This window comes from Mesoplodon bidens (assembly GCF_964165515.1).
Source record: "Mesoplodon bidens genome assembly, chromosome: 14".
NCBI classification, from domain to species: domain Eukaryota; kingdom Metazoa; phylum Chordata; class Mammalia; order Artiodactyla; family Ziphiidae; genus Mesoplodon; species Mesoplodon bidens.
Genome location: NC_138170.1, coordinates 88,055,900 through 88,188,430, shown reverse-complemented (window position 1 = coordinate 88,188,430; position 132,531 = coordinate 88,055,900). Strand labels below are relative to the sequence as shown.

Genomic DNA, 132,531 nt, shown 5'->3' with positions numbered 1-132,531 from the left:
AGAAGAAACCCAAGACTCAGACGGGAAGTGGAGAGGTGCAGAGACCCCACACTCTCTACAGACCAGAAGACGTGCCTCACCCCCTCTCAGAGACGGGATGCGGGGCATCGGCAGGGCTCCTCACGCTGCCTCTGAAGATGAACGTGCTCTTTTTCATAAGGTGTTTAGCTCAGAGAAGCAAGAGAGAGGACAGTGCGAGCGTCACGAGGGGCCGGTTGTACTTGGTTTCTTCTTTCCCGACACTTACGCATTCTTTCCCTTTCTTCCTCATTCCAGGGCCAGAGGCTCAACCTCACATGGACCCAGGTGAGGCCACACCTGGCCAGCACACGGCCTTCTGTGCAAACACAGAGGTAAACGTCCAGCCAACCCAGGAACGGGAGCCAATCCAGCCCGGTGATGTGGGCGGGGAGTGGAGCCTGGAGCCTCTTTATAGGTGGGAGGCCAGGCCCTGGGCAGCTGGGCACGTCCAGGGTCACCTGTCCTGCACACCTACCTCTTGGCTGAGCGGAGGAGAGGGTCTGGCTGTGAAACTTTTTGGCTTTCCTTTTTCTGAGAGAAATCCATCACTGAAACTTGTAAAGCAGTTCAAGGGAGGCTGTTATGTGGGCTCAGGGCACATCTGGGAGGCTGACTGAGCAGAGCCGCGGGGCTGACGACTGTTAGGTTTCCTGCGACCTCAGTGCAGAGAGCGCGGCCGGCAGGTGCAGCCAGGTCGGTTCACAGGTCAGCAGGCCCTGACACGTGCTCCACTCAGGATGCCCCGTCAGCCCCACCCCGTTTAACAAAGTTCGTGGCACCAAAATAGCAGCAGAACATCCAAGGCTAGGAAAAGAAAAATTGGGAAAATAGAAATGATTGATTTGGAATTTTTGCTTTGTCTTAACAGCTCCATAATTCTGAAATCAGTTTATAAGCAGGGAAAAGAATGTTGTAGGAAATCCCACATGCATTTAGAAATTTTATATACCTCTTTTCTAAAAGCTAAATTCCTTGTATTATTCATTTTTTAAAATTCTACAGAGATGTGTTATGGGAAATAGATTTGTTTTATTCCCTGTGATTATTCCCAGAAGTTTTACAGCATTAGGCATCACCATGAATTAAAACAGGTTGTCACTGAGCTATTCTGCTGACAACAGCTGCCCAAGAGGAGGGATCTCTTTTCAAATAGTTGGGCAGGTAAGGCCTGTCCACACCGCAGACATGTGGGTCAGAACCTCCCAGAGCTCAGACCCAAGCTTCTGAGAGCAGCCGCCTTGCAGGGACTAGTGCGTGGAGAGTCGTCGACAGGGACTCTAGCTGAGGAGTTGACCGTGACCTTGACCGCCTGATGCCCTCAATTCCTCTTCAGGATGGGGGCTCGGGCCATCCTGGGCACCACGCTGGCTGTGGCCTGTGCCGGAGCTGTCTTCTCCTTCATCCTGAGACACAAGGACCTCTTTTGGGGTGAGTAACAATAAATTACGGTCTTCTGAAATCATAAAGTTATTGCTCCCAGCGACCAGAACAGGAAGCATCGTGGGTTCTCCAGAATCAGGTAAGACCTCTTCAGTGTTTCTTTCACTTTCCAAGAAAATAACAATAATTCTTGAGTTTAGAAGGATTAGAATACAATTCTTTCTGAAAAATAACTGATTTTCCTATGATTACACAATAGAAAATTTCCATGTTTACCTACTCATATGTTTGAAAAACATTTCTTTGGGAGTAGTTGTTTGTTCCTGTATCACAAAGTCATTTTTCATTAAATCACTTCTGTGTTGTATTTTCTGGAATCAGGGTGCTACAATGTCAAATTCAGTTAAGAAATGTATAGCTATGCTGTGGTTGAAATCATCACAGCTCAAACTCTGCTCTGTTTTGAAAAAAAAAGGAAAAAAAGGTCCCAAACACGGAGGAGGGATGTGACTGGAGCAGGGTATCGGAGGGCATTTCGAGGATGCTCTCTGATCACCAGCCTCTGCAACACGGGCCCCCCGGGCAGGCTCGCCCCTCTGGGCTCTTCAGAGCTGGACATTCTGCTCCCCTGGCCCCTTCCCCGAGCCCCAGGCCCCTTGATCGCCCTCCAGGCATGATGAGTCCACGCAGCCACGTCACCCCAGGTTGTCTCCTGCTGAGATCCACGGAGTCTCCAGTTTCACCGAACACGGAGGCCTCGGGGTCACGCGAACAGTTGCACCAAAGTCCTTTGCAGACCCAAATGCTCCTTAAGAAAATGGCCTGGCCGTTGAGGCTGTGAGGAGGCTGAGGTAAGGCTCTGTCCCCACCCACTACTGACTGGGCCACTTTCTTGTCTGTAAAGTGGAGAAAACTGGAAGATTCTCCACCACAGTTCTATTTGTGAGTATCACTGAGATGCTCCGTCTAAAGTACTGAGTGCATCGTGCCTGGACAATACGAACTAGAAAAAAACAAAAACCAATTCCATCTAAAATATCCTCAAGCAGTGTGGTCCCCCCCTTCCCAGCCCAGTAAACCCATCTCAGCAAAGGGGTGCAGCAAATGCTTTGTGAATTAGTCATTGCATTTCATATTTACTACGGTCCTGGTTCTACAAAACCATAGTGACAAAGGTGTCATGAGTAAGAGCCATTCAACAGAATATAAATATATCTGCACACTAGGGTTTTTAGTTTTAGAAATCATATATTTTTTAAAAATTGGGAAAGGTATATCTACAACTTTGCTAGAGCAATTTTTTATTGTTTCCCCATCTCTAAGAGGTTTTTTTTTTCCTCAAACTTTCAGTATATATATAAATAATGCACAGTATAGCAGCTGATAAAAATGCTGCAATTTGGAGCCTAATTTATTGTTCATTAGAATATTCTGAAGCTGGCTAATTACTTGTTTACTTTGTAAATTAATTATTTAGAAAATATCCTTAGTCTTACAGTGTTTCACTTTCACAGCCTTTAATACAATGATTTTTTTTCCCCAGTTGACAAGCCAATGGTCATTTTAAACAAAATAATTGCGCACTGGTTAACTTTCTTATTTATTTATTTATTTATTCATTTATAATTGAAGAATAGCTGATTTACAATATCGTGTTAGTTTCAGGTACAGCAAAGTGATTTAGTTATACATATACACTACTTTTTCAGATTCTTTCCCCTTACAGTTTATTACAAAATACTGAGTATAGTTCCCTGTGTTATATACAGTAGGTCTTTGTTGGTTATCTATTTTATATATAAAAGTGTTGAACTTTCTTTGAAACATAACTTTTATCAGTCATATTTCTCCGTAGCCAAAATTTCAATGACGATCTCACCAGACTTTTTGTCTGAGTTTGGGTTTATATCACTTGTGTTCACAGACTTTGTGACACGAGCTGTCGGATTGCTCCCTCTTGCCTGTTCAGAGCCAGCTGGGGGCACTGGGCATGAGGACCAGGTCCGGGCTGGACCACAGACGACCATCTCCACTTGCCAGTGGGGAGCCCCTTGGGGTGGGGTGTCTTCTCTGTGGGCTGCTCCTGCCCATGGGGTCCAGTCACCCGTTCACAGCTTAGAAAGTAGAGGCCCCAAGGGTCTCAGAGATGGCGGAGCTGTGGCCATGCTCACTGTCACCTCCCAGGTCTGTGCGTGGAACCAACACACACGTTTGAATCTGGCTGATAAACACTCAGGAACAACTATCCTTAGGTGTCGCATCAGTTTGTGAACTGTAGGCAGGTTTGCACAGCAGGAGTTCAAGTCCTCTCTCAAAAACTCCGAATAGAGCGTTTATCATGGAAACCACGTGAGTTCATCACCACACGGACTGGGGTTCATTTCTCCTGTTCGTGCAAACTCTAGATTTAAGTGCAATCATCTGTGTGGCAAATGTTCCAACACGTCATAGCTGTTACAAGAGAATCAGATGCAAATGAACAAGAGGCAGCAGAGGCATTGCTGCAGATGGGGGATTTGGGAAGCCAGCCTGATGAGTGAATCTGTTTAACAAGGAAAGTTGGCAGACTTATTCCAGTTCATTGGGTTTCAGCAAACAGGTATCCTTAAAGTCAGGACTAAACACAGAGCTCAGAGCAAAACCACATCCTCGGAGTTCATCAAGAGTACAGCTCAGAGAGGAAGAGTCCAGCACTCTTGCCTTGTTTGTTTGTTTTTTTGCGGTATGTGGGCTTCTCACTGCTGTGGCCTCTCCTGCTGTGGAGCACAGGCTCCGGACGCACAGGCTCAGCGGCCATGGCTCATGGGCCCAGCCGCTCCACGGCATGTGGGATCTTCCCGGACCGGGGCACGCACCCGTGTCCCCTGCATCGGCAGGCGGACTCTCAACCACTGCGCCACCAGGGAAGCCTTTGCCTTGTTTTTTAGTAGTCACTCTCTGGAAATAAGTGACTTCCTTCTTTCTGGCCTGTAGTGTTTTGTTGCATAACGGCTTCCTGAATTCCAGCTCTTTCCGTATGGGATGACCATGTACGAGGGGACCTTCTAGGGGCAGCACACCCCCGCTGGTGGTACCCACCTTCAGAAGGCTGATGTCTCCAGATCAGATGAATCAGGAAACTCCCTCTAATTTAGTTTTCAGATCTGAAAAGAAGAGGTTAGGTTGCGGATCTCCCAGTCTGTGATCCTACGGTCGGATGCTGCATCTCTGGACGCCACCCCGTGCCCCTGTGGTTGCTCAACAGCAGCTGAAGGAGGTGATTGAAGAGCCAGGGAGGGAGATGAGCCTGACACCCCACCCCACACGGTGAAGAGGAAATGAAACGGGTCACATCTGCCCGCTACCGGCAGAGACTGGAGACAATTCAAGATGAGAACTACAATTTTATGGGGAATTTTCAGCACAAAAATATATTTCTTATGCAATATCTGAAGAGATAATAATCTGCAAGCCTGTAACACTATCTTTAGGAACTCGGTAAACTATTTCATAGTAAGGAAGGATACTGGAGAATAAGTCAAATATGATCGATTACGCTTAAATGACAACATTAATATTGTCAAGAAAAGGAAGTATCTCTCTAGCAACTGTTAATTCCAAAGACACTGGTGACAGATACACATTTTTCTTTTTACTGAATCCGTTCTCAAATAACTGCCAAGTGCCTGCGAAGAGCCAGCAGTTGATCTCATTGCAGGAGACTTAAGAGGCGGGGGGCTCAGTGCATTCGGCCAACGCAGGGCCAGGCTGACCTCAGAAACGAAAATGTGGATGGAGGGTTTGGACGGGAACGAAAGGAAATACATGAAGGTCACAGGGCCTTAAACCCTGAGATTTCGTGGGGCTCCCAGTCCTGAGAGCTGAGTGGAATCCCCTCCAGCCCCAGGGCAGGGGTCCCTGAAAAGGCCGGCCTCTCCTGCGGGCTCTGCAGCCCCAGGCTGGTGGCCCCTCTGGGGTCCCCCTGACTCCCCTGCTTCCTGTGCCACACGCCCGCCGTGTGCTCAGACCCCACGGCAGGAACCCATGGCCGTGGTGGCCTGGACCCGGGTGAGCTGAGGCCGCTTCCGCCCCGTGTGCCCTCAGCCAGCCCGGGGTTGGAGGAGCAGAGGGGGCACAGAGAAGGGACCAGAGGGAGTCACGTTGTGGAATGTGCGCTGATGGCTGGGGAAGGACACTGAGGGGCTGCAGGCGAAACCCGACCGTCCTTCAAGGTGCCTTTGTGGGTCCACCGGGGGCGGGACCCCACGCTGGGCTCCTGGATGCAGGATGGACTCTGACAAGGTCTCCGCCTCCCAGCAACCTGCTGTCTGAATCCCCCCGAACTTTTCTTACAGTTTCGAGCCCCTTTACTTCTTCTTGCAACAAAATCTTCCGTTAACTTTTAGGACAAAATCTATCCGGTAACTTAATCCTCCTAAATTTGCTCAGGAATTTAATAAATTTTCTGGAATACACTATGCCTACGTAATTCTAAAGATACGGAAATTTACCATTTTAAAAATAGCTTTCTTTCTATTTAGATGTGTAATGTTCAAGAACATTCTGATATTCTATTTATTCTTAGAAATGAATGCATTTCCTCTGATGAAGTATTGATTATGCAACAGGTAATTTAGTAACAGAAGTTACTTGTGTGCGTTATTGGAAGGAGTCGCCTACTTTATAATATTCATTTGGAACCTCACATTTTAACCCCAAGATGGAATCTTAGATTATTGTCTTAGTCCATTCGGGCTGCGATCACAGAACCATGGACTGGGGGGCTTATAAACAACAGACCTCTGCTTCTCTCAGTCTGGAGGCCGGAAGTCCCCGATCAAGGCTCCAGCACCTTCAGATTCTGGTGAGGACCCTTCTCCTGGTTCACAGATGGGGTCTTCTCACTGTGTCCTTGCCTGGAGGAAGGGGCGGGAGCTCATGGGCCCCTCATACGAGGGCAGGCACCCCATCATGGGGGCTCCAGCCTCAGGACCTCATCACCTCCCAAAGCCCCTCCTCCTGACGCTGTTCCGTTGAGTGCTAGGAGGTCAACGTACGAATTCTGGGGAAACGGAAACATTCACACCACAGAACTTGTTAAACATGCCAGGCAGTAAAAACTAAAATAAAACATAAGGGTCTTTTCACTGCAAACTGCTGGTGTACTGGAGTAGTTTATCTTCTCTTAAATGCACAAGTTAAAATAGCCAACTATTATTATAAACTTCCTATACCACTGGTTTATGTAACTAAAACTCTCAGAAAAGAAGTTATTCAGAATCCCTGGAGGTGGCTCCGGCAAGTGAGAAGTAAGAATGGCTGGGCTGCCCGCGTAAGGATGGTGCTGGGTCCCTCCCCACCCCATCCCCAGGGTCTCTGCCAGCGAGGAACCAACACTCACTTAAGATGGGGAAATGGACCCAGGACCCCACGGAGGAGGGGCCCAGACGCCGCGTGGTTGTCACTACATCCAGCTGCACGTGGCGGGGAGTTTGCGAACTCTGTGTTTGATGGTGTGATGCTTCGTTCGTAGGAGAGACGGAGGAGTGTCGAGTCAGGGGCATCGTGGAGGCGAGCAAGCTGCTGGTGGACGAGGCCGTCTACTCCACGATGAGAAGGTACCGCCCCGGGGGTGGGAAGGAGGTGCACCAGCTCCTGGGGCTTAGCGGATTTGCCCATCGTCTTCTTCACAGTTTCCTCCACCTTACAGATTAGGGGCTGAGATTCACGTGAGCTTATTCTCATTTCTGGGGTCACATGCAAACAACCGAGAGAACCCGTATTCAAATTCTCTCTCTAGCAAAACAGAGCAAAGGGCAGCGATGCAGCCAGGGTTCAATATATCCTGGTTCAAAAGACAGATGAGGGAGCCTGGCTCCTGCAGAACTGGCCTCAGAGCCAGGGGGCAGGAGAGGTCCAGACACACGGCACCAGGGTCCGGGCTCTGGGACACAGCTGTAACCTTACCTAGGAATTAAATCTGCCCCCCCATTTCCTTTTTTTTTTTTTTGTGGTACGCAGGCCTCTCACTGCCGTGGCCTCTCCCGTTGCGGAGCACAGGCTCCGGATGCGCAGGCTCAACGGCCATGGCTCATGGGCCCAGCCGCTCTGCGGCATGCAGGATCCTCCCGGACCGGGGCACGAACCCGTGTCCCCTGCATCGGCAGGCGGACTGTCAACCACTGTGCCACCAGGGAAGCCCCCCCACATTCCTTTTAAATTATTAAGAAACACCTTCATTTTAAATATAAAAGTGGCATCAATATTAAGAATATTATAGTCTCACATTAGATATTTGTAAAGCAAACACGACAAACACACAAGAAAGTAAAAAGCAGGTTTTATCTTCACAAGTGTGTTATTTTGCTGGAAGCTGACTAATAATTATTTAAGGTCTCAAGATACAAAATATCACAAGACAGAGGTTGGTTTACTTCAAATTTCTATTATTCCACCAGAAAAGGCCCTATTGTCCATATTGGCTGCAACTAAGTTTTGCTTATTTTATAAAAACTTGAACCAAAGGGGAAAGAAAGAAGAAATCTTCTCTTGAAGTGTGACTCTGTTAGTGTGTCCACGACTGTGATATCAACTATCCATGAAAAAGGGGAAGAGCTACTGACAACCCCCATGGAGAGAAGGCACTGAGCCTCCTCGGACCCCCCTGCAGTGAAGGGCTGCACCGTCCATGATCTGCTTTCTCCCGAGGGGGAACTGACCGTTTGCAAAGTCTGTGGCCTGGGGGCTTCGTTTCAAATGTAAATGTTGAAACAAAGGCTACTCGCTGACTGTGCTGCACAGTGGATTTTAGTAACAGCAGAAGAAAAACACTAGAAACCTGGAAATTAGGCTGTCCCCACTGAGACCTAGGGGTAAGACAGGAATAAAGACACAGACCCACTAGAGAATGGACTTGAGGATATGGGGAGGGGGAAGGGTAAGCTGTGACAAAGCGAAAGAGAGGCATGGACATATATACACTACCAAACGTAAGGTAGATAGATAGTGGGAAGCAGCCGCAGAGCACAGGGAGATCAGCTTGGTGCTTTGTGACCACCTGGAGGGGTGGGATAGGGAGGGTGGGAGGGAGACGCAAGAGGGAGGGGATATGGGAACAGATGTATATGTATGACTGATTCACTTTGTTATAAAGCAGAAACTAACACACCATTGTTAAGCAATTATACTCCAATAAAGATGTAAAACAAAACAAAACAAAACAAAAAAAACCAGGGAGCTGAGTTCCAGGCCGGCACAGGCCCTCCTGCTGCCCCGGGGCTCTGGCCACCACGGCCTGCGGAAGGGCCCGGGGGCTGGTGGGCGGTGGCCCAGGAAGATCCTGTCTGTTTTCTAACACACCAGCTCTCCTGAGAAGGGGCCCTGGCTGCCTCTCTCCAGACGGCTCTCCAAGGGTGTCTACACAGTGAACAGCCTTGGAAGACAGAGTTTTGTTCACTGTCCGACGCGCGGTTAAGGACTCCTTCCGGTAAAGGCCAGGCTTCCTGTCCTCCCAGAAAGACCCGGCTTCCTCTGCAGGACCAGAGCCCACGGGCGCTGCCGCCATAACAGATCACCACAAACTCAGTGGCTACAACAACGCCATTTATTACCTTACCGTCCTGCGGGTTGAAGTCCAACACGTATCTCACGGGCCCAAAACCACGGTGTCAGCAGAACCGTGTTCTTCCTGGAACTTCAGGAACAAATCCGTTTCCTGCCTTTTCCACGTCCCAGAGGCCACCTGCATCCCTTGGCTCCCGGCCCCTTCCTCCGTCTTGGAGCCGTCACATCCATGTCTCCGAGCTCCCTCCACTGTCACCTTCCCCTGCGCTACCCTGGGTCCACCTGGATCATCCAGGACAAGATCCCCTTTTATGATCAGCTGAGTAGCAGCCTTGATTCCACCTGCAACTGAACTCCCTTTGCTGTAGAAACGAACAGGTTCACAGGCCTCAGAATCAGGACTGGGACGTCTTCGGGGGCCAATACCATGTCTACCGCGGCGTCCAGGGTGTGGAAACAGACGCCAACACGGGTGGGCAGCCCTGAGCAACGGCCTCATTTGTCTCTGAGCCCGGAGCCTGGGGTCTCTGAACCTGGTTCCCATGGGAGCTTGTAAGGAAAAGCTCTGCCCCTCAAAGTTCACGGCCTCACAGTACCTTTGGAAAACACGCTGGCAAATCCAACACGCTCCCACGTTAAGTTCTCTATTGTGTACGTTTATACACACACTGGCTGGGGTCTAGCGTGCCGTGTGTGTAGGATCTTCAATTCTCAACGTGGTCTCCATCAGTCACAGGCTGTCATCCTGGTGCTCCGCCTTCCTCATCTGTAAAATGGGCCCACCTAGCGTTGGTCTCCTGCTCTTTGATGAGCAATAACTGAAGATATGGAGTAATCTGGGTCGGTACTCAGCCGGCACTTGCACGTCACCTCCGTCAGTGGGCTCCACACATTCCAGGTTGTCAGTAACAAGGGGAATGTGTGAAGGATCCACTTGCTCGGAGCTGGCAGAACGACTGGAGCACAGCTGGGCCATTTCCCCAAGACCTCAGGGCTGTGAACCAGAAACCTAAGGGCAGTGGTAGGGGGTGTCCTGCCCCTGAGCTCCGCCCCGACGGCTCTCAGGTTAGGCTTAGAGCTGGTTCTCACACGGGCTCCTGGGGCCTCGGTGGTGCAACCCTGCAGGGGCCACCAGGTGACGGCAGCTTCCTGCACAGGCCACCTGGGTCCTGCCCCTCCAGGGGTCCCCGGGCCCTGAGATGCTGGTGGGCAGGTGGGTCCCCTGTGGTGGGAGCTGCTGGAATCCCAAAGGCCGGGGACCCTCGTGAGAGGACAGAGGGAAGGGAGGGTGAGGGGCACCCGCGGCAGGACTTGCAGTTCTTGCCGCCAGCGGCTCCGTCACCTGCTCAGCTGTGCCGTGAGATGCGTGACTGGCAGCACGGACACAGCAGGGTCGCAGCCTCAGCACATCTGCTACGGGACCAGGACAGGCTGCTTGCTGGCTCTCAGAGCCCCATCCATCAGCTGGAACCCTCACGTCTAACTGGGCTGTTTTTTTCAAGTTTCAAAATCAATTTATTTATCCACAGTAATATTCTCAGTGAAACATTAATTAGCACTTAAAATATCCTTAAATAACACTAAAAATCAGTATTGCACAATAAGCTAGAAAAACTGTCAACATAAACAGTGAGACGACCTTATCTCAACAAAAATTTAAAGTATATTACAAAGTGACCAAGAAGAATGAATCAGCGGCAAACATACACAGATGAGCCATTGTCAAAAAGTGTTCTGAAACCAACTTAATTTAGTTTTCATGGCAATGTGTGGTAAATGTACAGGCAAAGTTAGCAAACCCATTGACTAACTGGACTTTGATGAGAAGGTTGATCTCACACAGCTGCTATGAGGATCAAATGACTCGGCTCTGCAAGTTTGTAAAAGACAAACATTGCTCGTTCTCTTCACCTTTCAACACTGGCAGACTGTCTACACTTGGGTCCCATCCCTTCACTAAATCCCGCGGGCCTTGTGGACGGGGTCCTTGAATCCCTACCTGCCTGTTGCCTGGCAGGTACTACGTAAAGGTGCGTGTGATTGATTAGTAAGTAATCACCAAACACCATAAAAGAATAATTGACTTTACATCTCCGCTTTGTGCCCAGAAACCTCCACAAAAGAGAAATCATTTCTCCGTCACAGCTTCTGTCTTTTTCCAAACTCCCTGAGCCCACCAGCCGCGCCGCGTCCCGGGCGGCAGACATCATGGAGGTGTCGGTGCAGGAGGCGAAGAGGAGGGCTCACCGAGGGTCTTCACCGTCCGGGCCGCCCACAGGTGAGCACCCGGGGGACGGGGGGTCAGGGCCGGGCAGGGCTGTGCAGGGGCTGGGGGTCCCCGCAGGGCGCGATGCCCACTCATTCACAGGACAAAGGAGCGGTTCTTTAAGAGGCTCAGGAGTTTGGTTTTGTTAGTCCGGGAAATCACTGCTTCTCTGCTGTTCAGATCGGGTTTGGAGAAGCAGCTCGGTAATCTAAGTGTCCCGCTCTGTGGTATGAAATGATTGAGGGATACTTCCAAGGCCCCGACCGACCTGGTTAAAACCTGGGGGAAACTCACTTCTGTGGGACGCAGCGTGTTCCAGGGAGACGAGGACAGCAGCCCCACTTCTCCTGAGAAAACTGCCTCGGGGCCCTGCTCAGGCCTCTGGGAGCCAACGTGCTCCTCCCTAAATGGGGCAGCCACACTGGCCGTCCACTCGGCTGGCCACAGGCAAACCAGCAAACACGAGGGGCGAGCTGCATCCCATCAAAGGCTCTGCTGATGTTAAGATACTGAGTGAAAGTGATTTCGATCATAGGCACATTTCTAAGTCCAATGATGAGGAATTAAAAAACAAGATTATTTTTAATGAACTTATGGAGACTTCTTTCAATGTGGTGCCATGAGCTACTTGGTCTCTGAGTTTTTCCTCCCAATTAGCTGTAGATTAGTTTAATACTGATTTACTTAGTTTTTAGAATAAGACAGACTCAGCTAAATCGGGATTAACCTGAATTCTCAGATACTAAACTTAGAAGTTAAGTTTAATCAACTTTATAGCAACCAAAGATCCATTTGAAATGTTTTTATTGAAGCAGTTGAAAACTGTCTCTAAGGACTGTTGGTCTGTGATCCTGTCTCGGTGCAGCTGGGACTCCGGTAGCGGTGACTGCAGTCAGCGGTCCTGCCGGCCTCGGGTTCACGGTGTAGTGTTGCAAGGCCATTGCCCAGGTCTGTGGGTGTATTTGGCTGATGGGTTTGGGCCAGGCTGTGGTGCAGAACTGAAGAACCCCTTAGTCTAGGATGTTTTCTATTATTTCCACTATCAGCATAGCCAATCTAGAAATTTCAGAATTAGTAAAAGTGGAAGGATCCAAATGTTTCCCCATCAGTTCGTCACCAAACAGCATCTACAATCAAATGTTGGCACCCCTCCCCTAGGGATGTTTCCTGACATTGGTTTTGTATTAACATAGCTATGATCATGGTTCTTTTTTTTTAAATAAATTTATTTATTTATGGCTGCATTGGGTCTTCGTTGCTGCGCACAGGCTTTCTCTAGTTGCAGCGAGCAGGGACTACTCTTTGTTGTGGTGCGCGGGCTTCTCATTGCGGTGGCTTCTCTTGTTGTGAAGCACGGGCTCTAGGCACGCTAGCTTAGTAGTTGTGGCATGCAGGCTCAGTAGTTGTGGTTCACGGGCTCAGTTGCTCCGCGGCATGTGGGATCTTCCTGGACCAGGGCTCAAACCCATGTCCCCTGCATTGGCAGGTAGATTCTTAACCACTGCGCCACCAGGGAAGTCCCACTGTGGTTCTTCTCATGGACTTTGTCTGTTAGACTCTCGCATGTGCTTGAGCGTTTCCTGGTACGAAGCCTCACCTTGTTAAGGAATGTGTATTTCTCTATCGACTAAATAAAAATTGTCGTCTAAGCTTCATTTAACTGTCCACATACAGTCATTCCATAGAGGTTGTTCAGTGAACATTAATTAAGCTAGCTTTGTTTCTCTCTAGTTTGAAAATGGGATGTGTGTCTTCCAGTGTTTTTCTGTCTTGATTTCAGCGGGATCTGGCCAGTTTTATGGCATTATCTTTGAAGATTTATACAAACCATCTTGGAGAGTAACCAGTGATTCCTTCTACCAACAGACAAGAAAGTGGTCCTTGCTTTGATTTGTCAAATAAACAGCAACAAAACTGGCAAAAAATAAGAGACTGTTTCCTGGGGCCCTAACCTAGAAAGATTTATGAGAAGGAACCAAACATCAACATGAAGGAAAAAAGAAGGGTTTTGTAGATGGACACATGGATACTGTTAGGAAACTTGACTGAGGTAGGGTTTGCGGGGATGATAAAGGCCAGGCATTCACCGTCTTCTGAGGTCAGGGCGTGGGCCCCCAGCCTCAGCCGAGCAGCATGGCAAACGCTGGAGATTCCACAAGCGAGGCTGCGGATGCCTCTGAGAAGTGCTTACCTCTGGGGTCAGAGCTCTCAGAATTGCTTTTCTGAAAGATCGCAAAGCAAAAATAAATTTTAAACCCCACATTACGAGCAACGAGGACACTCAAGGGGGTTCAATGACAGAGGATTGATTTCAAGGAGAAGGAAGGGCTTCCCGCAAAGAATGAGGAGGTTTCTGAGTGAATAACGATCACATTAGAACATTTACCCCGTCAGGTAGGTTATTACAATCGAGGGCTGAAGCTTTGGTGTTTGTTCCTTAGATGTTTTATCAGAAGATCTACTGAAAACGATTGCAAACCTGTCCGGATGCCAGCCCTACATGCTTCCCCCCAGATGTCCAAACACCTGCCTGGCAAACAAGTACAGGCTCATTACGGGCGCCTGCAACAACAGGTAATTCCTCAGTGCCCTCGGTCTCACCTGTAAATTGTATTTGAACATGACAGGTGCCATCAGGGCAGAGTCTCCATAGATTGTTTGAGGTTTCATTAAAGGAAGTGTACAATATTGACTTCATTATATTAAGAACTGGTCAAGCCTCTTCCTTACGCCCATGTTTCCAATACTTCTGTGTGTATCTTTAATAAGACACAGATTTTAAAGGTCTTCAGCTCCCTGGCAGCCAGGTACCACTTTCACCAGCGAGGCTAATCATAAACCTTCAGGGGTCCCTGAGGTCATCCCAACTTTCTTCCATTTCTTTTTCTGTGTATTTGCTGTCCACTCTCAGCCACCGACTCAGGCCGTCTCATACTCTGATCGCTCTTTCCAGAAGGTCAGTCCATTCAGGCAACCCCCAAACATTCCAGGTGACCCCAACCACCTCTGGGCCCCCGGCGCCCCCAGGGCCCCATGTGCCGTGTTCTGGGGAAACTGTACTTGCAGGTGGATGTGGGGTCACGGACGGCAGGACCAGGGTCAGGGGTCTCCTCTGCCCATGGCGCCCCTCCCAGCTCCGCTCTCTGCTGTCAGCCCCACCGCCTGCCAAGGAGGGGGCAGCCAACGCCCCCTGCTGATGGGCTCTGGGGGACGCACCTTCCAGGGAACTGTGGGTGGAGACCCAGTCCCTTTCTTTCCTTCCGTGATGTCGATTGAATCTTGTGTCACAGTATTTACAGCAACTAGATCCAAAGGACCAGCAGGGACTTCATACATTTTTTCTGCCCCAAACATAACATACCTGCTCAGAAAACTCAAGTGATACCACCTTGAAGCCTCGCTAACTGTTTTATAAATGAGACACACCCCAAGGTGGCCGATTCTCTCTGCAGGCTCAGACTTGCTAGTTCAAAACCTGCCCACACCAACCTCAAATGTTCACACATCCACTTGTTATAAAAATAGCCCCCAGAGCAGATTTTCAGCTGCCTGGTGTCTGAGAGACAGGAGCTGGTGTTTCAAGCAAATCCCAGTCACGTGGAGCCGCGGGGGGAGCAGACACCTGTCTCCCTCGTGAAACTCTCCTCCAGAGACGTGTCACCTGCTTGTTGTCAGCTTTGCGACCATTTCCAATGTGGTTGTCAATCCAAATCTACTAAAGGAAGCACGTGCTGGTGAAAGCTGACCCTCTGGGGCCGCCGCGGTTATTCTGCTCCAGCCTAGCAGCATCCGAGAGCGACGCCGGAAGCCTGGAGGGGGCCCCGCCTGGTGGCTGCGAGGTCCCCACAAGGTGTCCCTGGGTCCTGCCGAGCTGCCTGGGCTCTGACCCGACCAGAGGATGAGACGGTCACAGAAACCATGTGATGTCCCGGGAGCTGCTGAAACATGACAGTCAATCAGAAAAAAACACAAACAAACAAGCAAACAAAAAAACCAATCCCCTGAGCAGTTAAATTAACATTCTCATTATTCTTAATTGAATGAAAGAGCAGCACTTTATGGGATTTCAGTAAAGACAAGCCGACTGTAACAGATCAGAACACTGTACTAAAGCTGACTTACTGCAGCTGAGTAAATGCACTACTGTCCCATATGGTTTTGCAAATTAAGCCCCTTTGGTTGTGCTGGAGACCAACGGAGTATTAAAACTAGAATTATCCCCATTTATTGTCCCTTCGGACGTGCAAAGTAACCATCACCACCTACTGCTACTCATCATTCCTGAGTGGCCCCTGGACACTGCGGCAGGGCTGGGAGTGAGCCACAGAAGCAAGAAAGTCCCTTTTCTCCAGCGTCAGGAACCCTGGGGTGTCCCTGCCTTAACTGTGGGCTCTTGCCTCAAACAAGAGCTTAGAAAGTTCTCAGCAGCCCATGGTTCCTTTACTTCTGGGCAGAGCATCCAAACCAGTCCCATTTATAGAAGAATGGTGGGTGGATGTTATGTCTCAAATGGTGTAATAATGTAGTGTCAAAACAAACCAACTAAATTCTTCAATATTTATATTTACAAATACTTTAAAAGTTTTAAAAACCCTTTAGCTTGCCATGATTCTTGTAGACTTCACTCCCTAAATGTTGTGAGTGTCTACACATCAGATGCGGGAAAGAATATTAGAAAGCCTAGATCCCAATCTTTTCCAATTCAATTGCTTTTGCTACGTGAGCTCAAAGACCCAGCAAAGTTGTCTCCTGTCCACCTGCAAACTCCAGCCTCACTCCTTTCTTTTTGGAAGATTCTGCAACCACCAAACAAACACCCCCATGGCTATTATTGCCATAGGGATGTGTTGATAAAGGCCGAGGGACCTTGGATACCACAACAATTTTGTACCCAAATAATTCATTTTTAAAAAACAGAACAAATTTTTCTCTAACAAAAAATTCTCCTTTTTTTCTTTTGTCTTTGAACTAACACTTCCATTCTAATTTGTCTGATGTTTTTTTTCTAAATGTAGGATATTTTATGATTAAAGTATTTTATTTTCTCCTTTTACATAGTCCTTTACTTTTACATATGCTCTCTAAGCATTTTATTCTTGTATTTTCTAAATGTTACATAGTCACGTATTTATTTTATACATTTACATATGTGATCACATACGTATATATTTACTATTTATATGTGATTTGCACGAGGACTAGTTACCAATCATCTGTCTCTCATTTCCTCATTGCTGGAAACATTTCTGGGACACACTGATTCTTACTGATACTGGTCCCTTTGACTTAGAGGCACCTGCATGACTCAAAAGTCATGCTCAGAAGTAGTCTGTAAAATCAAAATATCATTAGACATAACTTTGCCTCATCATGCACTTTATATTTTTGTCAAAATATATTTTGACCAACAGAATGAAACTGCAGATCAGTCTGTTTATGGAAAACATTCCCATTGACCTTAATTGGCTGAGTCCGTGCTCACTGTTAAATCCGTGAACCAAGTGAGACTTGATACTTTCAGAAAAAGCTTGACTTATTTTTGATTCAAACAAATGTACTAATACAACCATCTCACTTCTGAATTTAGGACATTTCAGCAAGTTCCAAAGATTCCACTTTCTAGCAGAAACTTTGTTCTAAAGGTAAATACTGGTGACAGGAAAGGGCATCCTGCCCAGGTGGTTGTAGGAGCTTTGACGGGAGCTCGCTTAGCGCGGCAGGGTTTCAGGTGTGACTCTGTCCGGAGCCCCACGGAGGTGCCCATGGCGAGCTCCCGAGTGACACACAGCCTCCAGAGGACAAGCAGGGAAACTGGGCAGTGAACGTGGGAGACACATGGACGGGCAGGACACCACAGGTTCACGTGCTGAGGAGGGAGGGCACGTGCATGTGGGCTTTGGGAGCCAGCTCCCTTGAGACCACCTGCGCCCTTAGCCCGGGAAGCGTCTCAGCACCACGGGGGCGTGTGGTCCCCACTGGACAGAGGGCTTCACCCTCTACAATCACCCCAGGGACGCCGGCTCCACTGCGTCACTGGGGACAGTTCACTGCGTCGGCCCTGCTGCTTCGTCCCTCGTTGACTCAAACACGGAGCCCCGCTGTCTCCACAGAGACCACCCTAGGTGGGGAGCCGCCAACACAGCCCTGGCCAGGTGGCTGCCCCCCTCCTACGAAGACGGCATCAGCGAACCCAGAGGCTGGAACCCACACTTCCTGTACAACGGGTTCCCCCTGCCCCCGGTGAGTGCCACTGAAACGAGGCTGGAACTGGTTTCCCAGAAGGAGCAAACCTCCCCTCCCCTTGGAGGGAGCCGGGCTTTGATGAGATCTCGCTGAGTCGGGCCGGCCCCTGCGGGGTGGAGAAGGGCTCCTCCCCTTATAGCTTGGGAACTTGGCTCTGACAGATCAGAGCCCCTCAGCCAGTGACTGGAACAACACAGAGTTAAGCTTCATCCAGCTTTCGACTCTTTACAAATAGGTATAAGACTAGATGCGTTCAAAGACACATAATTGATTAATTCACTCATTTAAGTGGCAAAGATGATAACTGCTACACACTCCCAGAGGCAAATCATTTGCCGAACAAACTCATACCTAATCTACTGATCACTTGGGTCCAAAAATGGATCATTTGTCCCCAATTCGACTGCTCGCTTCAGCAAACAAACCAGTGGGTAGCCACTCACATTCCTCAGCTTATCCGCCCTCCCCAAGCCTCTTCTCTGCGCCTCTTCTCTGAAGTTACATCTCCCCTGAGTCAAGGAAGGTCTCAGAGTCTAAGGACCCACGTGGTTAGATCAGACCCCCTGGGAATCCAGGCTCACCCCCATCTCGAGGTCCTCAAAGTGACCACGTCGGCCAAGTCCCCTTTGCCATGCTATGTATTCACAGGCTCCAGGGATGGGGGAATGGACATCTGCAGGGGCCGTTACCCTGCCTACCAGTCCCACCCTCTGACCCCAGAAGTCATATCCATTCCACACGCAAACTGCATTTACCCCATCCCAAGGTACCCCAAAGTCTCAGCCCACTACAGCATCAACTAAAATCCCAAACCTGATCTAAATCTTGCCATTTTCAGACCCCAAATCTCATCCTCTGAATAATCTGAATCAGGGATGGGGAAGCTCTGGGTGTGACCCCTCCTGGGGCAAAACTCCCCTCTTTTGGGGCCTATGAAACCGGAAAGCAAGCCTGCCCCCAAAATGCAGTGGTGGGATGGGCACAGGATAACAGCTGAGCTGTAGACGTCCTGGTTCAGAAACAAAAAAATGGAAAGGAGAAAGGAAGTCACCGATCCCAAACAATTCTGACTCAGGCCAGGCAAACGTCAGCCGGCCTCAAGGCCTGGGAACAACCCTCCGGGCTCAGGGCTCTGCCCCTGGGCCCCAGGCCCTGCCCTCTAGGTCCAGCACTAAACAGCACTAATCACTAGGTGACTTAATTTAATCCCCACGACAGTCCCCAGAGGTCAGCATTTTTATGTTTATTTACAAGTGAGGAAACTACGACTCGGCCCTAAATCACCACCCGTGCATGTCGGGGAAGAGAGCTGGGGGGCCTCCAGGGACCCCATCCTGCCCCAGGAGCGCCAGCGTCCTGTGAATGAGCGCAGATCCCTGAGCCCCCGGGCTAACCCCACCCCAGGAGTCTGCTTCCCCTGGCCCCACAGGACGGCCTCCCACACGTGACAGCTGGTCTGTCCGCCCAGGTCCGGGAGGTGACCAGGCAGGTCATCCACGTTTCCAACGAGGCTGTGACGGAGGACGGCCAGTACTCTGACCTCCTGATGGCGTGGGGACAGTACGCTGACCACGACCTGGCCTTCACGCCACAGAGCGCCAGCCACGCTGCCTTCGGGGGTGGGGCCGACTGCCAGCGGACCTGTGAGAACCGAAGCCCGTGTTTTCCCATACAGGTAGAATTTTTAAACTTCCTCATTTTTATGAAACTAACAGGTGCCGTCTTCAAAACTCAGACACAAGTCACTTTTGGTCCTGTCCCCGGGGGGTAACAGCCATTATGAATTTCCTGGGTTTCCTGCCAGAAGTTATCTGCACATATATGTGTATAACATTACATGTGTGTGTGTGCTTATACCTTACATTTTTTGTGTCCTACTATGTGCACGTCCTGAACCCAGTATGGGTCACTTAGCAATAGTTCTTACACTTCTCTCCGTCTCATTAAATGGACAGAGGCTGGGTTGTTATGACCCTCCCTATCCCACTGTGTTTGCGTTATGACCTATTTAACCAAATTTCCTTACTGATGAGCACTGGAGTTGTCTCCAGTTTTGCTTCTGTTGTTACGCTGTCACAAATAGCGAAGCAGAGAACACACTCTGACCTGAATCTTGGCCACACGTGCATGCCTAACAGACAAACCACTGGGGATACAACCGCTAGATTCAGAGCAGGCGCCGTGGACTTTTGACAGAGATTGCAGAACTGTTGTCTGTTAATATTTTTCTGGTTTTCCCTCCGACCTGCAACGTAAGAGACATACAGGTAGGGTTTTTAATTACTTCTCCTAAGAAAATATCTCCGAGGCTGGCAAGGGGCATTTTCTACCTAGGAACAGAGACTGCTTGGGGCTGGGGTCCTCACTCACGTTTATTCCAGAAACGTTGGCTGAGCAGCCAGGATTCCGCATGTGGTGCCCTGAGCTAGGAAGGCCGGACAGGCAGGAGGAGGGGCTTCCTGGTGGGCCAAGGAGAGCCAGCAGGCGGGGTACCCCTGGCGTCCGCAGAGGTGGCCCCCCAGGCGAGGCAGAACACACCAAAAAGAAGACCTGGGGGGCCGGGGGAAGTGGGCGCCACCACAAGGCTGCATCAGTGAATTCCGACCAGTCTAATCGCCCAGACCCTGGGAGGGGGAGGAGGAGGCGGCCCGCGGAGGAGCGGACGGGACCCCTGGGGCGCTGGCAGATGAAGGCCGGTGCTGGAGGGAGGTGGGCGGCCCGGAGCGCCTAGCGTCTCTGAGGAGGGGGCCCGCCCGAGCTGACCCGCCGCGCCCTTCCCGCAGCTCCAGGCCAACGCCTCGCCGGCCGCGGGCACCGCCTGTCTACCCTTTTACCGCTCGTCACCCACCTGCGGCTCCGGGACCCAAGGCGCCTTCCTCGGCAACGTGTCCTGGGTGAACCCGCGCCAGCAGATGAACGCGCTGACCTCGTTCCTGGACGCGTCCACCGTGTACGGCAGCTCCCCGGCCGCGGAGCAGCGGCTGCGGAACTGGACCAGCGCCGAGGGGCTGCTGCTCGTCAACGCGCGCTACCGGGACGCCGGCCGCGCCTTCCTGCCCTTCGCGCCGCCGCCCGCGCCCCCGGCCTGCGTGGCCCGGCCCGGCGCCCCCGGGGCCCGCGGGCCCTGCTTCCTGGCCGGGGACGGCCGCGCCAGCGAGGTCCCCGCCCTGGCGGCCCTGCACACGCTGTGGCTGCGCGAGCACAACCGCCTGGCCGCCGCGCTCAAGGCCCTCAATGCGCACTGGAGCGCGGACACGGCCTACCAGGAGGCGCGCAAGGTGGTGGGCGCCCTGCACCAGGTGCGCGCAGGGGCCTCGTGGGCGCCCCGCGAGGGTGGGTGCGGGGGTCTGGCGGGCCCCCCGCCTGGGTGCTCAGAGCCTTGTGGGTGGACGCCCTGCGTCGAGATTAACCCCGCTCCCGTCTGAAGCCCTGGGGCCCTGGCGCTCCCGTGGGAGCTGCTCGTCTGCTCAGGGGCTGGCGGTGATTATCCCATGAGGAGGCTGACCGCAGTAGTAACAGGCACGGCTCCTCGGGCCTTCCCCGGGTATCCAGACCCTTCTAAGCGCTCTGAGGGTTCTAACTCAGGTAGTCCTCATGGTGACCCTTTCAGATGGGTGTCCACCAGTGATTTTGGTATTTTGATATTTTGGAGAGAATGAAAAGAAAAACAATCTGTATGAGATTTGCAAATTAGCAAGTTAAAGTAAGGCTTTGTTATGATATTTTTCATCTTGACTCAGAGGATACTGGGTGGAGTGTCAAGTTGGCCAATTATAATGGAGCGAAGTTGGAAAAATTACTTACGTCCATCAAACAACCTTACTAAGTCCACTGGTCTCACAGGGCTGTTATGAAGGTACAGTGCCTTGTTTTAAACCAGTGATTGCTAGTCATGTGTCTCTGATCTGGGCGCTACAGCAGGCCCTTGATAGCCTGGAGGGTGTCTGGGGGCATCTCTGACATGCCCTGCACAACCCCGTAAAAGCCGAGAGCTCAGGACCTTATTTGGAATAGGTGGTGTTCCTGTACCTGCTCCCCTGCTTCCCTGTGCCCCCAGGTGGCATGACCCCCGGTGACAGCTCTGGAGATGCAGCAACCCCCAGGCTTGTGCGGGAAGAAGCCCCCCAACCCAGCCTCGCTCTGTGAGCCCGCATCCAGCCAGGGGCTCCACTGCCCCACCTCCCACCCACTCTCCTTTCTCCGCAGATCATCACCCTGCGGGATTACATCCCCAAAATCCTGGGTCCCGAGGCCTTCGGGCAGCACGTGGGCCCATACAGGGGCTACAACCCCGCCGTGGACCCTACGGTGTCCAACGTGTTCTCCACGGCCGCCTTCCGCTTTGGACACGCCACAATCCACCCGCTGGTGCGGCGGCTGGACGCCCGCTTCCGGGAGCGCCTGGGGCTCCTGCCGCTGCGAGATGCCTTTTTCCGGCCCTGGCGGCTCCTTGAGGAAGGTGAGCAACCCTGGGCCACGCTTGGGAGGGGGAGCCAGGTGTGCAGTCACCTGCCCGCTGGCCGGAGGTGCTCGGGTCACCAGCGGGCATGGAGAAAATAAATGCATCCAAAGAGGTTTGAAAAGTGACCCTGTTCATCTGACGCTTTCTCTGGGGTTTCTGAGTCCCCAGAATTCCCAGGGGCGGCCCCGGGCTCCCTCAGCCAGGCTGGGGCTTGTTCACTGGTCTAGGCTTTAGACTCAGCAAACACCTCCTTCAACTGTTGACGTTTCTGCTACTGAAAAACAAGCACAAAACCTCCACCCCTGAGGCTCCATCCTGGTTTCCTTCAGACACACATCACAGTCCAGCCCGTTGGGGCCCTAACAGGGCGAATCCACCACGAGGCAGCACCCTAAGGGCCCAGGAAACTTGGGAACCCCTGGAGGTGAATTCCTGAGATTATGAGCGGCATTTGTTCAGAACCAGCCTAGTTTACGATCTGAGACCTTGTTCTGTTTCCCCAAGACTCACCTGAGAAAGCACATCGCTCCTCTGTGCTGTTTCCAGGTGGTGTGGACCCCATCATGAGGGGCCTGCTGGCGACACCAGCCAAGCTGCAGGTGCAGGACCAGCTGATGAACGAGGAGCTGACAGAGAGGCTCTTTGTGCTGTCGGACTCGGGGACCCTGGACCTGGCATCCATCAACCTGCAGAGGGGCCGGGACCACGGCCTGCCAGGTGGGCCCTCCCCGTTCCCTTCCTGCGGGAGCTGCCAGATTAGCTGCTGTTCTAATGTATCTCAGACCTACTGCCAACGTCTGAGAAATGGCTTTTAAAGCGTCTGTAGCCACTCCCATTCTAACTGGAAAATAGGGGATCCTTTCCTCTAGTTCTGTTTAGTCTGAACGCGAGCCCTCCACCCCCAGTGTTCTGTGTCCCGGTGCCTCAGCGCCCTGTGGGGAACTGGCCCAGTCCTAACACATTTCCTTGTGTCCACCCGTTTATGCGGTGCTTCTGTCGGGGGTCTGCTGTGTTTGAGGCCCCGAGCATAAAACGAGACCCAGTCTTGCCAAAAGGACCACGGGCGGCAGAGCTCATAACCAGAGAGGAAATGACAGGGAGCCTTGGCGAGCTTCTGGTCAGACCCAGATGGCGTGTAAGGCGAGGGTTCACGCGCCATCGCCTTGAGGAGGGATGGAGGGTCTGGAGGAGGCGGGCCCTGAGAGCAGTGGGACGCGGAGGGAGAGGACGGGTAACCAGCGGTCCGGCAAGCCAGAGACGGCCGAGGGGCGGGTGCGCAGTCAGGGTGGACAGCAGCGAGGAGGACGAGGAGGCTGAGTCCCCAGCGGCCGGCGGCTGGGGGCGTCCTGGTAGCGGCAGAGACCAGGAGGGAGCTGCAGCCCAGAGTCAGACAGACATGGTCCTTTCCGTGGCTCTCCCTGTGCGTGTGTGTGTGTGTGTGATCTGTGTATGTCTGTGTGTGCGTGTGTGTCTCTATGTCTGTGCGTGTGTCTGTATGTCTGTGTGTCTGTACGTCTGTGTGTCTGTGCGTGTGTGTGTATGTCTGTGTGTGTGCGTGTGTGTATGTCTGTGTGTCTGCGTGTGTGTGTCTGTATGTCTGTGTGTTTGTGCATGTGTGTGTCTGTGCGTGTGTGTGTCTGTGTGTGTGTGCTTGTGTGGAATGAGGGGTGCTGGTGCCTGTGCTCTGGCCGCTCCTGTGGGAATGTTGATATGGCAGGTAAGCGCTGGCTTCACTGCTCAGCAGAGATGAGAAGTGGGTAAAAGTGTGACCCACTCGGGTGTGTAGGGTTCAGCCTTGTCCCCAAGCATGATGCCTGGCTGGTTTGTGAACAAACTCTCAATAAGGCCCTGCCGCCCGTGCTGGAATATTCCGACAGGGAGGTCTGCAGGCCGTGGGGCAGCAAGGTGGATTTGAGGCGGGGATCCTGTGGCCAGAGCCCCAGGTCTCGATGGTCCACAGCTGGCAGGGCGGATGGGGAACGTCCGGATCCCGAGTAGGGCAGCCTCGGCCCTCTCCCCGCACAGGTTACAATGAGTGGCGGGAATTCTGCGGCTTGTCCAGGCTGGAGACCCGGGCCGACCTGAGAGCCACCACCAGCAACGGGAGCGTGGCCGACAAGATCCTGGACCTGTACGGGCACCCGGCTAACATGGACGTGTGGCTCGGGGGCTTAGCCGAGAGAGTCCTCCCCGGGGCGCGGACCGGCCCGCTGTTTGCCTGCATCATCGGAAAGCAAATGAGGAACCTGAGGGACGGTGACCGGTAGGTGCCTGGGACAGGCGGGGACGCAGGGGGTGTTCGGTGCTGATGGCGTTCCCGCGCAGGAAGCAGGGCTTTATGTGGTGGAGAGGAGTGCCCTGTGGCCTTCGGGTCAGCAGCTGTGGGCTTTGTCAGCGATGCAGCCTCTTGGGAGGAAAGTGAGACAGTTTCCCAGAAGCTGAATTTCCCTGGCGATGGGGCCAAGGAGAGCCTGCGGGGAGGGGGCCTCAGGGCACGTCCTGCAGGGCAGGCGCAGAGCCCTCCTGCAGGCTGGGCTCTGTCCTCCGTCCCTCTTGTCGTAGGGGCAGCTCTGCACCCAGGGACAGTCAGTGCAGCCGAGCGGGTTGGTGGGTCCCTAAACAGAAAGAACGGTCCTCCCGGCGCCGTCCGGGCCTCCCTCCTCCCCTGAGCCTCCCTCCTCCCCTGGGCGAGCCCGGCCTCCGGTGCCGCGTGGCGTGGGCACAGAGGGCAGGCAGGAGTGGTCGGCGTGGCAGGGACTGGGCTCTCACGTGTCCTCACGTGTGTCCTCCTGGAGGTTCTGGTGGGAGAACCAGGCGGTGTTCACGGAAGCCCAGAGGCAGGAGCTGGGCCGGCACTCTCTGTCCCGCGTCATCTGTGACAACACCGGCCTCTCCCGCGTGCCACGCGATGCCTTCCGGGTCGGGACATGGCCCCAGGAGTTCGAGTCGTGTGACATCATCCCGGGGATGAACCTGGGCGCGTGGAGGGAGGCTCCTCCTCCAGGTAGCCGCGAACCAGGAGCATCTCCCCTACAGGGTCAAGGACGGGGTCTCCTGGGGGTCACACAGCTCCTGGGAGAAGATGCTTCAAATCCTCTCGGGGGGAGGAAAGAGCCTCCCGCCCTGCTGGGTCCCGGGCACGACCTCCTCAGTGGGGAAGGCGCGGGTCTGAGTCAAAGCCCCCCTCGGCCCGTCCTGGGGACCACACTGGCCTGCACCTGCCAGCGGAGCAACTGTGTCTCGGGTCCCAGCCTCGGGAGGGTCGGCCAACGGTGAGCTCCGCTGTGGTCAGAAGAGGAGAGGGGCTGAGATCCAGCCTGCCTTGTTCAGCGAGGACCGTGGTCGCCCTCAGTTAAAGCGGTTTCCTCGGGGTGGGTGGGGAAGCCTGGTCACGGCCAATACTTGGGGAAGGGTTAGAGGCGTGACTTTGCCGCAGGGGGTCAGTGCTGAGAGGGGCCCGTGCTGTGTTCCACCTGGAGGGAAGGAGATTGCTGACGTGAGCCCCTTGGGAGGCCAATCGGGGGATGCAGCCCCAGAGGAGGGCAAAGAAAGGGGTCCGGTACTGATTGTATGTACCTGTCAACCTGGCCCAGAGGATGCCTGTGGCTTCCCGGACAAAGTGGAAGACGGGGACTTCCTGCTGTGTGAGGAGTCTGGAAGGCGTGTGCTGGTGTTTTCCTGTCGCCATGGATTCCAGATCCAAGGGCCGGAGCAAATTGCCTGCACCCGCCGAGGATGGGATTCCCAGCCTCCGGTCTGTAAAGGTCAGTCGTTTAACAGGTGTCTTTTTGTGACTTGACCCTGGAGGCTGCATTTTCCAAATACAAATTAAGAATAAATGTCCTTTAAAAATAAATAACCTTAAAAATTGTGGATCACTATACTGTACAGCTGTAACTGATATAAGACCGTATAGCAGCTATCCTTCAATTTAAAGAAAAACTGAAGGGAAACCCCAAATGAAAACATACATAAATGTCATTCAACCAAAGGTGTCTCCGAGTATAATTATCTTCCAGGAACTCTCTGCATGGAAATAAAGTATCCCCTCCCCAGTGGCCCATGTTCCTAAGTCGATGTCTTTCTAGAGAATGAAGCACCAAGACGGTCACCTCACGACACGCCCGCGGGGTGACCAGGGATGGACAGGAGGAGGAAGAGGCTAGAACTTCAGGGAGGCCTGTAGGAAGGCGCTCACAGTGCCAATGCTCCAATGAAACACGAGTGTTTCCACAGGAGGCATCGGTAGAGCAGGCCCCCCACCTGTGGCGGCCCGTTTCCAGGGAGACCTCCCCCTCCGCCCTGCTCTGGGCCCCAGTCTGCCTACACCTGGGAGGACCCGGAACCGGGACCGGGCAAGCAGAAGCAGGAAGCCTCCCTCGTCCCCTGGGAGAAGCTCCCTCACGTTTCCCTCTAAGCTGCATGAGGAAGACCCTAGAGGAGCAGGAGATGGACTCATGCAAGAATCGAGCTGGTTTACAAGAAATGCAAACAAGGCCCAACGTATTCAGTTCTACAGTTTCGATTTGGGAAGATGAAAAAATTCCAGAGATGGAGGGTGGTCATCGTTGACGACCACGTGATCGTACTTAATGTGACCAAAAGGCACACTGATAAATAATTAAGATGGTAAATTTCATGTTATGTATGTTTTACCATAGTAACAAAATTTTCACTTCAATTCTGGGGACTCCAAAATGTGTCATGGAAAGTTACAGAGGCCACACCCGCCTCTAGACTCCGAAGAGCACAGGAAGAGGCCGGAGCCCCAGGGACGCTCAAGACTCAGCCTGGGGCACCAGGCCCAGGAAAGTCTGGGCCGCTCCCTCCAGGTGAGAGAGGAGGACAGGAGGCAAAGAAGGAGGGGCTCCAGGGCGACATCCAGGCCACCACTTGGAGGAGGGCGGGTGGCACAGGGAGCTCATCGGAAGCAGAAGGTCGGAAACTGAGGGTTTGAGGGAATTTACGGCCAGAACTAGCACGCTGGGCTGGAGAGCCCTGGTTAAACGGCTAGGGCAGCCTCCACACACCCAGGTCTGCACCAGGAGGACGTGGGCTGGAGCCGAGGCGGGCACCTCACACGTCTCCTTGGGGTTTGGGCGTGAACGACGGTGGACCTGGAGGAGAGGGGGCCGGGCAAGGCCGCGCAGAGAGTCACGTTCCAGGAGCCTCCCGTGACAGGAGCCCGACCATCCTGGGACGCGGTGGCGTCTGGATGCGCCTGTTGTGTCCGCTGACCTCCTCTTTTATTGCTCCCAATATTTATGTTCTGTAGAAGGTCCCACAGGAGCAAAAGTAGAACAAATCTGGAAGTCTTAGTGCTGTTTCCACTTAGTGCTGGTGCAAAATGGAAACATCCCTGTTACCCAGGGCTGGGGTCCTGGTGTCAGCAGGGCAAGGACACGAGCCCCGGGGGGCTGAGTGCCCTGCATGCTCCAGGCATAAACGTCACGTGTGTGCCTTCCATCTTTACTGAATAAACCCCTGGACCTTTTATGCTGCGTCATGCTGGCTATGTGTTTTAGCTATTTATGACCCCGAAGCTCTATTCATAGGGGTCCACAAGGTACAAATCAAAAAGGAGAAAAGCTTAGAACCGGAGAGTAAAGGAGGGTCAGTGCCTCGGGCTCACCCGCTGCCCCTGGATACGCTCCGACGCCCAGCTCAGACTGTCTCCCCCAGGGAGGCCTCCTGCGCCCCGCGATGCTCCGAACGATGCCAGCATCGCTCTTCTATTCCCAGCGTCCCCCCACCTCCCAGTCATCCCCCCACCTCCCAGTCATCCCCCCACCTCCTGTCTTTTTCTAACGTAATTTTTCATACTAACAGCTAACCGCTCCCTGAAAGCATGTCACTACATCACTAAGTAAAAACGTGAGTTACAGAGCTGTGTGGATAGTGAGAACCCACTTTTCAACAAGCAGTGGGTCCTATTTATTTCGACATCGATAAGTGTCCCATGGAGACAGGAGCTCCTCAAGCTCGGTCACGTGGGCACAGCGAGATAGGACCAGGGAGGAGGGTACTGACTCTGTTTATACAACCCTGTGTCTTTGTCTAAACACATCGATAATTAAGGCAGAATACCTTTAACGTAAGTATGTGACAGGAAGCAAGATGAGGGCCACCCCCGGTACAAATGCACTCGCTCCTTTACACAGATGTTTTTCGCCTGATCTATGCCTCTACTAGAAGTTTCTAAGCCAAGAATTGCAAGAAAAAAATGACTCTGGAATGTAGCAGGGAGGGAATTTTAGTTCCACTGTGAATTGATGTGACGGAAGGGCTGCCGCCCGTCCTCAGCGGAATCGCTAACCTGCACGTCCATGGCTGCAGAAAGGGCAGCAACAGCTTAACTGAACATCTAACCCACAGAATCTAAGGAGACTCGTTCTCTCTTGTCTGCTCAAATCCCGCCTAGCCCCCAAAATCATCACATTAAAAAAAAAATTAGCAGGGGCTTCCCTGGTGGCGCGGTGGTTGAGAGTCCGCCTGCCGATGCAGGGGACGCAGGTTCGTGCCCCGGTCCGGGAAGATCCCACATGCCACAGAGTGGCTGGGCCCGTGAGCCATGGCCGCTGAGCCTGCGCGTCTGGAGCCTGTGCTCTGCAACGGGAGAGGCCACAACAGTGGGAGGCCCGCGTGCCGCAAAAAAAAAGCAAATGAGTGTACTGAGTCTCTTTCAAGGGCTTTAAAGTCGTGAACTCAGAACGGATAAAAAGCAATGTGTCCGTGGCTTTTCGCTCCAGTTATTGCCGAGAGGTTCTGTAATAAGTGAACACAAATAAATGTTTCTGCACCAACAGGGAGAGTGCAGTTTGCCGTCGGCACAGCTGTGCTTCGGGAAGTGGAACATCGTGTAGATGTTTGTAGGTGGGCCCGGGGGTGTGGTCTTCAGCTCTCCTTGGCAGGTAACCTGTCCCGGTAGGAGCAGCCACGGCCATGGTGCAGACTGACATGGGGATCTGGGGACACACAGGCTTGAGACGGTCCTCACCACCCGTGTGGGGCTGCCACACATTCTGGTTGGACTCCCCGGACCAGGAGACCAGACCCTACAGTCCCCGCTCTGGCTTCTGAGTGAAAGGGGTTGAATTCTGTCCCCCAGAAAGGCATGTTGAAGTCCTAAACCTCAGGACCTCAGGTGTGGCCTTATTAGGAGTAGGGTCTTTGCAGGTGCAATCAAATTCAAATGAGGCCTTCAAGGTCGGCCCTGGTCCAGTAGGACTGGTGTCCCTCTAGGAGGAGGACAGGCACAGAGGGAAGACGGCCATGTGAGGACGGAGGATGGGAGAGGTGCAGCCAGGCCGAGGAAGCCGAGATGGCCAGCAGCCCCAGGAGCCGGGAGAGACCGGGAGCGATGCTCCCCTCCGAGTGAGCTCAGGGCCGCGTCTGGACTTCAGGCCTCCAGAACCGGGAGAGAAGGGACCTGCTTTGTTTTAAGCACCCTGTCTGCAGTCCAGTGTCCAGGATGGAGTGAGGGGCTCCACCGGCAGCAAAGGCTGAGCCCACATTCACTTCATACCCTCAGAACAAGGACCACCTACGAGGACACACGCGTGTGACGTTTGCTAATGTGATGTGGTTGGACAGCATGTATTCAGGACATATTTCTTCTTTTGACATTCTGCTGCTTCCTTCCTGAAATCGGCCAGAAAAGGTAGCGTGTTATTTGGAAACAGGGACCTGGGGTCCGGTCGTGGTTGTGGATTCCGACAGGAGACCACGAGGGCTGCACACGCTCCCTGTCCAGGGGGACTCACCACATCCACCCGCTCTGCGGGCCTGGGTGTCAGGTCCTGGCTCCCGGCGTCACGGCCGGTGTTCACCCAGTGGTGGGTGGAGGCCCAGAGCCGGCTGTGTGGCTGGAAGCTGTCCGCTTGGGGTGGGCGGACTCGCTGCCACCTGCCCTCCCCCGCCTCCTTCCCGCCCGGGGTGGAGCCCTACTCAGTGTGGAAAGCGCCAGCAGCCTCCAGGGGGCCACGTGCCCGCGTCTGAGCGAGGCCCACCGGCCTGTGTGGCCTGAGCCTCCGGGGACCTGCCTCACACTCGGGCCCTCACAGCCCCTGGCAGAATTTGAACTGAACAGAACTGAGTGGATCGGCACCAGCACCAGAGGGTTTGCGGGTCCGAGGAGGCCACTGTGGATGGGCCAGGAGAAGCAGCCAGGCCAGCGGGTCAGAGGGTGGCCACGGGCCGGGCTGACTCCTGAGGGGCCGCAGGGCCGCTGTGAGCAGAAGTGGGGCGGGAGGGAGACGCCTGCGGGACCTCAGGGGATGTTCTCGATCCAGGAGACACGGCCCCGACGTGGGGTGACGTCCCTCTGCCTCCTGGACACGGGACAGAGCTGGGGCGGGGCCGGCCTCGTGGGGAAGGGAAGCAGGAGGCTGGCCCTGACCTCACGTCATGTGTGCAGACATCAACGAGTGTGAAGACGTGATGGAACCCCCGTGCCACGCGTCCGCCCGGTGCAAGAACACCAAGGGCGGCTTCCAGTGCGAGTGCACCGACCCCTACGCGCTCGGCGAGGACGGCAGGACCTGCGTGGGTGAGACCACGGCCCTGGGCATCCAGGCTGGGACGGGGGGTCGACATACAGTCAGGGATGACTGAAGGGTCGTCCTCCGGCCACGTGTGTCCGCGCTGCCATGGCCGCTGACGTTGGGTGGGAGCAGGGAGCCAGCTGGGTCGCACCTGAGGCGAGATCGTGTCTGAGACACAGGACCGCGGTGAAACCCTGGGCGGGGCGGGCTCGCGCCAGACCCTCAGCTAGTTTCACGCCCCCGTGAATTATCTCCGGGAGGGAAGCACGAAGTTTGATCCCCATGTGCAGAACAGAGAGGGTAAGTGGCTTGCTCAGGGTCACACAGCCACTCAGCTGCAAATCTAGGAATCATAACTAGGCTTCCAGCTCCTGTAGAAGAAAAATTATGCACCTGGACCTGTTAAAATGGCAAGACATTTTATTAAAGCTCCTGCAGTAGGAAAAGGAGAGCTCAGTACAGAGCAGAGCCCAACTCCAAGTACAGCAAAGGCAGCAGGGGATGGACAGCCCACGGGGCAGCGCAAGGAGGTCCGTGGAGGGAAACTTACCCGGAGGAACGTGCTTTCCCAGGGTCAGGGGTGCTCGGGCGGCGGCTGGGGGTTGGGCTGGGGTTTGGGAGGGCACACTGGCCGCTGCCCTCAGCCGGCCAGGCTCACCGCTGGCTCTGTCCTTGCTCCAGACTCTGGGAGGCTCCCGCGGGCGTCCGCGGTCTCCATCGTGCTGGGCGCCGTGCTCGTCTGTGGCCTGGCAGGCCTCACCTGGATGGTGGTTTGCAGGTGGTAAGTCCCCGCTTGCAGCAACTTCCGCTCCTATGGGCCCGGCTGGAGATGCTGCCCCTTTATTTTTCTGAAACGAGTAGAGAGCGCCGGCGTCCAAACGCATCTGTCTCCAGAGCTGCTTCGTTCAAAGTGTTGGCCTTTCTGGCTCTTTCATTCTGCTCCAAATAATGAAAGTGCGGCGACCGTTCGTACACATTAGAGGGTATCGAACATCTGTGGGTGGAGATTCGGGGGTATTGGATTCCTGGTCACATTAAATGATTGTATTGAAAGTCTCTTTCGTTAGGAGTAAAGGTTCTTACAAAGGTTTCTCAGAGAAAAAAAGGTCATCCCTGGATCAAAACCGTTTTCTTCATTTCTCTCCCCTCCCTCAAGAGCAAACTCTGGGGAAATCGGGAAATTGAAAGGTGAACTTTTATGTTAAAAATGGCACAGCCGTTGAGGCCTTTGGTGGCTGGATCTGCGTGTTTCTGGGGGTGAGAGCCGAGCCAGGGCTTCCTCTGGGGGACTTCCCTCCGTCCCCACCCTTTGCTGCTGCTTCTCCTCTGCCAGGTCTTAGGAATCAGACCCGGCGCTGCTCACTTTTCTAGTGTGCAGTTACTAGAGACCACGTGGAAGCCTCTGTGGGCCAGCAGCAGACCCAGGCCCCGGCCTCTCTGGCCTCTGAGCTGGGCTGACCTTCCGGACTCCCTCGGGCCGCTTCCCCTCCGCCCAGCTGCAGAATCCCTGGTTCTGTGACGCGGGCCCCGCGTCCATCCTCACGTCACCCTGACCCTCTGCTCCCGGATGGCCTTTGGTTCACGTCCCATCTTCCTGGGGAGCTCAACGCTTCACACCCCCTGTCGTTTCTAGAGACTCCTTGGCACATTCAGAACCGCCAGCTGCTGGACCCCAAAGGGAACGTTCCCCCGTGGAGTTGCTCGTCTTACAGGAAATGGGTTTCTAAATACTCGGAACCCTGGACCTCAGCGATCAGGTCTCAGGACTGACATCACGGCTTGTGGTCAATAATTGAGTCTCATCAGTAATTGAGGGTCACGGCCTTTTCGTTTATTCCGAGAACCTGGAAGGGGGACCTCTGTGTCTGTGAACCCCCTGGTCCTATTCTGCCCCCCGCCAAGATGCAGTAGTAAATCCAGGTCCATTTCTTTCATACTCCAGGACGCTGTCTGCCACCCAGACTTCAGACGACACAAGGCTGTGATCTCCAGGTGAATGATATTTAGGTGACACACTTGCTAATGGACTCACAGCTTCTAACTGCGCTAATATCTGCCGTAGGTCAGATGCCACAGAGAAATTATTTCTCCAAATTACAAGCTTGTAGAACAGCCACAAGTCACGTGTCAGATACACTGAGTAATTTTAGTCGCTGTCTCAGTCTTCCTTTCCATGGCGGGTACTCATTATGGACTGATGGTGTCCCCCAAACTCATGTGTTCAAGTCCTAACCTCTAGTAGCTTGGAATGTGACCTTATCTGGAAACGGTCATTGCAGATGAAATTGGTTAAGATGAGATCGTGCTGGAGTAGGTGTCCTTATAAAAGGGGAGTTGGGACACAGATACACAGGGACAGGCCAGTGAGCATGGAGACAGAGATCTGCGTGACGCACCTAGAGCCAAGGCTCACGCAGGCTCGTCAGCAAAGCAGCAGGAGGGAGTGGGGGGCCTCACGGCCTCAGAGGAACCAGCCCTGCCCACACCTGTGTCTCACGTCTAGACCCCCAGCTGTGAGCGAGCAGATGCTCACTGTCCACACGCTCCAGCCCCAGCACCCCCCAGACCCCGAGACACCTGCCTGAGGTGGCCTGGGACTGAGGACTGCGCTCCTGGCCGCCCATCGGGCCTCCTCTGGTCCTCAAGGTCGACTTTGGCTCCGGGTGATTCATCCTCAGGACGGTTATTTTGACTAATCACTGAGTATTTTACAGCTGCCTTGTCCTCAAGGCCCCGCTGCTGCCCTGCACTGGGAGAAGATGACTTACGGTGACTGCAAACGGCGTCTGGAGTTTCAGATGAGGGTGGGGTCAGAAAATATCCCCCATGTTTTCAGAATCACTTGGCCTTAAAAGCTTAGATATTATCAATAATTAAAACCTTTAGGTAGGGCTTCCCTGGTGGTGCAATTGTTGAGAGTCCGCCTGCTGATGCAGGGGACACGGGTTCGTGTCCCGGTCCGGGAAGATCCCACATGCCGTGGAGCGGCTGGGCCCATGAGCCATGGCCGCTGGGCCTGCGCGTCCAGAGCCTGTGCTCCGCAACGGGAGAGGCCACAACAGTGAGAGGCCCGCGTACCACAAAAAAAAAAACAAAAACAAAACCAAAAACCGTTAGGTAACCATGAAATCAATTAAACAATAAAAATGAGATGGGCCGTAGGCGAACACCCCCAAACCAGCTGGGTTCTATAATCATATCTACTAAATGCTCCCGTTGTGAAAAGCTGATATTACCGTAACTTAGTATTCGGATGCAATTTTGTATTTGTAGACATCTCTATTAAACATCAATCGCCTTATTATTATGAAAAAGTTATGCCTCTAGCCCACACACTCAAGAAAAATAGCTGTTTTCTTTAAGATTATAGCCACAGATTTAATGAACACCTATCTGAGGAAGTTTGGGAGGGAGACATCTGCCACCCATGACTGTCGACTCTGGAGCCTGAAAAATACGCCCGGACACCACTTTGGTTTGCAAAGTACCACTTACCTGAATAACTTGTGATCCCTGTGGGGGGAGGGGAGGCCGATGGCAGGGAGGGGGGAGGGGTGGGGCTACACGGGGGCGTCTCTGCACAAGCCTCTGAGTCACCGCAGCTCCCTGCAAACACTGCGTCCTCAGAGCCTGAAGGAAGGAAACTAAACCTACAGGCCACCTGGGTGTCTGCACGCTGCTGCCCCGAGGATTCCAAACCTGATCATTCCAGCCACAAGGATGCCAGTGGGGGACTGACGGGAGAGACAAAGACAAACAGAGAGACACAGAGATAGAGAGACAGAGAGAGACAGAGACAAATAGAGAGACACAGAAACAGAGAGAGAGACATACAGAGAGAGACAAAGACACAGAGAGAGACTGACAGAGACACAGAGACAGAGAGAGACAGAGAGAGAGACATATACAGAGAGACAGAGGCAGAGAGAGGCAGAATGGTGGACACCTGTCAGGTGCTCCATGGGCCTTGACCTCCATTCCATGTTGATTCTCTCACCCCCCCCCCATTTATACCTCCCCTACTATTTTGGGTCTAAGCCTGTATGTTTTGGAGCAACAACTATTAACATAAATATTTCAATCAGAAATATACCAACATTGTTGTGTTTTCACTGAAAGACTCTGATCCAGAGTTAACCCCATTAAACCAATTCTTTAATCAGCTTTCTTTACGCAATTAAAATACACCCCAGTTTGGCATTGTTTGTTTCACTGAAATTATATTCACCAAGATAAATCCTTTTCTGTGCAACTTTTACACTAAAAACTTGATTCATGGTCCACATCCATTTCGCTCATTGGTCTCCAGCCCAGGAGGGCTTCCTCTGCACAGTTACTTCTGCGGGTCTGAATTTCTCGGGTCAACCCTTTCCTCTAAATTTCATCCAGACTGTGTTTACCTATCGGTTATTAGTCAGTGGAAACTGTGAGGTGTACATGTCAGTTCCTCCCATGGGCTCTTGTTTTATCCTTTGTCCCAAGTGTAAGTTTTGGCCGTCAATTTCAGCATCTGAGGTGTAAGTCTTCAGTTTTTCTTTGTTTAGGGTACCGTTATCCTGTGCCTTTGGTAGCTGGCAGCTGCATTTTGCACTGTTTATTTCTACCGGAAGTATGATTGCAACTTGGGGAAAGAGGGTGAATTTGCATTATTTCCCACTTATCCTTGAGAGGTGATGGTCCCCCAGGCGGTGTGGCTTCTCCCCTGCCCGAGGCCAACCTTCCATCCACACCGCAGGTCGGTGCGTGTCCTCCCACACCTCCCCTTCTCTTTATGACGGGATGACCTGCTTGGGAGGTCGGCCTTACCTGCTCTACCGCCTGGAGCCCGGAGCCGGCGAAACAATACATACATTTTTCACTGACATAAGAGTGGCTGCAGATCAGACAGCTGAATCTGGAATGCAGAGTCCTGTTGCTTTTGTTGCTGTTAATTGTTTTGTTATTTGTCAGTTTCTCTTTAAGAAAAACATAGAGTTATGCCTCTTGCCTTGAGGGGCTGAGGGGAGGCAGTTTCAGCACAACTATCTCGTCCCGACGTCCAGAGCAGGTCCAGGTGCGTGACTCGGGGTCCCGTGCCCTGTGGGGTGTCGTCTCAGTCCCCTGTGCTCCTTCCCTGCTGTGCCCTCACAGGACTCCGGTTCCCGAGGCCGGGCTCCCCGACATGAGACCTGGTTTCTTCAACTCTCAGTCTCTTTACCCCTACCGTCCCCTCCCTCAGAGCCCCTGCAGAGGTGAAGGTCGATGGCCTGCACCACGTTAGTTGTCCTTATATCCTGGGACACGTTTTTAAAAGTCCCCTATATCTCAGTATTAGATTGTGTCTTAGAAACAGTCAGATCGAAGCCACTTTCACGCTATGACCTTCGCTGTCATCTCCGTTGTTTGCTCCTGGGGAGGTGACGAATTCTATGAGGCAGTCTCAGCAAATACCCCAGCAGGGGGTAAGCGTCTACCTCCAGCTGTGCTCCATGGAATTTTCAGTTTTGTTTTCTAAACCGAGGTGTTTCCTTGAATCTTACAGGCACTTCTTTGTCTTTGCGGGGAGCGAGCTGGTGACCCTCTGAGGTCACGTGGCTTGGGGCTCCCTCTGGTTCTTGTAAGCGATGACAACAGCAGTGTGTGTCCACAGGACACATGCCTACCCTGAATCCTCGCTGCCCATCCTGGAGGGAGAGGGAGAAGGAACTTCCCGGCTGGGACACGGGAAACCCCAGGACGTGAGCTTTCCGTGGCACCACGCTTCTGCTGGAGCCTCAGAGCAGGTGGGTCCACACCTGGCCTTCCTGAGGTTTGCAGTGTCAGACGTTTCCCTTAAGACCCAGGAAGTCCCTGGGAACACCAGGGCTGCTGCCGCTCAGCAGGAGCGCCTCCTGCATTTCTATTTGGCGCCCCCGGTCCCCATCCCTTCTGCACCTTCCTGCTGCGTGTTTCCTTCTCCTACAAACTGTATTTACAGGAGAATGCTAATTTGTCAAAATGTTAACCTACTTTTTAAAAACTAAAGACAAATTGGAATCCGTGAGCCAGAGTGAAAGGAATGAAGATGCCTTTCATTTGTACGAATGGCTTCAACCCCGAGACTAAGTGTGGGGCGTCCGTGGCAGCGCGTCTCAAGTACGGGCTGGGGTGATGGGAGAGGAGCCAGGGCTGAAGGAAAATACTGACATTTGAAATGTGCTTTTCTTAGAAAATGGAGTCATTATAATCAGTGTGAAAGACTCAGTCTAAACTTGCTTTTCACTGTCTTTATACGCATGACCCCAAGTGGTGTTATATTAAGAAGTCACTGCTGCTCCCTGGGGCCTGCCTGCAATTCAGGGCTGGGTGGGATTTATAGCTAAAATGATCCTCTCCTTGGAGGCAGAGTGGAATCAGCCTTGGCACCTGCCTCCCAAGCGTGGAACCAAAACTACGGCGCCCGGAGTGAGGCGGCGCCGCTGACGTGCCCAGACCAGGCCTCTGCAGCCACGCCGGGGACTGCGCACCCGCCGGACACCTCATCAGCCTGCCGGGACCAGGGCCAGGGAGAGGCTTCCTGTCGGTCTGAAGCTCGTGGCAGCTTCTCTCCTGCAGGACCCTGCCTGTGGATCCCGAATCCTTCTCTGCAAGCAGGAGCCTGCACGTGTGATGCGTGCACGGCTCTTGGAGCCTGAGCCAGACACCACTGTCGTCTGTTTCGATTTCCCAGGACGGGGGCCGGTGGAAGCGGCAGGACAACTGCGCACCACCCGGCGCCTCATCAGGACACGCCGACCCAGCGTGGACGAATAAACCCCACCACCTTGCGGTTGTCTGGCTCTGTTTGCAAACGCTGCCTGATTATTTCCTCCTGGGGGGCTTGCCATGAGAACGTATTTACATGTTATACATATTTATAAACCTGTCCCTCCAACCAAAGGAATGGAAGATTATTTTCACCACCCTCACATCCCAGGCTCACTTTTTCTCCAGTTTTAATGTTGCCTCTTATCCTGTGATTCCTTCTCCCCCCGTGTTTCCTACCCACTCAGCCAGCTTCTCTGCTGACTCTCAGGACAGACAGTGCGAGCCCAGCTCATCTGTCACTGCGGATGCCTGAGCCTGCGTCCCGCCCCTCCTCCTGGGAGCGGAACTCGAGATTTCCTGGAAGGACTGTGATTCTGAGGACAGAACAGGATAAGTGACTTGTTTCCTCTTCTGGGAATCTGCCGCCGGACTTAGAACCGAGGCCTCCGTTCCCAGCCGCTGCCCCTTCCATTTCCGGGCCCTGTTTCTGCCTCTCCATCTCTCTCCCTCTCTTGGGTACCTTAGCCTGATTATCCTCTGAGGGACCCCCTGCAGGCTCGTGGGCAGTTCTGGGGGAGCTATTAGTCACATCAACCCATAAAGCAGTCGTCACCGGGGCCCCTGTTTCACACGTGAAGTCGCGAGCCCCAGGGAGGCTAAGCAGCCAGAGTGACAGCTCCGAGGTGGGGCAGGGCTTGGCCGCAGTAGCCACCCCCACCCCCGTGCCGGGCCCTTCCCCCACCCAGAACACAGGGAACCTTCCTCCTTCCTCCTGAGGTGTCCGTGCCCTGCACCTGCTGTGTTCCAAGACCACGTGGTAGGTAGGGATTGACAGATGAGATCCTACCACCCGGCTCTGCGCCAGCAAGGAGGGGAACCGCCAGGGGAACTGATGGTTTGCTCTGGATGCTTTACAGCGGTGTTACGTGGAGAGACAGGTTTTACTGTTCATCACCTAAAAATACTGCTTCTCGTAGGTCCTGGGTCATCCTGTTCTGTGTTCCCAAGTTCTTATCATTGTTAATATAAAACCCGTTAAAGACTTGATTGGACCAGTATGGGAGACGCTCTAACCACCCTCCCATCGCGCCCCTGGGAGATGAAGCCGGTTTCTGCGCCGGAGCTTTTTCCATCAGAGGGGACATAGCGAAATAACACACATTGTAAGTCCCTGCACCAGCTACGGGAAATGAGGCGTAGCAGCTCTGAGTCTCGGAATGATTTCTGCTGAGGAGACAGAGGGGTGGCACTAGCTGGCTGGCAGACGGCTCTGTTCTGCCCCCTGGAGCCTCGAGCTGACACCACCACCAGGGACCACCCGTCGGCTCGGCTCGGCGTAGCTCTCGGCCTCTGACCTCTGGGACCTTGTTGTGTTCTTATGTGTCTGTTGGGCCCCGTGTGCTGCATCCGGCCCCTGAGCTGCGTTAACGACCAGCTGGCTGGAAGGAACAGTCCCGTCTCCTACGAGTCCTGGGTCAGTTGTCTCACCGGCTCCGGGTCCGGAGGGGCCTCAGCACCCAGCTCGCCCGGTGTTCACACCTGTCACCTTCCATCTGCGCCGAATCCTCCCTCCCCCTGAGGTCAGGTTGTTACGGTATTAGTCATTCTGCTGCTGTAATAACTCTGGTCCATCTGCTGTCAGGATTGGCACTAATTTGCCCAGGCTTTGTTTCCTCTGAAAGTCTAACCCAGGAGCCTGTGCCCTTGGCCTTGGGGTCTAGGACTCGACCAGCTCCCCGCCCAGGCCCGTCTGTGTCTGCCGTGCCTCCCGTTCTTACTAGTTCTGTGGGGAATTCACGCGAGACGACCTGCAAACTGGCGGTGGACGTAGCCCGCCCTTGGGACACTCAGCCTCGCGTGGTTTACCCTGGACGTCACCCCAAAGATCACTTGGTGCAGCTTTGATTTTACAGAGGAAGTAGCTGAGTCCCAGGCGATAGAGGTGAATCGCTCCGCATCACACAGCAAATTACAGTCAAGGAGAGACGGGAACACGGCTCACAGGCTGCCCTTGGTGACGGAGCCACTGGCGGCTGCATGGGATGCAGGGCCCGTCGTCTCTGCCACAAACCCAGAAGCCGTGCGTTGTGTTCATGGCATCTTCTTCCTCCCCGTTAAACCGTCTGCTATTCACGACTAATCTGGCCAAGCTGACCAGAACTGAGCCTCGCCCGGGCCTCAGAGCATCAGTCTCGCCTCGAGGCAGCCCCCAGCCGACAACCCAGGACTGTCACCAGGGCCTCTCCTTTACGGAGGTGGAGGGGCCCGGTTCCGCGGGCGGACAGCACCGCCTTCTGGGAAACGGGGGCATCGCCGGTTTGCGGCTGCTCTTTCCGCCTGGCACCTCCTCTTGTTCTGCTCATACACGGGCAGCCTCTGCTTCACCTGCTTCCTCTCCTGAGAGTTGAGCATCACCACCATATGTATCACTGGGCCGTGACCCTGAGGGGCCCGGTCCCCCGCGGCTCACGGGGCTCTGGGACCAGCTCACAGAGGCCCAAGCATCCTCCTAGTAGCAGCCGCTCCGTGCCTCCCAGGGGCCCAAGACCCCAAACAAGCTCAGCAGACCCTCCCTCAGCACTCACTAACCCGAACTCACAGAGCCCCTGTCTGGGGTGGGGGTGGGATGGGGGTGGCCCCGGGCAGCACGTCCTTAGAGCAGATCCTCGGTTTCCCTGCACGTTCCTTCCATCCCTGGCAGAACCCGGCGTCGACTTGGGGCGGAAGCCACAGGGGCGCAGGTGCCCTGGGTGGGTCAGGCAGGGGCAGGGCTCACCTGGCAGGAGAGGACCAGCCAGCTGGAGTGAAGAGTTCAGGTCCCCATCCGGAAGGCTAAACCCCCGGGGCCCCAGCCAGCACCCGCGCCGGGAACGGGAAGAGGGGCCTGGGGCCCTGAGCTCTCAGACAGGATGCAGAGGCGCGTCCCCGAGCAAAAAGCCCGGCGTGACCACCACCACCAGCCCCTCTCCTGCCCGTGCAAGAAAGAGAATGCGCCGGCTGCGTCACGTGTAAGATCAGGGAAGGTTAATTCCCAGGTCGGGTCCTGCCCACGTTTGACCCCCAGGCCCTCCCCAGTGGACATCGTTATTATATAAGCAGAGCTAAAATGTTAAATCTAGAGCAAACCAGTAATCAATTAATAAAACAGTTAAACTATCAGGCAAACAGAAAGGTCTTTGGTGTGATTTAGCTTTAGCAAAATTGTGGATAGATTTTTAGATCTTCTTTTTTTTCTGACTCCTCTTAGGGCCTAACTGTTAAATGTTGTTTGAACAGAGTATTCTTTAAAATAGTTTTTAATCTGTAAAAAGAACATTCTCTATCTGTCAGTGCGGTGACAAAAATAGTCAAACTAAAAATAAAGCTCTGTCCCCAAAATTGTATAATTTTTTCACAACAAAGTACATCTGACAGTTTTCATCTCTGTTGAATTGTCACGACTTCTGGGGGAGGAGAAGTACCCTATGTCAAGCAGCCTTTCATTTCAAAGGAATGAAAATTACTTTGTACCTTCTGTATTTCCACAAACTCCTTTTTTATCTATTTCCATTAATTTACTTAGATTAATGCAAAAAGTCAGGAAAAATAATTTACCCTTGAATGAGTCTTGTCCGCCTGGGTGATTCCTATGCAATTAGAAGATGAGAAATGATGTACTTTCCTCAAATTATTGCAAACTATCACAGTCTCCTCCTCTTAGCCTATCAGTAGGCAGGAGAAAATACAAAATACTCCACACCTTGGTGAAGTTTTAACATGGTGACTTTTAAATGGAAAGGCACCCAGTCACCCCATAATCTGCATGTGACGACACACGTCCATGAGCCGCAGGCTCTGAGCAGACCTCCTGACGGCCTGAGCCCACCCGCTTGGGTCCCCGGATCCCAGGGCCTCTGTACGAGACCAGACCCGGGCTCCACAAAGAAGGAAGCCTTAGAGCAGCCTCTCTCAGCAAGGCCACCACCACCTCGGGGTGTCTGGAGAGTCTGCAGGGCCTGGAGGGCCCTGGTGATCGGGGGGATGCCGGTGGCTTTGAGGGACAGAGCCCGGGGGTCCGACGTCCTGGCTGCTCCGGCAGCCCCAGCCGTGGAAGAACTGGCCCAGCTCTCGCAGGACTTCTGACCATCCCACCGGACCCTGATACAGGAAAAGCAGTTCACACCCGTTTCTGGTGTTCTGATGGTCTTAATGTACACTGAAACACAAACATATTTTTGGCACAATGTTAATTGCAATGAACTTTAAGGGATGATGTCATCATGCAAACCATGATGATGTCTCTTCAGAACTTTGCCAAAAGTTCTCCATCGTTTCAAACAAAGCGTTAGACTCTCCAAAACTCTGCTCAAGGTCATTCAAACTACTTGGATTCAAGGTGATTGCATTTGTCCCTGTATGAATACATGTTTCTCATTTTAAGATTGTGGGACAGAAATAAAACGCATTGACAGCATCCAGCTGAATACTGTTTTACTTATTTTTAGCCTTAATAGATCCCTTCGTTTTTTCTCTTTATATTACATTTAGGACACGATCCTGATTTTTCAGTATATGTGCAGGTAAGTTCTATTAGTTGTAAAACCCATCCCAGGATAGTAAGGAAGCACCAGAAAACACCCTTTGCAACAAGGGAGGAGTGTAGACTTCGGGCTCAAAAGTTCTGTCCTGGGGCTTCCCTGGTGGCGCAGTGGTTGAGAGTCCGCCTGCTGATGCAGGGGACACGGGTTCGTGCCCCGGTCCGGGAGGATCCCACATGCCGTGGAGTGGCTAGGCCCGTGAGCCATGGCCGCTGAGCCTGTGCGTCCGGAGCCTGTGCTCCGCAACGGAAGAGGCCACGACAGTGAGAGGCTCACATACTGCAAAAAAAAAAAAAAAAAAAAAAAAAAAGTTTTGTCCTAAAATTCTCACTAACAATACTTCCATCCTCAGAATGAGCTGTGATGGCGGGACGGGAGTGGGTGGTGGGATGCGTCTGGGGGGGTCACAAAAGCAAGGCTGGAGCTGAGGATGGATTGGCTTCCTGGGTATCATTTCTTCTTCTCCAAAAGCTTTTGGCCTTGAACGCGAGGGAAAACACTTACCAAGAAAGGCCTTGGGAAGGGAGATTTCCAAGGAAGCAGGACATGGTGAGAGTGTGTTCCGATTCCCCATCTGCAAGTTCTGTTTTAAATCCAAGGAACCAGAATGTTCCAGGTGGATACCCTGTGAGACATCAGGACGTACGGTAACAACATTGGCATCTCCCATTAGCTAACGGGCCTCAGTTTTAAGTTCTCACCGTGGGAGCCAAGGTGGCTTTGGAGCACTTCCTGAATAGCAGCCTGAGAGCCAGGCAGGGTTTGGGAGGAGAGGCCTGTCTGACGTGCGCTGGGGAGGCCGGCAGGCCGCCTCGGCATCACTTCTCACCCCCGACATGGCTCTGCAGTCCTTGCGCTGTGACCCGCCAGGCACACGAAGAGCCGCAGCATGGCAGCAAGGGCCCCGTTTGCTCCCCGGAGGGCCCGGGAGGAGTGAGACTCGGACAGCAGAGAGGAAGGAAGAGCCCTCCAGGGCCGCCCGCTAGGGGTGGCAGTGCAGGGGCCACAGGCTGGGCCTGACCTGCTGCACAGACGCCCCGCTGCCTCCCGAGTGTCCCCTGCCCCTCGCCAGGCTCCCGCTGCCCCTTCCTCTCCTGTGCCAATCCTGGCTCCATCCTCCCGTGCCCTCTCCCTGCACACGGCTACTCCTGCCACTGCCTTAAACACCAACAGCCTCAAGCTTAAATTTCCTGCCCAAACATCCCCCCATTCATCAAATTGTCCCCCGAATTCATCTAATTGTCCCCCGAATCCTCCCCCTGATTGTCTCCCACGAGGACCAGGCGGGATGTTTCATTCCCCCCCGTCCTCCTGGTACCAAGTGCAAGCTCCTACTGCTCACCGCACGATGGGCCAATATATCAGCACACGAGGTGATGGGGAAGGAATAGTGACTCTATTCGGAAGCCAGTAGACCGAGAAGGAGGTGGACTCATGTCCTAAAGAAGCGTGTTAATGCGGGGTCGGACTCAGGCTTTTCTACACCAAGGAAAAGAGAAGCAGGAGGCCCAGCATGGAAGGGTGAGGGTGGGTTGCAGACTTTGGAGCCCCCAGCCTTCAAGGAAGCACAACCTTTCCTTGCTCTTCTGCTTGTCCCGTGCGCTGGACCACAAGGTCCTGCAAAACCTCAAGGTGTCAGCAGTTATTTCTCCTTTACTGCTCTTATCCCTGCATGTTAGCAAGGTTTCCAGGCTGAAAGCAAACGCATCTACAGCGAGTTTCAGCCATGACTCGCCTGGGACGTGGGATGGAACTTTCTTTGGGAACCGTTACGTGCTTTCTGGGCACAAGCAATGTTTCTCTGATGTTTAGCTCCTGACGTGCGGGGCTTGCGTGACCCAATACAGGGGCCGAAGAATGAGGGGGGAGGTTCCAACGTGGCGTTAGTTCCCTTCTTCTCTGTTCCCCTCCCCCCGCGGTCCCTCCCACCCAGGCCCCCAGGGACCCCACGGGCATGCCCACCACGAGGACGCGCTGCCCCCGACTCCCCCAGCGAGCCCGGCCCCGCCGGGAACATGGCGCCCCGACCTCGGGAGCGGCACGCACCTCACCGTAGAGGGAATGTTCTCCTAGAGGTTCCCATGGGAGTCACTGAGAGTTTATTTCACTGTGAACATTTTTAGAGTTGTTTTTAATTGGTAATAAACTTCAGGAGCCCTTTTACCTGAAGGTCTGAAGAGAAAATGAAATGCTGGAACACCCTAAGTGTCCCCTTCTGCACAAAGCCCTACTGGCCCCCTGACCCCCTGACCCCCCAGCCCTGCTCCTGGGGACCAATCTGAAGGGCAGATACGCTCACCTTGGTCGGACACTAAGCTCATGAGACTAACAAGAAAAAAATACAGTAGATACACAGCAGAACTGGGACTGGGTAACAAGTTGCATCAAAACATCCAAGGATGGAGGTGGGGGGGTGTCTCCCCTGGGGATGGGACACCCACGGGATGCGGGGTAGCCTGCCCACAGGTCACAGAGCCACCACGTCTGCACAAAAGTGAAGTATCTGTGATTTGCTCTCAAGCCCAGCATCCCGTTAGCACCGGAATCCATACGTCTTCCCGAAGAGGAGGTCGGCGTGAGCCGCCTGGGCCTGTATCCCTCCTGGTGCCTGAGGAGCAGGCCTGCCATGGCCTTTCCAAGCTGGGGCCACCGAGCACCGGGCTCAGCACAGCTGCCACGAGCATCCAGCGGCACTGTGGCCCGCTCGGCCTGCGAGGAGGGAGGGAGCAGTCACAGCCTCTGACATCGGCCCGTCCGGCTCCGGATAAATCACCTCGACACTCACGTCTGAGAATCAGAGGAGGTGCCTGTCCTCGGAGCTGGTAAGTGGCCACCAGCGGGCGGCGTGGCTGGGGCCTCACGTAAGGGCAGCGCTGGCAGCTCAGCCTCTTTCTGTGAGTCCTGTCCTTGTGTCCGTCCACATCTGTCCTTGGGCTGTCCACACGCCTCCCAGCTCCCTGGACCCATTCCCCTGCGGTGCTGCCTCCAGGAGCCTAAGCTGTGTGTCCGTGTGAACGAGGCTGTGCTCCAGCTTGGCTCCGGGAAGCTCCCGTCTGCACTGCTTCGGGAAGAACTGATGTCCCATTAGGCCAAGGGCAGAAATGCGTCCACAGACGTGCTGGGCACCAGGCCCCGCGAAACCCCGCCGGACTGAGCACGTTCAAGCCCAGGATCCAGGTGACTTTTCTGACGACCCCCTCTGTCCGGGCCCCTCTGTCTGGTGTGGCCTCCTTCCCTTGCTCCCTGGAGGCCCCCTGTCCGTCCTTCAAGAATCAGATCACACGTCCCCTCCTCTTCTCTGGACCCCATACAGAGCTCAGACTGGCTGTGGGAACGAAGCAGAGGAACTTGAGTCTGAAAGGCCCTGCGTGTTCACTCAGCGCCGGCTGCCCCTCCTTCAGAGCAGCTCACTGGAGGGTTAGTACGAAGCGTGGCTTCTGGCTGGAGGCTCATCCCGCCCTCATCACGCCTCCCACCCCCCGCAGCCCCGTTCTCTCCCGACGGCCCAGGCCCGCTTGTCCCCGGAAGCCGCAGCCCACGCCCCATCCCCAAGTGACGCGACGTGCACTTGATTCCACGGCTGTGGCGCCAATCACCCCAAAACTTCAGGATGCAAAATACCCACTCTGTGTCCAGGCGACCTGTGGGTGAACTGTGTCACGGGGCAGGAAGGCGGCTTGCAAATGCTGTGCCCTTGTGGTTGGCGTCCATCCGGCAGGGGTGGGCTGGAGAGGCACCAACTTCTCTCAAATGTAGGGAATTTGTGTGCTGCTTGAAAGCAGGCTGAGATCAGCAAACACCACAAATCAGTACCCGGGAGAGCCCAGCGTGGGCAGAGAGCACCCCTCTGTGGCGGCACCCCGGCTCCGCGGCTGTGGCCGGCGGTTAGCTTCCCCGAGTGGGGTTTTCTCCTCTCCAAAACGTCGGTGCTGACCCAGGCACGGGGCTGCTGTGTGGGCAGGATGGTGTGGGCGCGGATTTCACGCCGTGTGACAGAGGCCAGCATGTTTGGCCGTGCCCACCGGCGGTGTCCCCGTCACCCCAGAAGCACCACACTCTGGTCTGTCTGGTGGGAAACCAGAAACCTTCCCAAAACCCAGGCCCCACTTTTCAAATAAAAACCTAAGCCGGGAAACCTATTTTCTTAGAGGGTGGAGGACGCTCCTCGGGATTTTTCCGCAGACCTAAGAAGTGGGTTCCTTCCAGGTTCTGGAACTCATCTTGGGGCCAGGAAGGGACGCTTCGAGGCCAGCTTGCCTGCTGGAATGCAGGCCGGCTCCGTGGGCACCGCTGGGCAGGGAGGTGAGGCCAGCATGGGGGATGCAGCCTCTCCGAGGGACCCGTCATCCAGAGGCCTCTCCCCTGGCCTGGCCCGGTGATGGGCGGGTCAGGGCCCAGCCCCATGTGGTCAGAGGCGGGCGAGACAGGATGTTCTAAATTCCAGTGGAGAGAAGGCAAGCGGGTCCTCTGGATGTGAGCAGGCGGCTCTGGGGGATACAGCCCTCTCGTGCCACTGTGTCCCCTGGTCACTTCCCCACCTGGACCTCAGTGAACCACCCCTCCTGCCAGGCAACTTCCAGGCAGTCACCCCGTGTCACGCCTGTACCACGGCAGGACCCCTGCCCTCCAGCCAGAAGGGCCTTCCCTCCCCCATTCAGCAGGGGCCAGGCCCACGTCCACAGTCCAGCCTCCTCTGCCCGGCAGCCGGCAGAGTCTCTGGAACTGGACAGCAGCCTCCAGCTTGTCTCTTTGCTGAGGTACAAACTTAAATCAATGTGCATTTGGGTCGCTAATCACTAGGGGAAAATGTCACTATTTATAAAAAACAATTTCCTTCAAAAACATTAATTGCTAGTACTGACCACAGAAATTCAGAGAAAGATTTGCAGCCAGAAAAAGAAGGTTTTGGAAAAATGTGAAGGTGGAGTGTTGAGTTTGACAGAGAGAAGGAAAAGCAATTTGTGAAAATGTTTCCTAATGAGCTCCAGCCGGCATTTGTTTTTGAAGATTTATAAATGGCTTCACTCTCATGTTACAGAACCATCTGGGGGCTGAGAGGGTGACTTAAATTTGTGGTTGTGTGTTACTGAAGTTTATGGGAAAATTACACGGTCTGGTGAAATCTGAGTCTCAGAAGATCTCCTCCAGTGATGGGGATTCTGGCATCCTTGGATCACCCTCCAGGCCCCATGCCCGTGGCCAGCTTGTCCCTGATGGGGGGCCGGGCCCCTGGGGAGATCCCAGGTTGGATCACGCTCTGAGTCCTGCCCGAGGTCTGCTTGGTGAGGCCCCTCCAGCAGACCAGGGACCTCAGGAGCTGCTTCTGTCCAGCTGTCACTGCACAGGCCTCTGTACAGACAGATGGACCCGATTCACCAGAGTCCACGGGAACCAGGAAACGTGAAGCCCCCGGGCTGGCCAGGTGTGCAGAGTGGCCCCAGCATGAAAAGCTTTGGGAATGTCACACAAGGATTAAAGGAGACAATTTAAGTGATACCGACAAACTTTATCCAACACGGCATGAAGCAGACAGTTTCCTTTGGGAGAATTGACAGTGGGGTGAAGGGAGGGCAGGAAGCTTTTGTAGGACAAAGAGTAAAGAGCAAGGAAGAGAAACAGAAACTCTCTGAGTGTCTCGGGCCACAGTCTGCCTTATCTGGGGTGAGAGGGCCCAGAGCTGGCCTGGCGGTTGGGGTCTGGTGGAGCAGGGACGCTGGGCTTCTGGGCAGGGGACCCTTTACAGGAACACGGACGTCACCAAAGGGTCCCATGGGAAAGGCTCCATCAGGGGCCTAGGAGGTTATTTCGAGACAGAGAACTTGCCATTTCATCCCCAAAGGTTCACAAACCTCCAGAAGGTTCTGAGAAGGAAAGCAGGGAAATCTGAGGCTTTAAAGGAGCTTTCTGTGTGCTGGGAGGAGGTCTGAACTGCAGGCGGCGAGCAGGTGGGTAGCTGGGTATCTGGGGCCGGACCGCAGGGGACACGGTGGGATGGCTGATCACTCACTTACCTGCCTGTTATCGAAGGGCAAGTTCAAAGCAGGTTTCCCTGAGCACCGATCTGATCGCTGAGCCTTGAGACCTTGTGTGGGGTGCAGACACTGCCCCCTCCAACCGCCTGGGTCATTCCTAGGTTCAATGTGGGACTGCAGTAATGGTGATGATAATAATAAATTTGAAAAGATATATGCACCCCAATGTTCCCTGCAGCACTATTCACAATTGCCAGTACATAGAAGCAACCCAAGTGTCCACCTATGGATGAAAGGATAAAGAAGATGTGGTACATATATACAATAGAATACAACTCAGCCATAAAAAAAGAATGAAATAATGCCTTTTATAGCAACATGGATGGACCTAGAGATTACCATACTAAGTGAAGTCAGACAGAGAAAGACAAATATCATATGATATCACTTACATGTGGAATCTAAAAAATAGTACAAATGAACTTATTTATAAAGTAGAAACAGACTTACAGACATAGAAAACAAATTTATGGGACTTCCTTGGTGGCACAGTGGTTAAGAATCTGCTGCCAATGCAAGGGACATGGTTTTGAGCCCTGGTCCCGGAAGATCCCACGTGCCGTGGAACAACTAAGCCTGTGTGCCACAACTGCTGAAGCCCACGCACCTAGAGCCCGTGCTCTGCAACAAGAGAAGCCACCGCAGTGAGAAGCCTGCGCACCGCAACGAAAAGTAGCCCCCGCTTGCCACAACTAGAGAAAGCACGTGCGCAGCAAAGAAGACCCAGTGCAGCCAAAAATAAATAAATAATTAATTAAAGGGGAAAAAAGAAAACAAATTTATGGTTACCAAAGGGGATAGGGAGGGAGGGGTTGGGGAGATAAATTAGGAGTTTGGGATTAACAGATATAAACTACTAAATATAAAATGGATAAACAGCAAGGACCTACTGCATAGCACAGGGAAATGTATTCAATATCTTGTAATAATCTATAGTGGAAAGGAATCAAAAAAGAATATATATATATATATATATATATATATATATATATATGTATGAATAACCAAATCACTTTGCTGTACACCTGAAAGTAACACAATATTGTAAATCGACTATACTCCAATAAAAAATGAATCAATTAATTAGTAGTAACAACAACAACACTGGGGTATCCTAAGGCGACTCCAACTGCAGGTGGATCCAGGACACTGGTGGGCTTGTGATTGTTTCTCATTTCTTTGTTCTACAGAAGCCTCAGATGCTGAATACAGACTCATTCGAATCTCTCTACAGTCGACTCTGTGCTGTAAAAATCCTTCTTGAGAAAATAGAGCTGTCTAAACCTTCCATGTGAAATACTTTTTGCTGGCAGCATTTAAATCCACTTTCCTCCAACCCCCAAACTGGAAAAACAATTTTCGTTTGGAAACGCTTGGGATGCCACGGCTGGGGCGAGCAATCTTTCTCCGGGTTTGCGGTCTCACCACGGAAGTGCTTCCATATGTGCGCGGAGCTTCCACTGTTTCGTCTTTTCCAGCCAAAATGTTTGCATTTCCTGCTCCGACACAGAGTTTGACAAGCTGGGAGGTGGCCGGTCCACCCCAGGGAGCTTGGGAAGCCATCGCACCTGCGGCTCTGTGACGCCTGCTGGACAGGCCGGGAGGAAAGTGGAAAGATGCTGGGTCACGTCCAGGGAGCTCAGCCCCTGCATTTAGCAAAGGCCTCCTGGACCCGTTTCCTCGGGGGTGTTCCTGTTCCCTGTTCCCCCTCAGACGTTAGGGAGCTCGTGGTTCCCCCAAAGTTGAAACGTTCTTCTGCAGAAGCGCCCCCGACAGCTTCCACCAGGCAGTGAGTCAGGGGGTTGTGATCAGAGCTGCCAGGGCACCGACACCGAGGCTCCAACAGACGAAGCACGAGGTTGGAGAACTGGACGCACGCGCTCGGCTCCCAAGCGTGAGGAGACAGGACACGCCTGGGAGAAGTGGAAGAGGACCACCGCCGCCTCCCGCCCACGTGACCGCCCCGCCCCCCTTCTCGGGCTCCTCCTTAACCGCAGACTCCAGGCCTGCAAATATCCTATTCGCTGAGAGGCATTCGTGACCCCAAATCGATGCTCACAATATCTCGAGGGCACCGATGGGCACCGCAGAGCAGCGCCCGTTCCCAGCTGGGGTGCAAGCTCAGCCTCTGCTCCAGCTCGTCCTGTGCGCAAGGGTCTCTCTCACGGCCCAGCTGGCTCTGCACTGTCTTTTTGTGGTGATTTCTCTATTGAAAGTGGCCCCAGGCAGAGTGTGGCAGAGCTGCCTGGGGCCTGGGGGCCAGGAGGCTGTGGGATCCCTCAGGGAGAAAACACACGTGTCAGCTGAGCATCCTTCAGGTACCAGCGCCGCCGCTGGCGCAGGGTTCACGGTTAAGGAACCAACCATCTGTACGAAATACGGTGTCATGACACAGAAACGCACAGAAAACAGGTTGGGCACTCATCTGTTGATGAAAGGCGGCCACAGGCTGGCCCCAAGTCAGCTGGAGCGGGAGTGCCAACTACTCCTTCATCACCTCGAGGACGGTGGTTGTGTTTCTCCAGCACTTGGCCTGAACTCAGAAGCACGTCAGCCCTGACGGCGGCCTGGGGACTCCAGCCGGCGCCGAGACGCTGAGCCGGCCCCCAGCAGCTCCGAGGGTCTGTGCCTTCGTCCTCACAGACCGCTGCCTTGCAGGCGGTGCCATTGGGGGTGTCCAGAACGTGCCGCCCGTGCTGTTCTGACGGTCGTTCACAATCGCATCTGCAGGGCCAAAGAGGATGAGGAAACAATGACTCGGGCAGTTCTGGCTCAAGGAATCGCACCCCTGGGAGAAAAGTCAGCCTTGCACCCACTGTGGTGCATGCCCAGCCCCGCTGACCTCCCGACTGGACCGGACCACTTTGCAAGTTGTTCCCTGAATGTGCCAGCTTTATGGAGGGCAGGAAGCACCTCATGCGCCTCTCGATGTCTGTGTTTTGGAGGCTCCCAGGGTGACCCAAACACCCTCTGCGTTGGCGAGAAGCAGAGATAAAACAAAACAACAAAAAGCATCTGCAGAGGCCCCTGCCAGGGCCACCAGTCACCCCCACCCCCGGAGACCCCGAGGCTCCGCCCCTCCCCAGCACCATCTGCCCTCTGAGACCAGGAAAGTGACACTGAATATTTAAAGACAGAGTAGACTCACAAGGTCAGTGTTGTGCTCAGCCAGACAAGATTCAAGGAGGCAAGGGGTCAAGCCCTGGATAAAGATTCACCCAGCAGGTTGGTTCATGCCTGCTCTCTTACCTCCACTCCCCTGTCCTGAGCTGGGTCCTCAGACAGGGATTAAAGAAAGAAGGCTAGGACGTTCTTGCACAAAAGTCTGATTAATGAGTATAGGAGACCTTACTTTCCTCTCCTGACTGTGAAATTAACCAGGCTCCCAAACTGAGCCTTTTGTTGTTACAAAACTCCTTGCTGTTAACAAAAAGAAAACCATGCATATGGTCCAGATTTACCAGTACAGCACTAGAAATAATGAACTGTTATTTGTGAACTTTTGACACTCAGAACCATGAAATTGCTCAACCAGAAAATTTGGTGCAATTACACATTGCAAAAATAATATCTCTAAAATGGTATAAAGAAGACAGAAAAACAATCCCAAGTTTACTGTAATTATTAGATTCAAAAATTCTCAAACAACAAACTGTTTCTGAGCACCAACTGTATTTATGCAAAAGAGAACGGGGACTGAACACCTACAAACCAACAACCGGGTGAGACCTGCCAGGCCACAGACAAGCAGGGCACCCAATGCCATGGAGAGCTGGAAAGAAACACACTGTCCTTATTTACAAAAAAGAAGATTGTATATGTAGAAAAATCTAAAAGTATATTTTTAAAAAGCTACTAGGATTAATAACTGAATTTATCAAGATTGTTGGATACAAGGTCAAAATCCAAAATTCACTTGCTTTTCTATGTACAAACAACATGTAACTAGAAAGTGAATTTTTTTTTTTTTTTTTTTTTTTTTTTTTTGCGGTAAGCGGGCCTCTCACTGTTGTGGCCTCTCCCATTGCGGAGCACAGGCTCCGGACGTGCAGGCTCAGTGGCCATGGCTCACGGGCCCAGCCGCTCCACTACATGTGGGATCTTCCCGGACCGGGGCACGAACCCGTATCCCCTGCATCGGCAGGCGGACTCCCAACCACTGCGCCACCAGGGAAGCCCAGAAAGTGAATTTTTTTTTAAAAAAATAGCCTTTACAACAGCATAAAACAGCAATAACAAGAAGTACACCTAAGAAAAATGTGCAAAACCTTTGGAAAAGATTATAAAACTTTGCCAAAGCCTATTAAAGAAGCCATAAAAAATGTAGGAATATTTCCTGCTTACACATGGGAGGATTAAGTGTTTTAAAAAGTCAACTGAACTCAAATTGAATTCTTGATTCAGTGTGATACCAGTCAAAGCCCCTGCAGACACTTTTTCTTGTGGGAAATCGACAAGCTGATACTAAAATACACACGGAAAGGGACAGGACCAAATCAGCACAGACAGTCCTGAAGAAGAGGGACATTGGTTGAATCACTTCTGCTGCCAGACATCGAGAAGGTCCTTTCACACCTGTAGCAACTAAAACAGTGCAGTGTTGGTGTAGGATGAAGCAATGAAACACAGCACAAATCCAGAAACAGACCTGTACGCGGGCAGTCACCCCATGAGACAAAGTCCTGCCCAGTCTGGTGGGGAAGGAGGGCCTTCTCCATGTCAGCCAGGTCCCCGAGTGCATATGCGAAGGGCAGGAGCCCTGATTCCTGTGATGTATTGTGTCTACGCTTGTAACAGGGGAGAGCAAACCTGACTCTACATTAGATCTGTTTCTTCTACTTTAACCTCTGTGTTCTGCTGCTTCTGCTTCCAGTTAATAACGTTGCCCATAGCCTGAAATATACAGCAGAGCCCATTCTCAAGGCTCTGACCTTTAAGGGTGTAACACCTTCCATTCATATAGAGATAAAAGGCTGCAGAACAGAGAATAACACTTGTCTTGCTGGAGGCTCACAGGAGCACCGTTACCTGACCTACGTGGACGGATGCAAGAGCAAAGCATTCAACAACAAGAAGTCTGCAACAACCAGCCACACCCTCCCTCGCCTGCCTTTTAAAACGCTTTGTTAAAACCCTTTCAGGGGTTTGGCGATCGGGGACCGTAGCCCCCCATTTCCCTTGCTCGGCCCTGCAATAAACGTTTCTCTGCTCCGAACTCCGACATTTCGGTTTGTTTGTCCTCACTGTGCGTCAGGCACATGAACCTGTGTTCGGTAACAAAATCATTTCCAAATCACTTCCTAGAACTAAATATGAAAGGGAAAATTACCAAATTATTAAGTTTCTAGGAGATTATATAAGAGAATATCTTAATTTTCCTTAAGATTTCTTAATGAGAACCCAAAAAACCCACAAAGGAAAAGATTGATGAGTAGGACTTGATTAAAATGAAGAATAAAAGTAAGTATTGGGGCTTCCCTGGTGGCGCAGTGGTTGAGAGTCCGCCTGCCGATGCAGGGGACATGGGTTCGTGCCCCGGTCCGGGAAGATCCCACGTGCCGTGGAGCGGCTGGGCCCGTGAGCCATGGCCGCTGAGCCTGCGCGTCCGGAGCCTGTGCTCCGCCACGGGAGAGGCCACAACAGTGAGACGCCCGCGTACCGCTAAAAAAAAAAAAAAGTATTAAGTATATTAATATACAGTAAGTACACATATTATATATATTAAGAATATATTGAGAGAAGGAAAGGCAGGAGGTAAGAGAAGAGGAGTGTTCTGTGCGGTCCCAGGGTCGCTGGGTGTTTCCTTGGTTCCTCCGTGACCGCGGGGAGCACCTACAGCCTCAGCGGTGGGTCCTGGCTGAGCTGACAGGGCAGCTGTCCACACCAGCCACGTGCACAGCTGTGTTAACCTGAAGTGGTGTCAGATGCCACGTCTCCACCACGGCTGCATCTCCAGGAGTGCGGCCCACGTGAACGCCCGCTTTCCCGCACCCATCTCCCTTCTTCCCTCCCTCCCTTCTCTTTTTGAAAAAAGCTTCCCACCAATTCCCCTGTGACTGAACTCCCCGCTGGGATTAGGATTTCTGCCCAGTTTCAGAGTGAACAGCCCTCAGCTACACCCTCCTCCAAATCCTCTAACTCAACAAGATCTCAGCACAAACCCGCTTCATTAGAGCAGGAGCCCCAGTCACCCACTCCTGTGCCCCGTGAGAGGAGCAGTAAGGCAGGGCCCTCGGCCGCTCCGCCCCACAGCATCTGGTCTATAGCGGCAGCTTGATTTTTACAATTTTTCTCCCGTGTACAAAACGCTGGCGATCGGGGAGCCATCCTAACAAATATAGTCCTTGTTTCTTCTGACCTCTCTCCTAAGAGACCATGACTGGAGGGTGGAAAGTTCATACCCGGGGGGACATTCCTGGTAGAACCCCAAGAAAACACAGAAAACATGATTTTACCATGTATTTCTTTGTGATAAAATTGTCCTCCCAGGTCTGGCAGTTGGAATACAGCTGTGAAGACTTGTGCCATCTTTAGGGAGAACTCAGCTCTCCCCTACTTTACCAGAAACCAGAGCTCCATCCCCATTCAGTCCCACCGTACGGGGTGACGGGGTGTAGGGAACAAAACCTGCCACCCCAGATGTCTTAGGCCTGTGGATTATTCTGAGCTGAAAACAGTCCACACCCACGTCACCTGCCCCGTTATCCTTTAGTCACTCTTCTGCCTCATGTAGCTGGGCTGGGTGCCCCTGCTGCTCTGGCCGCCCTGTCCCCCTGGAAACCTCCCCAGCAGAGAGGAAAACAACCGGCTTTTGTGAAAGAGGAGCTGGGCCGGGAGGGGCCGGCTCCGCCTGGACCCTGAGATGCTCCGGCTCCTGGGGAAGCAGGATAGGGACCCTCGCCCTCAGGGGCCAAGTTATTCAAAGGTGCTGGCGCTTTCTCTCTGCAGCTCGTGTCAGAGTCGGGGAGGCACAGCTGCCCTGTCAGGGAGCTGGTGGTGCCTCTGTGCCCACAGCGAGGCCACTGTCCCCGCACGCACGGATTTTCTCACGGGGACCCACTTTACACGGCAGGACAGCAGGACTCCCATGTCTCCAAACAGCCCTCAGTGTCTTCCCAAGACCACAGTGGGTCCCAGCCCTGCGCTCTGGGCCAACGCTCTCCTCCGCGGCCCCAGAGAAGGTCCTGGAGAGCGGACGTCATCCACCTGTGTCCTCAGTGCGTGGACTCCACTGAAACACCAGGCCCCGCTCAGGTGGCCCAGGACACCTCAGGGGTCCCTGGTCACAGGTGGGAGCGGAGGCCAGAGAAGCCCATCCCCCTGGGCCCTGCCCAGCATCTCCTACACCATGGGGTGCACGGGTTTCGGAGCTGCCTTTGGTCTGGTGAGGGGTCCCCTCCCCAGGCCTGGCACAGAAGACAGCCTGCTTCCCCAGCAAGTCCAAGTGCAGCCACGCGGGTGAATATGGGCTGACCAGGCAGGAGGGGCTGTGACCACAGATGTGCTCAGACCAGACGGCGACCCGGGGCCCAGGGGAGAGCAGAGGCCCGGAGTCCTGGGGAGGCCGTCCAGCTCCTGCCCCTCCCCAGGCGGGGCCCCTGCAGGAGGTGGCTATACTTCTAGTGCCCGGCCCGTCAACATGAGAGCAGAACCGATGGAAGAGACGCCGCCTCTGTCCCGTGGGCACAGCCAAAGGGGTCTCTGCCTCAGGTGACCCCCTTCCCACACCCGTGGCACAGAGCAGCTCGGGGGTGCCGGCCACGCAGCTCACGGCCCCGGGAAGGAAGGGCTCGGGGCTTCACAACCACAGAAAGTTTTACGGGGAGGTTCACCCCAGTTCCTGTGCCGAGCCGACTGCACGGTGTGCCGAGGACTCTGAGGCCAGCTCCGGGGGTGGTGAGAAGCCTGCCTGTCACTCTCACAAAGGCTTATTGAGAATTGGCCGTGTCCCAGGTGCCGTGTAAGGGCTAGAGATTCCGGGTGAACAATGTCAACTCTCTCTTATTAGAGGATAAATATCAGACAAAAATATAGACAAAAACTATTTGTGGCAACTTTTCCTTTTTTCTTACTGATAGAGACTCTAATTTCATAGGTAGCAATGTGCCCATCTGAAAACGGACACTTCTCAGCCCATGCTGCAGACGGGAGCAGCCGTGAGCCACAGTGCTGGCCAGAGAGGTGGAAGTTGAGTCCTTGCGGGAGTTTCCACGGAATGTCTTCAAGAGGGACTAATCCAGCCGGCAGTTTCCCATTTGCTCTTGGCCCTTATGTCTTCCTGCTGCTCTGAACAGGTAAACAACGGCAGCAGCCCCAGTAGCCACTCTGAGAGCATGAGGACAAGGGCCCTACAACAAGGGTGGCGGAGCAGAAAGGTAGGCCCTGCACTGCCCACCGCCAGGTGTCCTGATTTATGAGGGAAAACCAAATTCCTGTCTCTTTGAAGTGACTCTTATTTAGGTTTTCTGCTGTCATAATCCACTCTCACTGGGAACTCAGCAGGTGGACTCAATCACCAAGGCAACACAAGAAAACAAATGAATCGGTGAGATGTTCAGGTTGACCTAAGTGCTGTGAAGGACACTGACGAGGAGACGAGGCCCAGTGGCAGGAGGAAGATGCTCTGGATCCAGAGGTCGGGGAAGGTCGAGCTGGGATGCTCGGGGTATACAAGACCTGCCACACAGGCCGGCTTTCCAGGCAGAGGCCGCGGCACACCCGACATTTGAGTCGCAGAAGGCAGCCCGTCCGGCTGGAGGAGGCGGGGCAGGAGGCAGTGTGGACGGACGGCACTCAGGGGCCAGGCTTCCAGATCACAGCGGGGAGCTCAGAGTGGAGCGCTCCCCGGGAGGTCGCTGGACAGAGTTTGGGGCAGATCGGGAGATCTGCCCCGGGTCTCTGCCTTCTGCCCAGGACACTGGGGGCTGCTGTGGGCTGGGCAGGGTGGCCAGCAGCACCCTGCCACCCCCCCCACCAGATGCCCCTGTCGTCCCCAGGCATCGCCCGTGTTCCAAGGTTCAGAACCAGTGCTCTACTGAGGGCAGAGTGGAAGGGGGGGACCGGAAAGGAGGGCATGAGGGCCCCCAGGATGCAGTGGGGACAGGCCACATGCCGGGAAAAACGCTGGCAGACACGCTGGTGGTTGAATGGCCCCCGCAGGCACAAGAAGGACTCTGCTGGCCTGACTTGTGCGCGTACCGGGACAATCGAATGTCCTGGACAAACAGGACCCCAGCTCCACCCCATGGAGGGGCCAGGACCACGGGGAGGGCTATCTGTGAGAGCTGCCGGACAAGACTCAGAGGGCAGAGGACGGCACGGTTGGGGAGTGAACTCCCCTGGTGACACTGGTCTTTAATCTGCTGCTGCGGGTGCCGGACAAGGGCCCCAGGAGTGCGAAGCGTCACTTGTGGACTCAGGCCTGGAAAGAGGCCACGGACAGTGGTCCTGTCGCTGGGAGGGGGCAGCTGGGGGCACAGCGGGAGGATCAGGTGCTCCCCGTGGACTGCTCTCAGACTTCCTGGAGCAGACCAGGCAGGCGGGCGATCTGAAGCCTGGGGACGGCTCTGAGCTCCAGAGACACTTGCAGGAGACTCCGGGGAGGTTAGACGTATCTCCAGGGACCCTCACCTTCAAACAAGGAAACCCTGTCTTGGCCGACACTGTGCAGGACCAAGGCTCTGTCCAGCGTGTCGGTTTTTCTGCTGCAGGTACTTCAGGACGTAGGGACACTGCACACGGGGGCAGAATCCAGCAAACGCTGCCCCTGGCCTGACGGCCACTCTGTCCGAAGCAGAGTCTCTCATGGCTCCCTGGCCTGGCAGCAGAAATTCCTGCTGACTCCTGCTGGATGTAGGCCTCAGGCTAGGAGAGTGTATGGACCAGAACTTTGGGGGGTGAGATGACAAAGCACCTGGAAAGGACCCAGCCCAGACAGCACACACCAGCGACGCTGGGATTAATTTTAAGCACCAATTGTTCCAGCTTTTGCCAAACACAAGGAACCTTTCCAAGAGCCCTAGTGCACAGCCTCCCAACAGAAACAGCACTGCAGGTCCAGCCAACCCTGGCTGGAAGATTCTAGAAGATCTGAGTGGGACCAAAGCCATCCACTTCCAGTTTATGGACAATTCATATTGCTAACGTTTTCCTGAGCGTAAGTAATTACAATAATTCCAGGAAACCAGATTTCCACGAAGGCACTTAGGGCAAATCTGGAGGAAACACCTTTAGTTTTGTAAGATTCACTGACAGTTGCCCTAAAAGATGGAAAAATACAAAAGGTGGAGGGCAAGATAATAAAGGGATAAAGTCTGAGTAGTTGTTACTTGTCCTGATTACAGACAACTGTTCACATGGTTACTTTCCCGTAAAGGACCTGTGCTCCCTTGTGGTTAAAGGTGCGACTAGCCCACGAGGGACCCTAACACAACTGTGATGGGGAAACTTGCAGTCCTGGCTCCTCTGAGTGTGACCGGCACGCCCACCACCTTCTTGAAGACCCCGTCTTGCTGTGAGGGGGGCTCACCCTCCAGGAGGTGGTTTGGGCATGAGCGGCCATGTCCTCACAGCCCACGGGGACAGCCCCAGCAGTGGGCACTGCCCCAGACACCCGATCACCACTCTTCCCCGGGCTGTGAATGGGGGTCCTTGTCTTTCTGGGGGTGAAGCAGCTGATGCGACCCTGGATGCCACCAAGATCCATGTCTTCCGCTGAAAGGTTACAGCAGCCTCGAGAGGGAAGTGGAGATAGGAGCTCACACGGGGGTCCTGCTTCCTTGGGGCTCAGGTGCACCCACGTTACCACGTGCCTCGCCAGCAAAGTTCACATTCTCTCTGGGGGTTGAGCTACGTTTTTGTCATTGGCAACAAGAGTTCTGATGGATCTAAGTTGTAATTCTGGGACTTGGTAATTCATCTTTCGAATTTCAGCCAGAGGGTGTCAGCTCAGCCTTTGAAAACGTCTCCTCGGCGACAGCAAAACTGGGTGTCTGTCTCCAGGGGTGGAAGGAGAGAAGAAATCCACACCTAATGTTGTCTTACTTTATGAGGAAGATGTTCTTTTTCCTGTCCTACATGAAGAGAAAGGGAACCCAGATAGGTCAGGAAACTTGTCAAAAGTCAGGCAGGTGGCACGTAGGCGTCAGGGGAACTCAAAGCACTGGTTTTCCACCCCAGCACGCCGACTCGTACAGTGATCAAGAAGGAAATCAAAGAGATCCCTTCGAGCCCAGAGATGAAAGGGTGGCCCTTACCTCACCCTAACTGCAGCTACAGCAGGAAGACGTCCCCAAGAGCCATTCTACGACCCCAGGAGGCTGCGGCCATGCCAGCAGGCGGGTGAGTCATATGCGGGAGTAGGATCCAGAAGCAGGCAGCACCTGGGCTCGCACGGGCCCCTCGGGGCCCTGGGGCCTCGTCCAGGGCCGGGAGGGGTGAGGGAGCAGGTCGCAGCGTTAGACCAGCTGAGATATGGCCAGCTCAGCTCTCAGTTCTTCCCACTCGCTGACCGGGGTCCAGCTGCTTCCCCAGACTCCACAGCTGTGGCAAGTCTGCACACCTTTGCTGCTCTGGACATCAGCTTAGGGTCTGGACTCTAGGACAGTGAGACCTGTGCCTGGTTGCCCACTGGGTAGATCTGAATTTAGAGTGGACTAACTATTTTATAGGGTATAGAAAATAAAATTAGGTTTATATGGCTTTTCCTAGGCCTGAGAACGGTATGTTTAAGAGGAAATAAATAATCGGGGGGCTGTTTTGACTCATTTCTATGAAAACCAGAGAACACCCTGCATGACTTTCCTGGCGTTTCTCTCTTCTCCAGGGTTATGTCTCCACCGCCGAGAGAAAGCAGGGGAGGAAGCCCATTTCCATTGGTTCAACAAAGGGCAGCAAGCCCCACCCACTTTGAGGAGGCTGGTGGCCGAATGGGGACAGAGGCGAAAGGTCACCGTCACGCCCTCAGGACGGCGGCTGGTGGCCAGCAGCGAGGCTGCCCTGACCGTGCTGTGGTCACGCAGCAACTGGTAGCCCTGTACCTGCTCCCTGCGCCCCTAGACCCACGCCTCAAACACTGTTCCAGCGACTTCGCTGTCTCACCTGTCTCTTCAGATATGCTATCTGCAAAAATAAGATGATTACAATCAGCCTCCAAGTAAAGATCTTCACCTTGAAGAGCGATGGGGCCATTGCCAATGAGACATGAGGACCAGAACCAGCAATGACCTTTTAAAATTTAATTTTTATTTTATATAGGGGTGTAGTTGATTTACAGTAGGGGTATATAGGGGTGTAGTTTCGGGTATACAGCAAAGTGATTCAGTTATATATATATATATATGTGTATATATATATATATATATACATCTCTTCTTTTCCCATATAGGTTATTATGGAATACTGAGTACAGTTCCCTGTGCTATACAGTAGGTCCTTGTTGGGTCTCTACTTTATATATATTTTATATACTATATATTTTATATATAGTAGTGTGTATATGTTAATCCAAGACTTCCGATTTATCCCTCCCCCAACCTTTCCCCCTTTGGTAACCGTAAGTTTATTCTCTATGTCTGTGAGTCTGTTTTTGTTTTGTAAATGAGTTCATTTGTATCACAGTTTCGAGTCCGCATATAAGCGATATCGTATGGTATTTGTCTTGCTCTTCCTGACTTACTTCACTCGGTATGACAATCTCTATATCCATCCATGCTGTTGCGAATGGCATTATTTCATTTTTTTAATGGCTGAGTAATATTCTATCGTATGTATGTACCAAGTAAGAATTCAAGGAGATAAAGGTAAGAGGGGGTCACTAAGGAGTCTGTAACGTGGCCAGGACGTAAGAGCTGAACTCAGGAACGATAATGGGTGAGTCCGCAGAGCAGCACAGGCAGATGGGCGCCCCGCTCCCATTGGCACGTTTTTGGAGGTCGGTTGCCAGGGGCTCAGGTGGTCAGCAGTGGGTAGCGGGTACATGGGAATAGCTCACGTAAGGAGGATAAGGACAAGGGCAGACACAAAAGCAGGAAAGGGGCACGGGGCAGGGTGGCGGAATTCAGTCACACGGGAAGGAGGCTGGGGGCTGAGGCTGTGTCCGGGTGTATCCCGGCCTCTGCAAGACCTGCGGTGTCAGCCGTTGGCCTCTCGTTTCAAAATATTCCGAGTCCAATGAGGGAGTTTCTCATTAAAACTCTGTTGCCGGGCTTCTCTGGTGGCGCGGTGGTTGACAGTCTGCCTGCCGATGCAGGGGACACGGGTTCGTGCCCCGGTCTGGGAAGATCCCACGTGCCGCGGAGCGGCTGGGCCTGTGAGCCATGGTTGCTGAGCCTGCGCGTCTGGAGCCTGTGCTCTGCAAGGGGAGAGGCCACAAGAGTGAGAGGCCCGCGTACCACAAAAAAAAAAAAAAAAAAAAAAGACAAAACTCGGTTGCCTTCAAATTCAGGCAGCCTGTGAAATATTTCAGCATCCTCTTCCTTCTTCCTGTTGGCACGAAAACACAAGTCACTGCTTATTGTTATTTTGAGAACTAAATGTGGAACCTGGGGGATCAGTCTTTAAGCTGGACGTCTCCAGGAGCACAGCTGTGCCCAAGTGGCCAGAAAGAGAACCGCACTCCTATGGCACTCGTGTTAGAGCCTGGTTCTATACTAGGCACTTGATATGAACCCCCCAGCTGTCTGTACAGCAGGAACAGGTGGTGTGAATTAAACTATACACACACACACACACACACACACACACATATGTATGGCCCCGAGCGCAGTGTCTTCACAAGCTAATAAAAGCGTAGTTAGGATTGTAGTTCAGCACAAATAAGAAATCATATTTCAAGCACTCAGATTCCTAAAGTTACAGCATTTTGTCCCCTCATGTGAGGAACATTCAATGAATTAGGCACTTCTAGCAGCATCTTGGGTGAAGCACAGCATGAATCAAAGTGTTAATTCAATGTAGGTGTTCATTTTCTCTAAGTTTGGTGAAATAAGAAAAGTACTGGCCTCAGTGTCAGAAGTGGGTTTGAGCCTTGGGTCCACGATTCCCGACTTCTGTGGGTGCTGGGGGCCACGGGCAGCAGAGGCGAGACCCAGCCCAGCTGAGATGTTCCGCGGACACATGGCCAAGGTGGCACCAGCATCCTGTCCCCTCTCACTTTACTCACTCTGAATCATGATTACAAGAAATGGTGACCGTGGCTATCCTCTGAGTTAATTTCTGGTGCCGTAATTTTTAAAGAACACAAACACCAATGTTTTCCAGGGACTTCCTGTGAGAACAGCTGCAAATTAAGTCATCCAGCAGAGGCTCTGTTTGTGTACCCTGATTTGTTTTGCTCAAAGATAAAACAACAGGAGAATTCGTCTGGGTGCCAGGAAGGATGAAGGTAATGGGAAAAGCATGTAACAATGATGTCATGCAGCTCCGAAATTTAGGGCTTTCAATCGAGGGTTAATAACCATTACAGAGAGATTCGATTTTGATAAAACACGTCAAAAATAACATCTTCCATTATACTTAAGATTATGCTCAATGTTGGAAAAGGAAAGAAAGTTATAATGAAAATCAGAAGATTCGTACCCCTCTCCTTCCCCAAACCTCCCGGACAGAAAAGCCACACCGGACTCACCGTTCTACCCTTGAACAGTCCCTGCAAGTGACAAAGGGACAGTCCTCTCCCTCCCCAGTAACACCAAAGTGCCCATAAAGAAGCTACTTCTGAAAAACGGGGCTTCCTGGCAGAACCGACTAGACCAGCGTTAGGCTGATGTTCAGAGTTATAATGGGAAAAAAACCTGACTTTGAGACCCCTCTGCTAAGTTAGGGAAACGTCTATGGCAGGAGGTAAAAGGCTGCTGTGGGAGAGGCCATGGAGACCTTCTGGCGGGCTTCCTTCCTCTGGAGACCCTGTCTCTGGAGAAAGAAATCCAGACACTGAAAGAGCAAATAAGACTGAGCTATTTTTCACAAATCCCACAAACATTAAAATAGGCACCACTAGAGCTTCTGGAACCTTCCAAATTCAAACATGCTACTTCACTGTCAACGCCTCCAGGTTTTGGGTCTGAGAGTATTTGTTACCATAAGCATAAAAGAAGGCAAATCCACAATTTGAAGACTTCAAGCATAAGCCTTAACACTCAATACCTGAGGAAGCAAGAATGTGGTCTGTTCAGGGTCTTTGTCAAAGTAGCCTCGTTAAAGAAAACAGGATGGCAGCCCAAAGGGATGCACAGCGGGAAGGAGCCTTTTCAGAGGAGCCTACGGGACAGGACAGACACCAGCCGCGGGACAAGCTGGCTTGCAGGGGGCCCCAGGGCCGGGTCAGATATGGATTCAGCCCCAGGGCTGCCCTCCACTTGCAGGTGGCCTGGTGCAGGTCCCCCGCCTCTGGGCCCATTTCCCCTCTTCTGCAATTACAGGACAACCCATTAGCTGTTCAAGCCGAGGCTCCCAACCGTCCATGGTGGGGATTTGGGAGATGCAAGGCTCTGGTGGCTTTGCGGACAGAGGACTCCACACCACAATCGCTGACGTGCCCTGTCCTGCTCCCCCATCTCCTGCCTCCGAGGTTCTAGGTTCTCACGGCTACAGCTGCGGATGGCGATGCGGTGGTAAAACCAGAAAAAAAAAAATACTCAGATGACTTCCTGAAACTCTGTCAGAAAATACTTTAAAAAAAAAAAATGCTTTTGGGTCATTCTCTAAGCACAAGGAAGAATCTTTTTGTTTTTTTAAACATCTTTATTGGAGTATAATTGCTTTACAATGGTGTGTTAGTTTCTGCTTTATGACAGTGAATCAGCTATACGTATACATGTAAGGAAGAATCTTTTGGCATATCATTTGGCAAACAAAACACAACTATGTATGTCACTGAGCACATCATTTTGCCCACAGGAAACAGGTGTGAATATTTTAAGAAGGCACAAGGAATGTTTCCATACATTCTCCTCATTTTTCCTTTAAATAAGACTTTATTTTTTTAAGGGCAGTTTTAGGCTTACAACAAAATTGAGAGGAAGGTACAGAGAGGTCCCATATATCTCCCTGCTCCCCAACTGTTAAAACTGCTTAATTTCTTAATATCTTTCTAATGACTTCAGATTTTTATTATGAAATAAAATACGCAAAAAATTACCTAAAAGTAAATTGACAGCTTAATAAATTATTGTAAAGAAACTCTCATGAAAACCACCAAGATCAAGAAATTAGGTATTACCGTAATTATCTCAGAATCCCTTCATGTGTATCTTTCCAGTTACCGCCTGGTCTCTTCTCATAGGTAATCCCTCTCTTGATTTTTTTTATATCGATCTCTCTCGTCATTTTTTTTTTTGAAGTTTTGAATTTTATTATTTTTTTTATACAGCAGGTTCTCATTAGTTCTTTATTTTATACATATTAGCGTATACATGTCAATCCCAATCTCCCAGTTCATCCCAACACCACTACCCTCCCCCGCCCTGCTTTCTACCCTTGGTGTCCATGTTTGTTCTCTACTGCATCTCTATTTCTGCCCTGCAAACCGGTTCATCTGTACCATTTTTCTCCTCTCATTTTCTAAAGCAAGATACAAACGCTTTTTGTCAACTTTACATCATCCATTTAATTTCAATTGAAATGGCACAGGATGCTCGGCCCTGAGTTGACCTGGGTCAACCTCTGACCAGGAAAGCGCCTCATTTAATTTGTCTTTTGTTGACCGAGGGGTGGAGAGCAGGTGAGCTGCAGGTGGGCCAGGTGAGATGAACCTCTGCACCTCGGGCCCCAGCCTCTGGCAGAGGCGGCCTCCAGCCGAGTGGAATGGACTGTGGACCCTGGGTCCCCTGGGGAGGTGGTCAGGGCACCGTGCCGGCTCAGCATCTGGCCGAAGGGGGACTGCTCTCTCCCACCCCCCAGCTCAGACTGACTGATGGTCCTTCCATGGGCCAGAGGGCCGCCATCCATCGCAGTGTGGTCAGCACGCCAGGTGTGGCCAGCACACAGCACAGGTGCTGGTCTTGGGTCTTGGGGGAGGGAGGGGAAGTCCAGGCAGGTTCGGCTCTGGGTCCACAGCCTGGCCTCCACATCCACCTCGTCCAGTCTGTCTATCAACCTGCGGCCCACACGCCCTCCTGTAGCCACTCTACCTGGGCACCTGCTCCCCGAGCTCCGGCTCACGGGGATCCTCAAGTACCCAACGCTACATGGAGAAGCTTATTCATGTTACACAAAAACATACGTAACACGACATCCGTCACTCGAAGAAAAGACAGCTGCTCGAGTCCTTCCGTGCAATCCCTCACCTTCCCCTGTGACCTGGGTGAGCTCCCCAGGAGAGCATCAGAGGGTTCAGGCTCGGCATTGCCTGCAATGAGGCAGGATCGTGAAAGTTCAAGTGTCTCATCACAAATTTTGAAATGATTTGGCAAATTCAAAAACTTCAGTACTGAATTTTCCCCTTTCAATTTCCTTCTTGTGATAACTCCATAAAGAGTCATGATTTTTCCAGCTCCTGCAGACACCCTCACATCCCTTCCAGGTCCCTTCAGGACGGCATCCTCTCTCCTGCCTGGACCCAGGGCACCAGGGGCTGGAAAGCTGTCGCACAGTCACACGTTTCTGGCCACAGAGCCAGAAACCTCGGGGGTAGGGTAGGGGCTGGAGGTTTCTCCTGGGAGCTCGCCCCCAACCTGCCCAAAATTCACAACATGGAGGTCAGCTCTGTCCACAGGACAGCATCCCAGCCACAGGGGAGGACAGCCTCCATTTAATGAATCCCCTTGTTTTTCTTCCTTTTTCACATTTTTCTATGAATGGTGGTCCGTGCAGAGACCCTGGGCTCCCCTGGGGACCCACCTCTGGGATCGGCTCATGAAAAGAACACCCATTCTCCGTTTGACAATGTGGCCCATTTATTGGAACTGAAAGGCATCGTTACATAGTGCAAACGTCTCTTTGGTGACGGACTGATTACAATGAACAGAAGAAAGGCACTTGCTCCTGGCAAAGGGTTAGAAAAGTCAGGGAATATGTACATGCAGCTCCCCACGGGGCTGGAGGCGTGTCCAGGCCCCTCCCACCACCTCAACAAACGGCTGATTCTGCAGACGTTCCAACTGCAACCGCAGAACTTCTCTGTGAATCAGTCAGCCTCCCGTCGGGCTAGACAACGCCGTGCTAGGCTGCCTGTCTAAACCCACCCTCTGCATGAAACCACAGATAAACCTCCCGGGCACCTTCAGACACCAAAACACTCCAGAAGGCGGGATTTTATACCTGAGCAACTTACAGAGCCATCAACTTTCAGACAAAGTTATCCGTTTTCTGCTTACAGAGATTGGTTCCAAGATTTGCTTATTTATTCAGTGTGAGTTATTATTTCAAAAGAAGTCCCGTGCCCGTGAAACACTGGAGTTTTTACTGATCACTTAGTGATGTGTGAGGACAGACTTCAAGCCGACCGTGTTTAAGCTGCTGCCAAGCCCTCGGGCTGGAATGTTAGCAGGGCAGGCACTGGGGTCTCCTGTGGCCGGGAAGGAGGCCTGTGCTGGGCTGAAACCAGGCTTTCAAACTGCCCACTACCTGCTGGATGCTGGCGGGAGCCCTGCCTCCCGCCGCCCGCCCCCCGCCCCCTGTGATGAGCTCCACACGGGCCACAGGCTTTGGCCCCTCGGACCGAGACGGCCGGGGTCCTCGAGGGTCTCCTGTGGGAAGGGCATGTGGGCGCTGTATCCGTGCCCAGCACAGGACCCGGTTCGCTGTGGACACTCAGGTCTGCGGAACTGAGCAGGATGTCCAGGGACACGTTTCTCAGAACACAGACCACTTTGTATTTGGAACAAGACAGGAGGTTTTTGGTCAGTTAAAAAGACAGAGACCATGAGGTATGGAAGTTGCTTTTCACTGAATCCTACGAGAACTTTTGCAGAGTGGAAATGATTTTTCTGATGTATCTAAAACTAAAACATGGGCGAAATTTCATAAAACATCACACGCTGTGAAAATAGAAATGAGGTATAGGGATTGGTTGTTTTTCTTCAATGCACTCACACAACCTGAAGTTAGCAAGTTCCCAACATTCGAACTCCTCCCGTTGGATGAAGACTCTAGAGCACTGTGGCCCTCCCGTGGGCTCTGGTGGGACAGAGCGCGCGCTGGCCGTGGCTAACGCTGGCCGTGGCTAACGCTGACCGTGGCTAACGCTGGCCGCGCACGTCAGTAGGTACCGTGGTGTGGAGCGGAGGGTTTTCACAGCTGGTCCACACCAGCCAGCGTGCGTGCAAGTTACAGGTGAACGCAGACCTGTTCTAAACGCGGCTGAAAAACCTTCCAATCCCGGGTGAAGGAGTCGGGAGCCGCAGGACGGGCTGCTGCTCCAGGCGGCGGGGTCATCCGCCCTGTGGGTCCAGGTGATGCCCTGGGAGCTGCCGAGGGCCGGGGCTGGGGGGATGTGCTCACTGCCCAGACCAGTCACCCAACACGCTCCGCAGCCACTGCTCCGTGTGCCAGAGACTGATTTTCTTTCAAATCCCGTGTCCCTCCTCTGGCGGCTCCACTCTGCAAGCTCCTGGTGCCAGAACCAAGTGGGACTTTCAGTTGAGAAGAAACGGTGATATTAGGTGAAATCAATTTAGGAGCCTAAATGATTTAATTGTGCAATTTAATAGTAGCACCAATTTTTCATTTAGAAAAAATTAAATAAAAACCTGAGAAATCTAACATGAAGTTAGGACACGTGTCTGCTCCGTGGTCTGTTGGCGAACACTCTGGCCTGAGCCCCCTGGGCGAGTTCCGACACGGCTCCGTGCCGTGGCCCCGAGACGTCCCAGCCTCGCTGTCCCGTCCCCTGCACTGCCCGTTCCGGCCTTGCTCTCCAGGGGACGAGGGGGAAGCTCAGGGCTCAGAGGCACTCAGGGCTTCTTCCCCACGGAGTCTCCCGGGCAGACAGGACAGCAGGCCCCGCCGACCCTCACGGGTGCTGGACAATCGGCCGGCTGGCAAGTCTCCACGAAGCAGGTGACCTGCCCGTCCTGGAGGAGAGACGGCGCCCGAGCCCGTCAGTCCTGGGGACCCGGCCCCTGCATCTCACCCCACCCCCAGCTCTGACCTCCCACTGGGGACCCCAGGATCACGTCCCTGGGTGTCAACCAGGAGGAGGGCCGGCTAGAGAGGAACTGGGAGGACAGGGCTGTGCCCAAACCTGACAACGACCAGGGACACCGGACGGACCCCTGCTCCTCCAGGGCCAGGGGACGAAGTCCCCTCCCCATCTGCACCGACCCGCCCGCCGTCCTTCCGTCCTGGCTCCCAACCCCACCCTGAAACTCCCGCCCAGCCTGGGCAGCGGCCAGGCCCCTCTCCCCCGCAGCCACCACTGCCCCCTCGGTCCACTTGCTCCCGGACCGAGAACAGTGTGGACAGACCCGCGCTGACCAGGGGCAGTGATGTCCGTGTTGACCTTCAGCAACAGCTCTGGGGGAAGAGCCCTGAGTTCTCAAGGGACGTGGGAGGGGACCCCACAGCCGAGCGCCCTGACGGCCCTGCTGCCTGCCCAGGTCCCCCGCGGCATCCACACTCACGCGGCATTCACAGACGGTGCAGGGATCCCGTTTCCACATGGCACCGTCCGCGCGCGAGCTGCCGTCTGCATCCACGCACTCGGTGCTGAGCCGAGACTCGAGTTTCTTTATCTGCGGCAAAGCAGAAGCGCTGGTCACTGGGACGCGGCGGGCAGCTTGGGGACCGCGCACCTGCTCCCTCACTTGAAACGATGGCTCACGACGAACGGGGACCGAGGTGAATATTCTAAAGCACTTTCCTGGAACCTCAGATTTACTCGTTAGGCAGCTGGTAGCTGTTTATCCAAAAGCTCCATGACAACAGCCTGACCTCCACCGTGTCTGAGGCCAGAAGTGCATGGACTGTAAATACGGTGAGTAGTCGGTAAAGAAGAGAAGAGAAACCTTAGAAAGAAGCAAAGAGAATGCCGACACAGGACCGGTGATGAGAGCATTCTGCACCAGCTTCACAAAGGAGCTCTGGGCTGTGACCAGCTGCTGACCCCGACGCACACCGGCCTCTGCTTGGGACCACCCTCTTGCTGGGAGGGAGGCGCTGACAGGGTGAGAGGGGCTGGAAACCCTGGGGCCTGTGCACCGTGGAGGGCCCGGCAGCCCCGGCCCATTTCCCTCTGGGATACGTGAGAGGAGAGTAAACTTCCACCTCGTTTATTTAGCCCATCGTTCGGGTTTTCCGAGTCTCAACTGACTGATAAACGAGGTGTGGGACGGGCACCGCCGGGCGTGGGGTGGCCAGCCTCTCACCACCCCGTCCTGCATCCCCCGTCTCCGGTCAGCCTGACCCGTCTGTGCAGAGCGACCAGGCCTCTCCGCCGCTCCCTGGGGACTCACTGGGGTCGACTCTCAGGGGTCAGGGTCAGCCGTCTGGCCCTGGGCACTCATCCGAGGGTGCAGCCCCACCCTGGGCCCTTAGGACACACTGTGCGGTCAGCTTAGGATCTGCTTGGGTTTTCTGTCTCCAGCTCCAGGCAAAGGGCTTCTTGTCCAGGCCTTGAACCCAGCAGGAGGCCGGCTGGGGTAGGCCCGCCCAGGCCCGCCCTCCCCCCGCCCCCCCCAACTGTGGCGAGTCTGTTAGCACCTGAGGCTGTCAACTCTGTCCCCAGACCCCGAGGCGGGAGGAGAAGCTACAGGGCAAGCACAGGGCAGATGCAAAGCAGCCAGCGCACTTCCCCCCGGGGCTGAACGGAAGATACAAACGTCTCCCAAGCCCGCGGACTGAGACCCCCAGAAGCAGGACGTGGCCTGCACCACAGATCCCCCACTCGCAGGCCTGTCTCTGGAAGATTCCACAGCATCAGAAGCCCTTCTCACTAACTCACTTCTGAGATCTGCATGCGTCCCGTTAACCTGAGATCTCACTCTTCACTCCCACTTAGGTGACATCACACTGAGACCCTCGTACAGACATGGCAGGGGTGGGGTGCGGAGGGGAGAGCATTCATTGTCTGCAAACCCTGCAGACCCCCAGGGAAGAGCCCCGGAGTACGGACGTGCCGGTGGCCTTCTGGCATCCAAGGGGACCCGACCTCCATCAAAACCTCCTGATCCCCCCTGGGAGCAGAGGTTTAACAGTCATCCCCGAAGAGGAGGCTTTGGGCAGGACTTGAGGTTTGAATTCTGCGTGGCCCTGAACCAGAGCCCCTCACAGCCAGTGCTCGGGGGGAACCCGCGCTCCTCACCCAACGCGCCAGTGGGCAGCCCATGGCCGAGGGTCCCCCGGTCCCAGGAAGTCCAAGGGCAGCTCAAGGTGGCCCAGCTGGAGCCAAGCCAAAGAGAAGGGCCGAGGGACAGAAGTGACCTCCCTGGAGGCTCCAGGACCGAGGACCAGGGGCGTGTGGGCAGCATCTTCCTGTCACCATCACGGGAGAAACACACACCGGGCCCAAGGGTGGAGAGGGGCCGGGCAGGCCGGGGAGGTGAGGATGGGGAGTGCCCAACCTGCTTCCTGAGGTCCCTGATGGTCTTCTGCATCTCCAGGACAAACTCCCGGAAGTCGCTGGTCCCTGCTACAGGTGGGCGCTCAAAGGCGGTGGCCGAAGCGTTACTGAGCCTCGTCCCAGGCGTCCCGGCTCTGCTTGGGAGAAGCAAGGGAGACTCAGGACACAGCCAAGGGTGTGCGGCTCCCGGGGCCGAGGGCGGGGCGTGTGGAGTGACTGCATGGGTGCCCTCGAGGCACCCCCACCCACCCACCCAAGGGCCAGCTGGCAGGGTGCACGGTCCAGGGTCCTGGCGGGGCCCGGCCGTACCTTGGCATCTTCCCAGGCCTCGCATCCGTGGCTGGCTCGTCCTCCCGGTAGCTGAATTCAAGGGACCGCCTGCCTCGGAAGTGGTAGGAGAACGCGTTGAACTGCCCCCGGGTTCTGCAGTCTGAGGGCAAAGTGCAGACACGTTAGGGTCTCGACTCCCACGAAGGGGACATTAAGAAGAGCTCGGCAAGTCTCACTGTCCTTCCTGCAGGACACACTGGGTGCTCAGGTCGGCAGGGGTGGAGGCAACATCCCCACTCCCCTTGCCCTCCCCTCCCCAGGTGAGCGGCCTGGAGCCCCCCAACCCCCAGTGTTCCCCCCTGACGACACCCTCCTCTGGGTGGAGCATGCGCCTGCTGTCCTGCCCACACGGGAGTTGTTGGTACTATTTCAGTAACTTCTACAGTGATCTCAAAAGTGTGTGCATGTGTGTGTCTTCCTTTCCGTGACTCATCAGTCCTCACAGAGAAGCTGAAATTCATAACTTTGGTCAAGAGAAAAAGACACGCATCCTCCCAAGAGCAGCTTCTTAGGTTTCTCACGTGTGCAGGTTTCGTATTGGATTAAACAAATATACAATTAAGAGATGAAGCTTAAGAAAGTTTGGGTTAAGTGAGTCTTTTATAAACACTGAGGTGTTGATAACAGCTACCGACATTTGGTTCTGACAAACCATAACTCTTTTCTTTCTGCCACTTTTTAGATATGGCTTTTGGACTAAAATAAAAACAGATAAAGCTTATAAAACATTCTTTAAGTTTTGTCAGCTGAGGGCTATGCCTGCTATTTTTAAGAGGAAAAGAATCCAGAAGAAAGGATGTCAGAAATTGCATCAAGTGCCTAAATCTCTGACCGTCCAGCTGAAGCAGGAAAAGGCTCTGGGCTGTGACACAGAGGACAAAGCCTGGATCCAAGATTCAGGCTCTCAGAGGACTTTGGGGTTTTGGAGCAAAAAACCAGAAAACCTGTCCTGTTCCTTTCTAAGCAGCTACAGGGAATCTATCTGGTAAAGTTATCAGAAAATGAAGTTTCTGTATTTGAAAAGTAGGACTGGCTTTTCCCAATGATTTTCAAAGAGAACAACTGTCTGCAAACACAAGAATCAAATTCTCTGCCATATGTGTGGAAACCTGTTGTGACCTTAATATACTAGTCAGAATATTTTTTTAAAAAAGTGAAAAAAACAAAACAAGTTCCCAACAGCTATAAAAATGAGAAATTAATGCTTTGGAAACTTGGGCATGTAGTGAGCAAAATTTTAATTTTTATGTGAATTCTCCTACAACGTTGCAAATCGTATTCATTATATCTATACTTAACATGTTACGTATTCCATCTATTAGTTACATACACCATACATATGCACAGAGAGAAGCCACAGACACAGAATCACATCAGACACACTCACTCACACACACACACACAACGTGCATCAACCCAGATTTCAATACTTACTAATGAAAATAACAGCTCATTAAAATTAATTACTAGCAAGAACCTGGCCAGGGCTATTCCTGCGGAAATAATGAGGTGGAAAAGAAAACTCTGGTTTCTGCACCTGGTGTCCACGGGCATTGCCGGCCGAAGGCTGAGGGCCGGGGGCCGGGCTCTGGGCCCTCCTTGCCCACCTCACCCGCAGGGGCTGTGTGGCCCGCGCTGTTGCCCCAGGCTCGGGTCCCCACTTCCTCACCACAAGAGCGGGGTTACCCAGAATGGGTCCTCAATGTTCCCCCCATTGCAATGTTCCCTGGGTCTCTGATCACAGTTTGAATAAAACCAAAATTATGTTCCAATGAGAACATGCCGTCGAGGTTAGCGACGACCCGGCTCAGGAATGCCGCGTAGGAGCCGCCTGGACGGCGCATCCAGAAGCAGCCGCGGCGGCAGGACTGGCATTGCCACCTTCCCGGGCTCCCAGGTGCCTGGGTGAGGCCACCGCGCAGCCGCCTGTCCCTCTCCACGTCCTGAGAAGGTGTTTTATAGCACATTTCTCTGCTTACACAAGCTCTTCTGGACATTTAGAACACATAGCGCACATTTTTAAAAATTAAATTTGATGTCTGGCAAGCTTTTCAATCTGTTTCTTGTTCCTATTTTATCTGCGGGTACAGACAGGCAGGCTATCAAATGCAGACGTGTGGTAGGTTTTAAAGAAAAACTGGGAGCTAATAACCTCATTAAAGTGTTGCCGTCTGTTTCTTCTACTTCGTAGTTCTCATTACTAACTCCTATCTCTTGGCATTACAAATTCTTCAGAATCATGACTTTAATTATTCTTAGGTTCCACAGTACTGCTCAGTAGGGATACTCCAGAATTTAGCAACCCCCTAGACCTGCCTGGTTCGTTTGTGTTGTCACTGCTGTGCTGATTCCAGCCCGTGCGTTAGCGGGGATTAAGCTTCCACCCAAAGGAGGATGGAGCCCGGTGAGCGGCAGGGCCCCAGGACGCCCACCTTCACAGCAGTCTTGCCACACGCGGAGGTCCAGCCGGGGGATCTCGTCACAGCTGCTGTACCCGTGTGGGAACTCGGCCACTCGGAACACGTCCCTCTGCACACGCGTGATGTTGTCTGAATTGTCGCACACGATCCGGGCCAGCGACGTCTGCTTGATCTGCGTGAGCTGGGCGGGGGTGAAGACCCCCGGGTTCTCATACCACAACCTGCGTTCCCCAGAACGAGAGCAAGCTCAGGGAAAACATGAAGCGCAAAAGCCCCAGGGGGCTGGTTAAAATATTCCTCACACTCAGTTGCGCCAGCGATGAGACGTAAGTGGTTCAATTAGGTTATCACTTAAAAATGGACTCAAACGTTACTGTGAGCCACTCAAAAAACAAAGACCAAGAAACCTGCACTAAAACCAGCAGGGGCCAGCTCCTCTGATGGACCAGCACAGGCCACTTTCCAGAAACACTACCCGGCACATGGCCACCTACTGAATTACCTGGCGGCAGGTGCATGTGCATTTACCTGTCCCCATCCCGTAAGCGCTTGAACTGCGTGCTCAGCAGACACATCAAGGTAGGCCCCAGACGGCTGCCGGGGACCAGGTCCTCCACCATGAGGGCGGGAAACAGGTCGATGTTGAGCGGGGAGCCGTATAACCTATGAGACCAAGTGGAGCCTTAAATTCACTGAGCAAAGCTGTACGTGGTGAAGAGCCCAGCAACCAGGGGAAAATAAAACCCTCACGTCTTATCATTATTTGACGTTATTCAGATCTTCACTGAGTAAAATCCACTTATCTTTTTAAAGCATCTATCCATTATGTTTTAAAGATATGTTCCTATTTCCCGTTTATATACGCATGATAAAAAACACATACAGATATATTTATTACATAAAGCTTAGAGAAGCCAAGAAAACACAAGGAAGGAAATTTCCTGACTGTTTAGAGACAACTTGACATCTTAATGTAAACCCTTCCAGTGTTTTTGTCATAGATACATAAAAGAATAAGCTACATACAGCTAAAGACACATTTTCAAAACAATACTGGGATTCTACCATATTTTGAAAACATACTTGCTATGAAGAAACTACTTACTAAGTAGAAATCGCACAAAAGACTAAGACAGCAAGGTTTGAATGTTCAAGAACAAACTTTTTCATCCAATTCTTCCAATTCCTTAGAAATAAACGCTTACAAGCAAAGAGCTGACAAGTTCTATAACATCATTCTTATCTAATCTCTCCTGACACCCTCGGAAGATGATAATGGCTTAGTTTCAGCTGCCATACAAAGCTCCACTGGACCTTTTAAGTGCGTCCTGTAATTGAGACGCCTTTTCCACCTGCTTGGATTAGGGGTGCTGACTGCGGACAGGGCTGTGCTGGGCCGTCCTCAGCACCCCCCATCTCAGGAGCAGGGTGAGCGCGAAGCTGCCGGAAGGGCGTTCAGTCCGAGGACACGCCATCCTCACTCTCCCAAGTTCAAGGACGTTCACACTGAACTTTATCCAAGTTCGAGGATGTTCACACTGAACTTTAGTTCAGATGGAAACACAGTCAGGAAGAGCCTTGCGAGTTTGGTTCTCCGCCTGCAGGGGCTTTTCCCAAAGGAGACACCCTGTTCCTGGGCAGGGCCCCTTCTGTCTGCCCCCGACCCCCGGGTGATTGGCCACACAGGTGGGCCCCACAGACCCCAGACCAAGGCAGGGCACCCTCCTGCTCACAGCCCCCCAGCACAGGCCACACTCCCCCCTCGCTGTGCACCCAGAAATGGACAGATCTGATCGGATGCCACTAACACAGGTGCGAGCACACGCTCCCTTAAGCCCCGTCTAAAAGCCTCTCTTCCCTGACAGCTTCACTGGCCCACAGCTGGGACCCACTGTCCCGTGTCGTCACTCTGCCTGGGCACCTGTCTCATCCCCACTCGGTGAGTCAGGCCTGACGCAGAAGAGGGTAAACGCGTGACTCTCCTGGGGGTGGGTCATGTTGACTGCCTCCCCAGGGCCCCTGGAACTCGAGGTCCAGGGCCCCCAGCCCCCAGCAGCGCTGAGCTGGAGAGCAGACGGCTTGACAGACGCTGGACAAAGGAAAGAAACACTGGGAAAGTGATCTCGTCACTCTGGACAAGAACAGTGGAGGATATTCAAGCATAAAGAATACAGACAGTCCACACACCCTAGCTGAGCAGCCCGTGCCACGAAGGTCTCTGTACCGGGGGAGCGTGCGTTTATGTACCGGGCAACCTGACACTGTTATGTAAACGAACACCGGATCATCTTAAACTGTAGAGCATGACGTGCACTTATTCACAACTTGCGATAAACTACGAGTAAAAGTCATTTTCTCCGGAAGGCACAGGCCAGGCCCTAAAGAGAACATGCCTGAACCGCGGGGTTAAGCGTGTGACTGAAGCATCAGCAGTTTACCTCCTAGTGAGCAGGAGAGTCCAGAAAATGACCCAAGTGAGCCTTTACAGAAAAGTACTTTTCCTTTTTAAAACCGTTCTTTCAAATGGGCAAGAACATTCTGTAAGTGCACAGTGACCAGTGGGCTACAGGGGACCCTTGTGGGAAAACTCTAGTGAGTGGTTATTTCCACTAAAGACCCCCCCAGAGAGACTGGAACAATTAGCGAGAAAAACAGGACTTAAGGAGCCAGGGCAGACTGGACACGAGAGGGGCGGGGGCGGGTGCATCGTGAGGACCCTGTCTAATCAGCGATCTGGACGCAGAGATTCTGGGGAGGAGGCAGCTGCTACAGGCAGGAAGCCCCGTCCCGCCAGACCCCGGCCCCTCGTGGCTTGACAGGGCCGGCCTTGGCTTCTGTGGGCCCACGGAGGAGGGGCTTCCCTGGGGTCCCCAGGGGCCCTACCCTGCACACTGGGCGTCCTCCAATTCCATGCCCCCGGCCCAGCGAGCCCTCTCCCAGGAGCGGGGAGGCTGCTGCCTGTGACCGATGGGGGTGCAGGGGACGTGGCGATGGGCCAGGGTCTGGGGGACAGCGGGCTTAGGGAGAGGACTCCGGACAAAGCCCCACAGCTGGGGGCCTGCCCGTCCTGTGGCGCCAAGGGCTGGCGCTCAGGATCCCGAGGCTGTAGCGGGGTCTCTTCCCCGAAGCGCAGGCGGGCTAGTCCCGTCCTGCCCGACGATCTCATCCCTCCACACCCCTCCCATCAGGCCCGCCGGACAGGGCCCTCATCTCTGAAGTCAAGCCTCAACCTGACCCCTCCCCATCTCCGCATGCCCCCTGTCCCCGAGGTTGCACAGACAGACACTCAAATCCAGGGACCACAAACCCCTTGGGCTGCACCCCCCCAACACCCACCGTTGCAGCTTCTCCCGGATCTCGGGGCTCTTGATCTCGTTTTTCAGGTCCTCGAAGGTGTGGGCGGCCGACAGGTTGCAGTAGACACGGTAGTCATGGTAGGGCGGGATGCCGTGGTCGCGGCCGCGCTGGATGTTGATGGCGGCCAGGTCCAGCGCTACCGTGTGCGCCATGGAGAAGAGCCGCTCGGTGAGCTCCGTGTTGAGCAGCTGGGACGGCACGCGCATCTTGCCCGGCACGCCGAACAGGCCGCGGAGCAGCGGGTCGATGCCGCCCTCGTTCACGATGCGGAACGGGGAGAAGAAGGCCTTGTGCAGCGGCACGTGGCCGTGCGCCACGGGCTGGAAGTTCTCATCCAGCCGCTGCAGCAGTGGGTTGACCAGCGTGTGCCCGAACCGGAAGGCGGCCGTGGCGAAGGCGTTGGAGATGCCGGCGTTGGCGCCCGGATCATAGCCACGGTACTCGCCCAGCATCTTCATGCCCGCCTCACCCAGTACCTTGGGCAGCCAGTGCCGGTAGGTGATGTGCTGCACCTGCGCCCCGACCACCTTGCGGGCCTCGTGGTAGACGGTGTCGCCGTCCCAGTGCGGGTTCAGCGCCAGCAGCTCGGCGGCCACGCGGTTGTGCTCGCGGAACCACAGCGTGTGCATGCTGGTCAGGCCGAGCTGCTCGTTGGCGCGGTGGTCGCCCGCCAGGAAGCAGGGGATGGGGCTCTCGTTCTCGTCACGCATGCACTCGGTGGGCGGCCCGGCCGCGAAAGGCAGCAGCGGCTTGCCCGAGCGCTGCACGATGCCCTGGCGCAGCAGGCCCCGCTGGCTGGCCAGGTCGCGGATGGCGCGGGCCTCGTGCTCGGAGCTGCCGTAGACGTTGGAGGCGTCAATGTAAGAGGTGAGCTGGTTGATCTGCTCGCGGGGGTACACGGAGTTCATGAGCAGCGACGTCATGCCGCTGCCGCACACGGGGCTGGAGCGCACGAAGAACATGCAGCGCGCCCCGCTGCGCGCCCGCGGGTCATCGGGGGGGATGGCCACCGAGAAGCAGGGCGGGTCACTGCTGCACGTGGAGCTGCAGTGCTGCCCGTCGGAGAAGCGGGCCTGGCTCAGGGCCACCACCGTGGAGTCCAGGTCGTGGTCCAGGAACTGGCCCCACTGCATGAGCATGTGGGTGAACTGCTCGTCTGGGGTGATGGCCTCGGTGCCGATGAGGGCCGTGGACACCAGGCGGGGCATGGGCAGTGGGTGCCCGTGGTAGTGCCGGCCCGGGTCGATACCACGGGGCGTGTTGAAGCCGTTCTCGTACACGGCCTTGAGCAGGCGCTCGAAGGCGGTCAGCGAGGCGCCCCACATCGGGTGCTGCAGGTTGTTGCAGGTGCCGTCGTGCGTCCGGTACTTCTGGTGAAAGCACATGTCTGAGCAGTTGTTGACACGCCTGTGGGCCGTGCAGCCCGACAGGTTGGCGATCAGGCTCAGGTACTGCGGGGACACGAGGTCGTTGTAGTGGTAACCTGGACAGAAGGTGGAGACACGCCTCAGCAGCCTGGGCACCAGGCAGGCACGAGCGCTGTCCTGCGGGCCCTGCCAGCTGGGCCTGCCGGACCGAGCAGCAGTGCCGGGACCCAGGAGAGAACAAGCAGGGAGGTGAGGAAGCTCCAGCAGGAAAGGCTGGGAAGGACCTGGCACACCAACTCCCACTCCAAGCTCTCCCGGACCGGGCGCCTGGGGCTCCACACGCAGGGCCCGCGCTCCCTACGCTCCCCACACGGCTGCGGGGTGGTCACCACGCATCTCGCTTCTCCCTTTGGGACGGACTCCCATGTACGTTTAAAGAAGACAGGTGGCAGCTCCCCTCTGCAGAGGACAGTGTCCTAAGCACCCACATACAGAAGCAGTAAAGAACCGGAGGTGAAATTTCCCAGGCTGGGGAGAAGCAGTCAGACACACAAGCGCTGGAGGCCTGCACAAGAGAGGAGCTTTGCAGGGACAGGGCACTGGGCTGCCGTCGCCATCTGGCGTCGGGCTCAGACCCGAGAGCCTGGCATCTCCCGCTTCCCCAGAGAGAAGGGCGAGGCTGGCACGCCTGCTCTGTCACAGCTGCCCTGAGAAAGTCCTGAACGGCTGAAGAGCCAGCAAGGAAAACGCTTCCTCCTAAACACCCTCTGGGCGCTAATCCCCCTCCGGCCCTGCAGAGGCTCGCTGGCGGGCCCCCTGCCCCCTGCCGCAGCGGACAGAGGAGGGGGTGACTTCACCCTCACCGTCTGCGCAGCACCTGCTGGGGCTCCATCAGCGTCCTCTCTAGCAGCCCCAACCTGGACCCACGGCCTCCGAGGGGCTCTCCTTTGTCCAGAGACCCCAATGGTCAGAGCCCGGGGGCCAGGACAGCACGACCACCCGTGCTGAGCACATGTCAGGTCACCACCGGGTCTCCCATCAGACCTGGGGAGCCACAGGCCTGTCCCAGCTCAAGGCAACCGCACGTGACCGCGATCATCACAGACCCCGGGCCCGACCGGCTGGACATCGTCACGGGGAAGGGATCTGCGGGGTGTGGACCCCGCCCGGGTACTGACTCGTTCCGTTCAGGTCCACCATCAGGCCGTGCTGCACGTGCTCCTGAATCAGCTGCAGCGCCCGCTCGAATATCTCCCCGGCCCGGGCCTGCTCCACAGTGTAGGGGTCCCGTGGGTACCGGAACAAGGCCAGAAGGTCATTCGGGGAGCGCGGTCGGCTAGCGGGTGTTTGGGAAGAAAAGGGAAGAACGGAACAGATGACTGAGAACAAAGGTCACTCGCGCCCAAAGGGGAATTATTGCTCTTAAATATTTCTGTGGCTACGTTTCTACAGACACAACATATCGTACCTTACTCATCCCAAGCGGAAGGCAACAAAACAAACGAACAAAACCAAAAGACACTAAAAACAAATAATTAATTACGTCAATAGAAAAAACCACCAATATACTATTTCAGTTCAAATGCAGAAAGAACACTTTGGAATTGCCAGGATGAACAAATGCACAAAGGGCTTATGAAATAGTTTGTTTTTGCCAAATCACTGAGTAACAAGCCAAAATAATGAGTCAAAATTGTTTTTAAATGTTCTATTTGTGAATCATAGTTCAGTTTCTACTTGGAAAGGAGTATCTTTCTGTTATCTTAACCCCCAGCAAAGTTAACACCAACACTGTTTATGATTTTCAAATTAAAACAGTGTTTTATTCCCATCAAACAGGTGAAAACTGCGTAGGAGAATCACCCTCTGAAGCCCCGCCCGCCTCTGCAAATACCTGTCAAATAAGTGCGTCCGCGTGGAGTTTATGGCTCTGTCCACCGTCGCGATTGCTTCAACGATGGACGTGGCTACAAATGGGTCCCCGTTCCTACTGACATCGGGAACTAGGAAATGCGAGGTCACACATCACCGGAAAACGTGCACACAAGTGAGTCAGAGAAGAATGTCTAGACTCTATGTCACTTAGACTGAGGCATACTTTTCTCCATTGTTATTTCTACTTTTCACACCAAACCTTAAATTATTTCATCACAAATTCTACGAGAAGCTGTTTTCAAACTGTATGGAAGTTGCAGACGCTTAATTTTTTAAATCATGGGACACCCCACAGAAGGACAAGGTAGTTGTAACTTAAAACACTGAAGTTCTTCTACCAAAGCATCGCCCAGTAGGGGAGGCGTTGACTCAGGCCCACCGGAGCAGCTGCCCTGCTGGGCGGAGAGTGTGTTCCTCCCATCAAAGGCCGACCTGCCTGGGTGCTGGATCTCAGCCCGCTCACCCTCCGGAGACTCTAGTCTCCCTTCATCCTATCCCCTCAAGGAAGGATCAGACATTCTTACACCCAACATGTGTGCATGTGGGCACGCACACACACACGACATGTGCACACACATACGTGACCATATATGCACACACGTAACTATACATACATGCACATATGTTCACACACACTCAGGCACACTGGGATAAACCTGACACCTATGAAGCTATGACTCCCTTTCTACTTTCCTCTTTTCATTCCTTTTTCACTTAATAGTGATATTTTTCTAGAGTTTAGAGTTTGCTAAATAAAATAAACTTGTTCCAACCAATCTTTTACCTTTATTTTTCAAAATGTCTCATGCCAGGTCACCAACAACATGCATTTTAATAAATGGTATCCTTTTCCTTCTAAATACTCAATGCTTCTAGAAAATCTGACACAGTTGAAAATGTCCTTATTGAAATGTTGCCTTCACTTGATCTGGGATACACATCCCTCCCTCCTGGAATACACCCCCCTCCAGACTGGGACATATGCCCTTCTGACACCGACCTCAAACAGAGCCCCAATTTACTAATTTTTAGAAGCTAATTTTTTATGCCACGTGTTAGACAAATGGACAGAATAATGTTACATAATTTTATTACCCTAATATTTCATTAGTACCAATGATTTAAACTGACTTTGTTTTTCTTCAAGCAATGATCACAGAAAAATAATCCCAAAACACTTATGTATATGCCTTAAAAAAAAGGGTAATGGAAATTCACTAAAATGTTCAGGGTGGTTATTTTTGGGGAGTGGGATTATGGGTGGGAGATTATTTTTAAACTTTACATATAACTAATTCATGTTAAAGTAACATTATTTTTCAAGTATAAAAATAAACATTAATTGAAAAAAACACTGTTTTTAAGTCAGGAGATTCACCGATTTAATTTATAATCACTTCATACTCTAATATAATGGGAAAATAAGGTCACTTAACATTCCCCCCTCAAAAAAAAAAGGTTTCCAGTTTTGCCTTTACTGTTGTCTGCAGGTGCCCACAGGCTCCAGGCACCGTGCAGGGAGTGTGGAGTATGGGGTGTGAGGTGTCGGCATATAAATTAACCACACCCAGGCAGGTCTGAGGCTCACCAGCCCTCGGAGAAGGCAGATTAGGTGATTAAAGTGGAGAATGCAAAAACGCACATGCAGGTGGAGGATGTTTCCTGCGGGAGGAACTGGGGGATCGTCCAGAGGAGGGGCCTGGGTGTGGAGGCTCTGTTACCCGAGAACTCAGGCTTTCTGTGCTGGGGGGCGGGAGGTGAAAGCGGGGCACAGAGAGAGCTGGAGACAAAGTGCAGGTTTGGGTCGAACTGTAAGACTTTATGCAGGGACTTCCCTGGTGGTGCGGTGGTTAAAAGACTCCACACTCCCAATGCAAGGGGCCCGGGTTCAATCCCTCGTCAGGGAACTAGATCCCACATGCATGCTGCAACTGAGAGTTCGCGTGCCGCAACTAAGGAGCCCGCGAGCTGCAACTAAGACCCAGTGCAACTAAATAAATAAATAAAATATTTTTAAAAAAAGACGTTATGCAAAGCTACAGGCTGTGCATTTTACCCTGTTGGCCCAGAACACATGGAATGTTAGGAAGATGGAGGTGACACCTGGATGGACCAGATGGTGGGGCTGGAGGGGATGCCCTGGGTGAGCTCTGCAGGCCAGCACAGAGCCGGGGTCTGCCTGGCTCTAGGACCACCAACCAGATCCAGGGAAGGGAATGGTCCTTGACTATTTGGGGGTTTAAAATGAAGACTTAATACACGCCAGGACTGCACGAGGCCACACACGCCCAGAACAGAGGGAAAACAGAGTGAAGGGGCCGGGACTCTTTCGCAGCAGTAACTACGTAAGTGCTTTGCCAAACGGTGACAGTAAATTACATGCTGTAGAATTTGAGGGGGTTTGGGTGACCACTAAACCAACCACGAAACCCAGAGCGAGGAAAGATCTCCAAGGGCACGACCACACTGCCTGCACAGCCTAGAGCAGCAGGAGGAAGGACGGCTGTGCCTCTCTGGGCCCCGCCCACCTCCCTGCAAAGTTGGGATGTGCTGTCTTCTGGTAACGCCCGAACCCCCAAACCCCCTGCTTTCCTCGGTCGCCTCCGACCGCGCGTGGAGCATCGGTGCCGCGAGCTCACCGTTCACACTGAGCACCATGCTGACCGCTGCCTGCCCGATCGTGTTCCGGGCCGAGCACTCGTAGCGGCCGGCATCCACAGGCCCCACGTCGTGGATGGTCAGGAATCCCTCGGGGCTAATGTGAAATTTCCCACTTTCTGTCACCTGAACCCCATCCTGGAGCAAGGTAAATGGAAGGAACAGTGGGGTCAACCTGAGGAGCAGAGGTATTTTCCCTGGAGAGCGGCACCGTGTGTCAGGGCCTCACTAACGGATCCACCACGGTGGCTGTGCTGAGACCCGCCGGCGCTGGGAGGAACTTGCCCGATGCCAATTCAAGGGGCTGAACTTCTCCCACCTGCTTGCGAAAGACCCAGAAAAGCTTAAGACCTCACTCTGTGGGACCTCCCTGGATCTCTGGGGTGCGCGTGCCGGGGCGTGGGCACAGAAGGCAACCTTCGTGGGACGTGTACTGGGGTGGATGGTGTGGGAGAAGTCAGGATGCCTGAGCCACCCCCGGCGAGGCCGAGGCTGCAGGGCCCTGAGGACCCGCACTTCCCTCCCGGGGAGCCACTGCACGACCTCCAGGGACAAGTTTCATATTAAAACACTTGCTTATAATGAAACACTGATATTCATTTCTTTACTGGGCTTAATAAGAACAACACAGAGAAATGAAACAACAGGAAACCTTCTCTAGTGATTACGGGACCCAGGATCTAACAAAAGGGTTTTCTTTGCTTTTGTCACCAAGAAGGACTCATAAAGGAGCATGTCCAAAGTTTGTCTCATTTTGTTTACACCATGGCTGCCTTCCAGCTACGGGGGGTCTGGAGAAGCAGCGGGCAGGGGCAGCTGCCCCCAGCCACACGCCGCAGCCCTTACCTTGTTCCAGGTGATAGCAGGCTCAGGCTCTCCCTGAGAGCTGCATGGCAGCTGCACGCTGCTGCCCACCTCCACCGTCGTGTCACTGGGGATGCTGGTGAACACTGGGGTGACTGCAAGGCAAGGGACACGGGCTGACACATGTGGAGAGCCCGGGAGGCTCCTGATTTGTTCCAAAAGCTTCAGGCGAGCAGAGGCCCCGCCTTCGGTCCGGGCAGGCCCAGGGCACGGAGCGCTCCCGCTGCAGCTGCCGGAGTGAAGCAGCCGGACGGGACCGAGGGACGGTCCAGGGCTGCCACCCTCCACCTACATGGCAGGATCTGGTCTGTCCGCACGGCTCCGGTCTGCTCGGGGCGGCCTGGGGCTGCCAAGTCCAAGCACCGCCCCCCACCAAGAGCTGGTGACGGGAGGAAGCAGGGGACGGGCTGATGACCTCACCCACGGGCCGCCCACTGTCCTGCCTGCTTGGCACCGGAGGGCAGACCCAGAGCCCATCAGCCGGAGCTGACCCAGGTTCCGACCCCCAGGGACCCTCTGCAGGCAGCCCCCCTCCGTGCCCACCCCCCAGGTCATCACCTCTCCTGCCTTCCTCTTCCGGCTCTCAACAGGGACCCGGGGCCAGCAGGAGGCAGAACCTGACGTCCAGGAGGACATGGGGGCCTGTTCCCGGGTCAGCCGGTGCTGCTGGGTCCGGGGCCACCTTGCTCACCCCCAGGGAAGGCAGGGGTGACACAGTGACATAACGTGACCTGTGTCCCACAGGCGGCAGTGTCCTCACAGCCGACATGGGAGAGACGGGCTACGACCACGGCCTCGGATGCGAGTCCGGGGGACGGTCCATCGCAGGGAGCGGTGCAGGACCACTGCCTACCTCGGGGCTGGACTGTCAGGTGCGCGGTGACCCTCTGGGAGCCGATGATGTTGACGGCCTGGCACTCGTACTGGCCCTGGTCGTGCAGGGCAACGCCCGAGATCCGAAGGGTCCCAGATGACAGGACCAGGTGCCGTCTGTCCACCGACAGCTGGCTCCCTGCAAGGCGGGGATGCACTCTCAGTGACAGGGATACGTGGACACGAGCCTGGCCTTAGAGGTGGGAGACGGGAGCCTCAGGGTGAGGCAGAACCCTAACTCAGGGACAAAGGGGTCGCAGAGCTTGTCTTCCCCAGATCTGGCCTGGAGTCACCGTCCCGGCCTTTGTCACACACCTGTGCGTGTGCGACAGTTCAGGGACAAATAGCACACAGACCCTGCCCCCCCCGCCCCAGACTCTCCAGAGAAGGAGCAAGGGGCAGGGACCAGGGCGTCGAGGGCTAAGTAAGAAAGAGCCAGGGTGGTATGCAGAGTCGGAGACAGGGAGAGGCCGGTCCCAGGCTGGGCATAGAGGGATGGGGGACGGAAAGGGGACGAGGGCTGGGAAGGGGTCGTGGGCTGGGAAGGGGATGGGGCTGGTGCTGTTTAAAGACAAGCAGCTCCCCAAGTAGGGATGAGCCTCTCCTCCCGAAAACATGGAGCTCTCCTCTCATCCAGGTTGCTCCCAGGATCCCTGGAAATGGCCCCTCAGGGGCGGAAGGGATGGTGGTGCCCTTTGGTCCAGGGCTTGTCACCCCCTCGATTCCAGGGCAGACCCTGATGGTCCGCCAACGCTGGCACCTGCCTCTCTGCAGCCTTGCCGGCCAGGCTGCTGTTACCCCCCGGGGTGACGGGCTGGCCTTCCCCACACTGTGTGCCCAGGAGCTTCCCAGCTAGAGAAATCGGCTGGGGTCCCACCCAAGGAATTAACGTGGTCAAGTCACAACACCTGTTGGGGAACAGCAAGAGAACTCTGGGAATTCAAGCGAGAAAGTCATATATACAGTACATATATTCTACCACCAGTTTCTAGAAAGTTCTATCTGCACACTAGTAAATCTGCTCCAGAGGCTAATTCAGTGCACACTGAAGGCGGGACCCAGACTACTCGGGAGGAGATGGGCCTGACATCCAGGTCCTCGGTGCGGACAGGTCTCCTGTCCTGTGTGTGAGGGGGTGGCCCGTGACTGGACGTGCCCGCAGCTCTGGGTCACGTCGGGTTCAGCCAGCGCCGGCCTGCCCGGGGGGTCCGAGTCCCAGGAAGGGAAGGACAGAGGGAGTGGGTCGCCGTCCTGCCCGACAGCTCACCTCCTTTCGTCCAGGCGATGACCGGCTGTGGGTAGCCCTTTGCCTCGCAGTGGAACTCAACTGTCTGACCCTCGATGACGGCTCTGTCCTGGGGCGTCACGGTGAACTGAGGAAGCGCTTCCGGAGGGAAAGACGTTGGAAATGCAACATTTAGGAGACAGCTTTGGGCGAAAATGCCGTTTTGAAGGCACACCGCCCACCCTCAAAGAGTCCTACCAGGACCCCGACTGTGGGTGCAGCATCCCGAGCAGAGGAAGATGCCGGAAAGTGAAAAGGAAGAATACCAAACGCTGGGTGCTCCTCAGCATCACACTGACAAGTGTGCAGAAGACTCTTAATTTAACAGCACTGAGGCTACAACACAGAACACAGGTAATGACCTACTTCAGCTCCTGGAAGGGGCCTGACTTGAAGAGATTCATCCCACTCCTCAACCTAAACTAATATTTGCAAATGGTATAAAATGTCATCTAGCGCAACTGTGCATAGTGACAGGAGTTATTTTATTATTACTGGGTGAAAAAAATTACAGAATAATATATGTAATATAATTCCATTTCTATAAAAGCAACAACCACAATCAAAAAAGGTAAAAGCCAGTGACATGACTGCTTGGTCATACGTGCAAAGAAAGGGCCAGAGGACGGATTAAGGACCAACTTTTAGTGACGTGGCTTCCACTGGGGACAGAGGGGAAGGAAAGAACTCATTCTCTGCATTTCCCGCGTCCATGTTGTCCCAGAGCTTCTTAACCAAAGTCCCGCCTGGCAATTGATTTGAAAACTAATAAATTTATTACAGAGTCAATTAAGGAATTTGGAAACACACAGCATTAAGTCTTAAACTACACATATTCTCAGACCCTATGTCCAAAAATTGACCCTAAGGAAATTCCAAGACGTGTGTAAGACATACTGATTCCGTACACGCAGGCCTTGGTGAACTGGCATGCGTACCCACATTCGTGTGGGGAACACAGCCGAAAAATAAAGCTCTGACCACCTAAAGCCTGCACTTGGTAAATAAACATATCACCAAGTCCCCCCGAAGGTCAGATGTGATGGGAGATGATGAAGCCTGGACTGGAAGACCAGGCGGAGCCCGCAGAGGGGCTGGCTCGAGGGCAAGCCAGGGAGGCTGCGGGGAGCCGGGGCCTCTGCGTGGATGCTCTCACCTTGGACGATGATGAAAGCCGTGGCATGGATGCTGTCCACGGTGTTGGAGGCGAAGCAGGTGTACTCGCCACTGTCCTCCTGTTCCACGTTCTGGATGTAGAGGCCGCCGGACGGCGTGATGCTCACCCGAGGGTCAGCGGGCACGGGGGTCCGGTCACCTCTGGTCCAGGTGATCCTCGGTGGGGGGTGGCCCGTGGCGCTGCACTCCAGGGTCACACTTTCCCCCACCAGCACCTCCGTGTTCTGGGGTTGGATTACAAAAGCGGGGCGAGCTGTCACAGGAAACACAGATTCAGAATTAAAATCCTCCAGTTTAGCAAACGTTTTTGCTTGGGGTTTCTATTTTCATGCTATTCATTCTAGCTATTAAAGTCTAAAATAAGTAAAACAGATACAATACAATTGCACACTTTGTCTCCTTTCTTTTTTCAAGAAATGTGCAGACCACAAAGAGGGTCCGTGGCCTCGGGTCAAACCACCATCAGCAGCCCTAATTGACTGATTCCTTCTTCAAACATGGATCAAACTCTGCAGAAGTCTTACTTTTTTTTAATTCTAAATGTATTATGTCAGTCTTTTCAGTAAACCTTGCTAACAGTTCTTATTGGTTATAAAACATTGTTTTTAAAGGGTATTTAGAACATATAGAAATAACAAATTTCCCTCATAGAAAGAAAAATACAAATTAATACTCTAATGAGATGGTTATAATTATGATTACAATGAGATAATTTTTCAACTCTAAATCCAGAAAAAAAAATCCATACACTTATTATTGAGCTTGTGTGTTGAGCACGTGAAGAAACAGAACTCTCACACGTGGGTAGCACAAGTTGCCACGGTCCACCTGGACAGAAACATGGCCACATACATCAAACCTAAAAATTCCTTCACCCTTTTATCCAGAAATTACTCTGCTAGGAATGTACCCCACAGATATCTTGTTGGCCAAAAAGTTCGTACGGGGTTTTCCATGTTACAGAAAAACCCAAACGAAATTTGGCCAACCCAATATTTTTTACTGGCTTGTAAAACAATATATGTACAAAAAGGGTTTTTTATTACTGTGTTATTTCTTCAGGCTGAAATCCTGACCCACAATTTTCCAATCCAAAAAGCTCCAAAAATAAAATATTTTTTCATAACTTCTTTCCTTGATCTCTCTAGCATGAGGCTACTCATAATCTTCATTTATTCCACTTACTGTGAACATTCATTCAGTTTGCTATAGGATCTTATATATTGATTGGGTGGGGCATTATCCAAGATTCTGTGACAGTTCAAGTCAGTAAATGGATTATGTACCATGTGGCCCTTCTGAAAAAAAATCCCCCAATGTCCACATTTCAAACCACCTCTGGCCCAAAGGGTTTTGGATAAAGAGATGGAGACCTGTGACAGCAAAAGATTTGGAATAGACTTCATGTACCCCAAAGGGAACGGGTTAAATAGATGTTTCACCTGGATAATGGGATTCCATGCCACCACCCATAAAAAGGGCAAGAGTAAGGAAGTCCCTCCTATGTTGAAATGAAAGGTCTCTAACATCCAGTAAGTAAGAAGCAGCTCTGGTCTTGCAGGCACTGGCAGTATTTTCTAGAAGGAGGTTGGATGGAGGTGGGAATTACGTGGACCAGGGAAGGAGACAGGAAAGGGACTTCTCTACATCTTTTCTCGTTTGTTCATTTTTACTTTTTATTTTAATTTTTAAACTGCTTTATTTTTTCTTCCAGTTTTATTAAGATATAATTGACATACAGCACTGTATAAGTTTAAGGTGTACAGCATAATGATTTGACTTACATCAGTGATTTGAATTACAGTAATCACCAAAATAAGTTTAGTGAATATCCATCACCTCATACAGATACAAAATAAAAGAAAAAGGAAAAATATTTCTTCCTTGTGATGAGAACTCTTCGGATACTTTCGTTTATTTTTAACCCCCACTTATCACATATCTAAGTAACAGTGGATCACAGAAAACACAGAAGTGACATTTAATGTTAGCATTTCCAGAGGATGGCAAACTGGAGATGTGGAGCCACATACAGGGACAAGAACCAAAGGCAAAGCCCATCTTGAGGCATTGGCATGGCCCTGCAATTGTACATGTGGCTTGTAGGACCCTTAGGAGATAGAAAGATGAGGACACCCCAGGATGAGAGTCAGACAGAAAACTCTAGGACGGGTACCCAAAATGTTCCACCATCAGTACGAGAAAGAGAAAGTCAGCTCCTACCCCCCAGCCTCCCGCAGGGAACTCTGCTGAGTAGAAGGGAGAAATAAACCTCATGTCAGCCTTTATCAACCCAAAGCGGGTTGTCACATAGGTCTGCTGTCTAATTCACACTACGTTAGGCAGAAGGAAAGTGACCCCAGTGGAAGAGCTGAGATGCAGGAAGAAATAAAAAGAACTAGAAGTGATAATTACACAGTACAGCTAGACAAACATTAACAGTACAACATAACAACCTTTTATATGTTAAAAAACAGAACTCAGCCTAGAAACTAAGGTGGGTAGTTATATTTGAGACAAATGTAAAGACAGTAACTGTAACGTTGATAATTTAAGAATGCATTTGAAATTTTTCTAGAATACCCACTTATAGAAAAGAAATAAGGTATATAACTTCCAAACTAGAAGTAGGAAATAGAAGATGAAAAATAATTATTTCAAAACAAGGCAAGAAACACAGAAAAGGTTGGATAAATTATCCAAAATAAGAGGTAGAATTTATAAATCTAAATACATTGCTAACCACAATAAATGTATATGGACTCATTTTTTTTTTTTTTTTTTTTTTTTTTTGCGGTAGGCGCGCCTCTCACTGCTGTGGCCTCTCCCCTTGCAGAGCACAGGCTCCGGACGCGCAGGCTCAGCAGCCATGGCTCACGGGCCCAGCCGCTCCGCGGCATGTGGGATCTTCCCAGACCGGGGCACGAACCCGCGTCCCCTGCATCGGCAGGCGGACTCTCAACCACTGCGCCACCAGGGAAGCCCGGACTCATTTTTAAAGTCAGTGTGAGTTTTTTAAAAAAAAATCTAGCTCTATGCTTTTACAACAAACACCCAAAATATATTAATATAGAAAAAGGTTCAGGGACTTCCCTGGTGGCGCAGTGGTTAAGAATCCACCTGCCAATGCAGGGGACACGGGTTCGAGCCCTGGTCCGGGATGATCCCACATGCCACGGAGCAACTAAGCCTGTGCGCCACAACTACTGAGCCTGCACTCTAGAGCCTGTGAGCCACAACTACTGAAGCCCGCACGCCTAGAGCCCGAGATCCACAACAAGAGAAGTCACCACAATGAGAAGCCTGCGCACTGCAATGAAGACCCAACGCAGCCAAAAATAAATAAATAATTAAAAAAAAAAAAAAAGAAAAAGGTTCAGAGATAGAGTCACAGATATAAAAAACAAACTTGTGGTTACCAGGGGGGAAGAGAGGGGGAGGGATAAATTAGGACATTGGGACTGACATATGCACACTACTATATATAAAATAGATAACTAATAAGAACCTGCTGTACAGCACAGGGAACTCTTTTCAATACTCTGTAATGACCTATATGGGGGAAAAAATCTAAAAAAGAGTGAATATATGTATAGGTATAACTGATTCACTTTGCTGTACACCTGAAACTAAGACATTGTAAATCGACTATACTCCAGTAAAAAACAAAAAACAAACAAAAAAAAACGTAAAAAAGAAAGGTTCAGAGCAAAATGTTGGGAAAAGTATAGCTGACAAACACTAATCAAAAGAAAGTGGGTTGCATCTATATAAAATCAAAATAACCTTAAGGCAAAAAGCATTAATAATCAAAAGTTTAATTCATGAGGAAGATTAAAAACTGCAAACTTATACGCCCCTAATAACAGAGCTTCAAAACAGATAAAGTACATTTAGCCCTTTGTGACTCATGGAGACTTACAAATGGGTCCATTATCATGGTGTTGGCAAACTTCTGTAAAGGGCCACAGAGCGTATTTTTTGGGCTTTTCAGGCTGTAAATCTTTGCGTGTGATTATGTTCCAATAAAACTTAATTAATAGACATTGAAATTTGAACTTCATATAATTATCATGTATTCTAAAATATTACTCTTGTATTCTAAAATATTACTCTTAAGTTTTTCAATCACATAAAAATGTAAGACACATTTTTACTTCAAAGATCTTGGAAAAACAGGCAGTGGTCCAGGTTTGGCAGCCCCTAGTCTAGGCTGGCAAGCTGCCACTGGCTGACCCCCTCACTCTGCAGTGACATTCCAGTCACGGATTGTAGGAGACCCTCCACGTGCATTTTAGGGAGCAGTGCCAACATGCACAGACTAGTGTACTAAAGAAGGCTCTCGTTCCCGAGAAAGAAACAAAATTTCAGATCAAAAGGGGTTAGATTTGGAACTCTCAGGCCACAGAGAGATTTTAACATTCCCATCTAGGGATCAATTATCCCGCTAACACAGCAACTTTGCTAAGGAAGTGCACTGTTTATGTTCTATTACTCCCTTTTGTCCTCTGACATATACCTACAGAACTGCACCGCTCTGTTCAATATTTTGTGGGTTTCCCTGTGCCTTACAAATAAAGCACAAGCTCCTTCTGTGACCGGGAGCTCTAACTTATCTGTGGTAGATTCATAGCCGTGTGACTTTGCAAAAATGCTGGACGTCTTGTTCCACTCGGGGAACATGGGATTAAAGGGCTTTGCTGTGGCTGTAATATATGCACTGCACTGCACTTTCCCTTGAAGGGAAATTCAACAGCTGGGAACTCTCATTCATCAGTAAATCTTGACTGTGCCTATGCTGGGATGAACCAAGTGATACGAAGGTCTTGTACTAGGAATCTAATCAGAGAAACACACAAACCACTTATCTTGGGATTGAGGGTACTGCAATGCCCTGAACGATGAAGCATGAGGGAAACACAGACCCTGGCCCACCTACACGAAAATGACACAGGCCCATGGAGGAGGCCTAGCCACCTGTGCTCTTCCAGCGGCCAAGGGGGACCAGGACCACCCTGGACTCTTCTCCAAGGGCCAGCGCCTCTTCTGACCAAAGATCTAAAAGTCAACATTTCGACAAGGGCAGGGTCTGTAACCTGGTGGGACCCAGGCCAATCAAGGCCACAGCTATGCTGCCTTTGGCTCAAACAATCTTTTCAGTTTAGGTGCCAATATTCTAGACCTGCGAATTCTGCATAAAAATTCAGATTTCTGGCTTCTTTTAAAATAACCAAAGCCCTGAGCACAAGAGAGAGCCCACTACCAACTGGTAACAAGTGAGAAAAGCCCCTGGGACCAGCGTGAGCGGGAGGTGTCAGGGGACGGGGGATGTGTCTGCCCAGGTGTCCACGGCCCCTCTGGACTGTGCTCCCAGCAGCGCCTGTCTCCACTGTCCACTCTGAGTGACCGTCCTGGATTAGGGGTTGATGGTGGACCAGGGCAATTGTCGGGGGTCACCTATGACCCTGAGCTGACCCTGCTGCAGCAGCTTAAACGGGAGACCTTGGTGTTTGTCTGTTACCACCAGGTGCAAACAAAGAAGGGAGTGGGCTGGGACGAAGGCGGGCTCTAAGTGTCTGAGTGAGCACTCAACGTACCTGGAGACCCGAAGTACCTGAGGGTCACCTCCTGCGTCTTTACCTCTCCGGCCACGTTTTTCGCCATGCACTGGTAGATGCCCTGGTCTGTCTCCCGCGTGTTCTGGATCATCAGGGTCCCATCGTCCAACAAGTTCAAGCGGGAATCTGTCTTCATGCTCAGCTCGTTACTGTAAAGACAGACCTGGCAGGCTCAGTCTCTGAAAGCACAAGGAAACACCTAGTCCCCCGGGGGGGGGTGCTTCTGTCCTGGCGCGGGAACCCCAGCCTGGAGGCATGGAGCACCTGGAGATGTGGGGCCTTAACTCGCCTTCCTGGAACCTTTCCTTCCCAGCAGCCTGACTTACCGGCATTTCTGGGAAAAGTGTTTACGTACTGTGCTTATTTGCATCTGTAATTAACTCACATATTCACTTTTATCATTTACATGTTCAACCTACAAATGTTTCAAAGTGGCCCTCATTCCAAAGGGAAAAAATGAACAGAGTGGAAAAAATTCACAGGAAAACTTTCCCTTCGTTTTTGGCAAATCCATTCGAGACAAAGGAGTAGAAACATTTAAGTTATTAAAAGCGGAAGATTACAAATGTCCCCAGCACACCACCGCCCCTGTTTGAGGGATTTTCCAGGACCCCTCTCAGAATCCAGGTGCCCACAGGCTACAGACCCGGCGCGGGAGGCGCTGTCCGGTTCCCCGCCCACCTCCTTCCTGCTGTGCTCCTCCTGCACCAACCGAGCCACCGAAACCGGCATCTCCCGTCCTTCACGAGCACTTCCTGACAGAGGCAACAGACCTCTCAGGCCCCATAAGTGAGGCTCTTCCTGATGTGGCCCAGCTTTCTCCCACAGACACCGTGAGCCCCGGGGGAGGCTGGGCTGCTGCAGAGATGGGCCCCGGAGCACAGCCCTGCACCAGACGCAGGCCCGGGGCCTTGGGTCTCCCTCTGCCGTGACTGGCTCTGCGATGTTAACTCTTAGTATCAATGTGTTGACTTACAAACGTGGGTGTGACCACTCACAAATGTCGGCGTGCTGGCCTTGAGCGAATCTGTGCTTCTCTGCCCTTTGAACGCACACTCCCCGAAGGAAGCCCTCCCGTGTTCGCTCTGGAATTTACCTCTTGCCACCCTCAGAGCTGTCCCAGATCCCAAGGCACTGGAGACAGGCCAGCATCTCACGCTCCCCACACAGCTCTGGCCCCGAGCCCGGCGTCAGCTGCGCTAGGTCGACGACAAAGTCAGGCCTAGAACCACTCCACGCCTCCACGGCAGGTGCATCTCAGGTGACCCCCCAGGCTCGCTGCCCTGTTCTCTGCAAACACCGCTGGACTCGAGAGCTGGTGTCGGGGGCCCATCTCCTCTCAGCGTCGCGACTAAACCTGGCCAGGGGCTCTACGGGGCCACACTGAACCCACAGGAGGGCTCTGCTGGTGAGCACGCGCAGGCTGGGGTGCTCACGTTTACGATAAGCACGGGGGCAACGACGACGACGTGGCCTCCCGCGGAGGTTTCCTTCCCAGGACTCGGGTCACAGCGATGCATCAGGTGCTGTCCTTCAGCCCAGACGACCCTCGGTGGTCGGACCCCCGGGCCCCGCAGGGATCTGACTACATCCCCCCCGCCCATACCAAGACGCTTGTGGACAGAAGGCGAGGCCTGGGTTTCCAGAGACAAATCACATGCACAGGAGCAAAGTGCATGCGTTCACCTCACAGGGTCTCCCTGAAGATGCCACCCGCAGGGAGGGCCCTCCCTCACCTCCTCGGGACCCAGGGACCAGACCCCACGGCTGCCGCCAGAGCAGGTGGGCGGGCGGGAGACAGCCCGGTTCCCTCCGGTTCCTCCTCCCGGGTGGGGGTAACTGCCCCTTCCGTGATGACCGGCCTCGCTGACCAGGACCAAGCCCGGCAGAGGGTGGCTCGGGCCGTGCGCCTCACAGAGGCCGGGATGTGCCCGGCGGCGACTTCAAAGCAGGAAGGATGCACGGAAAATGTTCCCTCCTCTTTACTCTCCTTCCAGGGAGGAGGAGGAAGGGTCGGGGCGGGCGGATCGGCCGCGGCTCATGGGGCATCTGGATGGAATGCGACCTGGCCCCCCCGGCGGCCCGTCCGGAGCCACTTACTTGTTTCGGAGCCAGATGATCTCGGGCTTGGGGTTGCCCTCAGCCCTGCAGGTGAAGAAGACGGTGTTGCCCAGGGTGACGTCTGCGTCCTGCGGCTCCGACGTGATCCGCGGCCTTTCTGCACCAAAAAGGAAAGCAGACCCTCCTGGTCTTAAACTGTCACGTGACAAGAACCCAGAGCAAATCCCTTCTGTTCAAGACAAAACCACTCCCACGAGAACGGCAGGGGGGCATCTCCACGGAGAAGACGGTGTTAGAGCCGAATTACGCAGCATTGCCAGCATCTGAGGTCCACCCGCTGAGAACCCTGGCAACCGGGTGGCGCTGAGCCTCTGACAGACAGAGCACCGGGTGACGACCTCAGTGGACGCTCCCCGCGAGAGAGCCGGACACTCGTGATTAACAGTTTTAGGGAATGAAAGGACAGACAACGGCACTTTTCAGCTGAAGCCGCCACGAAGGCAGAGGCTGTGCAGGTGCGGCCAGGGGCTCCCAACCCCGGGACCATCTCAGTGTGGGGTTCCCACTGCAGTCCCCTGCGGCCACCCAATCACTGAGCACAGAGAGGCATCCCTCCTGCACTCCAGCTGCTGGGTGACTGTCCTCTCTGTGTCCTCACAGCATGCTGGACTGGTCACCTACTAACTAGGAAACTCGGAGAACTGACCCCTCTAAGCCCAGATGTATTCACTGACCTGCCATGTGCAAAAAGAAAAAGCATGCTCACGTGCAAATGCGTGTGCTCCTGTGTGTGTGTACATGCGTACATGTGCCTGCAAGTGTGTGCACAGTGCCTTCACAACATCTGGCATCTTAAACAGGCACAAAAGGCCGTCTGCGTGTCTATTACTGCACAGCGTCAACAGGAAATCCCTCGGACTCACCGCCATCCACGTTAACCCCCCGAGGCCGCGCCGCTCCCGTTTCCACTCCCAGCCGCCCTGCTCGCCACGCCAGTCTGGACACTGCGGCTCCCTCTACTGTAGCTGGAGGACCCCCAGCCCCACCGCTCATCCCTGGAGCCACACTCGCCTACTTGCCATCCTCTCTGACGCGCTGAATTTGGGAACTTGGAGCAAGCTCTGCTTCTCCATTCTGTCTCCAGGAAGAGGCAATGGCGGTGAAGGAGCTGGAGGAAGCACCACCCTCCTGAGCACCCCCCAGTGACCCCGAGTGACCGGCAGTAACTGAGGACCTTCCAGGGCACTAAGGGCAGAGGCGTCATCCCCAGGCGTCCCACAAGGCCCTGGGAGCTCAGAAGGCTCAAGACACCACTGCCTCGGTCACCCCAGCCTGGCCCCTCTCGACAAGATCGGAGCCGGGCTGGGGTGGGGTTGAGGGAGGAGGGTCCGCTCCTGCCCCAGAAGAGAGGTGGGCAGAACCCAGGCCGACTCAGGAGGGCAGCCCCAAGATGGGCACAGGGAAGTTAGCCTGTCGTGACCCCCGAGCAGGTCCAGAGGGCAGAGGGCAGAGGGAGCATCCTCCCCTGCTCCACCCAGGAAGCCGATCCTAAGGAGACAGTCTTGAGAACGGGGTGCACAGAGCACAGCCCTGCTGCCCGTCCTGAGGGACCCCTGCCAGCAGAGCAGCCCTGACAAAGACGAGGGCACGACACGTGGAGGCCACAGGGTGGCCCTGGGACTGAAGTCAGTCACCTGCACACACTAAAGGCAAGGAGCCTGACTGAACAGGGATCGCTCATAAAGTGTTACAAACGGCGACAAGTGAAGTTACATAACTGGGGGGGGGGTTACTATGAAATGGAGTGACCTTCAAAGTAATTAATTTTGTTTTCAGTATTTGAAAATAATAATGATGCTCTGGAGAACCTAATTTTAGCACCCCTCCCCCCTCAGAAGTGCTAAACTTAAAAGAAAAGCTGGATTCCTTGGGTGTTTATTTATTAGGAAGATTTGTCCTGCGAGATTTGATTTCACTCCTTTTCTTGTGTTTCTTCGTGAGGCACTGCGTACGCGCAAGCGGTGCACAGGTGCAACAAGCCGGACAAACTCGGCCTACGGTCACTCTGCGTGGCCACCACCCAGATCCAGACCCAGGAGGCTGCCAGCTCCCAGCCAGAAACCACCCCCGACCCCGACACCCAGCCCACTATGGGGTCCTGCCGGCCAGGCTGCTGCAGCATCTAAAGGCAGAGGCCTGGAAGGAGCCACAGAGGTAGTGGTGCATTTCAGGTTGCTATTTTTTTGGCAGGGAAACCTGAAAATTAAACCCAAGTTTATTACCAGATAGTTAGTTTCTTACAGGTACTACAGAGACGGGCTTTGTAAAGCAGGGTCCGGTCAGGCCCCACCCAGACTTGATCTGTGGGATCAGCCAGTGGCAGCTGGAGACAGGGCTGCACACGCCATGCCCTCTGGACACCAACGTGGGCTTGGGCCCCAGGACTCACTCACCACAGTCCAGCTCTTCCGGGGTGATGGCAGCCACCGACCGCCCCTGGATGCGCCTGGGATATTCACAGGTGGCCGCTGCCTGCGCGTTCCCCGACCGGGCGTAGCTCTTCAGCAGGTCCGCCAGCCACAGGATCTCACAGTCACAGTGAAGCGCGTTGGAGTCCAGACGCCTACGAGAAGGAAGCCACAGCCGGTGAGACGTGGGATGGGCAAGGGCTGACCCGAGCCGGGCAGACCCGAACTGACCAGCAGTGATGGGGCCCGCGGACAACAGAATCTGACCTGGTCCTGCCTGACCAGGGGACCCAGCAGAGCTCCACACTCGACAGAAAGAAGAGACTGAGGGCCCGAACAACGCAAATAAAGGTGGTGAAAGGAGCCAATACTGTATGTTTTAGGTTCAAGACCGGGGGACAGATACGTGCCGGATGAGTCCGGGAAGTTTCATGAAAAGCACAAGACAGGAGCCTTCGTAAAATCAGTAATGCAGAAACCCCCACCACCCGGAACTATTCCCGAACTCTCATCACCACTGGCACCGCGTCATCATGGACTACCTCATTTAACCCTTAAATACGCCCTAAAAGACAGTCAGCCCACAGGGCACAAATCTCAGCGGCTGAATTATGCTTAAAGTTCCGGGAGAAAGTGCCCCACGAGGCTGGACACATCCGTCCCAACAAGCGGAACAGGCAGGGTGTCACCTCCTCCCTCGGAAACGACGGCCATTTATGCAGCAAAGCACAAGGTAAGGAGTGTCACGGGGGGACGTGGACCAAGAGCGAGGAGGTGGCGGCAGGGCTGGCCCCGTTCAGAGGGATCTCTCGGGACCAGAGCCGAGGGGCCGCCCTCAGGCATCCACTGAGCTCACACCTGCAGGCCACAGCTCCCCAGGGAGGCGGGCGCGTGATGGCACACCTCCTACTTGCATTTCCCCAGGACGCTGGCTCGGAGTGGGCAGCAGGCAGAACTGGCCCTCTGCCTGGACGGCCAGATCTGATAAGCACGTCCCACGGAATCCACGGGGCTCAACGCAGACACGACAGAACCTCCCCCCTGCCGATCCCTCTGGTCAGCAGGCCGTGGGGGACCCAGAACCTTCCCAGCGCGCGCTGACCCCAGAGCCCCTCTGAATAAACGGCAGGACCTCTGTGCTCAGGACGGGCCCCAGGGACAGTGGATGAGCAGGTGTGTGACCCCGGCCAGCGGCCCCTGGGCTGAGCGGCCAGAGCAGGAAGCCCCCGACTGCACGCTCCCCTCTGCCGTCTGGCGGGGAGGGGGAGATTCACTGGGGCCGAGAAACCTAGGGTTTCACAGGCCGAGCAGATGCAGAGGGCAGAGCTAGACCAGCAAAAGGCCAGAAAGGAGGCAGAGACGGAGAAGAACCGTTCCAGCCTTCTGTAGACTCAGGTAACCCCCACGTACCCTGAGCTCATCTTGGCAACTTCTGGCAATTTCTTTCCTAGCCTCTCTTATCTACCAAACAGGCGGTGTTTCTCTCATCTGCCACCCTAGAACGTAGTTTTTAGTTTGGCTGGGGATTTCTTTATCTTATAAAGAAAAAAATCGTAAATAGTGAGGAAACTCTGTGTCTTACTTAACTCAAGAGAGAAACAAAGGCCACTCTGGGCCCAGGCCTGGTAATTTGACTTTTCTATCTCTTTCTTAAGCCCAGTTCATTGTACACTCTCAGTAATACCTAACTGAAAAACAATGGCCTTCAAGACCTCGGAGAAAAACACAAAAAAGATGTCAGATAGCTTTCTCCAGAAGCTATTATAAGAAATTACTCAGTGTAAAGATAAATTATTTTTAGAGACCTAAAAATGGACAGAATTCAGTTATGTGCAGGCCTAAATAAAAGGAATGCAATACAGTTGAGATTACTTCTAGGCCAATTTTATTTCCACCAGTACAATATGTAACATGGAATTAAAGATTAATTTGAGGAATTTAAAATTGATTTTTAAAAACGTCTTCCTTGCCTATTAAAGGGTTCATCTGTTGCCACATTCCCTCAAGCCAGCTAGGTCTTGGCCAGCTAGGTCTTGGCCAGCTAGGTCTTGGTTCAGCGTTCTGATGGCTTAATTCACCCTCCCTTCCTAATTCATATCCAGACTGTGATGAACTCTTCTTTGAAATACCCAGTAAAAGGGGTCAGGTAAATGCATGACATGGAGAAATTATTAGTCTTTGCTGAAAAGACAGCATAAAGGGTTAGTATACTCACAATCTTTTCATAGATTCCAAGTGATTAAATGTTCCCGGAACCAAATGTGTAATTCGGTTGTTATGTAAAAACCTGTTGAAAGAGGTGATAAACCACAGCAATTCTTTAAAATACGTTCCTAGACATGTAGAAAAGAGTATAAGCAGTCAGATAAATCAGCTTTCAAAGCACATCCCAGTGGCTGCCTTTGTTTAATATAAGTGAATTTGAGAACAGTGTTATTCAGTACAGAAAATAACTACATTTTTTTCTATTTTATCACTATTCCCACTTCTGAACTGGTAGAGAAGAGCACAGATTTCCTACTGAGACGTTTCCCGGTTGTTTGAACAGACATAGATGTTCTTTCTGTTACAGGAAATAGACAGAGCCACAAGCTCCAGAACCTGCAGGTAAAGAGGGGCAACCAAGAGGGTAACACTACTTACAGCCTCTCCAGCTTCGGCAAATGCTGAAATGACTCTGGGTCCAAAGTCTCTATCTGATTAAAGTGCAGGTATCTAGAGGCGTTTTTAAAAATGGGAAAAAGAAACAAATTTTAAACAATTTTATACTTTTGATAGATCTATAGGGTTTTGCTGAAGACATTTGTTCTCTAAGTCATTTCAAATACACACGTCAATAGATAACTCTCTAGATCTCCTACATTGTATGGAAAACAAATGAAGTCATCAAATAGGAAGATTAAAGACAACGGAAAACTGGGTGCAGACTTTAAATGATTGACTGGACAATACGACTAAGGGTCAAGCACACCGACCGGGCTTCCTCCCCACCCAGCAAGGAAAGCCAGGGACGCTCAGCTCTCCAAATACGTGGACCTTTCTAGAAAAAAAATCAACATGAACTCATTACACCACACACGCAGGTATGTGAATGCCTTAATTCCAATCTAAAAACGGATTTAGGAGACTTACACTTCAAGGTGACATTGGGTATATTGCTTTTCAGCTACAGAAACAGCAACTACAGAAATAACAGAAGAACCTGACCCTGAGTTTAAGCGAAATAATGTATTTCCTCAAATGTCCTTTAATTACATAGACCATCCAGAGCTTAAACGTCTTTCCCTTTGAGTCCTTACTTGCCATAAGTTACACATTTTTTCGTAAAACTAATGTCTTCTCGTTGTCCTGCATAGCGCCTTTCTCACTTTGAAAATTGGTGGGCTTTTGCCTTAGAAATACACGGAAGCCCCCTCTAACCAGTGCTCCTGCAGGAGCCCCTCCTGACACACAGGGACCTGGCCCGACGCGCCAGGCTGTGTCTTCACGAGATGCTGGGACCAGCAGGGTCACAGCACAAACCCACGCAAAGGAGGGCTCTCTCCACACTCCCTCCACCAGGTACAGCCTTTCACTGACTTTCTGAAATGATGGACCCTCAAGGTCCCTCGCCCTGTCCTGTCGGTGTCCGGCCTGCCCTGGGCCAGCTCGCCGGGAGAACCACTGTGGTGACCACATGGCCGCAGAGCTGCCCACCCTCCTCCACGGGCAGGCAGCCTGGTGGGGGCCGGGTCTGTGCCCACCGCCCTCCCGGCGAGAGTGGGGGCCTGAGGGCAGGAAACGCCCCGTCCTGACTATGCAGGACGTACACGTCCAGCGGCCACCGTGGAGCAGCCTGGGGCCGCCCCATCAAGCACAGACACGGGGAGCAGACACGCTCAGCCGCACTGTTCCAGAGACTGCGGGCCGGCCGGCCAGGTCCCGGGCGAAGCCAAGGGAAGGAGAGAAGGGAAGACAGGCCGGTCCCAACCTGATGCTGTTTAAAAATCCACGTGCCGACAGCCAGGGGGAGGCTGACTGGACGCGGGTGCTGCCTTGAGGGGCTCAGGGTTCACAGACCCCCAGGGCTGTGGCCACCTCTCCCGATGGTGGAGGAAAACGGGCCGAAGGCAGGAAGGGAGCCCCCAGCGCCGTCCACGGTCCCCGCCCCCTGCCTGCGGCCGGCCTCTCAGGGAGCCCGGGTGAGCCCGCTGGACGGTGTGGGTCTAACGCGCAGCCTAAGGAGCTTGTCAGAGCCTCCGGGTTAGAGACCAGAGCTAAGGACACACTTTTGTGCAGCCGGCGGCCCGAGGCTGCAGCCCGTCACCAAGTGCCCTGCTCTGCATCTGCGCCTGTTCCACGAGTCTTCCCCCAGCCCTGGGGCAGGGGGTGTCCACACACGGCCGGTTGCTGAGGCTCTGTCCCAATCGATTTTGCTCAAATAAACTCTAAACATTTGTATAAGCCTCCGCTTATCTTTTTAGGCCTGCGAGAGCCGAGATGCTGGGCAGACACGGGGCTCGGGACCAGCCTCCCCTCTGCTGGAGCCCATGTGCCAGCTCTGGGCATGGGGGGCCCCCGTGAGGATGGGGACCCGAAGCGCTCTGCACGCGGCCGGGGCAGATCTGTGCGTGTTCCTAGGGGAACGCTCCCCTCCCCCTCACTGGCGGGGACAGTTCCCAATCTCTCTTCATCCCTAAGTCTCAGCAGCAGAGACCCCTCACCCCCAGCGCCTGATCCTGGGTTTGGAGGCAGCCTGACTTAGGATGCTGTCCCGAATCCCTAGGACCTTGGTCACCAACTCCCACTTGGCGCTCCGTGGATGCCATTCCCCTTCCCTCCTCATTTCTCCCAGACTTTGCCTCTGTTTTCCTCAAAAATAACCCCGCTCACCCCCTCCCAAGGCTCGATGGGCCTCACTTAGTTCCACACTTGACAGCACATGTAAATCCCAGTCCCAGATCCATTAAAACTGAGTCAGATGCAGGAACATGTTCCGGGGACCCTCCCTCCACCTGGGAGTTCTCCAGATATTCCCACGTGTTTCTGTGATGATATGATCCCTGTGTCATTCTCCCTGAAGCCGAGGGTGTACAGCCCCTCATATACAACTTCTTTCTAAATCCAGTCCACGACGAGCACAGCAGGCTCGGGAAAGTGGCTCTCAGCTGGATAAATAAATGGGTATCTAAAAACAAGAGCCCTGCGTGTGCTTCGGAAGCTCCTGGTTCAGGTGAGGCCTCCCCAGCTCTGCCTCAAGGTCTCTGGAGATGTTTCCATGTCCGGTCAACTGACAAAACATGAACCACATCCTCCGCTGCAGCATCCACGTGAATAAAACTGCCTGACACGCGATGACTCCAGCCCATTGATGGACAGGTGACCGGCCAAGCAAACAAGTCAGAAAATGCCTTTGACCAGGAGTTCTACTTAAAATGGGCATGCTGACTTCACAGCAAAGTAGGACTTCATATGCAGCCCAAGAAACAACATCCAGCGTACCCTAACTGGAAACATATGGAAAAGTTTATTTTCTCCAGAATAATGACATGATGAATGACGCAAGTAAACCGGACGTGCAGATTCACAAACAGGAAATACTGTACGAGGAAAACAACCTCCTGGTCCCCACTTCTCCCCGAAAGACCTCTACTTGCTCAGATCTGTTTACAAGTCTATCTTGTTAAACTGGAAGCACCATGGGGACAGGGGTCAACCGGTGTTACTGGTCCTTGTCCCAGGAATGCAGGGCACAGGGTGTGGGGTGGCTGCCCAGATGGGCGGGGTCAGAAGGAGGGAGGGACCACGGCTTTGTCATCTGCATGCACACAGCCCTAGGCCCCCGGGGCACAGACATGCATCGTGCAAACAGCAGACTTGGCCTATTTTTCCCTGCAAGAGGCAAAGGGCAGGTGAAATCCAAGACACCGCAGAGCAGAGGAGAGGCACTTACAGTTGCTCTAGAGAGGCAAGTCCCTTAAACGCTTGCCTGTCAATTGACTGGATCTCATTCTTGTACAGATAGCTGAAACAAGAAACACGGGAGGATTAGCACACGCACGCCAGGCCGTAACTCAGGGTGGAAAGAAGAATTCAGTTGGCACGTGGAGACAGTTTTCAAATTCATGATCGTATTAGGATACAAACAGAATGTTTACACAATAAGTACAGTTCCTCCAAGGAGGCTCCCTTTCCCCTTTCTAAGGAAAACCTCCAACCGGAGATGATCAGACCACCGCCATGTCTTCAGGAAACTCATAGATTCTTGGAGGACAGCTTATGAGCAGCTGACAAAGCATTTGCTTCAAAGCCTGAAGAAAATAAAATCATTTCCCGAAAAACATGTAAAATGCATTGAATATAAGCTTCTGTAACTGATACTGCTACAGTTTCAAAATGCCCAGAAATAATCTGGGAAATAGAAATTACAAAGACTAAATTACAAAGACTACATAATCTGTTTTCCACTCAGAATCCCATTCTCCTACAACAGAAGCAACCAAGGCTGATCAGAAGAACCACCCAATGGGCCCGCTGCCTGTTTCTGCATGGCCTGCACGCTAAGGATGGTTCTTACGTTTCTAAATGGTTAAATATTTCGAAACACATGAAAATCATGTGAAATTCACATTTCAGTGTCCGAAAATACAGTTTTGTTGGCACACGGCCATGCCGACTCATTTACTCTGGTCTACGGCTGATTTTGTGCCCCATGGAAACACAGACGTATGGTCCTCAAAGCCTCAAGCGCGTACTGCCCCGTCCTTTCCAGAAGAAGCTGGCCAACTCCTGAAGGAACCCATCCAGGGTGAAGACTTTCACACTGAAGTATCCAATTCCACCAGAAACACAAAACCATGTGTGTTGGGTCCACCCATCTGTCCTGGACTTCAGAACACATGTCTACCGCGGCCGTCTGTATCAGACGTGGAGACACCTGCACCAGGCATTTCTCCATCACTGATGTGGGCAGAGGGACGCATCAAAATCCACACCTTTCCTATAGTGTAACTCAGGCAGATCCTTCTCTGCACACTGGATGCTCGGTGGCTGGGCTCTCACCTACCTACCCACTTGATAAATGACACCGCTTTGTCTCAATGCTTGTAACGTCGCCTACTTCATTTCCAGGACATGCGTTTTACTTAATAATATTTGGCGCAGGGCCCAGTCTAACAGGACCTGCTGTGCTGCCTTTAATCGCTGCAATCCTTCCAAGCGTTTTCCCTTCTCTCTCTGCGCACATCTGCTGAGGCGACTTCAGTAAGAACTACAAGCCTTAACACAAACCAGCCAGAATTCCCCCTGAAGCTGAGGCCCAGTGCCTGAAAGAGGCCTGGCACAGACATTACTTCTCCAGGCTGTGGGGTCTGAACCCTTGAACTGCCACCTACTGGCTGTGTGTCTTGAATAAGAATTAACATTCTCTGCCTCAGTTTCTCCGTATGTAAGATGGAGTGAATAGCAGTACCTCACAGGATCACTGAAATTCAACAAATATATAGAGCTTTGGAATAGGGCCTCACACGTGCACCTCCTGTCCAGATGTGAGTTATTTCTCCTACTGCTAATAACCCTATAGGAGGTAAGTCTGAACAAAGGTTTCTGTGCCTGTTTCTTAAACACAAACAAGCAAAACAAAATATCAACATGGACATCACGTTGCATGCACTTCAAGAAGATGAGAGTAAAGGAATCCTGTCAAAGAATACATACAATTGAACCACACTAGTATGTATGAATGCATGCTGGTAAAGACACTGGAGCGTAATCTGTTTTCCTAAGAATAACTCGGTATTGATCATGATCTAACAATAAATCATAAATAATTTTCTACTTCATCACAGAGTTGACCTTTGAATATGAGTTCTAACTACCTCGAGGGTTAATTTTCATCATTCGGAAAGCTTAATGAAGGCGAAGGTGTATTCCTTACCAGAAGTCACTGGAGCTCCAACACGTAAGGAACACTCAACCTCCAAAAATACACTTTGGCACTGATTAGATAAATACCAAGGCTGCAATAATCAATAAATTGTGGAAGCCTTCTTAAACAGTTAAGATGCATACCGCACAGTCTCTAAGTCAGTGCCTGTCAGGATGGACCCTCCCGATTGGTCTGGGAAGTCGGAGGAGGAGGCTGGGAGCAGCAGCAGCAGCATGGCAGGGTCAAGGGACACCTTCCCGCCACAGCCGCATCCCTGTCCTGGTGTCTGTCCTCACAGCGGTCCATCTCCCACCCCCACCCCCGTTACTGTCGACCACTGTTCAGCCCATCCCCGTGACCCTGGAACCTAGCGCGTGGGCGTCTCGGATGAGTTCAGGTGGGAGGGGGAAATGTTGGCACGTGGATGCTTTGAAAGGAAGCCCGTCAACAGACGAGGTTTAAAAGTATTATTTTAAAAAACTGTCTTAAGTGAAAAATGAAGTATCCCTAACTACTCGGGTAAATGATAATTCGCTCTTAAGTAATTCAGACCAAAAAAATAAAAAATAAAGTAAAAAAAATTGTTTTATAAAAACAGACTAAACATGCACACACGCACTGCAAATACTGGTTATCAGTTACAGGACTCTGCTTCTAAGAAATCTAGGTTTTCTTCTGGAGCTTACACAGCACTTAAAATCAAAAACCAAAACAAAACGTAAGTAAATAAATGAAAACTCAAGAATAAATAGAAGACCTTTCCCTCATTTTAAAAATGAGCAACAAAGCTTAGTGTGAACATTGCTAATGAAAAATTAATATACTGCATCAAAAGTGATGGAGAAAAGTGTGTAGACACGACACTTTCAGATTCTTTGTGGAGGAAGATGTATTTAATAAAGAGTTAATGTTATCTCTTGCTCATAACCACTGTCTCACCTAAACTCAACAGGACTTGGAGACATCCAGGTTCACTTAAGCCACACGTTTTCCCCCAAATCACTGATACCAATCCCTCATTAAAATGGCTCTAGCTGAGCAGTCCTAAAATTAAGAGTAATTTCCTCAAAGCACATGATACTTACTTCTAATCTGTTAGAACCAGCAATGTATTCAGTGTTTTGTTAAAGTTTCCAACTTCAAAATAAGTGCCTGTGAAGGTACTGAACCAGGCGAGGTCACTTTCTAACTGCAAAAGTGACTTTAACAAGCAGATATTTTAAATGCTAATAAACTCATTAATTCAAATCAATTTTTAAAGGTAGAATAAAATTTAACTACATAAAGATAAGAGGTGAAATCACTTGGCGGAAGATGGGGAAAATTAGCAAGAATTAGTGACATTCCAGAGGGATCTGTCCTTCCCATCTCACATCTCGCCCACCCCTGAAAGCTCAGATTCCACAAAATATGTCAGCTGTTCACACTGGCGGCTGAACATAACTTATCACCTTCCATCTCAAGAAGCGTCATTATTACCCGAGAATGATTTTCAGAGGCTATAGTTTCTAATTTTATTCAACCTATTTTACTTAAGGCTTAGCAGATAAACACTAGAAATCACGTAAGGTAGCACTTTATACTGATAACAACTCATTTTAAAAGTCCCAACCAAAATTTCACTCACCTTTCAAAAATAAAACCTCTTTTTCACATGAATGTATTTACAATAATTCATGAACAGCACAATATTTAGCTCAGTGAGTAAACAGTCCGAATACAGGTAACAGACTCTGGTGTAAAGAACTGGTCATGACTTACAGGTATTTTAGATTCTCCAAGTCTTCAAATGACCCACCAGGTATACTCTTGATCTGATTATTGTTGAGAAGCCTGTGAAAGAAAAGTCTCAGTAAGAATTTAAAAAACAACACGCTTCTGAATTGTGTTATGATTAAGCCATAGACCTAATACTGACATTCGCTAAATGCAAATTAACACAAGCAAGAGCACTGTTGGTGCTGGATGCTCCCGGCTGCAAGTTTTCTCAGGGAGCTGGTCCATATCAGCGCACACTGCTGCAGCTCTGCATACAGCGGAGAAACAATCCCCTCTCTCCTGCACAAAGACGTCTCTCTTTATCCTGCCATCTCTTCCATTTATTTCCCTGCCAGCCAGCTGGGAGGCCCTCGCAGAGGTGCAGGGTGTCCCGGAGATGGGTGTCTCACCATGGAGCTTTCCTTTTCACGGGGAGGGAGCTGGGGGCCGAGCCACCCATGTCCCCCCAACAAGGCTTACAGGGCAGTGGTGAACGTTCCTGACCCCCAGGCCCTGCACAGAACAGTCACCTCCTGGGGCAGAAGGGCCAGAACCCGTCTCCGCCCACAGCATTCAGCACAGCCCATGGCAGCCTGGAGTTGGGGTCTAAACCCTGGGACGCAGCTGGACAACACCCCAACCCCACCAGGACCCATACTAGCTCAGAGGAGGGCCGTCCCCTCGACCCCGCAGTGGGAGACGTGACCAGCACAGACCTGGATCACACCCAGAGGATGGACAGCTTCACAGAGGTCAGATGAGACGCACAGGGACAAAGGCCACAACGGCCGCCAAGCCTGGGACCCAGTCCTGGCATCTTAACGTGCAAATCCCTCTGTCAGGTTCCACGGCAACCTCTCAGCCATGCCCACCCATAGTGGGCAATGGGGTAGACGTCCCTCAGCCTTCGGGATCTACCCCCAGGGGAAAGGTGTGATGATTCCTCAGACCCCAGCTTCGGGATGTACCCACAGGGAAAGGTGTGATACTTTTTTTTTTGCGGTACGCGGGCCTCTCACTGTTGCAGCCTCTCCCGTCGCGGAGCATAGGCTCCGGACGCACAGGCCCAGCGGCCATGGCTCACGGACCCAGCCGCTTCGCGGCCTGTGGGATCCTCCCGGACTGGGGCACAAACCCACATCCCCTGCATCGGCAGGTGGACTCTCAACCACTGCGCCACCAGGGAAGCCCCTGGTGTGATAATTTTGATATCTCTTTTCTACTGGCTCCCAGTACACTGTTTGGACTTACAATGTGTTCAAGTTTCTCAGCCCTCTGAAGGCCCCCGGCTGGATCTCTCTGATTCTGTTAAAGCGAAGATCCCTGTGAAGAGACAAGAAACGCATTTACGGAGAGAAATCTGTGATTGTCACTAGTTGTGTGTCATCTTTAAATATTCAGTTTCCAAGCAGCAATAAGGCATTTAAGAAATTAAACCTCCCTGTTCATTCCTTGGATGAATCAACCCTGGGCCAAGGCTAACAAATACATGAATATTTGTCTGAATGACAGGTGGACGCTCTCACCTCACAGAGTTTGTTTAAACAATAATTATGGGGAGATAACAGGTTCCTTGGTCACCCATCCATCCATCTCCGCCAGCCCACGGGAACGCTCAAGTCTCAGAGTTAAGACAACAAACACAGGACGGATTTGCAGGGCCTCACGAAGGGAGTCACCCCTGGAGCAGGCGTGGAAACACTGGGGTTCCCCCTCCAGTGACCTCTGAGCTGGAACTCACTCCCCCAGTAAGGACATTTAGCCCGAACGCTCGGAGCCACAAAGCTCATTCAGTGTGTGAGCTGGAAAAACAAGGCTATTTCATGTGTGCATCTTAACACGGTAAATAAAATTAAATGCAAAAGTAGAAGAGTGGACGGGGGGAGGGCCTGAGCAGCCCAGGAGAGACCAGAGGCTGAGGCAGAAGCCGGCCCAGCAGCGGGAGACGCACGGACACAGAGCAGGCCTGTGGGGCTCAGGCCGGGGCCAGGAGTGCAGGGACAGGTCTGCTGAGATGCTCACTCCCACCCTCCCCCAGCTTGACTTAAAATCTATCACTTGAACAAGTATAAAAGTCACTGACAACTAAACGCAAAGACCCCTTTCTTGACCAAAGAGTCTTAGAAAAATTAAAATGCCTTCCTCACTGGCTGAACCCCTCCCATCACAGCCCAGCAGGGATCATGATGGGCTGAACTGTGTCTCCCCCAATTCACACGTTGAAGCCGGACTCCCACGGCCTCAGAGCGTGATCTGATTTGGGGATAGAGTCCTTCCAGAGGTGACCAAGTTCCAGTGAGGTCACACGGGTGGCCCTGGTCCAAGACAGCTGGTGTCTTTGTAAAAAGGGGAGATTTGGAGACAGGCACACGGGGGAAGGCCAAGGACTGCGGCAAACCTCCAGAGCCGGGCGGCAGGTGGGCGTGGAGGAACGGCCTGGCTCAGAATCCCCCTCGCGGCCACAGAAGGAACCAGCCCTGCCAGTTGACCTTAGATGTCCGGCCTCTGGGACTCTGGGAGAACAGACTCCTGTCCTGTCGGTGGTGCTTCGATAGGACGGCCACAGGAAACTCCCACGGGTATCCTGGGGCAGCACTGGCCCAGGTCACGAATGGACGGCTGTCTTAGGATATTTACTGAGCCCTTTCAGTGTTCATAATCTTTTCAGGAATCTGATTACGTTGACCCGATTCAACAGCCGTAACTGATGACAGAACTGGTTTGAGTTTGCGGTGGAGGCTTCTCGGAAAGCGTTTGTCTGAGTGGCTGAAACCACCCGTGCCTGCGTCGGGCAGCGAGGGCCATGCACTGCCTTCGGGCATTTGCTTCCTCGCTCCGGGTCAAGTCCTCGGGACCCAGGAACACGGTCAGCACAGGACCCTCACCCAGGTTCACTCTCTTTGGAGGCCCTGTTGCCCAGCAGCATGCTCCCCCAGGACCCCTCCTCCCCTGCACAGACAGGCTTGTTTTCTAATAAAGAGTAATTTACGTTCATATGCAGAGCAGAGCGTGCGGCCCCCTCGGGGGGAGCTGTGAAGGGGAGGGGTGGGGGGCAGATGGGGCCGCGCCCTGGGGACCCTAACGCTCCCCGCAGTCCCTGCTTTCTTCTCCGCTTCAGAGGGCTAAGGTGGCCCCGTCAGCGTCTGGCTCTGTCCCCCAAGAGCGTCACCCTGGTCCTTCAAGCCCCCCTCATGCCCGGATCCAAGCGCACCGCCAGGCCCGTCCACTTTCCAGACAAAGCGCAACATCAAGTCCACCTCCTCCTCTTCCTCTGCCACCAATGCTCGGCCAGGCCCGGCCGTGTCTGCAAACCCGACCTCACTCTTGGACTGGACGCCGTCCACGACTGCCCAGCCCACTGCTCCCATCGCTGTAACAAAACTCCCGACCGGGATCATGGCGGCCTTTCCCGTGGGCCCCGTCCACCCCTCCTAATGCTTCAGGCCCATGGGCAGCCTGCATGGAGGACCCAGGTCCCCCGACCAGGGATGCAGCCTGCAGACCTCTAAGTGGACCGTGCAGAGGGGCACCTGTGCCCAGCCCACTGCCAGCACGGGGTGAGGGGCCTTTCATGGCAGCCACGTGCACCTCCACGTGGCCCACACAGTGCATCATAGCCAGGTTGAACTTTCGTTTCCATTTTCTGCAACACATAAACGGTTCCAAAGTGTTATCACTAATAAGTAATTAACTGTTCAACGAGGTGCGTCTGGAGGCCACATCCCTGTCCCCCTCACAGCTTCCCCTCCTCCCCGGTCACCCTTCGGGGTGACTCTACCTCACCCTTCCACTGTTTCCTTTGGAAAATCGAAGCAGATAGAACGTGTGTCTATTTCCCTCCTTTTCTTGCACAAAAGGCAGCTCACTGTGAACACACTTTTCGTCCCGGGATAAACTGCGGAGCCTCCCGCAGCCTTGTGTGGACACGCCCGCACCTCCTTCCGGGCAGCGACCGCGGCCTGTGCTCGGGCCACCTGGGAGGGCCGCTCCGAGCCGTCATGGGCAGTGCCCGGGACTGGCTCTCTGGACCCATCGATTCACACTGTCGCTGAGGTATTCACAGAATCGATTCCTAGAAAGGAGTGGCTGGGCCGAAGGATAAAGAGGCGTCATGACACCTGACATCTCTGAGCTTGCTAGGTGCCCATCACTTCCATAAACACACGTGGTCCCCACACGCCACGCACTGTGGGAGCCCAGCCTCAGAATCTGCCCGGCGTCGCACGGGAGCGGGTGACCTGTGGGAACCAGGCCCGGGCACTGCCTTTCATCCTCTGCTCCCAGCAGGAGGCTGAGCGGCGAAGGCTCCAGGAGGCTGGAGACGGGGCACAAAGCAGCCCAAGGGCGACTGCACCGTCCAGACAAGGCGGGCAGGAGCCCACGAGCCCAGGGGCTGGGGCAGCCCGCGAGAAGGAGAAGGTTAAGGGCAGGCTGTGCACAGTGGCAGGGAGAGACAGAGTCGACGGTGGGGGGGTGGGGGAGGGAGGTCCAGGCGGAGAGGCGTGGCCACCGCTGAGGGAGGGGCCTGGAGGAGTAAAGTGACAGCAGGCGGTCCGGTGACAGTCCTGAGGGCCCAGCGGCAGGCACACGCATCACGCTTCCCATGCTCACCTCCACCTGCCTAGGCACTTGGAGCCCTCGCCAACCACATCCCTAAGGGCTGACTCGGGTGCGTCCGTCATAAACACGGCGCCCGAGCATGGGGTCTCCCAGGCCGGGTCTGAGCAGCGCAGATGTCAGTGGGACCGGACCTCACCCTGCCTATTCCCGCCAGCTATGCTAGGAAGGCAAGGCCCGACGCCCCTCCTTCCGGGCGACCCCAGAGCAGTGTCTGCAGGGAGCAGGCTTGAAGAATGGGTAATGCCACCTCCGGTCACCCTAATACTCGCCCACCGCTCCCCCTAAAAGGGTGGTCTCCCCAAGGTCACTGCTTCTCTCCTCCAAGGGACGTGCAGGCTCAGGAACCAATGCCCTTGTTTTTGACCCCCGGGCCCCGGGAAGGAGAGAGAGCCTGAACATCACCCCCTCGATGGGAGCTGTGTCTCCAGGTAGGAAAGTGATGGGTCAGGCGTTTCTGGCATCACCCGCTTCACTGCAGAGTTGGGTTCAACCACGTGCATGGCACAGCCACAGGATTCACTTTCAGTCTCCCCCCAAAATCTAGTACTGAAGCTGCTGATTTTTAAAATATAATTTAACTCAGGGCTTCCCTGGTGGCTCAGTGGTTAAGAATCCACCTGCCAATGCAGGGGACACAGGTTCGAGCCCTGGTCCGGGAAGATCCCACGTGCCACAGAGCAACTAAGCCCGTGCGCCACAACTACTGAGCCTGCGCTCTAGAGCCCGCGAGCCACAACTACTGAGCCTGCATGCCGCAACTAGTGAAGTCCATGCTCCACAACAAGAGAAGCCACCACAGTGAGAAGCCCGCGCACCACAACGAAGAGTAGCCCCCGCTCGCCACAACTAGAGAAAGCCCGCGCGCAGCAACGAAGACCCAACTCAGCCAAAATAAATAAATAAATAAAATAAATTTAAAAAAATATATATGTGTGTGTATATATATAATTTAACTCAATTCAGTATTTACTGAGTAGCTTTGAAAAAACAGGGGTCACGGCTAGAAATCACAGAATGTTGATACACTATGATACATGTATTTTTATTGGTTTTCATCTCTTCCTCCTTTCACAAAAAATTTGAGCAGCATGAAAAAGTACCCATAAAACAATAGAAGAAATAGCTAAAGGAATGAGGGGGCAAGGAAACAGGACAAATGGAGAAGCAGATGCTGGCGGCGGGATGCAGGTCTGGCTCAGAGTATCCCAGCCGCCAGTGCAGAGACAGCCTGATCAAGCACAAGATCATCAGCTCCAAAGAGCCCTCGGCACACAGCCCGGGAGAAGTGAAGCTTTACCGATGCTAAGACACAGGCAAAGCTTCTCACAAGGGTCCTCACAAACACTGGGCACGTAGGTGTACCTCCCGAGCACAGGTCTCGTGACTGGCTCTGTGTGGGTGCTCCCCCCTCCCTGTACACAATGGCAGACTTCAGCGTGTGATTCGGGCAAGCAGTTATAGAACTTCATCCTGTCCATCCAAGTGCATCCTTCCGGCCTCCGAGGCCTCCCTGGACCCTGATTTGTATCAAGGACTCACTAATCCTCCCAGGAGTGTGTCACCTACAGGTGTCATAGGCACACACTCTCCTCCTTCACTCAAATTACTGAAATTAAAACAGGGACTTCCCTGGTGGTCCAGCAGTTAAAAATCCACCTTCCAATGCAGGGGACGCGGGTTCGATCCATGATCGGGGAACTAAGATCCCACGTGCCGCGTGGCAACTAAGCCCGTGCGCCACAACTACTGAGCCCGTGTGCCACAGCTAGAGAGAAGCCCGCACGCCACAACTAAGACCCGATGCAGCCAAATAAATATAATTAATTAATTAAAAAACAAAACAAAAAACCAAGAACAGAAATGTAGGTCAGCAAAGGAAAAAGCAGCGTCTGATGGTGAACAGCACGTGGGTCCTGGTCAGAGGTTGGGGAGAGGCCACACGGGGCCAGGTATTCTGGACGAGGGACAGTGACAGAACCCGCACTTGCACCCATCCCAGAGGGACAGCCCTGCTCCAGCGGGACCCAGGGCCTGGACACTCCGTCTCTGCATGTGCAGGGCGCTCTTGGACACCGGATGGTCCAGCGTCCACTGCAACAATGTGACAGCCCATCCCTCCCGAGGACCCAGGGTGACCACGCGTCCTGGCTGCCTGTGAGGCCCCAGGACACAACCTTCAGCCCCACACCTATTAAAAACCGCTTCACTTTCAGGAGTGGAGCCGTCAGGGACCAGAAAGTACAGGTTCTGCCCCTCGTCCTTCTTGCTGTGGCACGAGGTGACCCACAGGTGACCTGAAGGGACGAGCTCAGAAGAGTCACAGAGGTCAGCGGTTGACCCGCCACTGTGGCAAAAGGCCAGGTTTCCGGGTCTGCTTTTTCCTCCCAGTGTGCTGTGGACTTCTGTAAAACACAGAAAACATTATGTCGTCCGATATGGCAGCAAAGCCCAGTTGCCAGGAAAGCGCCTGGATTTATCGGTGACAGAGCGGCCCTTGTGCGATCAGCTGTGCAGACGGCACTCCGAGCCTGGCTTCTTCGGATGACGTCCAGGGCACCAGAGAACAGGCGGGCCCTCCCCCACACAGGAGCCTCGGGGCGCAGGGAGAGGGGCCCCGGCGGAATCGTGCCCCCCGCCCCCGAGGGCTGGCGCTCCCATCGAGGGGAGCGGGCGTCGGGGTCTCTGCTGACCATCACCTAGAGGACTTCCCTCTGGAGCCCTCCCAGGAGGTGGGTAACGTGCAGGCCCCTGGGCACCGGGGGTGCCGGGGGAGACCAAGGGGCGAGTCCTTAATTCTCCAGGAGCAGCTCTGAGTTTCCTGCTGCGTCTGCTCTTCCTCCAGAACCTCAGATCCCAGAAAAAGGCCACACGGACAGCGGAGGGACGTGGGTGCTTGCGACACACTTTGCTAAGTGTTTCATTTTTCTGTCGTCTCCCCTTCCAGGATGTAAGCACGTGGAACCAGGGGCCCATCTCTTGGCTCCAGAGCATGGAACCAGCTTGGAGGGGCTCCCTCAGTGCTGCTGACGGACGGACCTGCGACGGGCCCTGAGCTGCCGCCGTCTCCGGGCCAGCGGGTCCTCCTGCGCGGCCGCCTCCCACTCCTGGGGAGGGGGGACTAAAACACGGCTCGTCGGTCGGCAGCCCTTCACACGGGGCGGGGGACGCCCTCCAAGGGACAGCAGCGTCCAAACTCTGCTGGGCCCTCAACCCGCCGCCCCAGCTCAGCGTCCTGAAGGCAGGACCTGGGTTAGGTCAACTCTTCCACAACCTTCTGATCAACTCGGTAAAGTCTGCTTCACTGAGTCATGTGTATGAATAAAGAGAAAACGGGAAGGCAAAAATAAGCCATTGTTTTCTCCTGATAGAGAATTTTTAAAACACTGAATGGTTCAAAGCCCAGGACAGAAAACTACTTCAAAAGAAAATGGACTTTGGGAAATAAACCAAGGTATTGATTCATCCAAAGGAAGCACACATGGAAAAGCGTTTACTCCGGTTTTGGTTTTAGGTTTCGTACAGCTAAAAAGAGAAGCGAGGAAGAGCTTAGAGTGTTTTGGCAACTGGGAGTGAGAAGTGAGCTCCCACCTCGGAGAGGACCCTGGTTTCCACCTGATGGCCCGCACAGACCACGGGACAGCCAACGTGTCCGTCACCCTGAAAACATCACTGCATCACTGCTGCTGACAACTGAGGGCAGGTCAGTGCTGGGGGGGCGGTGCTCTGGGGACAGCCCTCAGCTAAAAGCGTTCAAGAGATGCACTGCCCCTGCAACCTCTCCAGCCCACCAGGAGTCAGAAGGGAGGAGGCTGCTCATTTGAGGACCATCCGGTTCATCGCCTTGCCACTGCACTCGGACCGCTGGGTCATTTGTTAAGAATCTCCTTGGTGTCACCATCGCCGGGCCCCCAGGGAGCACTCGAGCGGCCCAACTCCAGCCCAGATCCCATCCCTCCCCTCCCAGAACCGGGGAAGGTCCCAGAGGAAGGCGCACCTGGCTGTGCTCCGAGACCAGCCACGTGGGCCCAGGCAGTGCCCCCAGTCCCCTAAAAGGCCGGGCAGAAAGAGGGTGGGATTCGGCCCACGCGGTCTCCATGGCAACCCCTCCACTCCGTTGTCACGGCTACGCAGCCGCAGGCGGTGCCAAAGCCAGGGACCTGCTCTGATCATGCACAGCTGTGACCACGCACTGAGGTTTGAAACTCAAAAGACATCAGGAAGCACTACTCTTCTGCCTTCAACTCTTTAAAAATGTAAGACGCAGAGTTCAAAGGATAGCAAAAGCAGGCGCTGGCTGCTCCCGGCCTCGGCCCCGCGTCTGGACAAGGGTGCGGTGGCAGGTGTCTGCCCACCGTCCCAGAAGATTGACTGTTCCTGGGCCTCCTCGTCAGGAGCATCGTTCCGGGCCACGTGCAAAGGTAAAGCCTTCCCCCCTGCCCCCGCACCGCCTCACAAATGAACAAAATGTATCTACTGGTTCACGCACTGCAGGCTGTGTCCTCTGGGGAAAATGCCCAAACTTCTCCCATGGCTGTTTAAAAAATGAAATCAGTGTTTTTCTTGCTTTCCAGACCAAAAAATGGCCATAACTGTGTGCCAAAGACCTCTCTCCCAAGGCCCTTTCACTGCACCCCAGGAAGCCCCCGTGCAGGGGGCAAAGCCGAAGACAGCAGTGCAATTAGGGGAAAAAGCCCCCCTCTGTCTCTCAAGCGAACGAGGAGCCGAAAGAGCAGCCTGGACGAGCGTGAAATCCGTTCTGTCCAGCGCGGCGCGTCAGTGAAAACACAGTGGCCTGACGCCCTCCTAGTGAGCAACAGCCCAGGGAGCAGCGCACACACCAGCAGAACCAGCCCCGGCGTGGGGAACGGAGCGCCCGCTTCTGCCGGAGACCAGGAGCAGGTGGGCGCGTCTCCGCGCCGGAGGAACACGGCACAGCGTGGGCGGGGTCTCTGCAACACCGCAGCTCCCCTGTCCCCCGCAAGGGGTCTCGGGGTCTCCGCCGAGCCCGGCTTCGCGCTCCAGCCTGTGGAAGCCCGAGGGGGTGCAGGGGTGAAGGCACGGGCCTGGGCCCTGGTCTCACCCTGAGCGGCCACCGTGAGCCTTGCGCCCATCCAAGGGGCCCCGAAAGCCTTCCGTCCAGGTCTCACGTGGGACACGGGAGCAATCTGTGCATGTGTGCCCATGTGTGTCCACAGACACACCTCCTCCAGGCCAGGGCGTCCCGAGAGCTGCTCTGCATAGGTGGATCAGTTTCCTAGTTGGGCACCAGGCAGGTCCAGATTCAAATCCCTGCTCTGCTCTTCCCTGGCTGTGCAATCCTGGACAAATGCCTTGACGTCTCTGATCCTTCCTCGGTTTGCTCATCTGCAGGGTAAGGGGATGATGTCCCTGCCTCTCCTGCGAGGACCACATGAACTGAGACCAGCGAAGCAGGCAATGGGCCGGGGACAGGACCAGAGCAGCGGCAGCGGGCGGGGGGCGGCACAGGTCACAGGTGGGCCGAGTGCGCGGCAGCCCTGGAAAGGGACGGGCCACCTCCCGCTGGCGTGCGTGGTGAGCCTTCATCTCACACTCAGAGGAGAGGTTCAGAGAAGGCAGTTAACTGGCTTGAAACCACACAGCCCACCTGGGCAGCCCACAGGGGGGCCCGGGGCCTCATCCTCTGCCCCAAAGGCGTGTCCCCGAGACCGCCCTTCCCCAGGCACAGTCCCACCAGCCCCCATCAGTGTGACCTGAAGACATCAGAGCAGCACCCAGCAAGCCCCAGTTTCCACCTGGTGACGATGCAGGTGCGGCTGGAAAGACCTGTGTGATTTCAGCACAGCATCTATATCTGGGGCGCCAAAGCCATCCCAAGTCCGTGTCTAGAAACCCGGCCGTGTGAGACTTCCCTCCCACTGCCCATCCCCCAGCAGGTCTCTACCCAGCGTGGAGTCCACAGTGCGTTCCCAGGTCCGATGCCCCCGGATCAGCACAAACACTTTGAGCCGCGGCAAGTGGATGCAACCAGTCCCAGTGGCTTTCCTGACGGGTAACCACAGCAGCAAGAAGAAGGGATGCTGTACCCCACGGGGAAGACTCCACGGGCCAGCTCCGGAGACGCGCCTCATTTACCTGACGGTGAAACTGCTGATGTGGGCAAGTCCTGTTTACAGCGGAGTCTCATGCAGAAGGAATCACAGAATTAGAACAGCAGCCCGGCTGGACGGGCAGATCAGGAACCACCAGAAGAGAGGCCAAAGCACCTGCTGAAGGGCCTGGTCTCTCCCTGGCTCCGCACGCGCTCAAGGCACCATCCACGCGCACTGGCCCCGACCCCGCGCCCTGCAGGGCTGGTCAGACTAAAAGGACGGGCACCGGCGGCCCAGCATGTCCACAGCTGCCACCTGCCGCCCGGTCCTGGCTCCGTCCCTGACCTGCCACCTGCCGGGCACAGACATCAGCCCACAGCCGTGCTGTGGCCTCACCTGGAAACCAGATGCCCAGTGAGGCAGGACGGAGACCATGTGCCTGGAAGATGGCCACCTCGGGGTGAGCAGGGAGCGGCACACAGGGACCCGCTGACACCACCCCTGGATCACCCACGTGATCTGGGCACAGAGGAAAGCTCACAGACGGAGAAGCAGATGGGACAGGTGGAGGGAGGGGCAGGGTGCTCAGAGGCACACAGGTGTCCTCCTCGTGGAGGGTCAGGGGATCAGTGATACAGAAGTAGGTCCACAGACGCCCTGGGAAGAGACAAAGTTTCTATGCCCAAGGGTTACGGGATGCAGGATAGAAAGTATTTTCCTTACTGTGTTAAAAAATCTTAAATGAACGAAATGAAAATCTAAATCACGCTTATATAATAGCACATAACTAAAAGGTGGGTTTTTTCCTGTCCTTGTTAACTGTAATTTTAAACAAAGTAATCAAGTTTTGGGCTCAAGCAATAAAAATTCATTCAACAACTTGCAGCCTCGAACAGGAACAGAGGCGCCACACCCACTGGCCCTTCTCTGAGAGTCTCTCTCCCGGGCCAGAGGTGCCTTCACGGGCGTCCAGGTGTCCAGGTGTCCAGGTGTCCGCGCTCCAGCCTCCCCCCCGGCCCCACCTCTGCCCTCTCGGCTTCCTTGGAGCTCGGAGCCTCAAACGGGCTTTTATGGCTGCCCTGGACCTCCCAGCACAGCCTGCCAGCCTCAGCTCCACTGCTGGCTCTTTATTCCCTCAGTATTTTCTAGTTCCTGTTCCCCAGAGAGACATCTGTCTGAGCTAAGCCTGAGCACAAGTAACCGGCCAGCACGTGGACTGACTGTCTTTGATCTGGTGTCCACCTGATCCAACCAGCTATGGCTGAGAGAACCAGGGTCACGTGACACGCGACATGGACCGGCATCAGTCAGGGTTCCCTGGAGAAACAGAACCAACAGGACGTGTATGTGCGTGTGCGTGTGCGTGTGCGTGTGTGCGCGCGTGCATGTACAGAGAGAGACTGAGATTGGTTTCTGTTAAGGAAAGACTTATTGTGGAGGCTGGCAGGTCCACAATGTGCAGGTGAGCCTGCAGGATGGATCCCCAGGGAAGGGCCGCCATCTGACCCCAGGGCCGTCCTGCTTTTCTTGTCCTAAGTCCTTCCCCTGATGGGAGGAGGCCCACCTGCGCTGTGGAGGGCCACCTGCCACCTGCACACCTACTGACTTCAGTGTTCATCTCCTCTGAAAACACCTCCACAGAAACCTCTGGAATAACGTCTGACCAAATATCTGGGCACTGTGTCCCAGCCAAGTTGACACATAAAACTAACCATCACAGACACCCAGGCGTACTGAGATGTACCCTACTTGTTACAACAAATATTATAATTTACACAATTGAACGGGCTGAGTTTGTTCTTACAGAGACAGACAGAGCTTACTCTTTGAGTTCAGCAAAATAAACGGATAAATCATGTTATCCCACTGGGCGCTCTTCCAAGACTTAGCCACCTGGCAAGCGGACAGTCACAGAACCCAGCAGAAACCAAGCCCAGGAAGTAGATTTCAGGCTCTAGCAAACAGAATGATTTTTGCCTGTTGCTTTTCTAACAGCCTCAAATCAGACTGCGTTGTAGTTACCATCACGGAGGAAATGGATCAAAAACAGAATCAACAAATACTGATACCAAATAGTTACCCTTCACTAAGACGCTCCGGGAGCATCTAACCTAGGAGGCTTCCTACATACACAGATCTTGAGTTTTTAGGAAGACGGGACATGCAAGCCAAGTTAATTACTGAATGAGAACACATTTCTAGGGCGTAAGTCATATCGTTTCATCAACCAGGACAAAAGAAGTGGGGGGCAAATAATAAACCCCAAGGAACTTAAAATGGATGCGTCAGAGGTGAACCCTCAGGAAAGGTTCTGAGGGGAGGGGACACGAAAGGGAACCTTGTGAAGGGAGTAAAGGTAGACCTTAGCCGAGGTGGTCCCTCCTGAAATTTCCTCTTCACTTTCATTAAGGGGATCCCACGTTGCCAGCCTGACCCGCCTCACCGGCCTCTCCTTGGCAGGGATGCTGGCGCAGCAGTCCTCTCCCTGTGCCCTGATGTCCAGACTTCTTATGGTCTCACAGTCCTTCTCCAGTGAGAAATCGAGAAGCCTTAATGCAGCGCCCACCAGATGTAATGCACTGGGTTATCTCCAGCACCCAGGTACTAGTCCAGCAGGATCCTTGAAAGAACTGAGAAAATAATCACTCCAATCATTTTCTGTTGGGTTTCCTTCTCTCACAACCCAGCTGAGAAAGGCTGCTAGACACGGAACTCTGAGAAACCACAGAAAAATGAGAAGAAGGCTTCTCTCTAAGACTAGGGAAAATAACGAGGAAGTTGGATTTTAAAGCCAGTGCGTTCTGAGTTTAGGAGGAAAGAGGCTTGGGTCTAAGAAAGTTCTTCCCAGGCGACCTCCTTTCTATAACCACCCCCCTCCCCTTGCTGGGCTTCCAACCCCACCCCTGAACCACGGGGGTGGGACGGACTGGGGACAGGTCTGTGTCAGGATAGAGGCGCACAGCCTACACCACAGACTCTGCCTCATGGCAGTGGGGTCTACGCATCTCAGCATCAGTGCCTGACACTTACCAAGGACACCAGAATGGGGGTGGGGAGGGGAGGGACACACAGACGGGCAGATGGATGGATGGATGAATGGATGAAGGCATAGGTGGTTATGGAAGGATAGATGCATGAATGGATGAATGGATGGACAGATGGAAAGGCAGATGGATGGATGGACGGACAGACAGATGGACGGATGGATGGACAGATGGAAGGGCAGATGGATGGATGGATGAGTGGAACGGCAGATGGATGGATGGATGGGTGGAGAGATGCGTGGGTGAGTGGATGGAAGGGGTGACACAGGCATTGACCTAAGAAAATCACACATCAAAATAACATGCACAAGAAAACAAATGCTCAGGATTAATATCTGGCCACCCGTTGCCATGCCAATACAAACATCCCACATGTCTGAATAAGTAACAACGATGACTAACTGCATCCACTTTAATTGCTATTTTTAAAAGTTAAAGTGCTGCTTAGCTGGTTATGGATTTTTAGAAATATTGTTTCACTCCAGGAAGTGACAAGTTTAATCTAGGCTCTTCCCCTAAAGGAAGCTGTGACCAGGAAAAGAAGCATAAATTTAACCAGCGCTGCAGATGAGTGCAGCCCGCATTCCTCGGGTGAACGGCTCCCTCTCTCGCATTTGTCTGCAATCTCATTTGTTTCTGAGTAAAGAAATCTCCTGCCTGAGGGCTGTGCTGGCCTCACTTTTCCCCACAGAAAGGGAACATATCAATCCAAACATTGCAGGGGCAAAATCTTCCCATCTTTACTCTGAATTTCCATTCATGTCCTTAATTCTTAGCAAATAATTAACATTAGATCTGGCAGGAATGGCATTTTAGAAAAGCTGGGAAAGGCAGGAACTCACAATTACGGAGCGTTTCCTGGGTCCCGTGAAAGGCACCTTCTGGGTGCTGCATCACAAGGGGAGCTTAGATGCTTCTTAAACACTTGGGTTTGGCCTGGGAGAGAGAACGCCTATCTAATATGCGCTGAAAACTAGCCTGGTGGTATTTCCTGTTTGCATCGCGAGTATCTGCTTCAGTTAAAGGAGCCCCGGCGTCCTAGTTCTCTCCCGCTGCCTGTCTTCCCTCCTCTGGACTCCTCTGGTTCACGTCCGCAGCGTCAATAGACCCAGATGTGACGATAACAATAGCTTCCCCAGCAGAGCCTCGACCAGGCAGGCTGTGTCAGGAGTTACACGTGCATCCCCTTCCTCATGCCCAGGACGCCCCTGCAGGTGGGAAACCGAGGCTTCAAGGGGCAAGAACCCTGCCCAGGGGTGCACATCGGGAAAGCTGGGAACCAGCGCCCTGGCCGGGGCCGACCACACCCAGAGCTGCATGCAGCCTGGCTGGACGAGCTCTCCTTCCCCCTCAGTGGGACGGGCATCGCCCACAAGGTCAGCCTCCGTCATTAACACCGTGGCTCTTACTGGCTCCTTCTCCCTGCCCAGGAGACCACAGCTTGGCCAAACCCAAGGCAGCCTTGTCCATTTCCACGCCCGGCACCTGGCCTGCAGTGTCTCCAGGGAGGAGGTTCCTCCTGGTATGTCGCAAATAATAATTAACGACTTTGAACTTGATAGAACCTCAAAGGCAAGATACTTTCTCCCCAGAGAAGATTAGGTGGAGACTGCTAAAGGTTAGAAGTGTCCTGCTACTCTGGAGGGAACTGCCCTGCTCTTAACCAACCACGTAAACCCCGAGACCCCACCCCGAGGAAGGTCTGGGGTGAGCGAGGGGGGACTTTGCGGGGCAGGCAGCGCGACAAGGCCCCTCCCGAGTCCCCACGCCCTGAGGTCACAGCATCTCCACCTGGAAAACAGGAGGACGCTGTCCCGCCCCATCGTTCACAGATTCCAGATTTGAGAATTTTCCCACTTGCTGAAGTCTACCTGTGATCCCAGAGTCGATCCTTGTGGCGTCTCTGTCACCATGGAGGACGGGCACAGAGATGACGATGATGTGGATTAGTGTCCTTCTCAGGGTCTATTTGGTGCCATGTTGTTCTCATTTTTTGTGCCTTTGTCGGTGACTCTGCTGTTTAAAGTCGCCCCAAGTGTGGTGGCGACGGGCTGTACGGTCATGGGGAAAACACGTGTGTGTGGGATCAGCTTCCTCCAGGCATGAGTCTGTGCTGCCCTGAGCTCCACGTTGATGAAGCAACAACAGACGTTAAGTAAGGCATCTGTAAACAGAAGCTCACAAAACCGGGCTGCGCATCAATCGATGGATGACAGCAACGCTGTGGCCTGCGCCGGGCTGGACCCTCACCCGGTGTCTCTTGGAAGCAAGGGTCCCGGGTCACTAACTCAGAATTCGCAGAGACTGTGTAGAACACAACCCTGCGAATAACGAGAATCAACCTTAAACTTCGCCTCCGGTGACAGAGATGGTGCTGAGCTGGGGCTCTCCCAGCCCCTCCCGCCTCAGATCTCAGGGCCCAGCGGGGACATCCAACCACAGGGCAGAGACCACACAGGAAACTGGCCACAGACGGGGTGGCCGGAACCCAACAGAAGCCAGGCTGCGCTGCAGCCTGGGGAAGGGCCCACACAGGAGCTGGCACAGTCCTCAGGATGTACTGGCATCAAAGCCTCCAGAGAGAAACCCCGGGACCACCATCAAAGTGCGGCTACCGAGTGAGGGCGCACAGGTGTGCGTGCCATGTCTCCATGGTCAGGTGTGAGAGGCGCCCTCGGGGCCGTGCGCTCCGCGTCCCGCAAGCCACCTCCCGCTGTGGGCAGGCGCCTCGGCCTGGCGTGGGTGAGTTAGTTCTGCGGCAGGTGGGCAAACAATGCTGAGCGAAGGAGGGACAGCTGTCCTCGGGAAAACACGGACAATGTCCAGGAAGAACACGGAACAGGAAAAGTCCACAAAGCACAGACCCGTCCCTGGTGCAGAGCAAGCCTGCAGATTACAGACACGTAATCAAGGCGAATAATCCCAGAAATGTACACAAAGGCATTCAGAGGTATGGTTTACAGTAGCAGAAAAGTGGAAGCAAAGAAATGACCCATGATGAGAATTTGATTCAGCAAAGTTGGCAATCCCCAAAAATAAATACTATGTGGCCACCAACAATGATGGTGCAGACCTCTAATCACTGCAGACACATACATGGCTACTGTGGGTGGGCAGGCTTCATAGCATGCAGAGGGCATAGAGAGCAGGACACGTTCCCTCCCAATGTCTGGAAACAGGTAGACGGGTAGGTAGGGAGGTGGGTAGATACAGAGAGATAACACATAGACACAGAGATAGAGAGATAGGTCCATAGATGCACAGATGGTAGATGATGCACAGAACACAGCAGACGTAGATGGCTGATGGACAGATAGAGCGGCGGACACAGAAAGACATGCAGACACCGCAGTGATTCCACGTCCATGTGCGCTCACATGACTGTTTGTGTACCTGAGGGAAAGCCTGGCAGGCTAACAGTTTCCCCTAATAAGAGGAATGTGAGTCATTTATTATGGTGTTTTTATTTGTATTTTCACATTTTTCTACCATGAACATGTACAGCTTGCATAAAAATATTTAAAAATATGTTGTAAAAGAAGAGTAAACAGGACAGGGCACTGGAGTGGGTGAGGGGCAGGTTCCACAACCTCCTGCTTGCAGCTGCTGGGGAGATGCTGCTCCCCCCTGCCCCGCTAACCCCCGGCCCAGGGCGGAAAGGCTGTACCTCCAGCCAAACTCCACCCACGATGACCACCCCTGCAGGGCCTGAGAGAAGGCAGCCTGCAAATTTCCAAAAAAACAGCGTAAATCCAAATATGCCTCGTCCTGGCAGAAAATCCTGAGTCAAGCGTTTGGCTTCTAAGAAATCCGGCTGTGATCTACGGGTTACCACCACAGGCTGTTCAACACCTGCCATAATTACACGGGGCAGCTCTCTGTTGAGGAGGAATGAACAAAATTCTTGTTAGAAGAAGGAGATTCTAGTTTTTAACCTCTATTTACCCATGATGGCCCCTGTTACAGCCCACAGTGGGACCTAAACTAACGGGGGGCTGGAGCAGGGAGCCACCACACGGCACAGGACACGGGAAGCAGGGCCGACACCTCGCAGCCCTCTCTGTCCTGCACATGAAGGGCCAGAGGTGCCCACATGCCACAGCAGCGCCTGGAAAGGACACAGTGAAGGCAGCACGGCAGCCAGGCACCGCCCGTCCAGCACGTCCGACACTCCCAAAGCAGTTTCCCTTCCTGGGAAGGCCCTAAACAACGTGCCAGAGCCCGCCAGGCACCAGGTGGGGACAGGGGACCGGTGCCCCCCAGGCAATGTGAGCACAAGTGACGTGTCCCCGCGGGGCAGTCGAAGCCCTGGACCCTCCTCTCGCTCACTCCCCCCTCCGCTTCCCTGACAGCCTGGAGGGCCAGGGACCAGGACAGCAGAGCTACAGGGTGGACAGAGCCTGGGTCCCCAGGTCACTGGTAGAGCGCCGTTACCTTAAAGGGCCAGAGAGGAAATGTACAGTCAGGTCACAACTACCCAGCTCTGCCTTTGGCGTCAGAAGCAGCCGCAGCCACAGGTGGGTGAAGGGCGCGGCACGTCCCGCACAGATCAGCCCAGCACCCAGGCCACTGCCCTGCTGGCCGGGGTCTGCAGGCCCCGGGCTGAGAGCAGAGCCTCCAGGGACAGCTGCCCAGCAAGGACATCTGCCCTGGATTCCGTGTGAGGGAAGTAGGAACTTACACTGTTTTAATCCGCCGAGACCCTGCGACCATTTATTATGCAGCTGCAGTTGAACTCCCCTGCCCGATACAACAGCCTTCCAAAGGCAAATGGAGAACAGCGGGTTGGACAATTTTTAGTTTTTTTAAATCAGGACTTGGGGCATGTGAAAGCATTATTCTATTTGTTACTTTCTTTATAAGCCACACTGTTATAAAGTTGCAGAAGAATTTAATGAAGGTTTTACAAAGTTACAAAAAAGATGGGATGACAGGGGCCAGACTTCCTCCCCTGTCTGAAACAACCAAAAAGCTGACAAAATACATGAAACAACTGTTTTCAAGATACTGTGCATGGGTCAGCAATGGACAAGATCCCCGAGGGAGTGAAAACGAAGGAGGTGAGCACAGAACCGCCCCAGGTTGCTGCCCAAGGGACAGAGAGAACCCACAGGACGCAGACAGGACGGCTGGAGCTCCAGGGACAGAGAGAGGACACCAGGGACCCTGGAGCGTCAAGCGCTCAGCGGAGCCATGCATGTGAGGCCAATAAAGATCAGAGCAGAGATCAGCAAAACAGAGAAAGGAAAAACCAAAGAGAAAAATCAATGCATCCGAAAGCTGGGTTTCTGCAAAGTTCAATACAATGGAAAAACCTCTAGGCAGACTGATTAGGAAAAAACGAGAGAGAAGACACGCCTTTCTGACATCAGGAGCAAGAGAACTGACATCCCTACAGATCTTCAGACGTTAGGAGGATAATGGGGAACTTCACGATGGATGGCTGTCCCTGGATCGTGCGACGTGGCCGAGCTCCCAGCTCCCAGGGCTCACTCAGGAAGAAACTGTCCCCAACAGCCCTGTGATTACTGAAGAGTTTGAGATCACAGTTTACAACCCTCCTAGGACGCCCAGCCCAGCCCGGGGGGCTTCCCTGGGAAGCCGGAGCAGACCTCTAAGCAGCACTAAGCCGCGTGCCCCCTGCGGTCCCCAAGCACTGGAGAGCAGACAGCGCCTCACACCCCCTCTGGGAGGCAAGGTCTACCCTGAATACGCAAAGCAGACAAAGACATTCCAGGAAAGAACAAAGCCCAGCGCCCCCGGTGAACACAGACGCAGTCCTTCCTGCCCAGTGAGGCAGAACTCGGGAGGAGGGGCTGCCAGGGGCGCGGACCCCGCGGGTGAGGACACTCATTATCCTGATTGTGGCGACGGCTGCACAGACTGGACACAGCATGGTCCCCCAGGCGCGCACCGCGAACACGAACTCCTGCTGTCCTGTCAGCGGAATCCCCACGAGGCTTTTTATTTTCCTCGGTGAAAATTCATCCAGACAGAGGTCGGAAAAGGGAATCATCACTGGTTAAGCTTCCACCGCGGACCTGACCGTAGAACAGGAGGGGACGAGCCTGTGGGCTGCTCGTGGGCCTCTGAGCTCCACGGGCTGGGTGGCAGCAGCCTGTACCCACCCAGCCGCCCGCCCCGAGCTCCCCTGGGGCTGGGCATCCAGACGCCGGCAGGCATCATCCCTCTGCTCAATGAGCTGGTCGTCCGGTGAGCACCCAGCTCTGAACAAACCACCCTTCAAAGGAGGCTGAAGGAAACCAGACAAGGCCAAGGAGAGCCCTGGGGACACAGTGTCAGGTCACTGCCCACCGAGGGTCTGCAGGGCAAGTTCTCTACAGTCTGTGTACCCTCGGAGAGAAAGGCAACAGTGTCCAGAAAAAAGAAACTGATCAAATTAGCAGGGATAACTGACCCTGTATCCGAGCCAAGAAAAGGGGAGCTGAGAATTAAGTCCTGAAACAACTAACACATTCTTACTTAAACTTTTTGCCAGTTTTGATTCAGTCACATGAGTCATCGTTGGACTGAGCTATCCCGGGATTTGCCTAAGTTTTCTGTGGACTGGTAGCATCTGAAGAGAAACCAAGGGACCAGGAGAGGAACATGTGTGATTTCTATTTTTCAAAATTAACTTCAAGATAAAGAAAACATGAACCACTGGACTTACCAATTTAGAAAGATCCTAAGTTATCGATGATGTTATTTTAAACACCAAAAAGCATTCCCTCACCCACTGACACACGTGGGCTGAGTTTTGTGCAGGTGCTACATGAGACACGTAGTTACTAGTTCAAGTCCAAGGCCGACCCCAGGGACCTACCGGCCAGCAGAGACATATAGTAACACACGAAACGTCCACATAAACTACTTAAGCATCAAATTCAGTGATGTTTAACTGCGTTTAAATTGAATTCACCCAAAACTGTATTTGTAAACAAACTGCATTTTCTTGTGTACCCCCAAAAGCACATGAAACTCACAATTCAAATGCTCCTTAAACCCGGATGCTAAGTTGAGAGACCTGACGTCTCGGGCACTGAAGGCCGTCAGCGCCCCGCCAGCGCACACGGTGGAGGGAGACGGGAGGCCGGGCCCAACTCTAGCCCTGGGCGTTGCCCTCAGAGCTCGGCCGGGACCCCGAGGCCCCCATCCCCTCACCACGGCACCTACTCCAGCTTCTTCCTGTTGGCAAGTGCCCAGGAAAGAGGCGGGCATCTCCAGCCAACAAGACAGAACCTCCGACTCAGCCAGCGGGAACCAGCAGCACAGGCGCACGGACCTTCCAGCGCTCACCCACTCGTCAAACGGATGACAGGCCCAGATCCAGAGACTGGGATTCTGTCGCTGTTCTGTTGACACCTGACCGTGGCACCTGTCATGGGTGCAGTGGACACCTCTGTCCAGCCTGCCCTCCTGCCACCTCTTCTAATAAAATGCCCGCCTTCCCCCAGGCAAGGAGCCCTCCCCCGCTTCCAGGCCACGCGTCCTCCGGCAGGGCAGGTCCTGTCCTTAGCTCCAGGAGCCGCCAGGCCCAGGCCTGATGGGCATGACCGCCCGCCGCCCAGGGTGTGCTGGGGACAGACAGTGGGTCTGTTCACACGATTCCCAGAACTCGTGCTTGTGACCGAGACTCATCTCCTGCACTTAGGCCATCGGAAGGGAAGCCGACGACAGCTGCCGGGCGTCACCAGGCAGGGAAGCTGAGTCATAGGACTGAGGAGGCGGCCGGGGACGCACAGAGGGGAGGAGACCGCGTCCAGGCTGCGGTGTCCACACCCTGGACGAAGCCGGAGCTACCCCCGGATTCACAGGGCCCGATGTGCTTTCTTTTTACAACGATTTCCTTGACTTGCTAATGACACAGAGGAGGGGGAGCTTTCTAGGTGCCCGGCTGCAGTTTCCAAGGAAGTTTTTCCAGATGCAACTTCCAAAGGCATGTTTTCAAATGTAAAGCTGTGTCCAAACTGAGCACGGACCCAGGACCACTCCCTGATGGCTGACGTCACACACAGCATCCCAGGTGGCCTCTGGAAGCTTCCTCGGGTCACCGAGGTCTCCTCTCTGCACACAGCACGCTGGGCGTTCTTAAAGCTGTGGGCTCGGGACGCGGCAGAGTAGCCACCACCATTTTGGAAAAATAAATTACCAACATTCAGATACTTGAAAAAATGTCCCTCTGAGCTGTGAGAATGAAGACTTTGACTTCATCCCAACAGGGAGTCTAAAAGCAGAAATCTGCTTCAGGTAAGCCACAGGCTTCAGCTTAAAGCCTGTTGTCGTGGCCTGCACGGGTGTCCTGCAGAGACCGACAGCCAGAGGCTGCTTTGCTGACCTTGTGAAGCCTCACCCAGGGGAGGAGAGGTCAGCCCTCCCCGGGGGCTGAACGCGACCCCGCAGGACGGGTGGCTGGAGAGGGAACTCCCTGAACCCCAGGAAGACAGGGGAGGGGACGTGAACGTGCAGCTGACAGCCTGCCCACCTCCTGGACCGGGAACGCTCCCTCCCTCCGGCCACCTGTAGGCCAGAGACCTCACCTGGGCGCACAGGGGAGCGGTGGGAAGTTGGATCCTCCGGTCGGCCAGCTTCCAGGAGCTCCAGTGGAGGCTGGTAAGGGGAGACGCTGTGCCTCGGGGGGCTAGTCCCCAGGGAGCACCAGGACCTTCTCCGAGTATGGGTATATGACCCCAAAGACGGGCGGTCACTCGCCCAGACCACCAGAGGCGCTGGCGCCCAGGGCTGGCCTCCTGCAGCCCCCCTCGGCCAGGCACACCTGGATGGCCAGTCGCCCTCATCACAGGGCTGCAGGGCCTCCCTCCCCAGCATCCCAGTGGACCCAGGACCCCGAGGGGCGGGAACCGGAAGCTGGCCCAGGCCCAAACACACGCGTCAGCAGACGTCGAGGGATGTGGGGACAGCTGCCTGGCAGGCTGACCACGAGCCCACGGGAGGGGCTCTCACCAGCCCCCAGCCCCGGGCACCCTCCAACGCCAGGGCTTCCTGTCACATGGACGGCGGCTTTGGAGTGGCCTGGACCATGGGGTGGGAGCCAGCTTTAAGGAGGCAACCCCACGACCGCATAGACGAGAAGGACGGGGTCGGGGGTGGGGCGCGGAGGGCTCGCCAGGACTCATGAGGCAGGAGGTGTAGAACGTGTTGTCCCCAGAGGTCCCGGCGGAGGGGAGGACGGGAAGCGGGCCAAGTAAGGCCGGCACACTGCTTAGGTTTAGCGCTAGCTGTTTCATCATCACCGTGACAAACGTCTCCTGTAGTGCTGAGCAGAGTAAAATACTCAAAAAACTAAACAAGTGTTTCTACAAAAGCTGAGCTGAACTGAGTACCACACCCGCTGGTGAAGGGACCAGCTGCAGCACCAGAGCCCGAGGACTCCAGATCCTAGGGCGGCTAGAGCACCACTTTCTACTTTCCAGGGTCAAACCGGAATCACAGGACACTCTCGGACCATCATTTCTGAAGCCCAACCACGAGGCAAACCAGTCCACTCTCGGGCCCCACCGGGACACACCCTGAAACACCCCGAGCAGGAGACAAGTCTGATGTGCCCAGTGATTCCCATTCAGTCTTTCTGGGGGCGCCGAGGGGAGGTGGGAGAGGGGAGGGTCCCGAAAGCAAAGGGATGAAGTGATGGCTGGACGGCCCAGTTAAGTCTGGGGCCAGGGTCCTCGCTTACCCTCACATCTCTTAAGTCCCCAATTGCCACCAAATCATTTTTTAAAAATAGAAAACAGCAGCAGATGCATGGGAGCAGAGACCGGGGAGAAACGCTGGAAGTGAACACACCGAACGTTTCTGCACAAGTGGAACTTGTGACCTGAGCACCCCAACGAGCAGTGCCCCAGGGACGCGCCACACTGGACCCCAGAGCCCACAGGCGGCGACGTGGTGCCCCCGAGCTGGTCTCTCTCTCATCATCACCGCCCCGCTCTGTGTCCCCAGCTCCGGGCGCCCAGCTGGACCCCCTCCCCCCAGGACTCAGTTCTGTCCCAGGTCCACGCTGGCGGCGATGGGAGCTTCCTCCGCCTGCGCCTGTGTCTACGCGGCTGTCAGCTGGGTGTGTGTGCGTGTCGGCGATAATCCGCTTGGTTGTGTGAGGGATCTGGTCAGCTTAGCACACGCTGCCCCCTCACAGAATCAACGAGACCACGCGGGTCATTTCAAAACATCTTTGAAAACTATAAAACCCCACGAAAGCATAAGTCAAAAGGAGGATTTCTGGAAATCTTGCCAGGGTTACCTATTTATTATGTCACTTTCCCTTCCTACCCTCAGCTGTTTTACAAAAGCCTATGAGGTTCTGTGGAGAATCTCACCACCCGCAGGAGGCTGGTGGCTCCATTTCTGTTCTACAACAACCACATTTTAAAATATTGTTCTTTTTAAAAAGCCATTAAGATGTGAGGGCAAAGCACAGTACGAGTATCAGACTTTGGCCAGATGTGAAAAGTGGCTTCAGGGTCCAGGTTGTTTCCACTGACTCGCTGAAGAATTAAATGAGTGCCTCCAGGACACCCTCACTTGGCCTGTTACGGTCCTGATGCCCTCCTGCGGGCCCGCCTCGGCTGGCTGGCCGGCCCTCCACACGGGAAGGAAGCCCGTGCCGGTCCCTCTTGGAGGAGCGGTTTCCAGGCTGCGAGGAGAGGCCGGCCGAGGACCCCAAGGAAGCTGCCAGTAGAGCCGGCGGCCACTAGGAGAGTGGGCTGTCCGTGTACTTTGTTTTAAAAGTACGAACCCTGACCGCCCACTTCCTGAAGAGTCCACTCAAAATTTTACAACTTTTGCAGGCTCTTCATGGTGCCAAAGTACTCTGGCTCAGCCGAGAGAAGTGGAAACTATTTTTGGCATTCAGAGAGGCAGCTGCAGGACGCGAATACAGTCAGCGCCTGAAACGCAGGCTGCTTTTACAGATTTTGAAAATTTCTAATCAGAGACGCATCCAAACAGGCCTGCAGCGACTCGGCGGCATCCGGGGCCGGGATCCTCGAGGGAGGGCGGGGGTCGGCCGGCGAGGGCGCGATGCGTCCTGCCAACCCGAGCGCCGGGTCTCCGATGGCACCACCTGGGCGCGCCCCGGCTGGAGATGAGGGCGGGGACGTGCCCCGGGAGCAAAACCGCTGGGACCCCGACCGTATCCACCCCCGGGCCGCCCGCGCTGCCCCGCAACTCGGGGACCCGCACCGCGGCGCCTCCCGGAACTCGGCCAGGCAGGCTCACGGCGCAGAGAAAGCCCCAGAGAACCGTGCGCCCCACGGGCCCCGGGACAACCCGGGCAGGAGGCTCTCGGCGCCCCGGCAGATGCGGAGACGTGAGGTCACGGAGGGTGCGCCAGGGAGGGCCGCTCCCCGCCCCCCAGAGCCGGGACAGGGGTGCCGCGCTCGGGGAGGAGGGGAAAACGGGGAGCGGGAACCGCCGAGTAGAAGGAGGGGGGGAAGAGGGGGAGGGGAAAGGAAGGGGGAGGAGAGGAAGCGGGGGGAGGGGGAGGCCGGGCCCCGGGAGAAGAGGGGCCGGACAGGGGCGGGAGGGGAGGAAGGCGAGCGGAGGAGGGGAGCCAGCAGGACCGGGCCGGGCAGGGCGGGGGGCTCTCCCCGGCGGCTGCCGACAACTTTCCCGTCCCTCGGGGATGCCGAGCTCCGAACAAAGGCGGCTCCGGAGGCGGCGCGCGCTGCGCTCAGGTCCGCCCCCCGCCCGGCCACGGAGGACAAAGGCGCCGCCGCGCGACCCTCCCTCCGGCCCCCGGCCGCCCCGCGCGCCCAGATCCCCCGCGCCCCGCCGGACTCACAGGATGGAGGTCTGCGGCGCCACGGCGGGCACGGCCTCCAGCAGCAGATGCATGCAGCGCACCGTGGTGCGGAAGCACAGGCAGCGGCTCGGACACCCGTTGCCCGGCTTGGAGGCGACCGCGGCCAGTGCCCCCCAGCACGAGCACAGCACGAGCGCCAGCAAGCAGGGGCACGCGGGGCGCGCGGCGCGCACGGCCATGGCCCACGGCGCGCGGGACGCTCGGACTCTGCGACCGACCGCGAGGGCCCGGCGTGTCCACCGCCGCCGGCTACGGCCCACGTCCCAGCTGCGCGCGGGGGGCGGGGGGCGCCAGCTGTGCACATGCGCGCGGCTCCTCCCCGCCCGCCCCCTCCTCCCCAAGGACCGGGGCGGGGCGAGGACCTCCTGCCGGGCGTCGGGCCGCGGCGCTGCCCCGGGTGCGGAGCTCAGGTTGGGCCCCCGGGTTCCAGTCCCAGGTCTGCGCCCACGACCGGAGGCCTCGGCCAAGTTGCTCCGCCTCGCCTAGCCGCCGTTTCCACATGTGTGCAGTAGGGGTGGAGGTTGTTTTATAACACACGTTCGCAGTGCTTAGCAAGCTGCAGTCACGATT

At 53.7% G+C, this 132,531-nt stretch overlaps 2 protein-coding genes across 3 annotated transcripts; one reads left to right on the top strand and one right to left on the bottom strand.

The window, feature by feature from the left end:
- Nucleotides 1–1,355: 1,355 nt before the first annotated feature.
- TPO (thyroid peroxidase) lies at nucleotides 1,356–37,228 on the top strand (the record flags this gene model as incomplete). Its single annotated transcript, XM_081253912.1, has 16 exons — nucleotides 1,356–1,449; nucleotides 6,914–6,998; nucleotides 11,052–11,221; nucleotides 13,651–13,783; nucleotides 17,320–17,449; nucleotides 18,921–19,127; nucleotides 20,236–20,751; nucleotides 21,659–21,911; nucleotides 22,461–22,631; nucleotides 23,940–24,177; nucleotides 24,710–24,918; nucleotides 25,508–25,678; nucleotides 30,331–30,462; nucleotides 31,139–31,238; nucleotides 36,087–36,219; nucleotides 37,031–37,228. The coding sequence occupies 16 exons, from the start codon at nucleotides 1,356–1,358 to the stop codon at nucleotides 37,226–37,228; spliced, it is 2,940 nt and encodes a 979-aa protein (XP_081110038.1).
- Nucleotides 37,229–67,456: 30,228 nt separating this feature from the next.
- On the bottom strand, nucleotides 67,457–132,246 carry PXDN (peroxidasin). Of its 2 annotated transcripts, XM_081255096.1 has the most exons (23): nucleotides 131,941–132,246; nucleotides 107,657–107,728; nucleotides 106,409–106,480; nucleotides 102,674–102,745; nucleotides 99,385–99,456; nucleotides 98,957–99,028; nucleotides 96,727–96,896; nucleotides 94,313–94,430; nucleotides 92,192–92,361; nucleotides 86,575–86,847; nucleotides 85,401–85,517; nucleotides 84,114–84,272; nucleotides 83,243–83,355; nucleotides 82,378–82,534; nucleotides 79,698–79,806; nucleotides 78,982–79,139; nucleotides 76,416–77,919; nucleotides 73,608–73,742; nucleotides 73,092–73,300; nucleotides 70,639–70,759; nucleotides 70,331–70,463; nucleotides 68,393–68,503; nucleotides 67,457–67,843 (listed from the first exon to the last, which is right to left on the bottom strand). In XM_081255096.1, exons 1-23 carry the CDS (start codon nucleotides 132,138–132,140, stop codon nucleotides 67,724–67,726), a joined length of 4,437 nt encoding a protein of 1,478 aa, XP_081111222.1. In that variant the 5' UTR covers nucleotides 132,141–132,246; the 3' UTR covers nucleotides 67,457–67,723. The 2 variants fall into 2 exon arrangements, with proteins under 2 accessions (XP_081111222.1, XP_081111223.1); XM_081255097.1 differs by lacking the exon at nucleotides 102,674–102,745.
- Nucleotides 132,247–132,531: the final 285 nt, after the last annotated feature.

Coding starts and splice junctions, on each gene's coding strand:
- PXDN (XM_081255096.1), bottom strand. CDS start 132,140: ATGGCCGTGCGCGCCGCGCGCCCCGCGTGCCCCTGCTTGCTGGCGCTC. Junction 99,457..102,673: donor CTTGCCTCTCTAGAGCAACT/GTAAGTGCCTCT, acceptor AAACGCCTCTAG/ATACCTGCACTTTAATCAGA. Junction 70,464..70,638: donor AGGCCTGGGAAGATGCCAAG/GTACGGCCGGGC, acceptor TCTCCCAAGCAG/AGCCGGGACGCCTGGGACGA.